Source organism: Sphaeramia orbicularis, chromosome 5 (genome assembly GCF_902148855.1).
Source record: "Sphaeramia orbicularis chromosome 5, fSphaOr1.1, whole genome shotgun sequence".
NCBI classification, from domain to species: domain Eukaryota; kingdom Metazoa; phylum Chordata; class Actinopteri; order Kurtiformes; family Apogonidae; genus Sphaeramia; species Sphaeramia orbicularis.
The window spans coordinates 9,751,023-9,895,201 of record NC_043961.1 but is presented as its reverse complement, the minus strand read 5'-3'; the positions used below and the strand labels follow the sequence as shown (position 1 = coordinate 9,895,201).

Sequence of the window (144,179 nt, the reverse complement as noted above, 5' to 3'; positions counted from 1 at the left end):
GTTACCCCTCTTGTTTGTTGTTTCTATTTATCAAAGCTCTATAGTGGGTGCAACAGCAAGAGGAAGTTAATTTACTTGGGTGTGGGAATCTGCCTATCTATTCATGTGGCGTACAGAAGGCAGCGCAGGTGCAACAGGTGTAGGTGTGTGTGTTCGTCTTGCAGTCAATAGGGCCACAGAGCAGCGTTATTGTAATGTTTTCTATGCAGATGTCCCCTGAACACCTGACCTGAATAATGTGTTAAAAGGAGCAGCTCCAGCCAGGGGACGACAGTAACCAGAGCCCCAGTTGGGTGACGGTGTGCATGTATGGGGGGGTTGAATGCAAGCAGCTCCAGTGTGTCCCTCCGCCCTCCCCAGCCCTTGTCTCTGTTGTAACCCTGTGAGTGCAGCGCAGGTGTTTAGCCCCCAGCAAGGCAGAATTTCAGGTTAAATTGTAGGAACGCTGCCCCGCCTTTACACCGGGAACTAGAAGTGGCTCCAGAGAACACGGCGTCACACCTGCACACCTGTGCTCCCAGAACGGACGAGTGTGGCTGCTATGATCACATTACAGGATTTCACAACAGGAAATGTTCTGCTGCAGAATCTAGTTGATAAGTAAACATGCATTCAGTCAGAGTTTTACACATAAATATTAGCCTAAGCTTCATAGTGAAATAAAACTCACATTTACATTTTACCTCATGATTCAGACTCGACGATTGAAAAAACAAGCAAGAAAAACATTGTTGAGTTCCCATCGCTCATATGCATTTTTCCTTGGACCTGACCTTCCTCTGCACGGTCTCCTGGTCGCTCAGATTCATATGCACTGATTTGATTGGTAGAAAAGAGGCGTTGCAAATGAAAGATGAAATCACAAACAATGATGAACATTTCAGCACATACTGTCAAATAACCAGTGTTTGTCTAGACACAGACAGTTCCTTGTAATCCATCACACCTTTGACCATGCACTGCAGTATGTCCCAACAGCTTTAACAACGAACAAAAGGGGAAATATGCCAAACAAAGACATTCCTGCACAGCAGAAAGACGCACAGAAACACAGTGAATGAGCCACTCTACAGTCTGGAGTTCTTCTGTATTATAATCTGTGTATCCTCAGAGTTTAAAATCAGTATTTTGGCTACTATGTCATTTATTCACAGGTTACTGTAAGTGAGTCCATGTAATTTAATAATGTGGGGCTGTTCCCTGTACGCTGTGTTTACAGTCCTGGGGAGGCCCGGGGCCATCTGTCCTGTCTGTACCACTGTTATTGCTGTGCATTGAGCAGCTATTCTCACCATAAAGGAATGTGTAAACATACATCGACCCCCCACAAGTGCCACCAGCGTCACCCCCTTTCCCTGTTCGCTCCCGTCCCTTCTCTCACCCCGGGTGTCCCTCGATCTCACCCCCTTTCTAATGCCAGTCTGCCCAGGGAAGGACCCTCCTCGGTTCCCACGTAGAACTGGTAGACCTGCTTTCATCCAGGGCCCACTTCCAGGAATCCGCTTGTGTGTGAAACTTGGATGCAGCAGAAGGTGCCCTACTTTTAAACTTCATTCTTCTGCCTGGAATTGTTTCAGGGCATTTAACAAAAGGGGAAAGAGCCTGTGTGCGGGTCACCAGGGGTGTGTGCGTATGTGCGTCTAGGGTATACTTGTGTTTACGCAGCGGTGTGTACGTGTGTGTGCACGTGAGGGGAGGGCTGGAGGATTATAAAGAGGAAGTGAATGGGAAGTACACACTCAGTGACAGAATAAGAGGCAGACATTCCTTTGCTGCCCCTCCCTTTCTCCTGTGCAGCCCCTCTTTCTGTGCTCTCCCTCCGCTGTGGCAGGGCCCTGGGAAAATCAAACAGGTGGTTTGGGGCCTGGCAGGAAAGCTGGCTGGGCCTGGGGTGGGCAGGCCTACAGGCTGCTGGGGGCTATCAAAAGCTCTTAGGCCCAGCTTTAGGCCAGCACTCTGAATGGCCCCAGGCTTCATTATCATGTGAATTCTGGGAACTGCCCTGGGCCCCCAGTAACACCAGTGAGCTGCCCATATGGCGTTCGCTTGGCAACTAGGGAGACCGTCACCCCCCCTCTGCAGGGCTGCTCCTCCATTCCAACACTCCTGATATCAAAGACCACAAGAAGGAGAGGGAGGCAAAGAGGGGCACAAGCCCAGAGCCCCCCCCCCCCCCCCCCCCCCCAACCACAGCCTTGGCCCACTTCTGGGGGGGCTGGACCACACAGAGCCACTGTGGACAGTCCTCAGGGACCCCGGATAACACTGCTGCCCCACAGGACACTACAGATAGTCCTGCTCTGGGTGGATTCAGCCTCTGAATTAACATTAAAGACACATTGGAAGGCTGTCAGTTAACGTCAGTCACAACTTTGACAGATAGAGATGTCAGCAGCCGCTCCACTTCAGGAGGGTGTTTCAGATCAGCTGAGGACGTTTGAGGGGACATTTGATGACCGGAAACTAGCAAATGTTCCAGTTTAGAATGTGTGGGTCAGTTTTATGTCTCTGCATGTATTTCCAGTCGGTCCTTTTATTTACAGAAACATGTGGAATGTCATGCACAGTTCAGACTTATCACATCAATTTGTAATTAACTGCTCAAGTATTATTAAAATTACGAATAGAATAATTCCCCTTAACCTTTTCATGCATGAATTATGAGAACCTTAGTCAAAAATGTTTTATTCCTCCTTAAGCATAAAAAAAAACAATGCAATTGAATTTAGTTTTTTTTTTCATGGAGTTACAAAAATGTCCATGTATTTAATTTAACAATGAAATAAAAACATTTTTACTGCTGCTAATCTGATGTTTTCTCACATTTTAACACATTCTAACGCTAGTTATTACTCACTTCATGGAGATAATATGCAAAAAAAAAAAAACTTTTTGTCTGACAAATAACAATTGATTTACACTAAAACATGAAACTGCAGATCAGGTTTATCAAGAACAGCAAACTTACATTAATGGTATGAATTACAGTGTATGGGATGATGCATAAGCGTCCACTGTGTTGGCTGATATGGAACTAAAATAACAAAACCCATGAATATACAAGAGAACAGCTTTGAATAACTGTCCACTGTAGTGACAACTATGCATGAAAGGGTTAAATATTCACCTGCACTAATCAAGTATTTCATTTTGGGTCTTTTTAGACGTAGTAACATACATGATACATGTCCTTCAATTTACTGTTAGGTCTGTCAACAGTTTAGCCTTTGCACTGAAACCACCTGTGGCCTAGTATTCTATTTACACTGACATCTATGTGTTTGGCACCGGGACAATGAACAGCTTTAATCTATACTTATTATAATATTATTGTGTATTTGAATCATACAGTGGAAATGAACTGGTCAGTGGATGAAACAGCTGAACTGTCAACACTGAGAGTTCACAGTTTCGTTAGGGTTTTATTCATACAACAAACAAATAAATGACAGTAACAGAAATTAAAAACATCATAAGTATACAGTTTTAATAATTATCTGCTTATATTGATCAGTTTGACCCAGACACTGTGAGATGGTGTTACTGTAAAGGGTTTAAGTTTAAGATGATTTTCATGACAAATAAGACAAATATGTTGAAAAGACACACACACACACACACACAATTAAAATGCGAAGAATTGTGAAATTGTAGAATTAATGATAGAATGGGTTTATGTCCAAAGGGATATTAGTGTCAGATCTACCAGATCTACTTCAAACACTGTCTGCACATGACAATATATGGACTGTACAGGTTCTATCAGTGGAACATTTATAAATATATTGGATAACTGGACACAAACCAACATATATGTGGAAGAACACACCATCATATACGTGGAAAACAGCAGCAAACCAGCATTTTGGTCATTAGTTTAACAATTAATCTGATTAAAATATGGAACATTTAACACATTTAATCTGAGGCAGATCATTTATTAAAAAAATAAAATAAAAGTAGACCAGTGTAATTTATGTGTTAGTTTTTAGTCCATCATAAAGTATAAGTGATGTGTTTATTCAACCAAATCAATCACCTGAAATAATACTAAGAGGGCTTTAAGGTGAACCTTTGTCCATTATGTGGTCCAGGCCTCTAGCACAGACGCTCCTGCTCCTTTTATCTAGAAGGCTGTGAAGTAATAATGTGCTCTAGATCTTCTGGCCCCAAACAGACCCCCCCCCCCCTTCCCCAGAAGGATTCCACTTTTATTAACAGTGGCATAAAAAATCCCAATGAAGCCCGTTGAGGTAAATCACTTTGTGAGTCATGTGATTTTCCTGGACGAGGATGAGGACACTTGTGCTGAGGAGATGTCACTTAACAACACAACAGGAATGGAGCAGACACCACCTGCACCACGGAGTCAGAGGAGGAGGAGGAGGAAGTGTGTGTTATATGTGACACATGATCTCATACTGATGAAGAGACGCTGGATGGCTCCGGCATTGTTCATTGTGTGTGTGTGTGTGTGTGTGTGTGGGGGGGGGGGGGGGGGGCATAGGGAGCGTACTGCATGTGTGGATAATCTAGTCAACTTACTTCATACTTGCACCTGTGATAAAGAAGGCGAGGTATGGAAAACAGAAGAGAACAAAACAGCAAGGGAGGAGGGTGTGAGAGAGAGAGAGAGAGAGAGAGGGAGGGAGGACAAGAATGAAGAGAGTGAGACCAAAGTGTGATGTGACTTGTGAGGAACTCTCCTGGTGATTCATGCTGTTCCACATGGAGCCGTTCACTCCCTCTGCAGCTGTGTCGACCACATGCACACCATGATTTCACAACATCTTCGCTGTCCTTGGAAATTCAACCCCCCTCCTGTCAGAGGCAGGTGCACCCCTTAGTCATTCTTCTTCTGCTCCTCTAACAGCTCCAGGCTTTAGTCCGCTCCAGTAGAAGGGCTGGACCCCCAACCTCAGGTACAGCTCCCCCCCACCCCCCCACCCAGACTCCGGTGGTGCTGGGTGTGTTGTTGTTGTTGTTGTTGTTGTTGTTGTTGTTGTTGTCACTCAGCTCATCTGTGCTCCTGTCGGTGTCAACAGCTGGGGTGGGAGGGGCCAGCTCCCTGAACTCTCACCAACACAAACTCAGTGACTCAGCGTTTCTGGGTTTCAGTTGCTGCTTTTCACACGACAGGGCCTGTTTATTTATCTTGACGGTATCACTCCACTTGTAGGATTGGATCCAGTCTGTGTCCACGCGTAACCCAGGGGAGCATCTGTGGGGTCCCACCCAGGATGACGTGTGTTTGTTTGGGCTATGATTCATCCCACAGCTGCCCCCCTGATGTTAGCACGGTGCTGTTTATTACAAACCTCAGCTAATACAAAAGTCATATATGACCTGGATGTTCCCTATACGGCCATATGTTACCGATTATATTATTAGCACATAATATAAGTTGGTAACCTCTATCAAATAACATTATCAACATTAGAAATATTCGTATGGACTCAGCATTAATGTCAATATAAGAAGCTGTTCCAATTTCCAAGTGAAGATTAGATTTCATAGATATATTTCATTCAATATTCAAGCTGTGGAACCAGTTGCCCTTATAGATGTTCCACAGGCTCAGTCTCTGCCTGTATTTAAATCACGTCTAAAAACGTACTTTTTGTCGTTGACTTCTAATCAGTGAGTGAGATGTTTCTTTTTTGTTTCTTTCCTTTTTTTTTTTTTTTAATATTTCCTATGCTGTTTTTATCAGATTTTAATTTGTCTTTGTTTTTATGATGGTTATATTTTGTTGTTCTTAGCCCGCTTTGCACCCTGTATTATCACAGTTTTTACTTATTACCTCCGCCAAGGAGGTTATGTTTTTGCCGGTGTTGGTTTGTCTGTTTGTCTGTCTGTTTGTCCATCTGTCTGTGTGCAAGATAAGTCATAAAGTTATGGACAGATTTGGATGAAAATTGCAGGAAATGTTGATACTGGCACAAGGAACAAATGATTAAATTTTGGAGGTGATTGGGGGTGGGGTGGGGTGGGGGGGCACTGATCTCCCTTGGCGGAGGTCTGCGCTCTCTGAGTGCTTCTAGTTTACTTATTTATTTTCTTGTTTTATGATTTGTGTACGGCACTTTGGCCAGCTGTAAACTTCTCAAAGTGCTTTATAAATAACGTTGGTATGGTATTGGTTGGTAATATATTTACACATATTACATTAGCTTATGAAGAATGTCTGTTAGTACTCATGCCATGTTTAAATAACCAGGTAACGTGATTTTTCAGGGTGGATCAGGTGATGCTCACATGACACTTGGCCTTGGCTGAGCTTAGCATGACAACGCAATTTAACACAAGGGTAATGTTGGCAGTGTTCACAGAGGACGGAACCTTGGACTGATCCTTCATTCAACACACACCGGTGTCCGTAAAGTTGGAATCATTTAGTTTTCAGACACATTCCTCCTTTTAGTCCTATTGATCCACATCAGTAAACTTTGACCTCTGACCGACTGCAATGATCACATACTGAGTCGTACTTATACGTCATAAAAAATTAATCATATTATCAGAATCATTTCATGAGAAGACGGACAAATATTTGATTCTGGGATTGTAAAGCTCTAGGTTTTTCATACCAGCAGTGAATTTTCAGATCAGTAAAAACCAACAACAGAGCAGGAAAAGAAGAAGAAGGAGATGAATGTTTGAGTTTCAGAAGTTGATATGTTCAACCCAGAACCATCAGCAGGACATACAGATACAGGGAACGGTGTTCTGGATGAGAAGATAAGTGTGGGGATTCACTTTGTATGTTTTTGTTGAATGAATGACCAGAAAAAGGTCAAACATAAAGACAGTTGGTGAAATCTAATCAAGAATGTAATAGAAAACTGGAACCATCAGTGTGGTTAAATGTAAAATCCTGTTTATTTGGTCATTTTTCAGTAAAATGTGATGGGTTAAATCAGATTTCCATTCTAATGTCCATACTTGTATCCAGACAATAATTGGTCCCATTTGCAGAAAAGTACCCTGTAGGTCCTCCCATGTTCTACAGATAAATGGTTTGATATAGATATATAGTGGCTGTTAAGAGCTATATTCATTGTCTCATCAAGCATTTAAATTCCTAATCCTCCTCTCCACCCACTCTCACACTCACATACAGCATCTCTTATCCCTCTTGGCGCCAAAAGAGCCAGCAGGAGAAACTAAAAGAAAAGAGAAAAGGCCTTCACATAGCAAGGAATGAGAGTTGAGGAACAAGTGAGTGAGTTGGAGAATGAGAAAATGAGAGGCAGAGACAGCATGGATTCTTTTCTTTGGAGCCTTAAAGACATGTTTCCCTCAGATGTTGGCTCTTCTTCAGATGCTAATGGTTCACTCTTATTCCCAAGCTGGGCCTTAGCATAACAATGCAGTGGAAGTGAAAGAGCTAAACCTCTGCTTTCTTTAAGAAGCCAAAGCTGGGCTTTTCTTGTGGACTAATGCCCCTCTCTCTCTTTGTGCTCCCAGTGAAAGGCCTGTGGAACGCAAAGGCAAGGTGATCACAGAGTCCACTGAAAACGAGACTGAAACAACACACAGGGCCTGCAGTAAAATTCCACGGGTGAAGTCACTAAAAAATCAGCAGAAATGACCAAATATAGAGCAGTGAGTGGTCTGGCTGAGGGCCAGACTGTGATGACAGCAGGACTTTAGAATATTATCAGCTTGTGCTTTTAAAGCTGGGCTGAATTATGTCTGTTGGAAGACTGTGACCCCGTTGTTATGGCTGCGTGTCCCGTGCTGACTCCAAGACGCCACAGTCCCATGTGAGCAGCAGTTACAGGCCTGAAGGGTTTGGATGAACTGTGGTGTGACCCTGACGGAGCCCTGGAAGATACTGAGCTGATAGACGCTGATGTCAAAGGGACAACACACACGTTCTCTGCTTGAACATTTATGGGGAAAGAATGAACAGGACTGGAGGTAGAAGCTCTGGGTTAGGAAGATGCTGTAGGGGACACTGTAGGAGATGCTGTAGGAGACTCCGTAGGAGACACTATAGGAGAGACTGTAGGAGACACTGTAGGGGATGCTGTAGGAGATGCTGTAGAAGATGCTGTAGGAGACGCTATAGGAGACACTGTAGGGGACGCTATAGGAGACACTGTAGGAGACGCTATAGGAGACACTGTAGGAGAGACGCTGTAGGAGACTCTGTAGGAGACGCTGTAGGAGACACTATAGGAGACGCCGTAGGAGAGACTGTAGGAGATGCTGTAGGAGACACTATAGGAGACGCTGTAGGAGACGCCGTAGGAGAGACTGTAGGAGACGCTGTAGGAGAGACTGTAGGAGATGCTGTAGGAGACACTGTAGGAGATGCTATAGGAGACACTGTAGGGGACACTGTAGGAGATGCTGTAGGAGACACTATAGGAGACGCTGTAGGAGATGCCGTAAGAGAGACTGTAGGAGATGCTGTAGGAGATGCTGTAGGAGACACAGTAGGAGACACTGTAGGAGACGCTATAGGAGAGACTGTAGGGGACACTGTAGGAGATGCTACAGGAGACACTGTAGGGGACACTGTAGGAGATGCTGTAGGAGACACTATAGGAGACGCTGTAGGAGATGCCGTAAGAGAGACTGTAGGAGATGCTGTAGGAGATGCTGTAGGAGACACAGTAGGAGACACTGTAGGAGACGCTATAGGAGAGACTGTAGGGGACACTGTAGGAGATGCTATAGGAGACGCTGTAGGAGACGCTGTAGGAGACGCTGTAGTGGACGCTGTAGGAGACGCTGTAGGAGACGCTATAGGAGACGCTGTAGGAGAGACTGTAGGAGAGACTGTAGGAGATGCTGTAGGAGATGCTGTAGGAGACACTGTAGGAGACGCTGTAGGAGACGCTATAGGAGAGACTGTAGGAGACACTGTAGGAGACGCTGTAGGAGATGCTGTAGTGGACGCTGTAGTGGACGCTGTAGGAGACGCTGTAGTGGACGCTGCAGGAGACACTGTAGGAGACGCTGTAGTGGACGCTGTAGGAGACACTGTAGGAGACGCTGTAGGGGACGCTATAGGAGACACTGTAGGAGATGCTGTAGTGGACGCTGTAGGAGACACTGTAGGAGACGCTATAGGAGACACTGTAGGAGACGCTGTAGTGGACGCTGTAGGAGACACTGTAGGAGATGCTGTAGGAGACACTGTAGGAGACGCTATAGGAGACACTGTAGGAGACGCTGTAGTGGACGCTGTAGGAGACACTGTAGGAGACGCTATAGGAGACACTGTAGGAGACGCTGTAGTGGATGCTGTAGGAGACACTGTAGGAGATGCTGTAGGAGACGCTGTAGGGGACGCTATTGGAGACACTGTAGGAGATGGTGTAGGGGACGCTATAGGAGACGCTGTAGGAGAGACTGTAGGGGTCACAGCGTCTGTAGGACACATGATGACTTCATCTGATCCAGTCTGTCTAACGTCAAACTGTTCCTTCTTTTCTGGAGTGAGTTTAAAGAGTTCAGGCAATAAACTTCTTAAACGTTTATTCTACACTAGAATAGAAACATGGTTTTAAAATAAACTTCAGTCCATGAATTCCATGTGTGTGTGAGTGCAGGAAATAGATGTAGTTCCATAGTTCAGAAAAGACATCCCATAAACAACAACAACAGTGGTACGACATGGGTTAGTAAAGACATAGTTACTATAAAAAGGAGTCCTAAGACCCAACAAAAGACAAACATGTGATGAAAGTCCAGAACAGTTTAGACGAACACTGATAAGGACAAACTGAACTGAATGAAAAGTCATTTCCACTGAAGTCACATGTGAACAAACACCACTGAGGTTGGATCCACTGTCCCTGAGGCCTGATGATGACAATAGTGACTAAATACCCACCAATTACCTTCTTTTAACCCATTAACACCTCCACCGTTCCCGCTCTTTCTGTGTCTGTCCTTCCGTTGTCCTTCGCTCCCCCTTCCCTCTGTTTTTATGCAGATGAGCGTCGGTCCAGGTGCAACACCAAAGGAGTTCGCACCTCCTCAGCTCAGCCTCGCTCTGCATTTACATGCAAAACGCTGGGCTTAGTCAGTGGATGTGTGAACGCAGGTGTGTGTGAGTGGGACGTGGTGGGGATGTTGTCAGTGCAGCCACTAATCTGTTTGTCCTGACATGCTCTGTGTTTGCTCTGAAACTGTGGGATCGCTGTGTTGGGTAATTAGATGCTTTGTGGAAACATGATTCAATTCTCTATTGTAGGAGACGAAGAACGAAGGAGAAGCTGAAAATATGCCTTTGACAGACACAAGGCTGCATTTACTGCTGCTGAACGGAGCTGTTGGTGCTCTGTTATTTGTGTGTGTATATATGTGAGTGTGTAGGTTGACAGGAAGTTGGTGGTGGCACCCAATGTCATTTGAAGCGGAGCGCCTGGCGCCACAGCTTCAGGAACATCAGTCCCTGGTGCCAGGCTCATTTTTATAAGTGCTCAGTAAATGACACACAGCTGGAGCGTGGACACAGCTGTCAGTGCCGTCACGACGCCCTCCTCTGTCCCTCCCTCCGACTATTTCCTTCTCTTTTCCTCCTCTCTCACACTCTGCTGTTCAGATGGGCTGCCTCCCTTCCTCCTCCTCCTCCTCCTCCTCCTCCCTTCAGGCTCCAGACTTTGTGGAGCCGAAGCTGCTAAAACTCACTTCCTGGAGCTGGTGCTGACTTCCTGTCCTTTTTGTTGGACTTCCTGTCCTGCCTCTGTGATCAGGCCGGTCAGAGGTGAGTCTCTGGGAGAGACTTCCTGATGCACAGACAGCTGGGGAGATAATTCACGCTTTTTCCTTTGTCAGGACTTTTTTCTCTGTGTCTCCAGAGGTCCAATTTTCACTGTTTTTTTCATGTTCTCTAAGTTGCAGGTTTATTTTAACAGAGCAGAGTTATTAATGAGGAAAAGTATCAGCACTGAAACTGTCTTGGACTGTTTTCAGAAACATGTTTGTTCCTGGTGGTTGCAGAAACTGTTTATTTTATAACTTAATACATTCATTAATTCCATCTCTCTTCAATCAATCCATCAATCAATCTTTATTTATATAGCACTTTGTCATCTAATGAAATGTAGCGCAAAGTGCTTTACATATAAAATCTATACACCCCACCACCACCACCACACACACATACACGTACACACACACACCCCGCCACCCATGTACCTAATGTTAATACCCATAAATAATAAAACAAGAAGAAATAGATAAAGAAATAAAGGAAAGAAACAGGCTGAGCATAGGGAACCATAAAACAACAGAGAGGACGCACTATCACAGGGAGCCACCGCCCCCCGGCAACCCGGTGCCGCCATCATAGAGCCACTCTTATATGAAACCAGTCTCAGCTGCAGTGGTGTCATATGGTTTCATATGTTCTTATATCATATCAACAACAGAAAAACCACAGTGACTGATGTAGCACAAACCAGTGTTACATAAAAGAATAAAATGCCTCCATACAAAATCTGACAATTCATAAACAAAGGTTTTGCAAAAAATAACTCCTCATCTAAACCAAACAAAATGAATGAAAATGTCCAAACATGAAAAACTCTGGTGGGGTTCAGAGACATGAAGGACAACATCAGAGGAACCAGAATCTGTGGAAGTCTGAGGACATCAGACTGAGGACGTTCAGGTCTGCTGATAAATGACAACATGTTGTGATATCACACCAGGATGTTCTGTCCATCAGACCTGAGGTTGGACTCATCCAGCACCCCCCCACCCCCACCCCCTCTGGAATGCACTGTGTGTGTGTGTGTGTGTGTGTGTGTGTGTGTGTGTGTGCGTGTGTGCGTGTGTTCTGGTGCTGAGCAGAGCCTGGCTCTGGTCGGTACTCCTGGCCCCAGAACAGGCTCTATGTGCTGGTCCTGCAGATGGACAGAGGACAGACAGACTGAATGTGGACGATGGTCTCGCTGGATGAACAAACACAGACGGACACAGGAGGAGCAGAGACACAGCTTCTGTCTGAGCTTTGGGTTTGTCCATCCTGCACCACATCACCCCTCACTGACACTACTTTACACCCGGTAAATACTCTCGTCAGGTTCATGTTGTCAGTGCTACCAGTTTAAAGACACACATGAGCGTCTGTCCTGCATGTGTCCTCCTTCTGCATTGTCCTCTGCGTTTGTCCACCTGTCCCACTGGGGACAGCAGGGTGGTCCCACCAGGGTCAGACCAGAGGAGACACTGAAGGTCGGACACTGTGGTGTTAACTAACCCAAAACCTGAGGCAAACCTGTGGACCACTGAGAGCTTATATGATACTAGACTGTCCCCCGCACAGAGGCTGAAGTGGGTGTGTCCTTTGGACCGGGTTGAGGTGGTGTAGGTTTGGGCTCATGTTTGACGTCAGATGTCTCTGAGCTGCTGTGGTACTTCTCTGCTTGCACGGGTGTTGGGGGTTTTCTGAGGAGAACACCCTGGAGGGTCACACCAGAACCAAATGATGTCAACCCGTTAAAGTTCATATAGTTTGGTCCTTTGGTCACATGATACCAGCGCTGTCGGAACCCTGAAAAGGTATTTTTGGAGAATGGGTCCCAGAGCGGAAACATCTCCCAACGCTGTATGGATATGCAAAACACCACTGTATGGAAACGATGACGCCATAGTACCACGAGGAAGAGAAAAACCCTGGATGTAATCTCCGGTAACAATAACAACAACAACAATGGCAGTTTACAGAGTTGTGTTTGTGCTACAGGTGCTGCTAAGTTTATTAGCACAACTACAGCTAAACCTGCCTTCTTCTACTTCTTCTTCTTGTGTTTATGTTTGTACTCATGCACATGCTTAGTGCAGTCTTCTGTGATTTTACTGTATCCTGCCACAGTGCTCTGAAGTCCATGAGTACATATAGCTCAGTAAGTAACACTACAGTCTACGATGTTCCAATCCCAGCAGGAACGTTTGCATTTTCAAAACATTTTCCATGTTCAAACAGGGGGCCGGGCCGAGGACACTGGTAGATAAATCCACCATCAATACAAAATTCTAACTAGTCCTATAAATGTTAGCTTACCTTGTCATTGTTGTTGACAGGGCTCATGCTAACATGCTAACTAGCTTCTGTAAAGCAGGGTTCCGGTTAGTAATGAGCATATGTCCATGTGGATAATGGACTGTCTTCTGCCATCTTCACCCATTGGCTGAACACCAACAGGAAGTAGAACTTTACTGTCACAGTTTGGATTCATTAAGTACAACGGCGCATTAGGGTCACATAAGAAAATAAAAACAGTCACTACGAGAATAAAGTTGTAAAATATTGACATAAAACCCATAATTTTATGAAAATAAAGTCGTCACATTATGAGAATAAAGTCATAGTTTTAGAAAAACTCATAATTTAATGAAAATAATGTTGTACTTTTATGAGATTAAAGTTGTCATATTTCCAGAATAAATCCATGATATTCTGAGAATAACATCATAATTTAAAAACAGGTGTAAAAATATCATAATTTACCAGAATAAAGTCGTACCCACAGGTCTCATAATGTAGAACTGGGAACATTCTGTGAGGTTCTACTTTCATTTGGGGTTTGCGCTCAAAGGCCAAATACTGAGCCATTCTGCCCCGCCCACCAAATATTGAGCCTATTAGCCCCGCCCACCATCAACACATTAGCATTAGTTGTCTGCTCCAACAGAAGTGAAAGTTGATGCTTCGTTTGTTGCGTTCACTGTGGAAACTCTGTCATCAACAAGAATTAAGGCTTAAGATTTATAAATGATGGCTTTTTATTACACTATTAAGAATTTATTTTCAAAATATTCTGACTTTAATCTCATAAAAGTACGATATTATTTTAGTTAAATTATGAGGGTTTTTTTTTTTTAATTACGACTTTACTCTCATAATATTACAACTTTATTCTCGTAGTGACAGTGTTTTTATTTCCTTATGTAGCGCTAATACGGTGTCATACTTACGGTCTCACGGTCTTGCTGTTTTTTATTTGTTGTTTGTTTTTTTTTGAGTAATTAAATTATGGGTGAAAAGTGTGTTGTAACGTGAGCTCTACTGAACATATACCAAGTAAAATCTGACTGAAAATGGATTAGTAATGCCTTACACTACTGCGTTATAGTAAACAGTAATCTGTTACTGTAATGGATTACTTTGTGTCCTATTACAGTGTAAATGATGTGTTGCATCTGAACATTCGGGCTCAAGCCAAACCAGCTGCAGGAACACCTATTTAAGTCTGAATCATCAACACAGATAAGTGTGAGAATGTGAAGTATGTGAGCAGAGCTGAAGCAGACAGTCAAGGTGCTGTGGACACTCACTCATGTTTGGGAAAAACCGCAGTTTCATTTTCTTGACTCAACAAAAACAACATATGATACAATCTGCTGCTCCATCCATCATAATTAAAGCCACGTAGTTTCTGGGACTCATCCTTCGGGGGGGATGAGGCACCAGGCATGTTGTGACAAGATCCCCCAGGTCCATCTGCCTCTGGCCTCGGTTGGCCTGGCTCGGCTCGGCTTGGCTCGGCTTGGCTGGGCTGATCCCTGTAGAGCTGAGTGACAGGTCAGCACGGCGGCCTTCTCCTCATGTCGTGAACTTCCTGAGCTACTGCTGGGCCCCGGCCGCCCTCAGCAGCTCCACATGGCAACAGGCTAAGTACACACACAGGAAGAGGTGACATCTGAAACAGCAGATGCTCCAACACTTTGTCCTTTCTTTAAACTGCTCATGTTAGAGTGTGTGGAGCGGCTCCCAGGGTTATCCAACACTCACACCCATGTTCTACTTCAACCAGCCAACAGTCAGTGTCACACAAAACAACCACTTTAATTTACACCGAGAAAAAACACAACACTTTAGCCATTGTAAAATCACATTCCGTCATCGTTTCTTTGACAATACATGAGAAAATAAAGAGCAAAATATGATGTTTTTGGAAACAGGGTTATAAATTATTACCATCTGTCCTTATTATTGAAACTCACATCTGCAGTGAAGCCAAACTCATATTTTCAGCTGCAAAAACAAACGTGTCAATGCCTGGTACATTTATCACAACAAAACAGCTACGGTACAAGTTTATCATAGGCTTTGCAAGACTTTTACTTTTTCACTTACAAATTACTACATGTACTTAATGGTCTTATAAAACAGCAAATGATTAATCTTAACACTCACAAGGTATTAAGCGGCTTAGCCTCCAACCTACTGAGTATGTTTTTTTCATAGAAAAGGGGGATGCTTTAGGAGAGCTCAGGGATGAATGTGTAATGAGCTCAAAATAACCTAAAGCCTTTTTTTTCTCCCTTTTTCTCTTTTCTGTGTCCTCCCTCCCTCCTCCCCTGCCTGCCTTTTTTTCTCCTCTTTTGGGAAACATGCCTTTCCCAGCTGCACAGCCCCCACAGCGCGAGGCCAGGCCAGGAGCACAGCTGGCCAGACTTGGTGGAGCCAGTCGACAGGCGCATGGAGCGCAGCCCGCCCAGGGCCCGCTTCCTCCGCAAACATGCCCAGGTGTGGGGCCTCCGAGCTGGGCTTCTGATCTCCACCAAACAGCACTGTGTGTGTGTAGGGAGGGACCGTGGGATGAGGGATCAAGAAGGCAAAGGAGGAGAGGAGGGGTGTCATGGTGTAGGGGTGGGGGGGTCCCTGCTGAAGCTGTGTCAACATAGTGTGTTAATGTGTGTGAGTATGTGCATCTGTATCTGCATGTGTTTGTGTTTCGGGAAGTGAGGGTCACCCCAGGGAGAGACAGTGGGCAACAACAATTACTGCAGCATTGTAGCTAAATTGTGTCTGAATTGTTGGTCCCTGCCCACAGTCAGCCGCTGCCAAGAAAAAAAAACAAACAAAAAAAAAAGCACTTAGACTGGGTATGTAATTACTGTGTAGTGGCTCATTTAAAAAAGAAACCAGAGTTATTAGCATATAATATAAAATACGTCCTCACCTGCTGCATGAGGACATGTGGTACAGGGCATAGTCCTGATTACTTTACACCATGAATATCTGATTACTTTGTCTTTATGGTCTGTTGTTCATGTTGGGCTGTGGTCTTAACACACTTAAACAAAAACACACTCCTGAACAGGCCACATAGCTCGCCTGAATAACTTTCACATAAATCACTTCATAAATCACTGCACAAACGCTTTCCTAAATGATTTCAGGTTGGTTCGGAACAGTGACGTTACCTGGGGCTGATGGGATACGCACCCCCCATTTAACTGATGGTGACCTCACATTGGCCCGGTTGTCATCCAATCCAAGCGTTTAACATGTAACCAGGTTTCAAACACACACACACACACACACACACACACACACACTCATACACACACACACACACACACAGTGCACCAGATGAAACCTAGTGTAACAGGAGGCGTATGAGCAGGGGTCAGATCAGATAAGGCGAGGCCAGACGGACCCAGATAAGCTCTTTGAACGGCTCTATCTGCAGCGTCAGGAGGACGTCGTCCCCTCCAGCCCTTTCACATGATGGCTGCTGGACAGGCGTCCGCTGCTGGCCTGTTTGTGGCCTGGTCCTGCTACTAATTAACTAGGAGAGCCCAGGGCCCTCTGACTGACTGCCTTGTCTCCTGCATCCCCCAACACACAAACACACTCTCAGGATTGCTCATGCATGCGTGCTCACACAAACCCACACAGACTCCTGTCTGTAGTGGACCCCAGGAGGAGCTTAGATGGTGTAGGTGGCCCCCTTGTGGTTTAGAAGAGGTGCTGTGGACAAGTGAAAGAGCATCTTATTTAAAGAACATTCACAAAACCGACCTGTAAACAGAATTGCATCATTGATTTATCAGTGATCAGCATCAGTCAGTCAAGTTCCAGGACTGACTCTATGGCTTTAGTTCAGGCTTTTCAATGATACTTGATACTAAATTTAACATTTATTTTTTAAAACTATATCAGAAGGTATGATACAAAGTTTAGTCTTATTTATGGATTTATATATATGTTATATTTTCAGTCACATAAAAATATACATAAACATAAAGCTTAAATTGACCACAAAGTTGTCTTTTTCAACTCTTTGTTCTCAGTTATTTTATTCCCTGTCAAATCAACCCATTAAGCATAAGTTAAAGCTATCTGTTAATATAATTACTACAAGTGTATGGTATAAAAGCTGCACATTCATGCTGCATTCACTGCTGTGTATTAGGTAGAAAAGGAGGAACAGGGTATATAAAAATAAAAACAGGGTGTTTAATATTCCAGTGGGCGTAAAAGTGATGTGTGCGGTGGAATGTATGGATGTATGAATGTATGGTCAGATCCTGTTCATTCCACAAACATTTGAACAGTTTAGAACATTTATTCAACCATGTACAAATGTGCACAAAGAGTTTAGAAATAAATAAATAATGAAAATAATAAAATATAGGGGGAAAATAATAAAATTCGAATTACAAATTAAGTGTAAATTGATCTAAGATGGAGATGACTAGGTAAAAAAAATTATATTAGTTAGATTACGCGTGCCACAGGATGGATGTCTCTGATTGGTCCATGTGATGCACTTTTCCACCAATAGAAACGCGGTCATATGTTTTCTTCCTGTTTGCAGTAAATTCCCATCGAAGCCCGTTTTTTCTCTACCGGCACCAAACACACACCAAACAGAATGACACTATGGCCCAAACATTCAGTTTGGATAATTTTACTCCTAACTTTGGTTTAACATGTGCTTTAACATCACGGCCTTTCAGCGAGGCTGATGCTGATACGTCATTAGAAATCACATACGTCATCAGGACGCGCCGACGAGTCCACGGACCCTCTAGAGTTAACGGAGGATTCACTTCACTTTTTGCCCAAAATAGATGGATTTAACCTAAATAGATGGATTCAACCAAAATTAGGCCGAGACAAGGTAAGAGAACAATATATTGACAATTAATACTGCTTTGAGTAAGACCTGCACCATTTTAGTGGTCATGCTTGTGTAAAATTAACAGGTGTAAATCACAGGTACACAACTGGCTGAATAATACAGTGGTTCACTGTCACTGGTCACATTTACTTCTTAAGTGCTGAAATTTGGCATCAAATGAAAAGACAATTCTATTTTGGTTTTCACTGGTATCCAAACAATGCAAATCAAATCAAATTTTATTTATATAGCGCCAAATCATAACAAAAGTTATCTCATGACACTTTACATATAGAGTTGGTCGAAACCAGACTCTAAGCCAATTTACAGAAACCCAACAGAATCCTCCAGGAGCAAACATGCAGTGATGTTCCATGAGAGTCTTAAAGTTTTTTACCCAGGTTAAGTCCAGCTCTATTTTATTATTGCCAACCATTGTCTCTTTGTGTTGTTTCCGGTTATCTTTTTGGACCAGATTTTCACAACCCTGGGATTTCTTATTTTTTAAGTAGTCAGCACAGTACATTTTGCATTAACCAGTTGAAAATTCTGACAAACTACACAACAGAGGTTAGAATGAGCAATTTTGTAGTGGATGGAGAATGATGGATGATAATACTTGTTTTTAGTAATGTTGCTAACCTTTGTCTGTGTCTATTGTTCATAAACAGCTCTGAATAGCTTTACACCTGGGGGTAAAATCTATAGTATAAAAGTCAAGTGGCCTCTGTGTGTGTGTGTCCGTACACAGCTGACTGTTACAGTTCCTCATACTTCTGTATTTCTGCTCAGTGAACAGACTAGTGAAAACAGTAACAGCTGATCAGACCAATATTTTGTCAGATAGTCATTTTGAATGCAATAGTCTTACAATCACGTTACTATGGCCAGAACACTTTTGCAGTGACTGCTGGACAAATGTGGTACAGCATGAACAAATACACAACAGTAGGGGCGTAACGGTACAGAATTTCAGTTTGGTCCATTTACGATACGGTGAATGTGACCAATGGGGGGTGGGGGTGGGGAGGTGTTCTGTAACTACCAAATACCGAAAGTGAAACTTAACATGCTTCGACCGTCCGACCCAGCTTCTGTGCCTCTGTTCTACTCTGTTGTCATGTTTAGCCTCCCCTTATCGGTGCCTCAGCCTCAGAATAAAGTGTTAGCTTTTTTGCAGCGCCTGCTGAATGTGTAGGTGAAACCCTGCGCATGGGTTCTGCTGGTGTCCACCCTGCTTCCCCAGTGTTTTCGTTCTTCACTTAACCTACATGTATTCATTCAGTTCACCTCAGTATTGTATCGAAGGCCCCGAACTGAAATGGTTTGGTTCAAACGAGTGCACTGTTACAGTGTTAGAGCGTTACATAACAGCATAAAAACGACCACATCTAGAACCCGCGGATCCCCACGGTTCAACGCACTAGTTGTAATAGAACTGTGATGTATATCATGTATGAGGCTAAAACACAACCTAAACTACATGACTTCAACCATGTCTCTAATTCTTACATGTGTCATTTGTTGGGCGGGTGGATGTTAAAGGCGTAGACCTCCTGAAGTTCTCATATCGTAGGAGTCTGCGTCTAATGAAGTCAGAGGTCTGGTGTGTGTCCTAGTAGTGTCCCCCTCCCACAGTGCAGGGGTTAAAGCCCAGTTAACCTCATGTGTCCAACAGAATACCAGAGGCTGTCAGCTGCTTTCTGTCTTGCAGTGTCCCAGGAAGCGTCTGGTCTGGACTCTGGGAAACGTTCCTATCTATTGCAGCAAAAAGAACAACACAATTAATGTGTTTGAACAACCACATAGCATACAGGGCCATATGTAGGCACAGGGGGGGCTGGAATCTCCCCCTGAGCAAGTGTAGGTATGTTTAGGAGGATCAGCTGGGATTTGGGTGTGTGCAGGAGTGTGTGAATAGGTGTGTTTGTGTTTAGCTGTGCCTGTGTGTTTCATTTGCAGTATTTTTGTCTACGGTTGGAATAAAAATGGAGGCTTGTTCACCTGTTCACACACAAACTGGGCAGAAGGGGAAACAGCCTGGGTTCACAGGGAAACAAGCACCACTCAGTACACACGCACACACACACACACACACACACACACACACCCTGACCTCCACATTTTTCCCTGCGCTCACCTGTTTGTTCAGAGGATGTCTGCAGCCTGATCAACTTAAACACAGCTCCAATGTTTCCACGCTACCTGTTTGAACAGCTGAGTGAAGCGTTGACTTTAGCACTTTGCACAATAGCACAGGATTGGTTTGGAAACACACACAGGCCACCTCCCCTATCGCAGTTTCTAGACTTGCTTGGACTTGGATGTGTTAAAAACTAGTGACCCAATGATTTTTGTCCTTTTTAAATAGCTCACTCTGGTCTGATGGACTACAATAAGAAATCTGCTTTTAAGTGCATGTTTGTGGTTTCCATTTCTTACTATATATGGGTCGGGCCTCCCAGTCCAACATCTAATTATGTGTTGAGCGCTGATGGGAAAGGATTACACACACATACACACACACACACACACACACACACACACACACACACACACACACACACAGAGTCACACACACAGTCACATCCAGCAGGAATCTGTAATTGTGTGAATTTGCTCTGTGGACAGTGCAGTGGATGTGAGTATGGGAAGCGCTGTGCTATTGAAGGAATGCCCTGGTGCCAGTGAGACTAGGGAGCAGAGCGGCAGACAAGCTGTGGTGGAGCTAAATGAGGAGTGACGGCAGCGTTTACAACACCAAGCTGAATTCCTCTCTGATCTATAGGCAGCTGTGGCCTGACATGCCTGCATCTGGTCTCATAAGAACAACTGCGCATGCATGCAAACGCACACTAAACAAAGGACAGAAAATATTTGGACTGATGGAATCATTAATGTTTTATACAAATATGTGTTTACTACAATGAATAAATGTACAACTGAAGACATACGAGGCAGAAAAAGCTCACTGTAAACCTCATACAAGTCTTTATTCACTGAGTTAATCTAAATGAATAATATAATAATCTAAAATAAAATGTTGCACCTACTTCTTTACATATATCTGACATGCATGTATTAACAGTCATGTCCCATATGTGGTCAGTATCACAATACCACAATACTCATCAAGTTTATTTCTATAGCACATTAAAACAACACAAAGTGCCCAAAGTACTGTGCAAATCTGCAGATTCAAATGTAAGATATATTCAAAAAGAATGAATCAATTTCATGAATCATTGCTTCAGTTCTCAAGTATTGTCATGGAATGAGTCAGTGACCATTTGAAAGAGGATTTTTCTAAGTTTTGATTGGCTGCCACAATGACCTTAAACACTGAATAATAACAGCGATCAACTCAGTGGACAGTGATATGCTGATACGTGTCTGGGAGGAATTCTCTTATGGAAATGATGTTGTCCATGCTGCAGGTGGTGGACACATTGAACACTTGTAAGACAGGAAATAAAAGTTTGTTGTGAGTTGGATACTTGTGACTTGGCTGGAGTTTTCTATTGCTTTTCCTTATTAAAATATTGCGTAATGAAATTGGGTCATTCTTTTTGAATAACCCTGTATTAAAACTAGTAAAATAAGAATAAATACAAGATAAAAAAAAAAGAGAGCAACAAAGTAATAAGATAAATATCATCTAAAAACACAACCAGAAGATAAAACAATTAAAAATCACACACTTGTATTAAAGCCAGTGCAAACAGGTGGGTCTTTAAAAGAGATTTAAACTGATCTATGGACTGTGCTCATGTCACAGTTTAATTGAATTCACCTCTTATACTAAAAAGCATTTTTTAATTCATGTAAAATTTTCAACTTAAATAATTTCTTTGTAGGTTCAGTCTGGAATATGTGGACGTACCTGCACCTGAATGCCTGTACTATCATGTAAGTATTCTAAAGTAGATCCTTTATTTAATATCCAAAACTACAGTACAAGTACACCAGTATGTGAATTGTACACTATTTGGGGGTAAATGTTACACAATGTAAGCAGTGGACATTTTGTCAGCATGAATATCCCATAATGCAGTGCAGTTATGGCAATAATGGAGGATGACAGAGCGTAGTTACCAGCGTTCATTAGTGTTAAATAGATGACGGTACAGTTAGTGTTATAGACATTGGTCCAGTACAGTCTGTATTATCTGCAGGCCTACAGAGCTCAGATTGATTGGTTACCATGGTTACGGGGAACCAAGTGGGGAGGATGCTGCAGGACAGGTTTGTCCTGGAGATGCATTCTGCTTTTTTATTTACATAAAAATACACATAATGTAAGTACTGACGTTACATTAAGAAGTTGGTAGTATTGGATTTCAGATGGAGCCTCTGTGTTGGAATTTTGTGGTTGAAGCTGAGTGTTTTTACTGAACACTAAGTCGTCTACGGCCATAATAAACAGTCTGATATCTGTGTAGGAGGCATGTTTCTGTTTCCTGTGACTGACCTCTTCCTCTCATGTGCTCCTCTACAGCAGTAACACTACAGTGTAGCTTAGAAGACGCCTGTGCTCATATTTGAGTTTGAACTTCGTACTCTCCTTCTCTTTAAACGTAATAAAGCGTCCACAGAAAAGGGTGGTAACTCTAAAAGCTTGGATCATTTTCCATCTCATATAGGCAGTGAGGGAGACTATTACAGGCGTAACACGGCACAGTGGGCTCATCGGCGTCCGTCTGTCGCTGGCCGGCCCGTTTAGGGGGTCCGGGCGGAGGGGTTTTGTGGCTGCGGTGCTGCCTGAGGCCTCGCTGGGCTGATTTACAGGCGGCGTGGGGACATGTGCCGAGGATACTCCCAGAGCAGCCTGGTGGGGCCAAAGCAGCCACACTGCTGCTGCCGCCACATCTGGAGTCTAGACTGAGTGGCTCTGCTGAGCGCCGCGCTCCCTCCCTTCCCTTCTTCCCTCTCCACATCCACATCCATCCATCCATCCATCCCTCTGCCTCAGCTGCTGTCCACCCCCCCCCCCCCCCCAACACCATCATCCACTGTTTGTGTAGCTGCTGAGGCTCAGTTGAAACTTAAGATCCTCTCACTTTTTCCCCTCTGTCTCTCCCTTTTCTCCCACTCACTTTCCTCGCCTACTCTCACTCTCCACTCGTCCAACCTCCAGCACAACTGAAGGACAAAATAGTCAAAGAAAAAAAAAAAATCATTGCACGTCATGGAGAGCATGTGGAAGACATCATAGAAGGGATTGTTATTCCTCTGCCTCTGAAAGCTGGAGCTCTAAGTGTTCACAGGGGGACCCTCCACTGATCTTTCAAGGAATTGAGGATCAAGCTGCCGAGCCATAGAGCGGTCATATAAACATATTGGCTCTGACATACATAATAAACAGCAGCACAATAAACATGAAACCTCTAGGACACACTCACACACACACACATTGCCTTGTTTTCAGCACGGCTCCTGTTGGATGCTGTCAGGACAAATGTGCCTTGTTCTGCAGAAAACCTTGTTAAACTGAAGACAGCTGTCGGCTCCAACACTTCTACACTTTATCCCTCTAAGTTTCAACCAGAACACACACTTTTTCTCACACTGTTTCCTATTCTTTCTGTCTGACACATTCAGAAGCATTTATTCTCTGTCTGTCTCTGAACGTCCTCACATCATATAACAGACTGTCCCAAGTGTTTCTTAGCTTTCTATGGGAGTTTGAAACATGTAAACACAGACATATGTGTTATCTCTCATTACACCAACATGATGGATGAAACTCTCAGCTCTGTCAGATACATGTTTCGTAGGTGGGAGGCAGTGGGAAGGCATCGACTTTAAGCTGAGACGGGAATTTGTAGGCAAACGATGTATCCAACAGTGCCTTCCACTGTCTGTTTTAAATTTTAATTTTTCTCCAGCATCAGGATTTCCCTTTGGCACATGAGCTCCATCACTAAAGTGTCTCCCTTTCAGCAGTGGAAACTGGCAGAACCCACTCTGTCGGTGGATCCAGAGAAGCAGGCGTCAGTATAATTTACTGCAGGCGAACAAGGACCTCTCTTTTTTTCTGTGCACCCCGATTTCCTTTCCCAGTAATGAACATTTTTTTTACTGCTGCATTCACCCTATCGCATTGACACTGTGTCATTCACTGTGGGATAAATGACCGTGTTCAGCTCTCTGGTGTTAAACAGGTCGTAAAAAGCGGCTACGTGATACTCTCCAACAAGACCTGAACCTGTGCGGCCGCTCGCCTAACTGTCGCCTGCCTCGCCCTGCCCTCAAATGGAACAAATTATCCAAGTACTTGGGTAAAACAAGGTAATATTCAGTTTGGAGTGAGGGGAAAAGACAGAAGTAAAGAAAGAAAAACATCTGGATAAGCCAGATTGGTGTTTGCCTTCTCTGGAAGCCATTAGAACAAACACCGAGGGCCATCTGAGTAGGTCGCCCTCGCTCTCACATTTCTTTCTGAGCTGATCCACAGACATTGTCCCACCACCTGTAACGGCTCTGGTTCACACCTTTCTTTTCTATGGCTTTGCGGTGAAGGAAGAGCAGATATGGGGAAGGGCAAAAAAAGACACTGGAAACAACCAGCAGAAACAAAGAGTGAAAAACAATGGGAACAACTCGTCCCATGTAGGAGAAATGACCTCAGATGTTCAGGTTACAGGTGTGTTCCAGGTCGGTGTGTGTTGGGGTTGGATATCACACATGACAAAGGTCAGCTTTTCAGAGTTGTTCTCTGTCAGAGCGACGCTGTTCAAACTCATGTGAGAACAGAATGTGCTTGCATTTGATAACTGAAACCATCTGTTATTGGCCAGTGTCTCCAGTGAAATCAGTTTTGTCAGTGGAGAATCATAAAAACCCTTTTGACCTTTTCATACAATACAGTAATGGTCTAATGGCCGCTTACGTACCTATTTTTTCTCCATTGACATCCACAAATAGACCTAAATGCCAAGCGATTTACTGTAACCCAGCCTGAGAGACAGCTGAATGGATATTGTTATTTCAAGACTAAGTGCTGAATCATATTGTCCATGTGCGAACCAGAAATTGAGCAATAAAAAGTGTGTCCAACACAGTGTTAAGTCTGTAGTGAAAAAGGTTTTGGGCGTCCTGTCATTGCACAATAATCCACATGTAGGCGTGTGTCCTGTGTGTGTTGACACTGGCAGATTGGCACAACACCAGAATGAATCATCAGGCTTTACTGGGGCAACACCACTGTCAACACAGGCCTGTCCCAGCATCCCACTGGGACAGGCCCAGCGTCCCACTGGGACAGGCTGGACAGCAGCGGTGCAGCCGGACTGGGATTAACTGTGTTTGTGTTTGGAGAGTTGGACAAACACAGGCTTTACTGGGTATCCAGAAGCTCACAACTAACTCTGTCTGATGATGAAGTTAGGTTTGAAGAAAAGTAACGAGACTGCAGGCAGTAGGTGGGAGGGGCTGAGTATACGCTCTGACGGGTGATAAAACGACGATAAAGTGATGAAGTGAAGAAAAGCAATTATACAGAAGTGATGGGAGAGAATGAATGTGTGTATGATCTGACTAGTTTGATAAAGATAATATCAGTAAATACTGTAAAAGGATAATATCAGTCACCTTGTATTTGACATGAGATCTTTAATGGATAAAATACTTATAGATGCACCATCAGATCACCTATTATTATTGTTATTATTATTATTTTGACAGTAGGCTGTCTTTATGTAAGAGGTGACTTTGGAGTAAAATTGTCTCCTGATAAACTTGCCCATCTGTCCAAAACCAACCATGTATCTGATGTATTCAACAGCTCACATCTGTCCAAACTAATAATACAAATTAAGACAGTTTGCACATCCATAATGTCAAACTAATCAAATGGGGGTAAGCCTCTAAAACAGCTCCTAAAATAGTGGTTTTATATGGACTATTACAGATTGGTGACGGGGTTTTACTCTGGGGATATAAAATCTGCTGAATATACTTTTGTGAAGCTTACTGTGGCAGAAAATGTGAGTGAAAATGAAAGAACAGTATCTGCTGTCATGGCCTGTCAGGTAGAAACAGACCAGAACACTGTGAATAACAGGTGACAGGTGGCACAGGGCGGGTTATTTTAGGAGTCTATCAACTGGATCACATCCAAATAATGTGTGTGTGTGTGTGTGTGTGTGTGTTGTTATCTGTCAGTCACACACTGTGTAAAGAGCTTTACTGTGCATCAGCTCCACTTGTAAACGGTTGTAGTGTGTTAAACTGGTGTGTAACAAACTACCTAAAGAGGCTTTTTATGGCTGTGCAGCTCCAGTGTCTCCAGGTGCCACTTAACCTTTTATCCTTTACCTTCTCCTCCAGGCGGCTAAATCTACCTCGTACTTTCTCAAACGTGGTTAGGGTCATCTTACCTTAATTCTCTCCACACTGCAAAAAAAAAAGAATATCTGATGTAGATAAACTGACTTGAATGTGGAATATTTATGTTTAAAGACCATTTTTTTTTAGATTTCTTTACTTATTTAGACTTAATCTTGTTCAGATTATTTGACTTGCTCCAAGAATTTTCATCTTGATCTGAACCCACTAAGATATTACAACTAATTTAAACAATATTTATAATAAAACCAGCTCCATCAGTATGGAGGACACAGGAACCATTTACTTGGACTGGTGTATATAGTTTTACCTATAAATATGTATGTATGGAGTCATTATATCCTCATAAGATTATATATACCATAATTAAAAACATTTTACTGTGAGACTTGAAACAAGTATATTCTGCTTAAATAGGTTCTATAATCCTTAGATAATATTTTCTTATTTTAGTAAAACTTGATAAGTATACTTTTCTTCCTGCACTGACAGATAATAGAATAGAATAGAATAGAATAGAATAGAATAGACTTTATTTACCATTTGCACAGATACATGGCAGTATAGGTACATTGGAATTCTTGTGCATTTCCCTGTGTCACGAAATCCGAAGGGCAAAAAAAAAGGACATAAACACAGCTATAACGTATAAAAACAGTTATTGGCCCAGACAAACACAAGTACACACTTGAAAAATAGAGTACTAAAAAAAAAAACAGAAGAAAAATAGAGTACTGATCAGAAAAAAATAAATAAATAAAAATACTGGAAGGTAAGAACTAGTTATTGTACATTTGAATTAAAGTACTGGGAGGTAGATCTGGTTATTGCACAATTGTACTAAAAATACTGAAAACACCCAGATATTATCCTTCTTCTGTCCAGATATCAGAGTTTGGTCTCCTTTTGCCTGTAATTGTACTGAAATCAGAAATTTAACCCAATAATGAGTTGAATTTTTCCTTTTTCGCAGTGCAGTCAACTCAAACACATATCTGTTGTGTGCGTCATCTCTCATCCACCTACTGTTGCTGTTCTATGTGATCTGACTTTGCCAGTAGTGTTGAAGTGAACGTTTGCCAGGAGGTGCTTGTCAGGCTCAGACTAAGGCCTGTAATAACAGCTCAGTTGTTAATCGTAGCAACAGTTCTCAGATATATTTAAACAGATTATGGGCTTTTCCTCCTGGGTGGAGGCTGGTATTTTATCCATAAATGCTCTACTATCACCTCTAAGAAACAGACAAACAGAGTGAAGCTGGCATTTACTGTTTGTTTTCTGGATTAAAAATAGATCGGTTCAGTCAGTTGTGTCGTTTTGTCCAGAAGCTGCTCATGGATGTTCAGACCGTTGCACCTGGAGCTTCTGCACATGTCGATGGAAACACTGAAAAATAAACCCAAAGCCCTGGTGTTGACTCAGAGCACAGTGATCCACAGGTTATTACTGAACTCCTCTCTTTGTCACTCTCCCGTGGCTCTTGGATGAGTTTATGTAATCCTAGCAGGTTGCCCCCCCCCCCCCCCCCCTTTGGCCTCAGGGGCAGTGGATGTCAGATGCTGCTGTCATGTCTCATTTACACCTATTGCGTTGCAGCTGGAATGGATGAAAACCTATTTATGATACTAATCTTTCTGTGCAGAGTTTCTCTTTGCCCAGACAAAGGTCATCTGATTTAATTTGATCAATATCAATCATCCATAATGATGCACCATCCAGTTCTGATGGTCATAGACTAGAGGAACATACCCATCGGTGTGACCTCATGTGTTGCATTTAACCATTTGACACTTGGATCTGAAATAAACTGGACATACTGTTCAATAGTTCTACTTTGTCTATACTTTTATGTCCCTTCTTCCTTTTGTCTGTTTCTGCCTTTCCCAGTTTTACCCTAACCAGGACCCAAAATTAGGTGTAGAGCTGGTTTTAGTTGGTCCCCGATTGACTCCAAATACAATGGAAAACACTGGTCTAGAAGCAAAATGCTGAAAGAAAAAAAGTAATGAAACATCATAAAATTTGACAGAGAAAAGAAAACTAAAGTTGGAAGTGTTAGCGCTTTAGTTTTTCTGATGCATATTGGGTAAAAATGTGAAATTTGGTCAATTAATGTGAAAATGGATTATAATCAAAAAGAATGTTGTCTGATAATGAACACGTCTGCATATTAGAATGCTTTTACTTTTAATAACAGTTTTATTCTTCTACTACATAAATACACAAACCCTGTGTATATACTGTATGTAATGACACTATCATATATTTTAAAATCATTAGCCAACACACAAAAACAACATAAAAACACATGATGAAGCAGCATTTGTTGTAACAGTTGGAAAATGGCAGCACATTCTGTTAGTCCAGGCCAATTGTCAACACCAGAAACCTGAGCCATGATGCATTTTGTAATGTTCCAGGATTGTTTTAAAGTGAACAAATCTGTAAAAATGTCAACATTATGACAGTTCATGATGTATTTTTTTGAAACTGGGTCCAGAGGATACATCAAATTAACTTACTTGGACCTTGAGCTGAAAGACTTTAGGAACTAGTTCCATAGCAGATACTTTTCCCTTTTCAGTTTGTTGAATTCATTTGTGTGTAAAACTACTAATACATATGAATTACTAATTACTAATACATACTAATTACTGATACATGACTATTAATATATAAGTTTAATTTTTACATTTCACAAATTCATCCCACAGGCCGGACTGGACCCTTTGGTGGACTGGACTGGACCCTTTGGTGGACTGGACTGGACCCTTTTGGCGGACTGGACTGGACCCTTTAGGGGGCCAGACTGGAGCCTTTGGCGGTCCGGATTTGGCCCCTGGGCCCCATGTTTGCCACCCCTGATGTAAAGTCAGTCAGAGGTGTTCAGTAGACATGTGCACTCTGTGACACAATGACTTCAGCTTTTTCATTCTGAACCATGAAGGCAGGGTCTAAAATCTGACATTTGTAATTAGAGTAATTATTTGTAAGTGGAGGGAGGGGAGGGGCGGGGCTAAAGGCAAAGCCCCTGGTGATGTAACAGGATTCAGTGAAATGAGCCCATACACCTCTGATGTGTGTGTTCACCACCCAGACAGCATCAGCCCAAACATGTAACGTCTGTAGGTCCAACAGAGCGCTGGGCTGGAGATGGGACTTCTGTAAAATAGAAGAACATGAGCTTTTCCTTTGATACTTCTGCACTGACACATTTAAAGGGCAACCTTTGTCCTTTTTACTCAGTTCTACTAATGTGAGAACTAGGGATGTAACGATTACTGGTATAACCATAAACCGTGGTAAAATTGCAGACAGTATTACCGTTTAAATTCTAATTATCATGATAACCGTGTTTGATTACAGCACTTTTCTGGAGAAAATGCCAATGTAAAGATCTGCTTTTATGTCAAATATTTGAGTATAGTTTTAATTTATTACAATTTTAATTGTACATACCTAATATTTGGAATCAATATTTACTTTTAAAGTCTTTGAAAAGGTTTGTTAAGCATCGTTGTGTTATTTATGCAATAAAGTATATAAATTTTTCAAATCGGATTTTATATTTTTTGTGTGTTTTTTGTCCTTTTATGTTTTTATGGTAGGTTAAAGTGAAAAAAATAATAGACAGATGAGATAGATGAAGTTGTGCTGAAAAAAAGATACCAAACATGGGTATAGTAAACATTTGTTTATAAAGTATATAAAGGCAAAATCAAAAGGAATGAAAAACGGACAAAATAGGCTCAGATCACGAAGGGCTAATTGAATGTTTTTGCCAACAAAAGGTACATTGTGCCAGTTGTTTTATTTTATTTATTTATTCTAAATGCAACTTGGTTAAATTATTTCAGTGTGTGTATTAGTACTTTCTGAACATTTTGAGCACAATATTAATAATACTGTGATAATAATGATAACTGTGATAATTTTGGTCACAATAACCGTGATGTGAAATTTTCATATCGTTACATCCCTAGTGAGAACATTTGTTTTTGTTTTTAACTGTGACTTTTTGCTCTTTTGTGTTTTCATAGACAGTGATGCTACAATCGTATGATCTGATCCAATGATGTTAAGGTATTGTTTGAGATTTAACCTTTATTTAACATTTATTTAAAGTGAACTTCTACATGTACAACAGTAACATACAACATACACATTAGTACAGCCATAAAAGGAAAACATGTTTAATTGTACATAATAGTTATATTTATAAGTGCATTATAATAACGCAAACAGGAATCCTTTGAACTGAAATGAAGTTTTCGCTGTTGAACATGTTATAGTATATATGTAATAGTTATATTTATTTGAATTAAATAAAAGATCAAATACTTATTCCATCACTAAAAACATGCACCCACACATTATCCTTATTCTGTCCATGCATCATAGTTGAGTCTCCTCTTGTCTGACTGGGACTGATGATGTGCATTAAATTAGTACAAGCTAGTGGCGCCCTCTTGTGTCTTAAATAGGTTAATGCAGAAATGATCAAACGTGGTCCCTGATTGGTTCCATTTTTCTAGATGAATGCTTCTTACTGCACCCAGTGGACATTTTTGAGTTATTGAGTCAAAATACACACCAGTGTCTAATGTTTAATGGCTTCATTCCATTTAGTTGTGACAGTTTCAGGCCTTTGAAGCTGAAACTGGTTCAATAAAATGGAACAGAACCATTTTTAATGGTATCTGTGACAGTTGTGACTTTAATAACTCCAAACGTCTGCAGTGCAATAAATAATATAGGAGTCAATGTGAGTAAATCTTAAAACGTGCAGGTTTAATTTATGATATTAATGACCTTTCATCCTGACTCAATGCAGTTTTGGTTTAACTACATACCCTTTAAGTTTGAAGCTAAACAGGTTGGAAATGACTGGTTTAGTGTTTAACATCATTATGTAGTTACGTTAGCAGCTTGTTTTTATGTTTTGTGTATAATCTTCATCTTCAAGCAAACTAGTAATTAAAGTTTACAAACAAATATAGATTACTGCAGTGAGTGGTGTGTAATTTACCAATGATATGTCGCACATATGGACATGAAATGGAAATAGTCAAATTAAAAAAAAAAAAAAAAAAAAAGGAAATAGTCAAATAATAAACCGACCAACTGGAACTTCCACCTGTGGACATACAGTCAAAAGTATGGAAACACAGGCTTTTATTATTATAATCTTTTATTTTAACTATGTAATGTAATAACAATTTAACCAAATAATTATGCAAATATACAGATGTTGGTACAAACACATTTGAACGTCTGCAAAGTCCTGCCATAACAGCTGTAAAAGCACTAACTGGTTCAGTTTATTTCTGCAGTATGACTCTTGTAAAAGTTGCTGAAGGTGTTCTTGGTTTGTCGGATATTTCTTTCCGACCTTGTGATGTAGTTTATTTAGGTCAGGTGACTGGACAAGTCATGATAAATACCACCTCAGCTGACTTTTGCCTCTAAATAACCCTTCCAGAGCTGGACATAGAGATGTTTCAGCTCATGTTGGCGTTGGTGGAACATTTGATGGTGACCTGTACCAACGCTGACCTGCATCAGACTATTTTTAATCATATTTCATCCAATAATGCACTCAGTCATGGTCTGTAACAGGAGTCAGACTCACTTTAGTTCAGGGGACACACACAAACCAGTAAAATAATAGAAAAATAGCCCATAAATAATGACAACTGCAAATGTTCTCTTTGTTTTAGTGAAAAAGTATGTGGAAATGTTTATCTTCACAAACGATCCTTTCACAAAAAAAATGTGAATAACCTGAAAATCCTAAAATGTCTTAAGAAATTGAGTGAAATTTTAACAATTTTATGGCTCAAATGATCCTTTATACATGTATCACAGATCAAAGGCGTCATATGTTTAGTAACAGGTATGATATAGTTGAAATGTTCAAATGTGCCTTCATTTCACCGACCCACTGCAGATCCACTGAAAGGCTAAAAGGAGTTGGACACTCTTGAACATGAACGTTTTCAGTGTAACGTTTGGGCCAGACTGGAACCTTTGGAGGGCCGATTTTGGCCTGTGGGCCACATATTAGGCCCTCTGTTCTACAGGGTATTTAACTCTATATATGCATTGACTTAACATGTTCTTCAAACTAGCTGTGAATAGACGCAAGACGAGTGGTGTAGTCCAGGGTATACAGTGGTATACAGAGTATACCTACTTATTTTTCAGCCGTATACTCTCTTCTAAACACCCCCGCCCACCCCCCATGTGCTCCATTCAGTCGTATCTGCAGCCAAAGTGCTCATTTTTTCCCCTGGGATGGTGAAGCCATGACCCGCCCTACTCTGCCTCTAATTGGCTAGTACTCAGCACCTTCTCTGATTAGATTGGTTAATTTCAGGCATGAGGACTGATGAGCCAATCAGAGGCAGGGTTGGGTGGGTCATGCGTAGGAAAATATTGCTAACTGCCGCTGTCCACCTCTGGAACCTGATTGGGCAGCTCAGGTGCCAGTTCCACCCCAGTTGATTGACAGGTTACTGCATGTCTTGTTGAAAGATGCGTGATTATTGGATATGTGAATAAGAAAGGCAGAATAAACGTCTTTCAAATGAGTGACACATATGGAGAGAACCTACTTTAATGGAATACATAATTGTGAGGTAAGTTTTAAGGTGGTTTCAGAATGAGTCAGTGTTTTAAACTACTGGACATATGACTGCACATTTAGAGGAGAAGAGATGGTGTCACCAATAGTTCAACTGTGTGAGTAGGCTAATGTTATGAAAGGCTAACGGTATGAAGGCTAATGTTACGAAAGGCTAACGGTATGAAAGGCAATCTTAATAAAAGGCTAACGTTATAAAAGGCTAACATTATGAAAGGCTAACATTATGAAAAGCTAATGTTACGAAAGGCTAACGTTATGAAGGCTAACGTTACCAAAGGCTAATGTTATAAAAGGCTAACATTATCCTATGTTTGCCTCATGTTGAATCTGTTTCCATTCATGCAGCTGTTTGTGTGTCCAGTAAAACCTACAAACTGCTCCTGATCAAGTCATGATAATTTTCTAACAGTGAACAAATACTACTGATGGATTTTTGGGTAAAATAAGTACTGTAGTCTGACATGTCACTGTTTCTACAACAGGGCATTTTTCTGGAATACTTTAAAAAAAAAAAAAAAAAAGTAAAAATTGAGAGTATACCCACTTCTCCAGGGACCACTACACCACTGAGCAGGACATAAATGTATTTCATCTAAAATCTACTTATCACCTAAAGCTTAACGGATGTTAACCTTCTGGTCCCATTTGTGCACATTTGTATCCTCCTTAGACCCAGGAAAATAAAATTATTCTTATTATTTTTAAATTAACATTTTAAATTAAATTGGAAACAGCATGATACAATTTGTTTGTTTTTTTAAGTACAGCTGTGAACCTCGTGTCCCTGACAGAGGCCAAAAATGCAGTTCTGGGTCTCAAAAGGATATATTTATTTTGTCAAAATAAACCTTCATTCTGTTAAATTACTTTTTTTTTTTCCAAAAAGAAAGAAACAATAGGAGCATACATGTGTTTCAAAAATCATAGAAGATGTACACAAAGAAAGGGTCTAGTTAATGGACTGAATAATTGAATATCAATGCACAAACAGAACATGTAGCTGGCGTTCTAGTCCAGAAACAAAAGAACCCAACTTTATTTGACCTAGTTTAGACCAGTAGAGGGCACTGTCCTGTCATGTCTGAGCGGACGGGGTCTTTGTGGTGGGACTGAAAAGCACACATTTGTGGATTTTCTTTAATTTTGGAGTTCTACAACAAAAAAAGTTGTGTTTAAAGATTTTTAAACATTTGAAATACAAGACAAAACTATGTATTTCCTCCAACAGTTGGACAGATGAAAGGTCACACCCCCACCTGTAAACAACACCACACGAGACACCAACATGTGGACAAGGACTGTCTGTCCTCACCGCTCTGTAAATACTGTGTGATATTAATGTCCTGTGAATGATTTTTGGTGATTAAATAAGAGTTAATGAATTATAAAAGATAATGTCCTGGAAAATATGAGTCTAATACATGAACTGAAACAGTGGAGACTTCAAAAGAGTCTGATTCAGCCTGAGACACACACACACACACACACACACACACACACACACACACACATGCACACACGTCCTGGTATGACCTGTCTAGTTATTTAGTACTTCTCTTTGGTGCGTGTGCGTGTGTGTGTGTCTCAGAGCCAGTGTCACAGTCGGTCATTTACTCATTTTTCAAATATGGTGTTGTTCTTTTTATAGGCGTCCTGTCACAAATACTGCAGCGGAGCAGCACTGTCGGATGGAGGCCTACACCCCAGAGACGCTGAGGCTCAAAGTAAGAAAACAGATGATTTCAAAATGAGGGTCTTTATCAACTCTGCTGTGGACTTCAGTCTGATTCAGTTACAGTTTGGTCAATATTTTACACAATATCAGGTGTTTTAAAAAAAGAGGAGACTGTTGTTTAGTTATTGGCATCGAAACAGCAGTTGATAGATTAGATGTTCAGAAGCAACATTGGCTTAAACAGAAGTATTCAGATGCATAAACAAACAGGGGTTTAAGGAGCACAGCAGATCTGCAGAAGACCAGCTACACATTCTAATAAGAGCAGCACTTTACCCACACAGAAACTAATGTAAACATATGGAATATTCTGAGGGAGGACAAAGGATAAAGGGGAAGGTCTTATGCTGCTTTCCAGAGTCCTGGGAGATGCAAGTTTCCGACGTCCAACTCGGTAAAATGCATTGTAACGCCTGTCCGAGACGGAGGTCCTACTTGCAAAGTGGGGCCAGATGGAAGTACCCTGACCTCACCACAAACGACAACGTGACGTCAACACAGCAATGGCGGCGCACAGTGTGTAAGTTTGCAATGAAAAGAAACTTTAGAATGTATAGTTAGCTCATCGATCATCACTCCTCTTCCATCTCGTTTGTGTATATGTGAACACTGGACGGTCGATAATTAAAATGCCTCTTCAGTATCAAAGCAAATAGGAGCTTTGTTCTGTGATCTCCATATTTGCTGTTTATGTTCAACATGGATCACCTGGAATACTTTGAGGTGGGATGTAGTTAACTCCAAGTCAGATATATTCTACCTCCCAGGACTCTGGAATGCAGCATTAGTATAGTGTTGGACCACCATGAACTAGCAGAGCACATTCAGTGACCCCTACTGGACGGATGAGCACCGTGATAACAAGCACAGTCACTGATTCTGTGTTTTTATGATCCAAAAACTCACATGAATGTTCAGCTGTGTTGAAGTGAATATGAAGGGAACAGCGTCAACACCAGGTTTATCCTTTTATTCATCACCTGTCTGTAAATTATATCGTGGAGATTAGAAAACGTGTGCTTATCCGCTGAAAATTAATTAAAACATGTATAATCTCAGAGCGCTAGAACCTTTTCTATGTAAAAAAAAAAAAAATCAGTTGAGGTAAATTTGCAAACACCTGTAATGTGATTATTCCATCTGTGGTTTATGGATGTACAGTCGGCTGGTGCAGGTAGAACACATGATAATCAGATTACCCAAATCTGATTATGTGTAACTCTTGCTCCTCGGCCTCTTCGTCAGTAGCAGTGTTATAAATGCACCTCCTCTCCGGTGTGTCTCCCTCTGTGCTGTCATGCCTTCGTCTCCCTCCCGGTCCCTCCTTTCCATCCATCTGTGCTCTTCACTCGCTGACTTTGTCTCTCCTCTGAGTGTGTTCCAGCCATATTGTGGTTTGAAGTGTTTCTGCTTCTAATGAGCCAATTGTTCTTGTGTTTTGTTCCCCTCAGGGAGCGTTGTGTAGCTAACAACATTCTGCTCACAACCAGTTTAAAACATATTCACTGCACCGGGGAGGGATTGAGGCCAACAAAACAATAATGCCTTGGAGCATGTACAAAATGAAAAATGTGTTAATGACAGTCGCACTAGCGAAGTGACATTGCATTCTTTTCCTGTCAATTAGACCTTGGTTATTCAAAAGCAATTTGCAACTCCCCGCAGAGTAAAATGTGTGTCGTCTCCCAGACCTTAGTCGTGATTGTGTAAGTGATGTATTCATTCCATTTCACTGTGTGCGTCCTAGTTTGAGACATTGAAATAATATTAAGGTTAGAGTCGAGCCACAGTGTTTTATCCATGTGCTGTTTTCACACAAAGGAAAGGAGCTGTGACTTAATGACAGCGAATGCACGTCCAAATAAAGGCCAAATAACTGAATAAAAGTAGAGCTGTGTGTGTGTGTGTGTGTGTGTGTGTGTGTGTGTGTGTGCGTGTGTGTGTTCTTGTGTTTGTGTGCAAAAGCGTGTCGACCATGTTGAAGGGCTATTGATACAGCTGGCATTCAGACCCCTGATTAATTGCCATGGCATTTGGCTGTTCCCGGTAAATGCCACATCCCATGCTGCGTGCTTGGTTAATGGATGTCTGCCCGTAGCAGGCCCAGCATCAGCCTTCCGTTCTCTCCTCTCCCTCCATCCTTCTCTCCTGCTCCCTCTCCTCCTCTTCCCCTCTGCTCCTCTGCATTATAAAAACATCAGCTGTGCTTCATCAGCAGGAACAGACATATGAGTGGACGGATCCTGTGCAGCTCAGGTGGCCGAGCACTTGACAGTTTTGTCCAGTGGGGGGGTTTCCATATGGAGATGCCGACCCAACCCCAGTTCACCCCTTAGCCCTCCCCCTTACCCTTAACCCTCTCCCTTGACCCTTGCACTTGGCACTTCCCCTTGTAAGGGGTAGTGGTGTAATCATTCCTCTCTGAAATGGTCCAACCCTTCCAGACCTGTTCCGTCATCATCAGTCATCGATGTCACTATAAACAGATGTTCTAACTTTGTTTGGGACAGAATTCTCCATGTCGTCAGCAGCTGGAACTGTCTCTGTTCCATGGGCTTTGGACATCTGTTTACGACTATCAACCACAAACTGCAGAAATGCGATCTATAACACATTGAAACGGCATTAAACAGACAATCAAATGTTGTTTATGAAGAAAATCCGTGCATTTGTGTGTGTCTTTTGTCACTGCTGCACTTCTATTTAGATATTTTCATTTTTTCACAAAACAAAACATTCTCTGACATAGGACCCTAAGAATTAAAGCACAAGTAAATGGAATACAATAGGAATACCATAAAGGGAAATCACATGAGAAATAAATAGTTGCTTTTACCAAAGAAAATTACAGCACTACAATATCAGTCATAGAGAGACATATATTATTATACTCTTATTATTATATAATAGCTCCCATTCCTTCATCAGTCACCCAGGTACTGAGTAATTCAGTTCCATCTGTGTTCAAAAGTGTCCATCTTTAGTTGGAGACTTGCGGTACACTGCTGCACTTTTTCTCACCAATGATTCAAACAGAATTATGAGACATTTCTCCTACCCCTCCGTTTGTTGTGTGGTCCTGAAAAATCTCAGTTTCAAGGGGCCTCCCCTTAGCCCCTCTGCTCCGGTTTATCAAGAGTCAGGACACGCCTACTCCTTCATGTGAACATGCAAAATGGAGGGGTAGTGGTAAGGGGGAGGGGCCAAGAGGTGAATTGGGATTGGGCCGTAGACTCTTCTTCTGACGACGACGTTGGTTCAAAGGTAGCTTTAGGTTACGGTCTTTCTCCCCTTCTCTTTAATCTCCAGTAAATGTTTTATGATAAGAACTGGAAAGAAAGTACTACCTTCAAGTGTGTTTCCCCCAAGACCCAATTTCAGTTGTCTTTATATCTTCAAGAAGAAAAAAAGATATGAAGATTTAGCTTTCATCCTCAAGTGAATTAGTCTGCTCTATCTTAATGAGGTTTGCCCTGTCAGAGGAACAGTTCAGAGCTTGCATGCTAAACAGACTGAAATTGGAATAGAGTATTAGCTCCCTAAGTGCAAAAATACCTTCTCTCTGCACCCTAATTTCAACATTGCCATGCAATTACCCTTATACACAATTTTATCTTGTCACTTCCAAATGGGAATAGAAGACCAAGCAGAGGAGAAATCATCTTGTTTTTTTCTCCCCTTCGTTCTTCTTTTTCTTTTTGGAAAACTAATTCCAAAATCTAATTAACTGCAGAAAAACATGTCACCAGTTTGGCTCGAAACATCGAGTGCAGTTATGCAAATGGACCCGAGGATTGTAGAATGTGATTTGACAGAAGCTCATTTTGGATGGTGTGAGGCCAGATAGAAAGATTACTCAGCCGTATCTGAGTGCAGCCAAACAGGAAACCATGAGCCTGGTAATTTATGGTGTTGGTATTTCTCCTGTTTGACTTCAGACAGCTCATTAAGGGGCGAGGTGTCACCGAGCCGGACGGACGAGCGGACGGACAGACGGACAGGAGTGGTTTCCAAAGGGCCCTCCTCCTCCTCTGCTCTGTCTGCATCAGCTCTTTTCTGCCTTTTGCGTCACTGGCTTAATCTCTGACTTTTTTTAATATGAGGTGCCAAATAAGATTACACAATTCATCATTTTGTTCCTCACAGGGAAGAGGAGATGCTATTTCATCCTCCCACTTGTCTTTAGTCTGCTTACAGGGCGGTTTTAAGGCAGCCATTGAGAAATGGCCAGAGGGCTGTGAAAAGGAGAGGAGGCCTGTCCTATATTTTTGAGGAACACAGTGTGGCTGTGTGTGCGCTGACAGTCTGCTGTACAGGTGTCATTGTGTTGGTTCTGGCTCCTGCACTGTTGGCAGAGCACCGTCCATATGCTGTTCTGAAACTCAATTAACATTTGTCTCTGCTGGGTGCGTGCTCAAATACTAAATGTAACACTGCCTATGAACATGTACTGTAGTCCTAATATTAAATGGAATTCTACAGCCACATCCAGCACCAGCCACTAAACAGAACATGCACTGTAACATATTCCCTTCAGTCTGAAGACTTTTAGAAGCTCCTTCAGGCTTCTCAGTGACACAGGTATACCAGTATATCTATGGTATGCACACTGTGGAAGCGTCCCGCTGCAGCCGTGACCTTTCATGCTGATGTCAGTTCATGCATTGAACTCTTCAGGAGTCCTGCTCACACCCTGACAGCTCCTGATTGCCTGCCAGTGAGTGTTTGTTTGCAGACATTGGGAGCCATACAAAAAAACTCCAAAGGTCCACCACGGTACAAACAAGTAATTAATTATTGAGGACACCTAACATGACTGCTGGCTAATCTACATGGCCGTTTAAAGCCCCTTGATTTATAATTCAGGTGGTTCTTTCACTCTACTGAGTGCTGAGATTGGAAAGCTGCACTCGAGGGCACTTGAACGTTCCAGGGGCAGGGTGCATCTCTCAGCTGAATGCCCTGTGTGACTGTTGCCGTGCATACTTTGGGTGCTGTGCATAAGTAAATATGCATGTGCGCTGAATACTAAGATGAATGAAAAGTTGAGTGTGTGCACCAAGCAAGAGTTCATTTAATTATGTTGTAAAATTCCCCCATTTTCAGAGCAGTTCTCTGTGTAACCGCCCTCACAACGTTTTAAAGTGATTACAAATGTATTTGTGCTAAAAACACTGGGGTGCCTTGTTAGACAAACCCACAAGCGCTTCTTTTTTAATATGTGTGGCAGATATTACACTGAGTGCTGTACATTAGGAATGCAAATATGGCGTCAAAGGGGTTTTAGTTAATTAGCTGTAGATGTGATGCTGGCGCCGGCCCATAGCGGCGTGTGTTCCTTGGGACCGCAGACCTCGACGGGGGTTCTGCTTTTTGATCTGAGGATCCCACGGTCTGTTAGCGCTTCCAGAACCTCTGCACACACAGACAGATGGGACTCATGCACCTTTCTGTGACTCATCCAATCTGTTCTCAGGCTTTTGTTGTTCACCAAAATGTATTACATTAGAAGTGAAATAACTATATGTAGTTTAATCCAGATCCTATGGGTTTTTAAATCATTTAACAAGCGTGTGCCAGTTCTTTCAGTAAAATGTCAACTCGTTACATATCCAGCATGAATTTAATTGTATCTAAAGGGTGTTGACTTGACAATAATTATGTAAACACTAAAAGAGCTATTTGACAAACAGTCCCAAATGCAGGCAGCTCACTTTCACGATCCATTTGTAAATGTAAAGTTTATGCGACTCACATATTAGTCAACTTTCTAAATCAATACATCTGTCTTCCCAACCTCCGAGTCTTATATTAATGATTTTTTTTCCCACCCCTGATCCATTGGAAGATTGATTCCTTCCAGACCTCCGTGCACCTCCCCCTGCTGGCTGATGATCAAACAACATGAGGTCTTTAGTGAGACAGGCAGGGTGTCCCAGTTCTAATTACTATGGACTAATACACCGTGTTCCACTGTTACCGGCACACTGTTCTGGCACTTAAAGCACAGAAGTAAAAAGTGTGTTGTGCTATTTTGTACCAACAAAACATGACTCAAGCTGTGTGTCACATCTACTGAGCGGTTTCTTGGGAGTGTCACGTCTTTATTTTGTGACCAGTGAACTGTCAAACACAGGTATAATTAATAACGGCGCTAATAGCCGGTCTCAGCATCGTGCGTGCGTCTTGATCACCGGAGGACTTGTGTGGAATTAAGCCGTCATTGTTTTGTCTTTTTTAATCTGTGACTGCTGTAAAAACAGACTATCTTGGGCTCAGAGGATCATTATTAAACTGCATAAATGTATTCAGTCAGTAGCCATGTCTGTTATAATAAGGTACGGTCCCAGCAGAAGTAGGCTGGCATTTTTTTGTTCACAGTGGAATTTTTTTAGATGTTGAATATGAATCTGCAACTAGGACACAACGTTAGCCATCTTTGCATCTCCCTGCGTATCAGACTTTTTCAGTATTTGATCCACAGTTACAATAAGAGCTGTGAAAGCAGCCTCAGGAACGTGTTAGAGGAAAGTGTGGAGAGCAATTAAGGACAATAGACCTTCTGTATAAATGTCACATTTTACTGTAAAGCTTCTTGTTGGAGGCTTTATTAAGACCTTAGTTAGTCTGAGGAATATTTCAGATCAAAATGTGTCTTCCTGTTCAGTTTCTGCTTCTACCTCTTGGACACAGTTGCCTGTAGAAGCTGAAATGAGCTCCATTTAAGCCGACAATGAAGTGGAATCATACTGTATTGTAAAATTAAATTAGGAATGGAAGAAACTTTGCTGCCACTTCTATTCTTTTTAATTGTACCATTCAAAGTTGTGTGACTGTCATGAATGAATTATAAGATCACCTCAGGATATGAAACCGACCGCTGGAAAACGATTGTCGCTCGACTTATTAAGTATTTATATTTTCACTGGGAACGCGTGATGTGACGGTGACAAGAGGGATGAAATAAAGAGGCAGCGAATGCATTAGACATGACAAGGAGTTGTTTGGTGTGCATCATTTCTGGGATGTAATGATGTACAGAGTTAGTTCTGATCCGCTGCCTGGCGCTTTGACGACCCTCTGCATCATGGGAGTTTCAGAGGAGGTAGCATCGTCCAGGAGCAATAAGAGCAGCTGCACAATGTGACCATTTGCATTGATAATGAGCCAGGAAAAGCAGACGATCATCTGTCTGTCCACGAGAGCCGCCAGGCTTTGTCTTTGATAACACACATTCTCACATGTATAGAATTATAATATAATCAGTATAGTTTATTATAGTATAGTATATTGTAGTATAGGTTATTATTGTATAGTATAGTTTATTATAGTGTAGTATGGGTTATTATAGTATAGTATCATTTATTATAGTATAGTATAGGCTATTATAGTATAGTATCGTTTCTTATAGTATAGTATAGTTTATTATAGTATAGAATAGTTTATTATGGTATATGATATTATAATATAGTATAGGATATTATAGTATACTATACTTTATTGTAGTACAGTATCATTTATTATAGTATAGCATAGTTTATTATAGTATAGTATAGGTTATTATATCACAGTATCATTTATCATAGTGGAGTATAGCTTATTATAGTATAGTATAGTATAGTATAGGTTATTATAATATAGTATAGTTTATTATACTATAGTATAGTTATTATAATATAGTATTGTTTATTATAGTATAGTTTATTATTGTATAGTATATTTTATTATAGTATTGTATAGGTTAATATTCTATAGTATAGTTTATTATAGTATCATTTATTATAATATAGTTTATTATAGCATAGTGTCGTTTATTATTGTATAGTTTATTATAGTATAGTATTGTTTATTATAGTATACTGTTGTTTATTATACTATAGTATCGTTTATTATAGTATAGTATTGTTTATTATACTATAGTATCATTTATTATTTAGTATAGTTTATAGTAGGTCTGAGAAGGAGAGTTTGGGGAGTGTAGTGTGGCTGTCAGAGGTCAGAAGTGGACAGAACTACACTTTCTTATTGAAGTACTAGTACACATATTCAAGTACCAGTACACATATTCAAGTACAAGTACACATATTCATGTACTAGTACACATATTCCACTTCTTCATATCAGTACACCAGGACAAAGTGCAGTCTCTGAAGTCAAAGTAGGATATTTAAGTACTAGTACACATATTTGAGTACTAGTATACATATTTAAGTACCGGTATACATATTCCCCCTCTTCATAGCAGTACAATAGGACAAAGTGCAGTCTCTGAAGCCAAAGTAGAACATTTAAGTACTAGTACACATGTTTAAGTAGTAGTACACATATTTGAGTATTAGTACATATATTCATGTACTAGTACATGTATTCCACCTCTTCATGGCAGTACAACAGGACAAAGTGCAGTCTCTGAAGTCAAAGTAGGGCATTTCCAGTGGCTGTTTGTGTGTAAAACTCACTGAACTTCATGTCATATTAGTCATCTCAGTATAATGTGAAGCCGATTAAACCTTTCCAACTTCAAATGAAAGAAAAAAACCAACACAGTGAAAATGATAAATATGAATTTCCAATGTCAGTAGCAGAACTCAAAACATTCAACACTTTTCTCATTAAGTCTTTTAACATAGTTTTAAAACAGTTCTTATGACAGTTTTTAACATCATTTTTCTCTTGCAACTTTTCCCTAAAGTTCCATGTTTTTACACTGTTTTTGCATCGTTTTGTCGTTAAGGTTGATTTTGCAACGTCTTTTAAGGTATTCTTGTCTTGTTATTGTCACTTTTGTCTCATGTTAGGGATCATCTTTTCGATCTGTTACCGACCATTTACAATGACAAGAACTAGTATATGAACTCTTGAAAATTCAGAATTTTCTTAGTTAGTGAATCATCGTAGAAAGTGATCATATCTGCATGTATGTCAAAAGTGTAGACGGGGGGGGGGTCCACCTGCAGCTCTGCTCAGTATCAATAAAAACAGTAAATGAAACAATACAGTGAAACTGTGGAGCACAGAATACAACTATTTAACGAATATTCACAAAAACATTTTCAAAAATGTGTAAAACCGGCTCCACATTAACATTACATGAAAAAGAATACATGAATCCACCTTTGTTTATTTATATCTCAGCTCTTTTTTTTTTTTTTTTTTTTACCTCTGACTTTAGTGAAGAAATACTTCCAGTCCATGTCTAGTTAAAAACTCTGCATTCTGAGTCAGTCTTTCTTTTTTTGGCGTCAGCTGACCAACAGACCAATCAGTGCATTAGCCTTATGCTGAGGACAGAAAGTACATGCGAAAAAACATTAATTTAGTAGATCCTTCAAAATAAAAGCAGTGCCGTTGTATTGGTTGGATCTGTTATGATGATATATATGTGCATTGACTTTTAATGGACCAATGACTTCATGGGGGCGGGTCAGAGTCAGCTATCAGACCACACCCAGGTCTGGTGTAGACAAATACAGTATTATTAGTCTGATACCAAAAAAGGATAGTGTGTCATATCTGTATTAAACGCAGCTCTTAAACATTCCCAGGACTTCTGAAAAAGTAAGTGCACCCTCAGGCTAATGACTCCAAAAAGAGCTAATTGGAGTCAGGAGTTAGAAAACCTGAAGTACAATCAACCAAATGACATCAGAGCTACTTTGACTTATAAAAACACTCACAGATGCAGATCAGATCAGATTTTATGACTAATTCAAATATAAATTTAAAAGGGTTAACGTATAAACTTAAAATCAGGTGTAATGATGCCGAATATAAATGATAAGTCCTAAATATTCAAATCCATTAGAAGTAAGTAACCGCTCTGAAAATGTAGGAAGAGAACGTTGTCACATACCTAAACACTCATACATTCTTAAACTTAGTTGCACTAATGAAGTGTTTGCTCTGTTGTCCCTTTCCTTTCCTTTCCTGCCTGCTGAAGTCACTGTTCTATTTTCAGCAGAATTATTCTAGTGCCGGGACGTTTCTCGTCCTCGGTCCCGTCAATCCTGTGTCCTTGAGTCCCCTGTTTGTCAGCTCCTCTGTACTTCTTTCCAGTTCCTCTCTGTTCTTTCCCCTATCTCTGCTTCTCTTCATAATGTAGCCATGGTGATGCAGAGCTCTGTCAATGTAAAGGGCCCACTGGCACTCATTCAGCAGGGGAATCACAGAATAGATGGAGGCCAGAGTGCAGGATGTGTGGTGGCAGAGCTGGTGTTGGAGGGAAGTCAGCCTTGAACCGACTAGTCCGACCAGGAGAATAATAGTCGGAGTGCTCTCAGAGATAGAGAGCTTGTGAGGAGGGGAAGACAGTGAGGGGGTCTGCCTCATTTGCACTGAGTCCTCCCCCCTTCACACAGCCAGCTGACAGGGGATATTTTTATCAGGCTGGCACACACAGCGCAGAAAAGGAACAAATTCATTTGTAACCACACACTCCCAGCCAAGGACAAGATCTCAGCAGGATAGAACATTACTGTCTTTCTGCTCTATCAGAATAGGAATCAGTCATTTTTATTTATGCACCTGCCTCAGCGCTATCATGCAAAGGTGCTGTACAAGGCCCTGCCCATTTTGTGTCCAATGGAGTGGAAAAAAGAAAACACGACTCCCCAAGGTCTGGGCTTTTGCAGCGTCGGTTGTTTGTCTCGGCAGACATACACTCTTGTAATCGTTTGTTTGCATCTGGGTTTTCCTTCCCTCGCCCTTGTCTTTCCGTATCTTTTTGTTGCAACTCTCTTTGGGGAATCTTCCCCCCTGCGGTTGCTTGGGTGTAGGAAAGTTTTCCTCACTGTAATATACATTAGATTGACGGAGGAAACATCTGTTGATCGGTGCCAAACCCAATTAGAAGCCAGTGCGATGACACAGCGTAAGTGTGCGTGAGAGCGAGCGAGGGGCTGAGTGGGAACATGAATAAACCATGTGCTAAAGTGGTGTCACTGGGCTGCTGTGTTGGCATGTCGGCACCGCTCAGGAAAAACATGGCCGTCTCTTGGGCATTGTCTGTAATCCAGCATGTTAGAGCAGCTAGATGGCTCCTTTATGTAAGCAGTCTCAGAGTCTCCCAGATCATCTGATATGCACAATGTGGAGAAATAAATAATTTTCCAGCAGCATGTTTTGTTTTAAGATGATTATGAAGAGTATTAGGGCATGCTAATCTGCTCTCACAAAGGGTTCGTAGTTCCAATTGGCTTGATCAACAATGCAGGATTAGCGCTGAATACACCTGACATTAAAACTGGAAAAATAATTTACTTTATCCTCAAATGCCATGCAAATCCTGCATTTGGAATATTATGTTATGCATCTGCGAGGGACAGTAATGGCCAGAAAAAACACTCTTTGATTTTCTCAAAGCGCCATGGTTTCATCTCTGTGCAGTGACACAAATAACGCTGTGTTCCAAGCTGACAGATAGATGATCCATTGCAGGCGTTGTAATTGAAAACACTGTGAGGGGGTGGACAATTAATCTCCTTTTCTCCGGCTTTAAGAAAAAAAAATTTCCATGGAGAAATACCTTGAAATGCAGATAATAGATAAGAGTGTTATTGATTAGATGGGGTGGGAGGAGAGGCGAGGAGGTGCAGAGGTTCTCCATCACTAATCTCTCTGGCTATGACTGCATCTAAATAACCTGCAGAGAGGGATAAACAGGCGCATCCATCATGGGACAGCTGCAGAGGACAGTGATGGATGCCGCCGCCCTCCGCCGCCCTCCGCCGCCCTCCGCCGCACCTCTCCCTCTTGGTCAGGGATCGGAAGTGACACTGGCACTCAGGAGAAATACCCGGCTTAAAGTGAGCAGGAAAATGCCTCCTTTAGCTGGGCTGTGATGGAGGGATTCGGGGCAGGCTTTGTGCGAGTTTGTGGGATTGTCCGCTGTCCTGTTGTCTCTTTGAGTTTGGAGGATGATCCGTCTTCATAGATCCTGTTTGTTTTTTTCAAAGGAGAAATTGGTTTTGTGGATTTGTGTGTGTGAGTGTGGGTGAACTCATTCATATGCCCTTTGTGTGCCTGTGTATAAATTGATCTGCGGGTGCGTGTCTTTTCATTTCTGCCTGCATGCCCTTATACAGTTGGAGCCAAAGCCCCCCCCCCCCCCCCTCTGCCGTAAGCGCCTGGACCTGGAGAGCAGTCCAGCCCACGCCAGCTCACCCTGGAGGTGCCAGCCTGATAGATACGGAGTGTGTGCCAGGCTGTGGCATCCCTCCCCACCCCTGCAGCATTAAGATTGATCCCTGGTTCCCTCCCCTTCCTTTCTCTCTCCCTCCTCTGTGTGCCTCTGCCTTTATGAGCCTGTGAATAGGTGAAGCTCACAGGCTCCAACAGATGGCCAGAGCTGCCCTGTTTCACTGTCTCCTTCACACAAACACACACTATGAATAAGAGTTTAGAGAGAGAGGAAGGAAAAAGTGACGGCGAGAAAGAGTAGAAACAGGAAGTACTGTAGGAGAAGAAAGGCTAAAACTAGTGGAAACACCGAGAGGCAGCGGGGAGGAAGACGGCGAAGCAGAAGGAGCTGCAGGATAAACGCACATATGGACGGAAGAGAGGAAGAGGAGAACAGGAGAGAACCGCTGAAAAAGGAGAGAGAGAGAGCGCACAATTGAATTGTAGATTGAGGGAGCCTCTCTCCTCCCTCTTTCCCTCCCTCTTTTATTTATCTCCTGTGAAACCACGCCTCCCTCCTTTCACTTGTCAGTGCATCTATAACAGTGAGCTGTCTGCAGCGGGCTGCGTGGGGGGCGACAGCAGCTCCTCACTCTGCCAACAGCACCGGGGGGACCGGGTTTCCAAAGGGACCAGCAGGGACCGGATGGTACTGGACTGACCAGAACAGGTGTGTGACTTCATGGCTTTTCTATGTGTGTTTGTTGCGCTCGTGGTGGGTGACGGAGGGCAGCATGTGTTTTCCTTTTCCGCCGTGTGATGGCTTGTTCCTCCACACGACTTGGTTTCAGAGTAGCGTATCTAGAATGTACAGTGCTGGAGCTTTGCCCTAGTTTACACTTGAATGCTCTGATCCGTTCTGTTCGCCTCTGAGATTTTTGCATGGAGTCGCTAACGGCACCGCTCATCAGGGTAAGAGAGACCAGTCCTCTCCCTCAACGGATGCCCTGGACTCCTTTTGCATCGCAGTCTGGAGAGGAGCCACTGTTTATCAGGGGAACAAGTTGGTAGTTGTCCACAGTGTCCCTGTGTCCTGTGTCATCACCAGGCTCAGGTGTCTGCATATTTACACAGATCTGTGACGGCTCCAACATCACGGCCGCGTCTGCATGTATAAGCAGAACCCACTTTACTCAGTGTGTGGAGCTTCCCAATTTATTGGTGTTGAATCCAGTTTGTGATTACTGGTCTTTGTGTTTCCGTTTCAGTCTTTGGTGTTTGGAAATATGGAGCATTTATTGTCTCAGTGCTGCTTTGTATTTACTTTGCCAAATATAATCCTGACATTTGCTGAGTAGAGTGTGGGGCTTAAAATTAGACCAAAAACAAGAGTTGCAACTGTGAAAATGACACTTTTTCCAAACAGACATGCACTTCCAGTTGTGGGTTGTTTACCTTGTGTCAAATATATATATATATATATATATATATATATATATATATATATATATATATATATATATATACACATACACACACATATTATATTTCATCCCTTTCAACAGTTGCCGCTGCACCTCTCCTATAGAAGCCTTGACCGGGTTTAGTCTCAGTGAATGTACTCACTATCAGTGTTTTGTCAATATCTTCATGGGTCAAAAGGCTGTGTCATCACCAAGCGGTGGCAGTTAAAAGCAGTGGAGGTGGGGGGCTGGGGGGGTGTAAGCACTGACCTAGAGGCTGAAATATTTATGACAGAGACAGCTGAACGCCCCACGCTGTTTGTAGCAATATGGGTGGATGGATAAAGGAATGCAAAGATGGAGGGATGAAGGATAGAAGTAGAGAAGCTGTAGAGATCTGTTCTTTAAGCATTCATAATTTATCACAACGCACTCTGCCATGGAAGCTCCAACCCCCACATCAACTGGCCTCTTTTCTCACTGAGATGCCAGTGGACTTAAGGAGGATGCTCCCGCTAAGTCTACCTGTCAGCCACTCCCCAGGCATGTGAGGCTGCCGCCCACCGCCGCGGTGTACACACAAAGACACAAACACACACACACACACCCTCACACACACACACACACACACACACACTCCAAACCCACTCAGATGTACAAATCTCCTGGTCATTCATGCAAAGTGAAAACACAGGCGCACACATAAACACCAACAGAAGTGCCTCCCAACCCTCTTAACTATTTTATTTGGCCTCCGTCTATTTTTCTTCTTCAGTTATTCACACAGTTTTTTCTCAGACAAATCACTGACACACACAGTCACACACACAATCAGTGGGAGTGACGACCTTCAGACCTGTTGATGTTGTTTGCCGCCGCCGTGCTGTGAATACGTAAGAGGCCATGTGGGACTCCCGGCGAAAAATGGGCTGGTTGACACACCGTTTGTAAAAACGGATGGAAAATGTGCAGAAGGGCCGGCGATGCACTTGAAGGCAGACACCGCCATGAATATGTATTGTATGCTAATGCCAGACACCGAGGCTGTTGATGAAAGCCGAGGACACGTTTCCCCATCGCCGCTCTCCAGAGGAAGTCCTATCGACACAGCCATTGTCTAATGTGTCGGCAGCTGCAGCCTGGGCCGCTGGGCCGGTGTGGTGACAGGTGGCAGATATCGCTGACAGTGGCCAAGGTGACTCTGCTTGGTGGTCTCTGTGGGCCCACGGCGCTGCTCAGTTTACCGCCGTCTTGACCTTTTGTGGTTGGACACAGTGAGGCTGGATTAAAGGGTCCTCAAGTCAGTGTTTCCTGTTTGAATTTTGAAGTCTCAGACCTAGAACGGCTTTACCTCCTGTTCCTCTACACGTCTGGATTAGAGCGGCAAGAACCAATCGATTAGTGGAGAGAAATCAAATATTCAGCAGTGTTTCAGTGATTCTTCAAGTGAAAATGACAATGTTTGTTTGTAAAATGAGACAATTTGCCTGATTTTAGTTTTTTGTCTCAAGAGTCAGTGAAACATGTTCAAGTTTTGGACTGTTGATTATTCTAAAAAAAGTATTCAAATCATGTTATTTTGTGCTCTACAAGGAGCTGTCTTCAATATTTTAATGACTTTTTAGAGAGTAAATGATTAGTCAAAAAAATAATTAGCAAATGACTCAATAATTGAAGTAGGTGTTATGGCTCTAGTCTGGTTTTAATCACATTTTTAATTACTGCTTAATTTGAGTCCAGATCGCAGAAATGGAAAATATATGAATGTTAATCATTTTGTTTCATATTGGCTGATATAATTCTCTGACACATTGATAATTTTCTTAAATACACATTTGATAGTGTTGAGGAAAGACAAATACATTCATGTTTTTCCACAGAAAAGTACATTCTCTGAGTTTAAAAGGTCCAAATGTTCTGCCTTTTATCACCTTTACAACCATTATAATTATTAAGAAATATGTTTAAAAACAGAAATGCCACATTTTCTGGTTAAAAACATGGTTGTTCACAGCCTTATTTAGTTTCCAATGGTGGTAAAGTTTTGTGGACATATTTCTGATGTCCACACTTCTGAACCGCCTCCAAATCCATGTCCAACTTTTCTTGACATTTGACCCTGACTTAAGTTTTCATCTGCGTGGGTTTTCTTCTCGTTCTTTTCCATTTCATGCATCAGCTACTAACCACTTTTGCAGTGACTCAACTGCAGAAAAGATACTTTTAGTGAAAATTACCATCATTGTGAGGTTATTTTTTTCTCAGATAATGATTCGCACTAATACGGTGATTCATTTTTTGTCTCTGAGTCCTTTCTGCGTAGGACTTGAAAATTTAAGTAGCGTTTCATTGCTCATTTACTTGCTCCGAACATATAAAAGTAGGTGTTGCTCACGTGTTGGCTGTTCATCTGTATGTATGAGCTGCTGTTAACAGGTCCTGTGATGAGGCGGCGCCGTCTGCAGATCAGTGTGTAAATGTGGATGCTGCTGCTCGGCTCAACTCTAATAATGCAGCGGGAGAGGGGCTCTTTGACGACGCCTCTCAAACGCTCCCATCTCAACAGCGTGAGAGGAAAGAGTCGTCTGCGGCTGAAAGGAGCGAAGGAGCAGAAGAGCTGGGTGTGTTTGTGAGCGCACGCCGCCGCTCATTGTGCACGTCCGTGGCCTATCTGCGCGGTGTGTACATGTGATTGCCAGTGTTCACGTGTGGACAGCCATTCGACCGCTGTGTGAGAGTGCAATCAGATTTCAATCTTTTCCCTCTGTACGGCTGAGCTGCTGCGGCGGAGGTGCCCCATGGGGAAATGTAATTATACCCTGCTGGCCACAGAGTAGTGGCTTCAGTGGCCTATCTGTCTGTGGAGAGGCGGCGGCTGGAGGCCCCCTTCTCGCCTGCAATATCAAACAGCAGACATGTCACTAAAGCCCCCGTATCTGTGAATTCCGCATTAAATCCTGGCTCCAATCTCCTTCCCTAATCAGCGTTTAGATCCCGGGGTTATCGGCGGCCTTTTGCTACAGTTTTGTTACAGCTGTGAATAATTTATGACAGAATTAACTGCCGTTGCTAAGAGCAGTGATTGGGAGATTTTGGACCGACGCCAAGAGTCAAGTTCTGAGACATTTTTACGCTTTTCCTAATAAGTCAGACCTCATCAGCGCAGTTGTAATTAATTCCGTAATTATATGACATCTGCATATTTTTGCTCTTCCCGTCTCTTTGGATCAATTCATGGGCTCCTTCATCCAACATCTGTGTGAACTTGTGTCGCTGAGGTGTGTGTTGGTCCGGTGTCCATTAGGACGGCACAACAAACAAACAGACACACCCCACTCTGCTGGATTTAGGCAAACAATCAATGAGAACACTCGGATAACAGCAGTCTAAGTGGCCCATTGATGTTCCGATTAAATGAATACAGGATGGAGTGGTGATGGATGGGACCTGAGATGGTCGGAAACACAGAATCAGCTAAAATAAATTACATCCCTTTTCTGTTCTGCATAGACCTGGACAATATTGATGAATGAAAACTCATATCTCTGCATATTTGACTGATAGTTGGTGTATACTCTATTTCTCGATAGGCATACCAATCAATCAATCAATCAATCAATCAATCAAATGTTATTTATATCGCGTCATAACTACAGTTCTGTGATGAGCCTTTCCATTTAATAAACCACAGTGTTAAATCCATGGACAGAACTGAGCTGCTGCAGTGGAGGGGCCTGGGTGATTTGATTTGCTATGTATTGTGTTTTTATTCTTTTTTATCATCTTAGTCATTTCACTGTTGAATTTATTGCCTGGTTACTGTTCTATGAGTACTGACAGGTGAATGTGGATGTGGATGTCAGATGCTACTGTTGTCTGTTTGTTCCCTAATTGTTTGGATGTTCAATAAGGCAAGGTAACTGTGTACTGAACTGCCCTTCAGGGATTAATAAAGTAGTCTGATTCTGGGTCTGGATCTGAATCTGAATTAGAATCTGGATCTGGATCTGAATCTGAATCTGGATCTGGATCTGAAACTGAAACTGAATCTGAGAACCCTCCAGGAGTAAACACTTGGAGACAGAGGAAGGAAAAACCACCTTTAACAGGCAGATTAGATTCAGTTTAAAACAGTACAACTAAGATTTAAAGCGACACATAACATCCTTCCAAATAAAATACAGATATTGTTTTCAGAGAGAGGAGGAACAATGTGTGGAACAGATGAAATAAAGCAAAGTAAAAGCATAAAGTAGTTTAAAGGAAAATATAAAATACAGTTATACATATATAAATATATAAATATATAAATATATATATATATATATATATATATATATATATATATATATATATATATATATATAAATAAAGATAAGGAACAGCAGCTGAACCCAGGATGGTAATGGAAGGGTTTAAGTCCAGCTGGACAGTTCTGGGCTCTTCTGTGTTCTGTGGTCTGTTAGAACTTCAGCTCTACTGTGTTCTATGTTCTGTTAGAACTTCAGCTCTTCTGTGTTCTGTGGTCTGTTAGAACTTCAGCTCTTCTGTGTTCTATGGTCTGTTAGAACTTCAGCTCTTCTGTGTTCTCTGCTCCATTTGGGACATAAAGTATTGTTGAGGTGGTTGAACATTATGTTCTTTGTCTTACTTTTGTTCTTGCCCTCCATACTTTAGAACATTCTGTTTAAATTTGTGGTTTGTCTTTGCTTTTCTTTCACCTTCAACTTATGTTCAAAATAAACTTCAAACCTGGAGCAGACTCTGCCTCCTGTAGTAGACCCTGCCTCCTGTAGTCCCCTAACCCCATATATAGCTTAGAAATATAGTGCAGATGTAAACGTCACACCTACAGTCACCATTAAAAGTGTTGTTTTAGCAAAGTTACAAACATAAGCATTTATCAGCATCAACATCTGTACAAACAGAATATTCAGAAAGTGTGTAAACAGTGTTGAACATTAATAATGAAAAGAATTTAAAATGTGAATATTAAAGAAGCTGTGCTAACATGCAAAAAGTGCAAGTCTGAGTCAAATTCTGGGATGTTCTGAAGAAAGATTTAGCATGAAATACTGCAAGATTATGTATTTATATATGTATGTGCATGTATTCAACCCAAGAAAGTCCAACATGCACTAAATGTAAATAGCGGTCTGACTATAGTAGAATCCATTTGATTTGTGTGTGTGTTTAATACTGTGCACACTTTCACTGCATGTTTCCATTGTATTTAAATAAAGAAACTGAGGAATAAACATGTAAATCTAGTAAAATGTGTCAAAGAACAAAACTAAAGGTGGTACAAGACTTTTACACTGTACGTGTTATAAAATATATATTAAACTATATGAAAGTATAAAGAAACACAACCAGTAAATACTGACATGTTTTCCACTAAACTAAGTTCAGCATTTCTCTGACAGTTTTCAGTTTTGTCTTTCTGAGATTGTCTGTGATTTGTAAATATACTGATGCTGCTCAAACTAGTTTTCAGTTGTCATGACCCTTTGTTGTCAGTAAAACATGTAAACTCTAGCAGGTAAAGAACGAATAAACAGACACTGTTTCACAGGATGCAACAGTTGACTCTAATACCAATGAAAAAGTAATAAATGTCTGTGAAAAATAAAGAAGCTTGAAAATATTGTGACAATTTCAGCCTGATGTTGTCAAAAATATTCAAGATATTAGACGCGTGTTGAGTTTACTGCCTTGTTCTTATTATGTAACTACGCTCATTAAAAATACAGGAGAATACAGTTGGTCTGTTCAAGCTTTAAGCCAATAAACAGATTACATGGTGAGTTAGAACGAAAGGAATTTAAAGGAAAGAAGTGAAATTATGAGGCGACACGTTCTGCATCAGTGAGCAGGACTGTAAAAGCTGCCTGTCAAGGTGAACATGTTCCTGTGTGAGTGTCAGTGTGAGTGCGTTTCATCATGCCCTTCGTGGTCATGCTAACTTAGACCAGATCAGCCGTGCCACTGCACTTCTGTCTTCTTCATTTCCCTGATTTGATACACTCCAACTCTACCTTAATCTCCATTTCTTTGTTCGTCACCCTCTTCCTGTCCCTAACATAGTCACATCTCCAACCGCTGGCCCCCCCCCCATACCCTCACCCCCCTCCCCCTCAGGGTGTAGAAACCATTGTGTTGCCTAATAAGGTTTATGGAATTACAGATCTCTGAAATTGGATTTTCTCACTCCACCAAAGCAGTGGGATTATGGGTTTAAGGCTGGGTGCATGAGGACAAAACTGACCTGGGACTGAACCAGTGTTTGAGCTGTGGACCCTGGAGGGGGACAGATGGAGAGATGGAGAGATGGACGCAGCAACAGCTATGGGGAAGGACAGACAGATGGACAGACAGGCAGGTAGATGGATAGACGGACAGACAGACAGGCAGGTAGACGGATAGACAGAGGGACAGGTAGATAGACGGATGGACAGACAGGTAGACGGGTAGATGGACAGGCGGACGGATGGATGAATGGGTAGACAGACAGGTAGACGATAGACAGACAGATTGACGGACAGGCAGGTAGATGGATAGACGGACAGACAGACAGGCAGGTAGACGGATAGACAGAGGGACAGGTAGACAGACAGATAGACGGACAGACGGATGGACAGACAGGCAGACGCGTGGACGGACAGGTAGACGAATAGATGGACAAGCGGACGGATGGACAAACGGGTAGACAGACAGGTAGACGACAGACAGACAGACAGACGGACGGACAGGTAGACAGATGGGCAGGTAGACAGGTAGATAGACAGACAGATGGACAGACAGACGGACAGACAGATGGATGGACAGGTAGACAGATAGGGAGACGATGGACAGACAAACAGAGGGATGGATGGATAGGTAGACAGATAGAAGGACGGATAGACAGACTGACAGACAGACAGATGGATAGACAGGAAGATGGACAGACAGACAGACGATGGACAGACAGGTGTAACAAACAGACAGACGAGGGATGGACGGATAGGTAGACAGATAGAAGGACGGATAGACAGATGGACAGACAGATGGATGGACAGGTAGATGGATAGACAGACAGACGGACAGACAGACAGATGGACAGACAGGTATAACAAACAGACAGACGGACAGACCCACCCTTGTCTGTCTGTCTATCTGTCTGCCTGTCTGTACCTGGTATTTAAATAGATTCTGTCTGTCCGTCTGTCTGTGTGTCTGTCTGTCATACCTGTCTGTGTGTCTGTCTGTCATACCTGTCTGTGTGTCTGTCTGTATCTGGTATTTAAACAGGTTCTTTGTGCTTCTGCAGTGTTTTTGTCTCCTACGTGTGGTTTTGTGTTTTTGTCATGTCGACCACTCTCATTCTCACTCACACTCTCCTCCTCTCTGTCTGTCTGTCTGTCTGTCCGCCTCAACTTTGACTGTGTTTGATCTAATACTAATCTAATGAATCTTTTGATCTCCCCCGCCCAACGCCCAGACACAGCCCAGATTTCTTACGTCCAAAGTAGCTCGATTCGTTCTAATCTTTCAAATCTGGCCTGTGGTGAAGCAATTGATTCCCAGTGATGTCAAGAGATTTCAGCTGTCTGCCTGTCCGTATGTCTAATGAAGGGGAGATTCCACCGCTAACCTTCAGCTGGATCATCACCAATACAGACCCAGGGTAGTGTTCCAATGTAATAAAGCATTAAGAATAACCGTCACAAAGGAGGAGGAAGAGGAGGAAGGGGAGGAGGAGGATGAAGGGCAGGAAGGGGAGGAGGAGGAGGAATAGGAGGAAGAGGAATGAGGTGAGGAAGCAGCAGAGACAGACAGCAGCATTAAGGTGGAATTCATTAGAGGTGTCCAAGCACAGGGTTCGTCAACTCTTAATTGGGGTAGAGACAGGGATGTGGAGGAGGGATCGATAGGGGCGGAGCCAGGAGTTCAGCCCAATGAAATCAATACCCGACCAGTAGAATGCAGCAGCTCAAAGAAAAGCCGCCCTGGGGCAGTTGCTCATTTACCCTGTGGGTCAGAGTTGATCAGGATCAGGCCTGGATCACATGACGGCTCATTCCAGCTCATCAGTCACAGAAGGATGGAGTCACACAATTGGTTTTATTTATGAAGGTGAACGTTTGATGGAGTCTGGAACGTGTCTGTGGTGTTCCTCCGCCAAGAACAGGAGATTATTGAAACTAATAAAACATGATTCATTAACACCGGCGTACTTTATGGAAAGGAATATGAAATGAACCCCTGGAGTATTTTTACTCCGGCGCTAAAATTAGTCCCTTTTCTGCTCTTGTCTTCCTCCTCTTCATCTTCCTCGCTGCCTGGATAATAGCCATCTTTGTGCCCCGTCACTTTTTGATGTATCATCCTCTTATTCACATCAAGGACAAGGCCAGGTGTCGCATTTTCTCTCCGTTGTCATGCTTGTCACACTGCCTTGTCACCCACAGCCTGTTCCAATCCCCCCCCCCCCACTCTCTGCTTATTTATATTAAATCTGTCACTCTTTTATTTTCGCCAGAGAAAAGGAAAGTAAATCACTTTTGTCGTTTGCAGCCTGCGGTGTCTGCTGAATGCTCCAAGTTTATGTGGATGTCATCTTTGGTCAAATAAAGACCTGTCTCCATAAATGATATCTGTGAGGTTTTGTATAGTCGTAGCTCAGCTCAAACGCCTCATCCATATGTCCTCGTCCTTCACATGTCAGCCGTATGACGGCGTTAAGGCGGGGCATCAAACTCATGTTAGTTCAGGGGCTACGTTCAGCCCACTGTGACCTCAACTGGACCACACCAGTACAATAATATCAATAATAGTCTGTAAATAATGACAACTACTAATTATGACCCTGCCCCTCAAAGGGGAGGCACAGACTATTGTTTTTGGTTCAGTTTCTTTGTTTGTTTGTTTACACTTTAGCAGCAAATCTATTGTTTGAATTCCTTCCTAACTGGGTTTATCGATTACCACTGACCCAGAATAGATGTCATTACATTTTGGGAAAGTAGGTCATAGTTCAAATTTTTTTAATGAATTTTTACAATTTTTAAAAAAATATTTACTTATAATGGGCAAATTTTTAAATGTCTATAAAAACATAAATTTTGTTTGAATTTACTTCAAACTTGGCACAAATATAGAGGCAACTGATATGACATCAGCACATGCACAGACATGATGACATCAGCACACATAGACATGATGACATCAGCACACATAGACATGATGACATCAGCGCATAGACATGATGACATGAGCACACACATAGACATGATGACATCAGCACGCATAGACATGATGACATCAGTACGCATAGACATGACATCAGCACACGCATTGACATGATGACATCAGCACATGCAGAGACATAATGACATCAGCACATATAGACATGATGACATCAGCACATGCAGAGACATGATGACATCAGCACACACATAGACATGATGACATCAGCACACGCATAGACATGATGACATCAGCACACATAGACATGATGACATCAGCACACACACAGACATGATGACATCAGCACACATAGACTCATGACATCAACACACATAGACGTGATGACATCAGCACATGCATAGACATGATGACATCAGCTGGATTGATGCCAAAATAAGATAGAATACATGTGAAGGGCAAGGCTTGTTGTGTCTGAAACCACTTGTTCTCTTTGTTTTAGTGCAAATAACATTAAATTATGAAACTATTTCCATCTGCAAACTGTCCAAACAAAAACAATGACCTAGTGGTGCCAGGTACAACAAACCCCACCCCTAACACGTATTTCACCCATTATAAGTAAATGGGAGGATTTTTAAAAATCATAAAAAATTTGAAGTTTGACCTACTTTTTCCTAAATGTAATCACATCTATCCTGGGTTAGTGGTAATATATAAACCGAGTTAGGTCTGAATTCAACCAACAGTTTTGCTGCTAAAGTGTAAACAGATAAACAAACTGAACCAAAAACAATATCCGTTGCCTCCCCTTCAGGGGACAGGGAAATAACTTGAAAAAACTCAAATTTCTAAAAAAAAAAAAAAAAAAAAAAAAAAAAGTGCAGTTTTATAAATATCATGCCTCAACTGGATCAGATCAACAAAGGCACAAAACATTTAGTAACAGGCAGAATATCGTTAAAATTGGACTTAATTTTCTTTAGATATTTCAGGTTGTTCATATTTGTTCATGTTATTCACATTTTATTGTTAAAGGATATTTGGTAATGTTAACATTTTCATAAGTTAATGTTTTTTTTCACTAAAACAAAGAGAAAAAAATTTGAGTTGTCATTATTTATAGACATAATGTAATTTTTTTCCACATTACACCAAGAGAATGTGGAGTCATTATTTCTAGGTTATTATGATATTATTTTACTAGAGACTACCAACAGACAGACAGACAGACAGACAGACAGACAGACACACACACACATACACACACACACACACACAGAGACATACAGACACAGACAGACAGACACACACAGACATACACACGCACACAGACAGACACACACACACACACAGACACACACACAGACAGACACACACACAGACAGACAGACAGATACACACACACACACACACACACACACACACACACACACACACACAGACAGACAGACAGACAGACAGACACAGGTGTCTGTCCTCACCTCTCTTTGATGCCCATGAGTGGCTGGCAGCGCTGGCTCAGCCTCAGAGCAGCTGGGGTCACAGACGTGCCTTGGAAACCAGATTTATGTGGGTTCTCAAGCGTATTCTTAGCCCACCGAAGACTGCGTTTCACATGCCAAATGGACGCATGTGTTTGTGCATCTCCACTTCATTCTGTGCAAAGCATTTGTCCAAAGAACATATGAAACATTAGAGTGTATGTGAGTAAAGGGAGCTAAAGTCCAAGGTTTCATAGTGTGATTATGGACATGTCAGAGGGACGCTTGGACACAGACGCCATTCCAATAAAGACATGAATCAGAGGACTGTGCTGCTGTCAACATGTCTTCACAGGGAGACATAGAAGCAGCCTTTGGAGCTTCAAAGATCACAACTCCAGGCTGGAACAGATACGGAGACAGTGTTTGATAGCAGTTTGATGGAGAGCTGGTTGAAAACTGCTGTAATTCTGTACCTCAGCTTCTGCTGACACTCAGTGTGAAGCACAGAAGGGATTTACTCGTCTGCCTGAGCCAAAGTGAGGAGGGCTTACATAGTATTACAAACAAAAAGTGCTTATCACTAAAAATGTCCTGAAGGGCACGAGATAATTCTGTTAAACTGAAACCGTTTTTATATTGTCTTTCACACACACGTCTAATTACACCCTCTGCTCTGAAGAACTGTGGGCTTCCTCAGGCCTTTGAGCATCACTCAAATATAGACACAGGTTCTGTAACTATGTACAGACACAGGTGATATCAGACACACAGGTGATATCAGACCATGAGGTCTACCATGGTGTATGGAGGGTTTTCATCTAAAACAGAAGTGTCCTCATTCTGGAGGAAGGACAGACATGACACAAACCTACATCAGACATTTATAAACCATATAAGGACAACCCTGATGGAGCTGTGTCCGTCTGTTCTGTCTGTCCTGTCTGTCCTGTCTGTGGACATTTGCATATGTTCCTCGTATTTATCAAGTGTATACTCTGTTTTCTTACAGAATTTGTCAGTCAGAGGCTGGTTTCAGTGGGAGAGGAGAACACCAGGAAGGTCTGATTTATTAAAGAAGGTAAGACTGTTCACCTCTGATTCACTCCCAGTCCAGTCTCCTCCTCTCCTCTCCTCTCCTCTCCTCTCCTCTCCTCTCCTCTCCTCTCCTCTCCTCTCCTCTCCTCTCCTCTCCTCTCCTCTCCTCTCCTCTCCTCTCCTCTCCTCTCCTCTCCTCTCCTCTCCTCTCCTCTCTCCTCTCCTCTCCTCTCATTCACACATACATCACAGCTGACCTGTACTTGTGCATTTTGCTGCAGGTTTCGTGCTGTTGCCACAGTTACTGTAGGTTTTGCCATTTACTCTGTGTGTGTTTACAGATGTGGGTCATGACATTGTCTACATGTTGTGTCTACAGTCTAACCACAGTGCCTCCCTGTGTAAGACACTCTCTGTATTAGTCAGATTTATCCATTTTTTACTTTCATTTGTACCTCTTTGGGTATCATTACTGTCGCCTTTGCAAAACTAAGCCAGGCTCTGATTATTGTTCTTGTTTCCATGGATTCTACATACCTCAGAGGAAACAAACAACACAGCAGGCTACTGTTACCGTCAACATGTTATTTACTGTAGGGGATGGATTCGTCACCTCTGGAGGCGAGTCTCACATCACGCTGCTTTTCTGAGTATCAAACTCAGCATCACCTCATTTCATCTGCCGGAGAGTGATTAGAATTTCAGTTCACAAAAATAAGAGAGCTCTTATTGTTGCCCCCACTGACATCGAATCCATGATCAAAGAGTGCGGTGGGTGTTGCACTCGTGTTGCAGCTTCGGCAGACACCCCACCAGTGGCCGTCAGTCCATATGGTAGTTATGAAGACGGGAGGAAAGGGAGTGAAATTAAAGATGCACTGGGTGAGAGTGAGGTGAGAATGACAGAAATAGTTGTGAGAAAAGCTACCCCCCCACACCCCATGGCCGGGGGCTGTAAACTGCAATCAGCTACACAAACAGATAAGACTGGTTATGTTTAAAAGTGTCAAGTGTTTAAGAGAGTTTCACAAGTGTTTTTGTGCAGACGCTGTGGTGCTGTAGTGTGTTTACCTCCAACATGAGCCATCCTGTGTGAACAGTTGGAGCAGCAGCAGAAACAGCCTTCAGCACATGTGGCCGTAGAACGTACACAGCTGTGCACAGCTGACTACGAATCACAGCAAAAACATCCATATGTATGACAGTAAGCAGCTCTGCCTTTTGATTAACATGAGACTGACTGCAGAGGGTTTGTGATGCAGCAGTAATAGTTTAAGCAGGTTGGAAAAAAGGAATCTGCTTGGATTTGTAACTTTTCTTGACAGAGCATTTGAGGAGCTGAACTTTGATTTTCCTCTTGTCTGTGTGACATAAGTAAGAGCAGACAGGTGAATGATGAGCCTTTGGTAAGCTATTCTGTTTGAGGACTGATCTCCACTTCAAAACCCCAGCGTGAGGACAGTATTCACCTCGCTCTTTCTTCCTCCTCTTCTTCGCTGGCAGCAGGGGCCTTTGGCAGTGCAGAATAAAAAAAACCTAAAGTCTTCTAGAGAAACTCTTCAAAGGCACCATCCATCTGCTGAGTTAAGACCTCATCAGTTCAGTTTTCTTCTCTCAAACCGCTGTCCCTTTCACACAGCTCTTGTTGTTTATGAAATGAGTTTTGTGATATTTTTCCTCCTTTCCTTGCAGCTGGTTGCGTAAGGTGCTTTTGATATGTTGTGAGGGGCAAAGGGATATTTTTTCCTCACACTTTGGCGGATTAGCCTGTTGCTGGCGTTGGTTTCTGCTCACACCATCCCTTGGGTATGTGATGCACAATGCGCAGCTATGGGAGCCTTTTCCTGACCCTCATTTTCCACATCAGCAAGATGGAAAGTGCCAGCTTGCCTCCGTGCCCCCGTCTGCCTTCTGCCCAATGATTAAAAGTCAAATATTAAAGTACTCTGTTGTGAGCGTGGCCTAATTGATTCTTTCCGCCGGGTGCACACAGAATGGGCTGACAGCAGGCGATACCAGGCTTTGTCAACATCGGGCATGTTGCCTGACGCTCAGGATGGCACCCCAAAGAAGCCCCCTGTGAGTGTGCCAACCTGCCCCCCCACCCCCACCCCCCGACACACACACACACAGGCCGCTCGGCGGTCCGGCCATGCTTTGGAGGAACGACAGAGAAGTGGTTCATTCTTTTGCTGTGTGTCAGCTCCCATCGGCTGGCTGGGAAGTGGGCTCTTTTATTTGGAAGGAAGTGGTTGGCTGTGAAAAAAAAAAAAAAAAACCCTGTGTGTATGTGTGTGTGTGTGTGTGTGTGTGCGTGTGTGTGTGTGTGCGTGTCTACAGTTGAAGAAAAATCTGCCCACTTGCATAAGCACTCAGCTAACTTAAGCTATCTGGGGCGATGGTGCTGAAAAGAGGCTTGATGTGGATCCGCAGAAGGCCCTCTCCTCTGTCAGCTCTCCTGCCGTTCACATAATTGCTTTAATAGCTTTTAATCACAGCCGTGTTTAACAAGGAGCTTACCCAACACAGAATGATACCACGTACGTCATTGCTGCCCACCCTGTGAAAAATCAGGACAGCTGCTTAAGTTTGTTGTCAAAACTCCACATCATTTGCTGGTGGTGTTTCACCCTCCCTTAACTACAGTGTACGTGCAGTTAATTGAATCTTTACGGCTGTAAAACACTGTCCCTCTGTCCTCCTTAGACCCAGGCTGCGTATTTCTGTCTTGTCTGCATACCCTATGAATTTACACACCATTTTATGTGCATCTTCAATTGGCTCTGCTCCCCATTTATTTTTAATGCTTTTTTTACTTCACATCAAGCAGAGCGCAACAGCGGTCCTGATGCTATACGATATTCATTAACTGCAGACGTTCATCCGCGCTGCTTTTCTCATGAATCTGATTGACCTTTTCATTCACGGTAAAAGGTTATGGTTGCCTATAAATCCCCCCGTGGTTAAAAAGCTGGCTTTATGTCTTGTCCCATCTGATGCTTTATGTTCCACCTGAGCTGACAGAAAGGTGTGATGGGGTGGAGGTCAGGGGGTGTGCCTGGCAGTGCCGTAATTACTCTATTAGCCAAACGGGGTCGCACTGTGCGCTCTGACACTGCACTAATTACAACAGGAGGGTGATGAACTTGATCAAGGTGTTAATGCATGAAAGAAAATCAGGCGAGCAGGATGTTGTCGCATGTGAGCGCTGTAATCAGTGTTTCCTGTGGAGCTGATGTGTTGGTGTAGTGGTGCGTCATCAGGGGCAGAAAGGGGCGGAGTCACATACAGCTTTTACCCCCGTATTATTTTTGTACTTCCGATGTTTTCGCACAGGTGCAGTACATGGGTAAATTAGTTCAAGGACGCAGCATACTGGTTTTACACCCAAGAAAACCAGAGAAAACGCCTATGTAATGATATGCTTTTATGTCAAATATTTGAGTATAGTTTTAATTCATTACAATTTTGATTTTATATACCTAATATTTGGAACCAATATTCACTTTTAAAGTCTTTGAAAAGGTTCGTTAAGCATCTTTGTGTTATTTATGCAATAAATTATGTACATTTTTCAAATCGGATTTTATCTTTTTTGTGTGTTTTTTGTCCTTTTGTGTTGATATAGTAGGTTAAAGTGAAAAAATAATTGGCAGATGAGACAGATGAAGTTGTGCTGAAAAAAACGATACCAAACATGGGTATAGTAAACATTTCTATTTATAGTATATTAAGGCAAAATCAAACGTACGCAAAAACGAACAAAATAGGCTCAAACCCCTACAGGTTAAATAAATGACAGTAAATTCAGTATGACAAGTTTCACTACCGGATATTTACATACTAAAGAATGTGGTTGCTCATGCCTGACGGTTTGGAGCATATGCAGAATTCTAAGGGGGTAAAAAAAAAATACAGGGGTAAAAATTGTCCAGCAGCACTGAGCACATGGCTTCTAATGTAAAACAGTAGACCTATTATATATTCTACATATGTAAAACAGTAGAATTATTATATATTCTTCATATGTAAAATAAGTCTAATGCACCGGAGATGGTTTTTTGTACCAAATGTATGATGTGGTGGTAAGGTTTTGCTGCGGCGCACCGCCACATACAGCAGAAACACTGAGCATAATCAGAACATTTTCCACCCGCTCCAATCCTGTGTGCTCCATATTCACATTTTTTCCCATCACATTTCAGTGTGACCGAACGGCAGCATATCTGAGAAATGGAATCCCAGCCGCTGAAAGAAAAAAGGCCACTGAAAAGTAATCACAATGTCCCGTCCCCTGAGAACTGAGCCGGAGTTTCATTTCTGCCTCCATCTTGTTACTTCCCTGACGTAAATCCCATGAGGCCACGGGGCGGGGGTGGGGTGGGGGGGTCCAGAGGCTGAGTCGGGGTCATGATCACAACCAGCAGAGGGAAGCCGACAGCTGGCTGCCTCTGTGACAGGAGCCTAATGGAGGGCTAATAGCTCAGAGTAGAGTCCCACAGACGACTGCTGTGACCTTGATATGAGACTGTGTATGTGTGTGTTGGGGGGGGGTTTCGAAAGGTGGAGCACCGTTAAAGATGCTGACAGGAAGGTACTTTAAATACATCACTCTACCGCCTTGGTCTTATTTTGTCATCAGTGTCTCAGTGTGTCTTCATTTGGGATTCGCTGCAGTTGTCTTCGCCACCCCCATGATCACCTTCAACATTTAAGTCAGAGATAATTTCTGTGTGTGTGTGTATATATGTGTGTGTGTGTATATGTGTGTGGGTGTGTGTGTATATATGTGTGGGTGTATGTGTGTGTGTGTGTATGTGTATGTGTGGGTGTGGGTGGGTGGTTTGTGTGTGTGTGTGTGTGTGTGTGTGTGTGTGTGAGTCAGTTTGTGAACTGTGAGTGGGTGGATACTGGCAGAATAAATGTTTAAACAGGGTTTTCTTCTAACTGATATTTAGTTGTTATTCCTCTGTGTTGTTTTGTTTTCTTTTTGTAAAACTCATCAAATATTCTGCTTTGGGAAATAATAGCTGAGATGAAATTGGATCTTGATTTTCTAACTATTGCATTTTGACATTTCAGATGGATTTTTTGAATAATAAAAGCAGATATTTTCTTGTTTGACTGTATATTCATATACTTCATATATAAGTACCTTGGATATTCATTAGTTTTTTATTTTTACTCCTGTGCGTACTGAGGGACTGCAGATGGAAATTAGCTTGTAGCTAAATCTGGTGCAATGCGTCTCTTTTCTTATGAGATTAATGTGTGTGTGTGGTCATGGATTTGGACAAATAAATAAATAAGATAAAGTAATGTATGCTGTCAGTCGTACTTGAACATGTTCTCTTTGTAATGCTTGTGTTTTGACAGTAAATCCTTTAGTTTTAACTGAACCGAATGCTAAGGAAGTGCAATTCTGTCTCCTTTAATCACACACAAAATGACACATGGATCCAAAAGAAGTAATGCTGAATGATTAAATGTGTAATTAACACTTAACAAAGACTGCTTGAGATTTAACGAATAAGACTCCTTCACACTTCATCTGTAAACAGTGGAATCCACCAGGAGCAGCTCTGTACGGCGTCCACAATCCCCCACAATGCACTCCACACTAAATATGAATACTGTCAGTCAGCATACTTCTGTATATGAATCTTTGCAGACATACCGCTTGGGGTGTACATTCCATCACTTCCTGATAGCCTACTTGCCAGTTGGAGGTGTGTAACCACGGTAACCAGCCAACTTCAGCTCGACTAGCATCTGCAATATCTACAGCGAGATTCAGTCCACACTCTTTTGGTTTCATACTGATGTTGTGGACATACAAAACAAAAATATCCAGTACAGTTTTAGCCTGTGAATTAGCTGGTTGGATTTTTGGACACATGAGCCACGCAGATATAGCATTTGGACAGTTAGATGTCTGACAGATACCTTCAGATTTATCAAGATTCAGGACAAGGATGATGGAAGGTTGCATCTGTGAAAGGAATCAAACTATGGAACAACTTAAATGATGAAACAAAGGCAATTAAATCAAATAACACATTTAAAAAGACAATTAAATCCAATATGTTGAGTAAATACGACGAAATGGACAAAGTTCTATATATATATTACTGCTAAGAAATGACAGTTTATTTTGACTTGGGTTTTATTGTTATGAAGCGGATAGTTTATTTTTGTTTATGACATGTGTATTGTCATGAAATGGACAGAGTTTATTTGGTTTTTTTATATGGATATTTGTGTTATGAAATGGACAGAGTTTATTTTTATGTGGATATTTGTGCTATGAAATGGACAGAGTTTATTTTTATATGGATATTTGTGTTATGAAATGGACAGTTTATTTTTATATGCATATTTGTGTTAATAAATGGACAGAGTTTATTTTTATACGGATATTTGTGTTATGAAATGGACAGAGTTTATTTTTTGTTTTTTATACGGGTATGGTTAGGAACTGGACAGTTTATTTTTGATAAATATATTACTGCTAAGAAATGACAGTTTATTTTTGTGCATTATTGTTATGAAATGGACAGAGTTTATTTTTGTTTTGATATATGCACCATTACTGTTATGGAAAGGACAGAGTTTATTTTAATGTGAAATGCTGCTGCAAAATGGACAGTGAATCACTGATATGCACAGTAATTTAGTGTTTTATGCATAGTCAGAATTTTGTCTGATATGTGAGGATTTTTGAGTTACTTATGGAATCTGACAGAGGAATTTAGGGTAGGTGAAGGATGAAATGTGTGTGTGTGTGTGTGTGTGGGGGGGGGGGGTTTATAAATTAAACTTTATCCTGCTCCTTTTCTAATGGATTTTTGGTTATTGTTTTTATATCTATTAAATGTGCCATCTTTTGCACCGTTCTAATCCAAAGCACAAATACTCATAAATGTGTAGCTGAACAGATGATGAAATTCTACTGTAGTTGTTTGATATTCATGTAGAATGTGTGGATGAATATTGAACAATGGTGTTTGATGTTTGGCATTTTCTTTTTTCTTTTTTGCGTGTACTTCTCTAAAGTAGGCATGAGTGTGTTTGTGTCCTTGTGTGCTCAGTCAGTGGTACAGATCAGAGGGAGGTCAGGCCTGCAGGGACAGCCAATCAGCCTCATCCACAGTAAAGGCCGAGCCACTACCGCCTGATCAATCTGAGCGCTCATTAAAAGGCTGCCAAGCCCTCTGCAACCCGATACAATATCAATAGTGGAGCACCACACAGGGACCTCCAGAGCTGTTAGGCAAGCCGCTGGCAGCTTAACTGTCATTACCGGGTGGGCAGCGTGCCAGAGACCCCCTTCATGCGCCACTTAGGCTCCCCCTATGGTCCCAAACACAGGTCAGGACAGACAGATGGGCCGTCTGGGCAGCTGTCCCGTCAACACTGAGGAGTGAGATGGATACCGACCTGTAGAGGAGGAGGCAGACTGTGCCCCGACAGTATGGAAACAAGTGTGTGTGCGTGCGTGTGTGTGTGTCGACTACGCACCGCTGCGGTTTCACCCAAGGCTTGTTTGTTTGCTGTGGGTATTTTGTGCATCGGTCGTTTATCGTGGGTGATTACAACGGACTACCTCATATGTTTGTGTTTATACCGAACAAAAGACAAAGAGTATGGTTTTTAAAAACACACTTAGCTGAACTCTGTAGCTGCTGTTTCAGATTCACAAAATCCACCCAGGGTTTTGGCATGCAGCCCCAGGTTCCTGCTGGGAAACCACAGGCGCTGAATGGCACTCTGGAGCGATTTGTGAGCAGAGCAAATGGGAGGAATATAAGAGGCCATACATAGAGAGCCTCTGTAATTCAGAGCATTGTGCCGCGGTCAGTCCTCTGTGCTCCAGTCTTAGCCCCCTGTGTGGTTCTGATAGGGGAGGGATCAGCGAGTGCGTCTCCTAACCCCCAGTAATCCGCCGACAAAAGGGCCAGGAGAAAGCCAGCCGGTGGAAGGGGGTGGGATGGGGTGGGGGTTAGGACAGAGAATGGGAGGGGGGGAAAGTAAAGAAGTGGTCATTGCCTCTTCAATCCCCCAGGGTATCTTTAACAGCAGATAAGATGGACCTCACGGCGCCCGCAGACCCCCCCCCCCCACCACCACCACCATAAAACATCCTTCTGCTGAGCGGAGCCTCTTTGAGCGTTCAAGAGTCATTGTTTATCGGTCAACTTAAAGAATCTGGAGTCTGTCGGAGCGATTCCATCTACAGAAGCTGAACTGTAATGTACCGCCAGGGTATTGATTTATCTGGCCTCTGTGTAATTTACTAGGTGGGCGAGTGGCAGTTGTTTACAGAAAGTTGAAACCGATATTGTCTGTAATCATCATTAAGTCGGGGCCATTAGGAACCGTTCCCCCTGCAGGAGCTAATTTGATGATGGGAGAGAAATGGCATGTAATTAAAACACAACAAGTGACGGCTTCAGACCTATGAGTCATGTGGAATGGGATCGAATGTAGCCAACGTGTATTCGGCTCACAAACAGAGGTCAACAGCATCATTTAGAAAAGTGATCATCTGGTGCCTTTAACGGGCTCATGTTTCCATGTGAACGCCTTTCTTGTTTTGTTCCTAATTCCATAAAAGGGGAAACCTTCTGAACGCTCAACATTCATGATTTAGGATGTTTTTTTCTGATGTTTTTGGAGATGCCATGGAGTTTATTTTTCAGGCTAAATGTTCGGTGTGTAAGCTTTAAGCCCCTTTTCCACTTGTGTTCTGGAATATTCCCCTATTCTTCTGTTCTGTCGTCTGTGTAAATGAAGTGGTGGATCATTTGGTTCCACTTCTGTTCCACCTCTGGAACTCCTCTGGAGGGAGGACAGAGCCATGATAAAGGTGGAAACAGGATTCAGGAAGGCTATGGAAAAGGAACACCTCTGGTTCCAACCAAGATGGGATGTTTGGATGACGGACTGATGACATGTGCGACCCCCACGCTGGGGGGCGTTTAAAAATGAGCGACAGCCGTGTACAGTAAACAAACATATCAACACTACCAGACAGATGTGGAACTGGGGACACACCCACATCCACCAGCTGTTGGCACCTGGGGTGGAGGACTGTATCCATGAGAACATTTGTGGAATGGTCAAAGACTCTGCAGAGGTTAGCAACACTGCTATGATTGGAGTATTTCTGAAGCATAAGTTTTGCGTCCCACTATCCGCGGTGGCCCCGCCCCTTTGATTGGTGAGCGCAGGTCCACTGTGTAAAAGTCCAACTGTCTCACCTCTGTCCCTCCTTTGTCTTTTCTGTGGAAATCAGACAATGGAGGAAAAAAGGTGGGATCACCATCTGACCTTTGACATTGATGTTCGTAAAAGTGTCTTTAGGGTGTCCATCTGCAGAAATGGAGTATAATATTCATAATTCATGTTTTCATGAGTGTATGAGCTGCTTCCATCTACAGAGGAAGGAGGTCCCTTCCACAGTCTGTCTGTTGTCCACCATGTCTCAGTGTTAAGGGTCAGTACCTTTACCTGCTGTTACTGTTCAGTTAATATTTCCGTAGTAAAAAATCCCAGAATGGACAAATAAAACATTGGTTGTTACAGAGGCTTTTAGCCTTTTCGTGGTCAGTGTAGGAGGAATATTGATTTGGATGCAGCAGAACTGCACTGTTCAAATATTATACACTTTAAAATAGTGTGATTTTAAATGCACTAAGATTTGTTTGATAATTTGATCAGCCTGAGGACATTTTGATATTCCCAACAACTTCAACTTTCACTAAGCTTGTGCCTTTATTACTTTTCGTTGCTTGCTTTTAATCTTGCCAAAACAAGAAGAGTCTTTCACCGTCCATGTTGCCGTTGCCTAGCAGCAGTTTTCTCAAGATGAAACCACTTCAAGTCCTTGTATTTTGAACACACAACTGTTGTATTCAGGAGCTTCCATTTCCAAGCGTCCCCGTCCTCTGCAGATAGATGGGACTGTTCCTCATGTGAAACTCCCATAGTATTACACAGTTCTAATCTTGAGTGATGTTCTCATTGCAGTCCAGCAATGTCATGCAGAAGTCAGTTGGCTGCGTTGAGGTCTCAGTGAGGTAGTTGGGTCAGTGGAACAATGGGCCCCGGCTGATTTGTCTGTAATCCATTTAGCTGAGATGTGACACACTGTAGGAGGGCTTTGCCTCTGGTCAATAAGTGCCAATAAGGAACAGCCATCACTCAGCGGGCTGCCCTGTCCACCAGCTTGCTCACTTGTTTCAGCTGTCAACCCCTGTCTCAAAGGAGCTGGCGTTTGTGCCGCTCTTTCGGACGCACCTCGAATGGCTTTCCCATACAACCCTCAATAGAGCAGGAAAGGCAGGGACGCCGGCAGACTGCAAAGCAGGCGCATTTCCCTCTGACATCTGAATAAACCCATCTGAAGGCAAAACAGCCACGTATTTACAAAACACCATTGACAGTTGCTCATTCTCTGGGTCTTAAAACCCCAGAGTTTAGACTGTGGGGGTTGAACTCCAGTCAGGGACAATCGGGGCTCTGTTTTTGTTTCCTCCAACACCTCCATGTTCTCTTTGGGCTCTCTTGGAGCGTACCGCAGGGGTGTGGAGGAGGAGGGGTAAGTGCCATGACCCTTTGGTGGACCCTGCCTGAAGCCCCCCCAAAACCTGCAGACCACCGCGCTAGCCCCACATACCACTGGGTTGCTGCTGGAAACGGAGCAGGAGCGAAGTGGAAGAGTGTGAATGAAAGTGGAGCTGTGTTTGTACAGACTAAATTCAGTCATCAATCAGCCTGGTTGCAGTTTTTGAGGTAGTTATTTGTGGTGTGGCTACAATCCAAGCTCATTACAAGGAGTATTCTCATTGAGTTAGTTTGTTAAACCTGGAGCAGACACAAAGGCAGATAGTAGTTGTGTGATGTCCCTCTAGTTCTACTGAGGCCAAAACAACTGGACGACAATATGATGATGAGGATGTTCATTTCCTGCAGATTCACAGATAATTAGCCCGAGCATTGTTCTGCCTTTTTATGGCCCTTTGTTGGAGAAAGAAGTTTGAAGTCTGATACACACAGAGAGAGAGAGAGAGAGAGAGAGAGAGGGTGTGTGTGTGTGTGTGTGGTGTACATTTATAGTCAACACAGCAGACCCAGGGAGTCTGTCAGAGCTCTTTGTTCTCCAATGAGAACACATCATGACTGGGCCTTTTGTCTGAAGTGACACCATCATACAGTCGCTTTCTCTTCCTACCTCCCCCTCTCTCTCCCTCCCTCTCTCTCTCTCTCTCTCTCTCTCTCTCCCCAACTTCCTTTCTTTCCCTCTCTCCCCCTCTCCCTCTTCCTTACCTTCTCTCTCTCTCCCTCTGGCCCTCTCTTCCTCTTTTTCTGTCACATTGAAACCATTTTAAGGATCATGGACCATGTGGATTATGAGCTTGCAGGGACAGAGGTGGACCATGTGGATTATGGACTTGCAGGGACAGACATGATCAGCCTGAACACATGGGTGCTTCTTTTTGTCTCTGGGTCTTTGTGTTCTGTCCTTTTTGTGCTTCCTTATCGTCCCTACTTTAGGACAGTGCCTGTATTGTGTCAGAGGAATCCCATTTAATGTCATCTTTAATTTGATCCATAAGACGGCGTGGCTGAAACAACAGTTATGACACTTCAATAGAAAACAAACTGTTCAATAGACAGATAAAGGATGGATGAACTGAAAAGGTCTGTGTTCAAAGGGATCCTCTACTAACTGTGCATTTATTTATACAATGGTTCTGACTTTGTTCTGCACTAATTACCCACAGCTGACTGTTTTAGTGACATAACACTCTTTGTAACACCTATGGCAGGACATGGTCACAGCACAGATGGCCATCATCAGATCTGTTGGATATTCTTTAAACTCCTCACAGTTGTATATAAAGGCCTACGCACGCAAGAAAAAAACACCCATGAAAACACTACTTTATAAATGTAATTCTCATTATAAATCAACCACCACAGTGCACAGCCAAACGTACAAGAACAGAGCCACAGTTCTTCTGTCAAAGATTAGCCCAACAGAACCATAACGGAGCTGCCGACATTAGCTCAGTCAGACACAGGAGCATTAAGTAAAGTTCAGGGAATAGACATTAACATAGATGCCAAAGGGACTGAATGTGGCTGATATCAAAGCTGTGTTCAGGCTGGTTTAGTGGGCACTGGAAGGAAGAACAACTCAGTTCTCCTGTTCACGGATTTACTTTTGCCTTGTTTGTGCAAAGCTGAAAACACACAATTATTTCAAACATTATTGTAGATAAAGTTAATATGAATGAAAACAGCAGGTGTACTCTGCAACAGGAAGATTTAACTGAACAACAAATAAGTGGCACATTCCAAACCTGCATGATGTGTGTGTGTGTGTGTGTGTGTGTGTGTGTGTGTGTGTGTGTGTGTGTGTGTGTGTGTGTATGTATGTGTGTGTGTTAGGGCTGCACGATATTGGAAAAAACTGACATTGTGATTTTTTTAACCCTGCGATATATATTGCGATATGAAAAAACTACTCAGGAGGATATAATATCTGTGTTTTACCGACGTAAATGGTCAGACTAATTAGTTGTGTTACTGCTCGTTGGGGCAACAGTTGCAAAACACTGTTGACACAGAGTTTCAGTTTCACCCTCCTTGTAGCTGAAATACACTACCAGTCAAAAGTTTGGACTCACCTAGTTTTTCTTTATTTTCATGACTATTTCCATTGTAGATTCTCACTAAAGACCTCAAAACTATGAATGAACACATATGGAATTATGGAGTTAAAAAAGTGGCATAACTCAAAGCATGTTTTATATTTTAGATTCTTCAAAATAGCCACATTTTGCTGTTAATACTGCTTTGCACATTCTTGTCATTCTCTGGATGAGCTTCATGAGGTAGTCACCTGACATGTTTTCCAAAAGTCTTGAAGGAGTTCCTAATGATGCTGAGCACTGGTTGGCCATCTGTGGTCCATCTAATGTCATTTAAATGAGAAGGTGAGTCAAAACTTTGGGCTGGTAGTGTAATTCCAGATAACTGACGTTGCTTTTCTTTTTGGCACCAAGTCTTCATTTACCGTGATTTTCTCTTGTTTGTTGCTCATTACCTCCACCAAGGAGGTTATGTTTTTGCCGGCGTTGGTTCTGTCTGTCTGTCCGTGTGCAAGATAACTCAAAAAGTTATGGACGGATTTGGATGAAAATTTCAGGAAATGTTGACACTGGCACAAGGAATGATTAAATGTTGGTAGTGATCAAGGGGGGGACTGATCTGCCTTGGTGGAGGTCTGCGCTCTCTGAGTTCTTTTCTAGTTTTTCAATGTTGTTACCAGTGACTCACTCCAAACTGATATAGAATGAGTGTGATTGGTGGATGGCTGTGTGCAGTGTGTGTCAGGTACCCAAGTTGAACTTAGATGAGAACATGTTGAGTTCATTTACCCCCTACATTGCATGACCTTCGATGTGACTATTGTGCACACGTACATTGCGATGACGATGCTCAAACGATATATTGTGCAGCTTTAGCGTGTGTGTGTTTTCCAGTTTTCCAGCTTCAGCCCTCCCTCTCAGGGCTTCAGACTCACTGCAGGATTAATGATGTGTTAAGTACTAAAATTACACTCATTCATGTTTCACCATCTGAGCAACACATTCCACATGGTATTAAAGGTTAGAAGAGAATAATGTATAAACAAGTAAAAGAAAAAAAACTCACTAAGACACATTCAGACAAATGTGGAGGCAGACTTTAAGAGTAACTGCAGTGAAATATTTCACACTGGAGTCTCGTCATCACTGGAGAAATCTCATTTTCTCACTTTTAAAGTCTAACCACTGCTCCTTTGTGTCTGCGTATTCAAACAGAAAATTGCTGCGAAGGTTCTGACTGTCATCTTAAAATGTAGGCTGTGTGCCGAGCTTATCAGAACCTGAGGGAAATCTAAATTAAATCTTCCCGGTGAATGGGATCAGCCTCGGCATTATCTCTTGTCATTCTCAACTATTAAAGTTAGTTATTATGAAGTAAAGGCACATTTGTCAAATGAATGTGCAGGCACTGCTTTAAACCAAAGAGCAGTTGGAGAGTTATTGAACGGACTTGGAGGGTTATCAGCCGGTGACTCTGAGTCTGGCTGGGCCATGCTGACCCGTTAACGGAGCCACAGTTTTACGTGTCATTAAACCAGCATTAATAATTGATAAACCGTTGGAGGTCGCCGGTGGGACCAATCACAAAAGGATAAAACGCCTCCTGTGACCAGTGTCCTTTGGATTACAATGACAAAATCAGCTGCTTGGAAAAACAGGTAATTCAGAAGTACCAGTGTTTATGCTCAAGATCAGACCAGGATGACGGTCACTGGATTCACTGGGTGGAAGTATCTGCAAAAAAGGCCTGGACAAAACTAAGAAAAGTCAACTCATTATTGGGTTCAAATGTCGTACTTTTATACAGTTATCTGCCAGTTCAGGAAGAAAATGACACTGATCAAGTTTTATTAAAATAAGAAAATATTACCTATGGATTATAGAATGATAAACATCTCATTTAAAAAGAATATACTTGTTTCAAGTCTTCATAGTTAGATTTTTTAATCTATGGTATATATTTATGTTTTTAAATCCAAAAAATCTAAAAAGTGACCTTTTAAAGTAAATATTCCACATTCAGGTCAGTTTATCTATGTCAGATGTTCCTTTTTTTGCAGTGCAGTCTTAAGGCTTCAGAAGAACACTGGCTCTTAAAAATCTTTTTTTTCTTTGTTGAAATACTAAGTTAGTAGTGAGTCATTATGGCCTCATTTACATTATTTGGATGAAGTGAACTGGTTGTCCTCTTATAAATATGTTTAATGTGTGTGTATGTGTTGACAGCTCGCTCTGCTGCTTAGTTCGACTTTCAGTGCTTCTGTCTAATGATATCATTCATATCATTTAGTGTTTAGACATTATACATTCATGGTATTAGTTACGGTGTGATGTTTGAACAAATATCAGGTTGGTGTTTCCTCTAATGCTGCTCCATGTTCTCAGTCAGTGCTTTTTGGGTTTCAGACATCACCCCTTGTGCCTCCTCAGCTCCGCCATCTTGTCCAAATATGTCTCCCAAAGCCAATATGGTGACAACAAAACTGAAAACTTTAGCCAAAACATCCATATAAGCCATCATGGTGGCTCCGCCCACCTGGTCCACAGTCTAGGATCCTGAGGTGGAGGCAGATACCACCAGTAATGTAATGGTCCCTGGAGAAGTGGGTATACTCTCAAGTTTGGCCTTTTTTTAAGTAGTCCAGAAAAAATCCCTGTTTTAGAAACAGTGACATGTCAGATTACTCTATTTGGTTTACCTAAAAACCCATCTGTAGTATTCACTATTATAAAATTATCATGGCTTGATCAGGAGCAGTTTCTAGGTTTTACTGGACACACAAGCAGCTGCATGAATGGAAATGGATTCAACATGAGGAAAATATAGGATAAATGTTAGCCTTTCATAACGTTAGCCTTTCATAATGTTAGCCTTTCATAACATTAGCCTTTCATAATGTTAACTTTTCATAATGTTAGCCTTTCATAACATTAGCCTTTCATAACGTTAGCCTACTCACACAGTTGAACTATTAGACACCATCTCCCCTCTAAATGTGCAGTCATATGTTTTAAACAGTGACTCATTCTGAAACCACCTCAAAACTTGCCTCAGAATTATGTATTCCATCAAAGTAGGTTCTCTCAATATTTGTCACTCATTTGAAAGACGTTTATTCTGCCTTTCTCATTCACATTTCCAATAATCGCACATCATTCAACGAAACGTGCAGTGACCTGTCAATCAGGATCCAGAGGTGGCCAGCGCTAGTTAGCAATATTTTTCTCGGAATGACCCACCCTACTCTGCCTCTGATTGGCTCATCAGTCCTGATGTCTAAAGTTCACCAATCTAATCAGTGAAGGCAGCGAGCACTAGCCAATTACAGGCAGAGTAGGGCGGGTCATGGCTTCACCATCTGAGAGAAAAAACATGGGCAATTTGTCTGCAGATACTACTGAATGGAGCACATCAGGGGGATTTAGAAGTGGGTATACGACTGAAAAATAAGTAGGTACTCTGTATACTGCTGTATACCCTGGACTACACCACTGGATACCACCCATTATACATGGCACCTTCATTCAGTAAAGGAGTGGTGTTGTATTCACTGGATCACCTGGTAAAGGGGGGGGGGGGGGGGGGGTGTGTCAATCTAATATCAGCTGTCTACATGTTTTCAGTGTATTCTCCACATCCACATCATCCTTTAACTGTGACTTTACCCTGGTTTAGGATATCAGCTCTAATCATAGAAGTTTATTTCAGTTCAGTCATTTAGGTATAAATAAGGGAAAACAGCCCTTTCCTTTAGTAAAGACACTAAATATGTAGATGATGTTGTTTAACTGCAAAACACTTTATCACATTAGTCTGTGTTTGTGGTGGTGGACCTAGATTTATAAGAAGAGAATGATAGAGGAAGGATGAAAACAAACCATGGCTTCTTATTATCATGAAAAAAGCATTCCATACTGTATTGAGAAGTGCAAACCCCCTCCTTCCACTGACACACACACACACACATACACACACACACACACAAACTCGTCCAAGACAAAGTTACTCTCTCATAGATGCATGCCGTTGCAGAATTTGCATGTGAATGCTAACTTTTGTTGGTAAATTCAAGGGTCCTTGGAGTTTTGGTCCGTTGTGTTGAGCGCTGGGCAGAGCAGTGGGAACAAAGTCACACATTAGTAAAGCCCTGCCAGCCTCAATTATGACCAAAAGGATTGGCTTGATAGTGTTGCAGCGGGCCGCATTCAGCTGTGGATGTGTCTATTTAAACTTTCCTGGCCACTTCCTTTATGTTTTCCAGCACTAAAAGACCAAAGACAGGACATTTCTGTGAGATTTGGAGGTTTTCTGTTGGATCTGTTCAGTTTTCTAAGGATGCCTGGTGTGTGAATCTAGTTTTATGTTTGAGGAAGATCCATGTGCAGTGGAAGCGCTCCGACTTTGTTCTCTCCAGACTGGATGCCTCGAGGTTCTTTCCCTTCCTCACACTTTCTCCTTTTTTCCCTCTGCTTTTCTCTCTTGTCTCAGAACCTTCATGACAGAGGAGCTTGTGGGCTTTCGCCTCCATATTTTCGATGCATTATGAGACGCTGCTGATGAAATTGCGAGTGTACGCTATGACTCGTCCTCCTTCAATATGTAATAAATGTCTGCTTTTCCTCTGGTTTCCTCATATTCGGCGTGTATTTTTGCCTTCTCAGGGGGCTGCAGATTGGATGAATCAGACTTTGTGCCTGTTTCAAAGCCCTAGGTGTTTTATTTATAGGGGGAAAAGTACATTAACGCCTCTGCGAAGACTTTGGAAGATTGATCAAGTCGTCTGTGAGCGTCCTCGCGGCCTTCCTCCTGCAGCATGGCGGTGTAACGTATCTGCCTGTGGAGCCGGTGTGTGTTTTCATCCCTCCACTCTGGGCACCGTCTTACCATCATGCCCATGCTGTGACATGGCCAGCTCTGTTGTCACACCATTTATAATTCAGTCTTATCAATAAAACATGGGCAGCATTAAGTTTTCATCTGGTGATGCAGTGCTGCTGTCTCTTAGAGCCTCTTTACAAGCGAATGACTGAAGAGCAAAACTTTCCCTCTCTGTTCTGACTTCCAGGCATCACTTGCCATTAGTATAACCTTAGATGATCCTTGTTCCTCAAACATGCTTTTAGAAGCTAATTCCCTATGATCTCATATTCTGCTCTCTGTAGCCGACTCCCCAGCCCTTTCTCTGTGAGCCTCGAGCCTTTAATGAGTTTTGCTGAGAGTTATATTTACTCATGTTGTCTTGTGCTTCTGTCTAAATGGCAAAAATTCCTCTTTCATTCTGTCTTATCTGGCTGAATCAGCACTGTCGTTTGGCAGTTCACTTAGTGCAAAGAGCTGATGTGGGCACAGCTCTGGAAGAAAACCAGCTCTAAATCATCCCAGTTTACAGCAGAACCACGGCTTCCATCATATTATGAATGCATACAAATCATCCCATTGGTCATAGTGTTGGACGCTGGGCTCGATACCGGTGTTCAGAAACTGGAGTCCATCTTTGTTTTTTTTCCCACACATTGTCAAAGTATAATAGCTTCTGTCTGTTTGGACGTCACGGTTTCCTGTGCCTTTTTCTTTGCAGTTTCATGTAGCATCTGCCACCTAGCGAGATAAACAATATGGGTAGATAAAAGCCAGAGAGAGGGAGAGTGCAAACTAGGAAGAAAAGACTGTATGTGTCAGTTAGAGCAGATAAAAGCCTGAAAATCCAATTAGTTCTCAGTATCAGGGGAAAGGAGGGGCCTCATGGGAGTAATGTCAGGAAATATCCACCAGCGCAGCATGTCAATAACCCACTATTTACATACGGGGCTATTGATAGACCAGTGTGGGAGACGGGATGGATGTTTTCTTGTAAATCAGGCCGATATACGCTCGTCATTCCTGACAGGCTTTGACCACATCAGCTTTTTGAACAAATAAACAACTATCAAAGAGAAGCCGAGTACCTTCAACACCACAAACCACACAAAAAGAGTCTAAACACACGGAATCCATTCTGTATTCACTGAAGATGTCCTGGAAGCCATTTGAGGGACGCTGTCTTCACACACACACTGTCTGTCTTCACTTTTGTCCTTTGGATTTCCTTGTTGGTTGTGTCTTGTTTTAATCCTCTGCCAGATTTTAAACAGGGATGGAAGTGGTGAAAAGCACAAGGAATGAGCAAGGACAGTTTCAAACAACACACCGCCCTGGGTCAGAGCTCATGTTCTCCTCCAGGGAAGAGCCACATGCCCTGGGAGGATGAAACCAGAGCAAACACAGCTGCTGTTCTACACATTTATGTGTGTGTGTGTGTGTGTGTGTGTGTGTGTGTGTGTGTGTGTGCTTTGTGTGCACAGTGAGAACGTGGAGGAGGTTGGACTCATGTGGGTGTTTGTGAGATGGAAAAGACCTTAATGAGCAGAGCCTGGACAACGGTGGAGACCAGAGAAGAACACAGAGCAGCTCTGTTCCATTCACTTCACACTCCCTTCATCTGCTGTGACTCTACACACACACACACACACACACACACAAGGATTCACAGGAGGACAGCTCCTCGCTCACTGGCACTGCAGCTCAAACCATGTCTTTTCAAATACACTTTTAGATTTTCTGTGCGATGGCTTTGTTCTTCATGGCAGAAAACTGTGTGTGGGAGAAACTGTCCAAAGACCCGTAGTCGTAACAGTTGTTAAGCAATTACTTAGTACCATTTGTACTCCGAGGTGATAACGGAAGTATTTTTATCCAAAACACTTACTTCAAAACCTGTTTTACTGTAATAAACAGAGGTATATTATGATAAGATCACAGACTGTATTTTATTTGCAGAGTCATGTTATTGTTTATTGCATTTGGACTCCTAATAAACCCAAACCACTAAAAGTACCCATCTACAGTTAACTCTCAGTTCATACCACAGTTCCCAGGCCCGGACTGGCTAATCGGGAGGACCGGGACAATTCCCGGTGGGCCGGTATAATATTTGGGCCGCGAGGGCCGGAGTTCACTTTAAATATGTATTTAATATTTTATTTATTTATTTTTTGGGGGCCGGTGTTCAGTCATAGCACTGAGTTGACCACGTAATCTGCAGCTGCTGTTCCAGGGCCCCACCCCCTCTACTAGTAAACTGTTTGTTTTCTTCCTGTTTTTTTTTTTTGCGGACACTCCGTGACCTGGCGTAACATCTCCTTGCATATGGTTAGTAGCTCTATACTGTAGCTGTGGAGCATATACCATGTGTTGTGAGGAATAATAATGCTGGAGATGTCAATGTGCACTCACTGTTGAAATAAATCCACATTGTGAAGCAACCTTTACTTGCGCTGAATTGGAAATATTTTAGAAAATACACTGAATTAGAAGGCTTTGCAGAACAGTGTGTAGACCTAACATGTAAGGTTAGAATTGCAGGATTTTAATAATAATCGGTCGTGATCTAAAGTGGGCCGGTCTGAGGTATGAAACTCCAGGGCTGAAAATGAGTCTCAGTCCGGCCCTGACAGTTCCACATGGGTGAATTTATTGCTCCTTATTGATATTATTGGCAGAACATTCTAAAGAAATGATCCAACCATACGTTGTTTGGTTTTGCCCTTATTTTCCAGGTGCGTTGTAATTCGATGCCACTTCCTCTGCTCTGGCTTCATTTGATCCACGTGAAAACACATGATGTATTCTGATATCCTCCAGCTGCTCCTAATCAAACAAAACTCCATATAATTACTGTCAGGGTTTCTTACTTTAGCTAGTTTGGGCCAGAGCCATAGAGACAGAGAGTTGCGACACGCTTTGATGACATTGCTACGGTGATCAGGTGGTTGATGTTAGCCTCAATAGTTCCAAACATCGCGCTGTCCTGTTCTTCTGTTGGACAGACAGCAGTGAGTGGGCTAATGCAGGTAAATATAAACTCCAGTCAAACCCACAGAACCACATTTGGACCAACGGTACCTTACCTTAGAACCTCCATCATTCTAGTTCTAGTGGTTCAGTGTGAACAGCTGGACCAGTCCAACTATCGAACTACAGGACTACAGCTGAAAATCCAACAAAACAGTTGGATCAGATAGAAATGGATCCAAACACTAACACAGACCAAGAAAACAGAATTTACAACAGAAATGTCACTAATACAGGAAATACACTGGATCAGTGGAAAGATGACCTTATTTGATTAACTTAGAGCTGGAGTTGGTAGATCAGCACAAATACAAATGAATGTGTTCAGACGGCACCATACTCAATGTTTGGAACTATTGGCCATGCCTCCAGAACCAGGAAGGAGGTCTATATTTGGTCTGACATTTTTTACAGTTGAAGTCTATGGAAGTGTGGTAACTGTGTTTTCTGTACCGCTCTGGTTTGGGCTATAGCCTTCTTGGATCCTGTGGGCTGACTCTGTTTGTCTGATAAACCAATCCACTGTTCCCTGAAAGGAGCCAGTGATTCATGACATGAAGTGATGTGTCACAATCAGATGAGTTTATTTCAGTCCACAGCTGACACAAATGGGAAGAATGGGCACATTATGTTTATTTTTTTATTTATCTTTTTTGAGCAGTGTAACAGTCCATACAAAGGAATGGAATTACAGTGCATTCATTATACGTTGCCTTTTATATAATTTTCCCCCCATGCCTAAACCCACCCCCAGGCCCTCTTAGAGCAGGAAGAAGAACAGTAGAACAAAGTAGAAAATCAAATAAATACAAGCAGTAACAAATCTGTGATACACAAAAATATTAACTGAGCCAACGGAAATAGAAAAGAATAAAAATAAATAAATTAAATTAAGAAAAAAAAGACATAGCTTGTAGATGCATGTGCCTACTTTAAAACATTATGTTTATTTTGTCAGTGGATCGCAGACTGTATGTCATTAGGAACCAGAGGAACCACGGCGCCAGTAGGTTCAGGGTTTTGAATCCAACACCAGCGGTGGTCAGTGGTGTTAGAACTTTAAGAAAACTGTGTTTTTACCTTCACTTTTAGACTGAGGTCTACGTAGTACTTTGGTACCGATGGTTCCATCTGTGTATAGTTATTGGTACAACACAATGCATATTAGGGTTTATACCCCATTATTTCAGTGTGAGAGGTGCTCCTTCATTGATTGTTTCTGTCCATGCGCTCTTACATATATGATATTATATGATATTACATGTACCTGCTCATTTATTCTGATCCCCAGGTTGAGCTGAACTCTAGTAAAGTAGAGTTAATGAGGACCTGCAGGCCCAGCACAGCCACGATGGATTCATGTTGTTGTTATTGCCCGCTTCATACTAGGGGAGGCTCTGGTCTCACACACACACACACACACACACACACACACACACACACACACACACACACCTCTCTGTGACAGTGGAGCGTCTCTCTGTGGACACACTGATGCTGCTGCTTGTAAACCCTGTTTATGATCATAGTCACTGGGGGGAGATTCTGCTGTGATTATGAGTCATGATTAAAATAAACGTGTATGTGCACATGTTTGTGTACGTGCATGTGCACGTGTACTTGTTCGTTACCTCTCTGATACTGTTCCTAATGAACATATGACCAAAAGCACTAGTGTATTTTTCTTTCCTTTGCTGGTTCTTGTCCGTAAATGTTAATATCTCCATATGTGGAACAGATTCATAACAACATCTTCTGCTTCGTCTGCTGAGCTGAAACTGAACAGCAGACGCCTAAATTAGATCCGGTGCTCATTTTTATTGTGTTATTTGCGTTTTGATGTTGTGCCGTCTCAGTTTCTTTCAGTTTCACAGTTATTGTCAACAACTGAAGTCGAGATAATCGGGTAACATCTACTGCTGTGTGTTTGCAAAGGACTGGAACAGTTTCTGTGGTGAATTCAGAGGAGATGTTCTGTTAATGAGGAGGAGCCGTCGGAGAGCTAATAGGGTTGGATGGGTTTCACATTGTGTGGATAGGGTAATTAAGAAAAACCTCAATTTAAGAAGTACTTCATTTGAATTGTTCTATTAAACAAAAGAACAGAATCTGTTCTTTTCTGTGCGTCTGGAGGCACTTTTTCTTTACAGAATACGTTCAGGAACTCTGGGTTCTCTTCCTCTGTTGGTGTATTTATCGTAGATGTGCAGTCCTCTTGTCTTTTCACGCGGTCACACTGCTCATTGACCCCTGTCTTTATTTTGCGTCTGTCTTCCCCTCGGCTTCTGTCTCCGTCCTTCACCTCTGCCCCCCCACCCCTCCATCTCCACATCCCTCATATCCACCCTAACCCTCTCAGGGGGGGTGAGGCCTGAGCTGGCCCTGGGCCCAGGCCCATTAGCCCCAACCTGGCAGCCATGTGCTCATCACCAGAGATCATTACACCCGGCCAATGACACCACTCTAATGCATCATTAATGATTGATTAACGAGCTGAGCTCAGCCCAAACGGGTGCATTTGTACGGAAGAGCAACCTGTAATGGCTGTGCAAGGCTTGCATCTGCTATTTTTCACAGTGTTCCGTGTGTGTGTGTGTGTGTGTGTGTGTGTGTGTGTGTGTGTGTGTGTGTGTGTGTGTGTGTGTGTGTGTGTGTGTGTGCATATTTCATTCTTATCCGTCTCTTCTGTGACTTGTCTCTCAGGTTGTGCGAAGGTGCTGCAGACTCGTCCGTGTCAAACACAGAATTGAGGAAGTGAGTGCAGGGCAGAGGGATGGCAGGGCAGGGGCTTTTGGCCCCTCTCCCTTTTCTTCTTCTATTTTTTATTTTGGTGGACATCCTTCCTGTAGCCCAGGGCTCCGGCTACCTCTCCGGATATCGCCTTAGGTCTCGTCTGCAGAAGGACCGCCACGTTCGCAACATCCGACCAAACATCATCCTCATCCTCACTGATGATCAGGATATAGAATTAGGTGAGAGGTTTGTGCTCCATGACTTTTTCTGTGCATTGATTTGGGTTTGTTTGTCTCACATTCATCTCTTATGGTTATGGGCGTTCTGTCTGAGGGTCGACCACTGTGGTTTTATTTTTCAGAACTGTTCATGGTATTTACAGACTGTTAATATATTTGGAACTGTTACAGATCAGCAGCATAAAACAATAGTGTCACATTTTATGTTCAGTATTTTCCTTTTACATTTTACCTTCTCATCCGCCAAAAGTGAAGATTTTAAAAACAATGACAGAGTAATGAAATTAATGAAATGAATAATTCAATACATTGCATTGTCCATAAATATTGTCATCATCTGCAGTGGTAATGAAAACTACAATTCCCATAATCCCATGCTACTTTATGATACAACTGGTTTTATTATTATTATTATTATTATTATTATTATTATTGTTGTTTTTATTATTATTATTATTATTATTATTATTTTAACAGACTCCCAGTAGTAAAACCTACATTCTGTTTATATAATTATATTGTATCAGACATTGGATAAAAAATACTATCAATAATTATAAAACTATGGACTATGTGTTTGTGTCCATGTATGAACAGTATCATCCAGGGAACACCAGCCTAATGCTTCCTCTTGGCTCCGTCCCCTCTAACCCACTCAGAGTCATGTGCTCCCGTTGCCAACTCCTCTGTTTCTGGCCTAAAACTCTAGAACAGCCTATGGCTCCTATTGTGTGGCTGCCAAACCCCGGCCATCTCCTGACCCGCTTAAGTCCTTTAGCGGCCGTCGTGTTGGACTGGAGTGGCTGCATAATGGCCTCTGTGACACCCTTTGTCCCCTTGTGAGCGCCACTGAGAAGACTCCCATTGAAAAGCAGGAATTTATGGTCAAGCATCTGTTTCCCCAAACAATTAGCATCACGCTGAAAAGCTTTTAGTACACAGGAATCTAAATGGGTTACACTTTAGCAGAAAGATTTAGTCCCTCATTTACTTTTAGTCCGTTCTTTTTCTCTACATCTAACTGCAGTGGTTTTTACTCAGCCCAGCATGCAATATTTATTTATTTATTTTATTTCACTCTAATTTTGGACCATTTCTCACTGTCCTTTATGTCCTTTTCACTTGAGTCTTTGGCATTTGATTCTCTCTCACCCTCCGTCACCCCGTTATCCCTTCATACCCCCCCCAACCCCCTTCCAGGCTCAATGCTGGCCATGAACAAAACCCGGCAGATCATGGAGAAGGGCGGCACCCATTTTACAAATGCTTTCTCCACCACACCGATGTGCTGCCCATCCCGCTCCTCCATTCTGACAGGGAAGTACGTGCACAACCACCACACTTACACCAACAATGAGAACTGCTCGTCTCCGTCGTGGCAGGCCCACCATGAACCACATACGTTCGCTGTGCACCTTAACAACTCTGGCTACAGAACAGGTGAGTGTGACCCCCGAATGTACCCCCCAGTTCAACAAACCCTGTCACACATGGACCGGAGCATGAGCACTAAAATGGGCTTTCCTCCTTTTTCTTCCTCAGCCTTCTTTGGAAAGTATCTGAATGAGTACAACGGCTCATATGTGCCCCCTGGCTGGAGGGAATGGGTAGCACTGGTGAAGAACTCACGCTTCTACAACTACACCCTCTGCCGGAACGGAGTACGAGAGAAGCACAGCAGTGACTACGCAAAGGTAGCATATGTTATCCATCCTCTATAACAGCGGTTCAAACTGTTTTTATTCCTGACTCCATTTTAAAATCACACATTCCTGTCGACCCCAGACATTCAAAATGGTGACTGTTTTTTTGTTAAAATTAATTTGTTTTTGATCCTGTAATAGTTTTCTATCCTATGTTTCAAATACAGGTTAATTTTAGAGGACATTTAGTCTATATAAAGTATATTATTCTGAACGGAGGCAGAAAAGCCAGGTGTAGATTACTGCACAAAGGGAGAATTTGATTTTCCTTGGTCAGGACATGTACAGTCAGTCCACCTTGGATTTACAAGGCTGACAATTAATACTGAACAAACAATAACTCAAACTATGAATTATGAAAGTGCTGCAGCGTCTGAAACTGACCACAATGAACATTTGACAGATAAACAGTACCACAGTGCTTCAGTTTCAGACTCAGTTTGTCTGCTATGGATTGGCATTGGCTCTGTCAACTCAACACAGATTTTTATTAGGATTTTTTTATTTTTATCAATTACTAGAAATTTCAGGTGACCCCATCTGAATTCCAGGTGACCCCACACGGGGTCCCGACCCCAAGGTTGATAAACACTGCGCTATATGTTATAGGCTGCAGGAATGTGACATGAAAATATATAAAAGCACCATAATCCAAAACATCCAAACCCTTCTATACTAAAGCTACTGTAGTTATAATTTCAGGGTTCATGTACATTCACAGATTCCACTTCTACTAAGAACAGGAACAGTTTTACTGACACTAAATGTGTCTGTGAAAAGCAGATGTTATATTTCTGTCAGAATGTTGTATATTTAAAAGATGTGACCATTATTCAAGGTCTAATCTACTAAGTAAATAAAATACGTCAGACTCTGTCATGAATTGAGATATTTTTAGAAACAGCCATATACCTCAAATAAAAATTCTGTTACCGTTGAATAAAAATCACCTGTGAACAGGTTGGACAGGGTCTGCACATTCTTTAAAGACTCTTAGGTCTACAGATCTAAACCCAGTAACCTGAATTATACATGTTCTAATGTGCTGAATATAGTTTTGACAGGTCTGAAATATTCATTGGATGACATGATTAAAGTGTGTTGAGCAGCATTAAAGTTTGACTAAAACAACAAAGAAAGGATTAAACCGACACGGAGCTGACACACACAACACTAATACAAGCTAATGCAAACTGTCATAATCACTGATCATAAACGTCCACACAGACATATACTCTGTCCTGTCACTGAAAACACGGCCACATCAATAAGTGAACAGTCTTTGCGTTAATGTTCCTCTCATCTAATATGGATAAGTGCTGGTTCAGAGAAGGGCGGATTGAAAAACCAACATGTAGTGCTTGGATGAAATCTGCTCAAAATGAAGAATGTGAAACCTGCAGGACCAGGAACGGTGGAAATAAAGGCATTAGAGTCACTTGGGAAGTCAGAAAAACAGAATGCGTCTGTAAAAAGCCACTAGTAAACAGCTGATACCAGATAATAATGTTCTATATTTACACAAGAAACCAAAAGTCGGAGTCCTTTTCTTTCATATCCTGTGTTTCTAACATGAATTTGAAGGTGCAGAATAGTGTGGAACTGTATGAATTTAACACTTGAATGAAAATCGGTTTAAATATTCACGATGAATTAGTAACACTGGCAGTATGTTTGAAACGTGTGTGTGTTGTGGTTCTAGTGGGTTCCATCCAGGCACTGTTGGTCATTTTCATGTTCTGACCCTCACTGACATCCTGACTGACCATGTGTGTCCACTCCATAGGATTATCTGACAGACATCATCACCAATGACAGCATCAACTACTTCCGTATGTCCAAGAGGATGTACCCCCACCGTCCCATTATGATGGTCCTGAGCCACGTGGCCCCACACGGTCCTGAAGACTCCGCCCCCCAGTACAGCACCACCTTCCCCAATGCATCACACCACATGTAAGATGATCCGTGTGTGTTCGAGTCCAAAGGTTTAACCCTAACCCAAGTCATGACCAAACCAGTACTTTAAAGGGTTATGAACTGGCTGAGACCAGGACCAGGTCAGGGTAAGACTGAGTCCACACAAAGACCAGACCAGATCCACAGCTGAGCATTAAGACCGCTACAGTTCAACTAAACCAGTCCAATATTTAAATATGATTCTGAAACAGGTTTGAGTCTGTGTGGAGGTTAAATGTTCCCCTCCCATGTTCTCCACCATGCAGACGTTAACTGGTTGAACTAAAAGGCCTGTAGGTGTGAATGTGAGCGCAGGGTGCATGAAAGGCGGGAAAAGTCTGGAATGTTAGGTGAAAGTCATGTTGAAGTTTGGGAAAAGTTTGTGTCATAGTTGAATTTCAGAGTCTGTTCAAAGGCCATAATCTGTAAGAGAATAAGTACATGAAGAGAGAATATGAAAAAACTGATCTGGTTTAACTGGTAGGTACTGGAATGATTCTACAGACACTGGTTTGAGTGAGATTCATGCACTTTTGTGATTTTCATATGTTTTAAAAACATTTCTGTCAGTAAAACTTAATTTACTGCAAATTATGCATTAATTCATTCATACCTTTATTAAAATGACCTTTTCTACAACAGGTACAATCTGAGCTAAAAAAGGAGGAACACAAATATAAAAAAGGTACATAAAGTATAAAAGTACATGTATAAAAGTAGATAAAGTATAAAAGTACATAGTGTCAAGGTCTGGGAAGAAAGTAGCAGTATGGAAAAAGTCTGGAATTTTGTATTTGTATAAAGAGTGAACCCCTGTGAGAGTGAGTGGTTGTTCATTGTTTAATATTATACCTGTGATGAACTGGTGACATGTCCATGGTGAACTCCGCCTTCACCTGATGGTACCCAGGATCAGATCCAGGATCCCTGAGATGATCTCAAAGATTAAATAGTTTGTAAAATCAGTGAATGGATGAACACTGGAAGAGCAGATATGTTTAATGGGCTTAAAGCTGTAAAATCAGTGTATGAGTAGAAGCTTCAGGGTGAAGACAGAGACTGGGGTCAGACTGGGTCCAACATGGAAGAAGCTCAGGATCCACAAATGGAATTTAGGCACAAACATGTCCTGAACCTCTTACATCTAGAGGCACCACAGTATTAGTTACATCCTGTAATGGGACTAGTACAGAGGCTGAACCCAACTGCAAGACCAATAGACAGACCTGAGTTCGAGTGTGTTTATTGAACACTTTAACAAGGGAAAAGACACAACACAGAATAATTAGTGAATCTGTGATGACGCTGTGTTCGGGGCTTGACGTCTGGGCCGTGAGTAGAAACAGCTGGCGACCAGCGTGGCCGAGCCGGGAAAAACCCAACAGAACCCCGACTAGGAACAAACAAAGGGAGGTCAAAAAACAGGCCAGGTCATACACAGGAGAGCACATCAAAAGGCAACGGTACATGAGGGACAGGCAAAAACTCACGGTCAGTAATCCAGGCGGAGGGTCGACACACAGGTAATCGTTGGAGGCTGAGGTACCAAAGGGAGTAGGCAGAATCAGAGTCGGGTAAACGAACCAGGTCACAGACGAGCAGGCAAAACAGGAACGGGCAGAATCGGTGGTCGGGAGACAAACAGGTCACAACAGACTGACAGGATCAAAAAACGCTGGTAAGTGAGCACACAAGTGTAGCAAACAAACAGGGGAAGACACAGGGTTTAAATACACAAGAGGGTGGGAAGACAATTGGACACAGGTGGAACGCATCAGGGTGGAGTCAGGTAATCAGAGCAGGTGAAACAATCAGGGAAGGGAAGTAAAGACACCAGATATGACACATGAGGGAAACTTAACAAAATAAAACAGGAAATGACAGACAACATAAATGACAGACAGCATAAAAGACAGACAAATCCAGACACAGTCTGGGAGCCGACATGACACATCCATTAATATCTGCTAACTAACCCTAACCCTAACCCAGTGGTTCTTAACCTTGTTGGAGGTACTGAACCCCACCAGTTTCATATGCGCATTCACCGAACCCTTCTTTATTAAAAAATAAAATATGATTTTTTTCAAATTCAAGACACAGGCATATGTTTTACTGGTGCACAAAATGAACTGTGCATTAACATCACTGTGTTCAAAGAACAAAACCAATACAGTGCATGAACTCACAACAAATTCCATACCTTTTCACAAAGACATGACCTTTTTAAATACAACCACACTGAAATGGTTTTAATTTTTAACCTTATGTATTCCAATAATGAACTTATTGTATTTATGCTATCTATCATTTTTAACATTTTAACGCACACCCATCACCTAATTTCCATCAGGCTACAATTATAATGAATATTTACTGCAAATCAGTGTGACTTCTGCTGTTGCCTTTGAGAGACCAGTTCAGAAATGCGTGGCTTCACCTTGGCAAGTGCCACTCTCATGTCATTTTCACAGCAAAGTCTGTTCCTTTGTGTTGTAGTGCTATAAGCAACAACAATACACCGCGTATATTGGATGCCAATCAGAGAAAGAGTCTCCGAAGCCGTTTGTTTACATACACGGACCTAGCCCAACACACACACCTGACTAATGAGTCGAGTGTGTGTCTTGACCTCCGCCGAACCCCTGAGACTGACTCACCGAACCCCTAGGGTTCGATCGAACCCAGGTTAAGAACCACTGCCCTAACCCTAACCAGATGTCAAACATCTGCCCAGTAGCTCCATACGTAGGTGGTTCATATGTACAGATAATATTCAGTCATATCAGGAATCAGCAAAAAGTTTCACACCCAAAAGAAATGTTTGAAAGTTTTTTGTTTGTTTTTTTTAATCGAAGTAATAATTTTAAGAAATAAATCAGATAGTGCACTGGCAGTTTAATGATAGTCCTTCAGTTATGGCCTGAGATAAACTCCTCTGTATCCATGACTGAGACCTTTAAACAGTGACCTTGAAGCCTTCCCCTGAGGACAGCACCTCCACTGTCAGCAGCTGTAGACCCTCAGGTCCTTCGAGCGGTTCTATGACAGTGAACTGAGGCGAGTTATTATGGAAAAGAGTGTGAACTGGAGGGAAACTGGATTCATTCAGTGGGAGTTTGGAGCTCCACCAGGGTAAATATCCCCTGTTCCATTAGAGCTGTGTGTGTGCCTATGACTCATCCACTCATTCACACTCCCTTTCATTTGACCCAGAATGACACAAATTCCATAATCTGAGCCTGATGTTATCTTCCTGTGCCTGCAGTAGGCTTTTGGCAGCTCAGCCTTCTGCACACAGCCAGGATTTCACTCCAGTTTGTTTGGCTGGTGTGTTGTTCACATTAGTGTTAGCACCATAATAAGCTCTGCTCATTTGTACCATTTAGTCAGAGAGACGAACAAGTGATGAGTTTGTAGGGTTAGATCAAACCAACATCAACAGCAGTGTCAAACATTAAACTTACACCCATCAAATAGGATCATTTTTAGCTTCAGAACTTTATGGAACTGTTTACAAAATGTTAGTATCACTGGTAGAAAAAAGATATGAAGATATAATCAATATAAAATGAAACCTAAAAAGGACTAAAATATGCAAATGCACTGTTAACTTTAATAATATTTGTTCAGACTCATATATGTAAATGCATTATTAACTTTAATAATAATAGTTGTTTAGACTCATATATGTAAATGAACTATTAATTTTAATAATAATATTTGTTCAGACTCATGTAAATGAACTATTAACTATTTGTTCTTGTATCACTGATATTTTCAGTCTGTGAATCTGTTGAACTAATTATTCAACAGTACATAAATAGACAAAGGTTCTGTCCAATCCAATTATTAGTCAAATATGCTCTGCTATGCTATTTGTGTCAGTTGTCGCATGTGTGATGTGACAGTACTTACTCAGACCTATTCATACTTGTTTTAAACAGATCAGTTATTGAGTTTAAACACAGACAATATTGGACAGGACATGGGTCCATGTGGTACCACCAGATCTGGACCTTTAATGGATAGGCTGTGTGTGTGTGTGTGTGTGTGTGTGTGTGTGTGTGTGTGTGTGTGCGTGTGTGCGTGTGTGTGTGTGTGTGTATATATATGTGTGTGTGTGTGCGCATCCATCACCGCTTTTGTCTCTTGCTCATGCCCCTCCCCTCCCCTGTCCTGACTGGCTGTCTCCTGCTGTCTCTTAATGGCAGACCTTCTATTGGCCTCCAGAGACTGATCCAAGGCCAGTAATGAGACTGCAGTTTTGGCCCCTTCCTCTTTCTTCCCTTCACCCTCCTCCTGCTTCATCTAATCCCTCCAGCATCATTAACCTGTGCCATGGAGACTTTATACACAGAATATTCTGAAAATCCAGCCCCAGTGTCTTTGTACAAACTTTTAATTGCTCCTTCTCCATAAATTTGTACTCCCTTGGGTCATGTTTTCTCGGTGCACCTTCCCTGGCTATTTTTTCTCGCTCTATCTCCCTCTGCCCTTATCAACTCTGAGAACAGTACGAAGGCAGTAAAAGACCTGCATTCCTCTGCTGATAAACTTTCTTCTCTCCTTGGCACCTCACACATGTCTTCACACTACATTAGATTTGCCACTGTGGACTAAGTCTGAAGACATTTCGTAAAAGTCCGATCGATCCACTTTAAACGTTAAATACATTTTCTTCCAGGATCTCATTAAATATTTTGTCGTGTTTATTCTCAAATAATTAAAGTTCCTTATGGCTCCGAGTTAAATATTGATCAAACTGTGAACACTGCGTACAGTCCTATTGATCGCAGCTCTTTGCATTTACATGGTTTATGTAACCCTCAGTTTAGCGTTGCATAAACACTTTTCTGGCTACTTCAGAAGGAGAAGGAGAGGATACAACAGCAGACGGGGGAGAGGATACTGCTGTGAATGCAAAATGGAACTGTACACACTGGTACATTTTCTGTAATCCAATTTACAGCCAATGGAAATGGAAAATACACATGCATAGATTGAAAAACAACTAATGCAAATGTATGGGGGGGGGGGGGTGATACTGGAGTGAGTGCTGGGCTCTGCAGTTTTTTTCTTTAAAGATGCAAATGGGCCTGAAGAACACCACGCTGGGTTTGATTGTGCTTTGGTTCAAGGTGTTTTTTCGCTCTTCTATCATCTTTCAGAACCCCCAGCTACAACTACGCTCCAAACCCAGACAAACACTGGATCCTCCGCTACACGGGCCCTATGAAGCCTGTTCACATGCAGTTCACCAACATGCTGCAGCGCAGGCGGATGCAGACCCTGCTGTCTGTGGACGACAGTGTGGAGAAGGTACAACACACACTCACACCAACACACAAAAACACACACTTTATCTGACAGCCTCAAGTCCTCAGAGATCTGTGCTTGTTCTGACTGGGACTGTCTAATGTATTCACTGACACACTTGGTAAAGTCTTCAATCCCTTTTTATTAAAACTGCCACCAGAGGCTGCAAACTTCAACAAACATGAACTAACTTTTTCACACTGTGTAAGTGATCGGTTATATCTTCTGTAGGTGTACAACATGTTGATGGAGACGGGCGAACTGGAGAACACCTACCTGATCTACACCTCAGACCACGGCTACCACATTGGACAGTTTGGTCTGGTGAAGGGGAAATCTATGCCTTATGAGTTCGACATCCGCGTGCCCTTCTATGTACGAGGCCCCAACGTGGAACAAGGAGCCATGTGAGTGACGTCTGCAGATGGGTTCAGATGTTTCATGTGTGATACCAGTGACAGCTGGATTGATCTGGTGACGGTTGATGTCTACCAGATCTAATCAAAGCCGTCACCTTGTTCTCGTTGCTCTGCAGTAATCCTCACATTGTGCTGAACATCGACTTGGCGCCAACGATGCTGGACATGGCTGGTGTTGATATCCCGTCAGAAATGGATGGAAAGTCTATCCTGAAGCTGATGGACACAGACAGGCCCGTCAACAGGTGAATCACTTTCACTTCTGTTGGTCGCATCTTTCAACTGGAAAATCAAGACATTTAGAATGTTCTAGGTGGATATGAGCTATAACATCATGTGCTGTCTGGCCTTCAGGAAGGTTCTACTGTGTCTCTACAGCCCCTTTTCCACTTCTGTTCTGGAATATTCCACCTTTATTCTGTAACGACGCCTGAGTAAATGAAACAGTGGATCATTTGGGTAGGAACGGAGCCCTGAGAGAGGTAGAGTCAAGGAACACCTCTAGTTCCACAACCGAGGTGTGATGTGTTGATGACGAATAGCGTGTGCGACCCCCGCGCTGTGCACAGTAAACAAACATCACCACCACCAGACAGATGTGGAACTGGGGAGACTGTAGAGGAAGTTTGGTTTGAGTTTGAATTAAACTAATAATCTGCTCTGTTAAAATAAACATGGCTGCGCTGTGTTCGTCCTCCATCATTTTTAGAGCCAACACCGCTATGCTCTTTATAGATACACTTTATTTAGAACAACACAGTTTACCTTAGAAATCTAGATTTTTTTCACAACAAACATACAAAGTGGTCAGTCGTAATAGAAGTCATTATATAAATGCTCAATTATAATCATGTACATAAGGAAAAGAAAAGAAAGGAGAGAAGAAAAATAAGATAGGAAAGACAGGAAAAAGAGAAAAGTATGCCAACTTATACTAGGGGTCTCAAAGTTCAGATGAATATATCAAGAGGAGTACAGATTTGAAGTTTTGATTGTCGTTCTCTTTTCAGTGGACTTAATTAAGAGAATGTATTGTTTTACAGTAATATAGAATGCAGTAAAACACAGGTGTCAAACATGCGGCCCGGGGGCCAAAATTGGCCCGCCAAAGGTTCCAGTCCGGCCTGCGGGATGAATTTGCAAAGTGCAAGTTAGGGCATCAAACTCAAAAATAATATAATAACCTATAAATAATGACAACACCAATTTTTTTTCTCTTTGATTTAGTACAATAAACATTAAATTATGAAAATGTTTACATTAACAAACCATCCTTTAACAATAAACTGTGAATAATCTGAACAACCTGAAATGTCTAAAGAAAATTAAGTGCAATTTTAACAGTATTCTGCCTTTTACTAAATGTTTTGTGTCTTTGTAGATCTGATCTATAATGCATGTGTATAAATGATAAGTCGAGGCATAATATTGATAAGATTGTACTTATATTTCTTCACAAATTTCATTTTTTTCAGGTTATTCACATCCTGTTTGTTTGGATAGTTTGTAAACGTAAATATTGGCATGATTGAATGTCATTTTTTTGCACTAAAACAATTTGGAGATGTCATTATTTATCAGCAATCATTTTACTGGTCCAGCCCACTTCAGATTAAATTGGGCTGAATGTGGCCCCTAGAATAAAATGAGTTTGACACCCCTGCAGTAAAACATGTTTTTTTTACTGAGTTTTTACAACAATGAAGACAACACTGCTGTGCTCAGGGTATTTCTGATGTGCACGTTATACGTCCCACTATCCGCTGTGGCCCCGCCCCTTTGATTGGTGAACGCAGGTCCACTGTTAAGTCCAGCCTGTCTCACCTCTGTTCCTCCTTTGTCTGTGGAAACCTACCTTTTACCAGGATCTATGTAAAAGTGTCTGTAGCTGATGGTGTTTTCTTTGACATAATAAAACCTTCAGTCTAAATGTGAACCATCGACTTTACTGTTGGAAACGATGTGCGTGTTTGTCTGACCACAGGATGTTCCTTTGTACTGATTTTCCAGGTTTCAGTTGAACAGGAAGGGTAAAACCTGGAGAGACTCTTTCCTGGTGGAGAGAGGGTATGTTTTATCGATTGACCTTCAGCAACACACGTTCTCATTGGACGCACTGTGTTCAGTCACATCAAACATCTTGTCTTTGTTGGAATAAACTTGACGCGTCTTCCTGTATTCTCAGGAAGCCACCGCACAAGCGAGGCGATGGAAAGGAGGAAATGGCCCAGGAGGAGAACTTCCTGCCCAAGTACCAGCGGGTGAAGGACCTGTGCCAGAAGGCCGAGTATCAGACCTCCTGCCAGCAGCCAGGACAGGTAACTGAGGAGGACATGTGGTGGAGCTCATGCTGCTCATTTACAACGTGTCTGACAGTGAACAGGGAATAACAGGCAGTCTTTGGACTCTAGAGGGTTCCATTTAACATCAAAGTCTCCTTTTAATCTTTCCAAATGAAGTGCACTGATGCTTATGTGTGCACAAAAAGAGCTGGAAATTGAATAATAAGACTCATTTCACAAATATTTTAATACCTCTGGTCTGGAATATTGATTTCATGTAATGGTTTCGACACAGTACAATTAGGTTGGTGTTGAATAAGTGTGTCATACTGGAATAAAAGGAACATTTTAATCAGTGGCTTTTGTGTCTAAACACTGATGCGGTGTGTTCGTCGGATTCTCTGTGCTTTCTTTCAGAAGTGGCAGTGTGTGGAGGACCCGACTGGTAAGCTGAGGCTGTATAAGTGTAAGGGCATGGCCAGTCTCTATGCCCCACGTATGCAGGCTCTGATGGCCAGAGGAGCCTCCCAGCTGCCCCCAACGTCCACCTCCGACCAGTGTCACTGTCCTGAGGTGGGCTTTAAAACCTCCATCCTGAAGAGGAAGAGGCTGCTGACGAAGAAAAGTGAGTTTCTGTTGTCACTCACTGTTCTGGTGGTTATTAATAGACCTGATTAAGCTCAGAAAGACACTTGTACTTTACTTTGAAATGTCCTTGCTGTAGCCTACAAAGCATTACCAAACAGGGCCATTCATCTGAAGGGAAAATAACTGAGTCTCAAGTATTCATGAGATGAAAAGGATGTGTCTCTGCTGCCATCAAGTGGTGAAACAGACAAGTGAGCCTTTAATCATACAACCTGAAAAGTCCTAAATCCAACATCATGTCACCTATTTATAGTGTGTGATGATGGTGGCGTTTCACTTTGATTCATATAATCAGAGTGGCGGCATGTCATCGATCCTCATCTGCGCAATCAAAAACAGACGCTTCTTTTTCATCTTATTCAGATTCCTCTGTCTCGTCTTATTCAGAGATGAAATCCAGTAAAACTGTGACAAGAAAGCGTTGGGCCCGCTCCGTGTCCTTTGAGTTGGACGGAGACCTGTACGCCGTGGACCTGGAGGAGGGGTACCGGCCCCTGGGCCCCCGGAACAGCAGCTGGGCTCCAGAGAAGAAGAAAGGCCTGGGGACGGAGGAGGACAATGATGAGTTCAGTGGCATGGAAGTGACCGTAAAACCCAGCACCAGCACCAGACTGACCCCACCTGCTGCTCTGAAGGTCACCTACAGGTGTGTGTGTAGCGGTTGTATTCGTGCGCTGTGTTAGATATGACAAAAACTGAACTTCTTTGGACACTGGCCGTTTATTCCTGGCAGAAAAATATACAGTCAGTCTCATTAATAACACCTGAGCCTTGTTGTCACACTGCTAAGCTAAAATTAAAAAAAAAAAAAAGTCAAAGTTAGCTAACACACCACATGTTAATCATGCTATGAACACATAATTAAGAACATCGTCATTTTCACTCAAGAATATGCTCAACCAATAGGGAGCTATGTGTTACACAAATATAATGGCGTATTACAACCACTTAGATAATGAAATTAAAATAAAAAATGTAAAATAATGACTGGACAGACAATAAATGTACTTACCAGGTAGACAGCACCACCAGACTGTTGTTATCTCCCTGGGGTGCACAACCCTAGTCTGCAGGGGTGTGGCGTTCAATGCCCATAAAATAAAATTGTAATTAATAGCAAGAGAGATGGCCAGTGGAATCTCACACTACATACATTAACTTTGTTACATGTGCACGTGTGGAAACGAGCCCATGGCTTCATTTCGATTCGAAACAAAAACTAGTGTCAGGAGGTTATTCAGAGACAACACATTAGAATAATGATGATTTAATGCATTCATTAGTACAACAAGTCTGATGATCAAACCAGTGGATTTATACATTTACTTCACTTTATGTCAGTTAACATGTTCACACTTGTTTCCTCCATTATAGGGCTCATATTTATTTAAACCCCCTTTTCTTAGTCTTTGGTTCATTTCTTCGTGTATTTGGACCCTAATAGTTCATACAGTTTGAATTTGAACCCTCCAGCTGCTGCAAAACTACCTTTATATTCATTTTGGATTTCTCGAACCTGTTTGAATTCCTTCTTAATTTGTTCCGTTTATACCTACTTCCGTCTCCACATTTGCACATATAAGGTCCAGACTTCAGACCAACATTTCTCCAGTATTTCTCCATAACTGTTTGTCAGCAGCAGCGGTTGTAGTCCAGACTGAAAATATGTCCAAACTTAGAGCCCATTACCAAAAATGTTCAGTTGTTAGTTGAACGGGACAGAGCAGCACAGCCAACAACCTGGAGGGGGCGGGGCCTGAAGTGTCTCATGTGCGTTTAAAGGGCCAGCACTCCAAACCACCTTTCTGGCGTCATTAGTGAGTTGTATTATTTCGGTGGTTCCAACCTGTTTTTACTCCTGACCCTATTTTAACATCACAAATTTCTGTCGACTCCAGACATTCAAAATGGAGACTTTTTTTTTGCTCAAATTAATTAATTTTTGATCCTGCAATAGTTTTCTATCCTGTTTCAAATACAGGTTAATTTTAGAGGACATTTAGTCTATATAATGTATATTATTGTGGACGGAGGCAGTAAAGCCAGGTGTAGATTACTGCACTAAGGGAGAATTTGATTTTCCTTGGTAAGGATATGTACAGTCAGTCCAGCTTGGATTTACAAGGCTGACAATTAATACTGAACAAACAGTAACTCAAACTATGAATTATGAAAGTGCTGCAGCATCTGAAACCGACCACAATGAATATTTGACAGATAAACAGAACCACAGTGCTTCAGTTTCAGACTCACAGTTTGTCTGCAATGGATTGGGATTTGCTCTGTCAACTCACCACAGATTCATATTTGGAAGGTTTTATTTTAATTTTTTTATCAATTACTAGTAATTTCAGGCGGCCCCATTTGAATTCCAGGTGACCCCACGTGGGGTCCGACCCCAAGATTGAAGAACACTGAATTAGAGAGTCTGGTTTCAACTGGCTCTATATGTGAAGTGTCATGAGATAACTTTTATTATGATTTGGCGCTGTATAAATAAAATTTGATTGATTGATTGAATGATTACTCAGAAATACGGTTGAAGATGGACATGTGGAGTCGAATAAATAAAGAATTCAGACCCAAGCAGAGCATTTACAGTTTATGGAGACCACAGGGAAATGTGGGGAAAGGAAGAATTCACTTTATAAATGACAAATATCACTGCTTTAATGGAAATGCCACTGAATCAGCTGGATTCAGTAAAAGTGTATTTCAGATTCAACCATTGAATCAGTACCTGTTAAAGTGGATTCATGTGTAGGTTCATGGTTTATGAATCAGAAGAACCAGCAGACATCACACATGAACCACCTGAACTATAACATCTACTGGAGGTTTACCATGAATCCAATCCAACAAGTATGAACTCCATTACATGTTTTGAAGAAATAAGAGGCACTCAGATGTGAGAAGTTCCAAAGCCTTGAACATCTCTGGAGTATTCATTGTAAAAACACACTTACATTTTCAACCATTCAGATCTTCACTGTGGAAAGTTAAATGGTTGAAATAAGTGAAAAGCCTACAGATATGAAGGTCTTTTTAACTGATCAGCACTGAACGCCTCACATATCTTCAAACACATGCATCTAGTAAGATCTCCAAAGTGAAAAACACCCACATGACACTCCTTCTATGTTCTTCACAGCCTCACAGAACTAGAGAACATTTACATTCAGTTGGTACAATATGAAGAATTTAGTCACAGTGAGGGAATGGAACACTTTGAATTCTGTTTTCATTAGTGTATAATCCAGTAAAAACCTGAATGATTGTGCTATTGTTACTTGGATCATGTTTCTACAGTAAATCAAACCTGTTCATTTTCTAGTGTATGGTTTCTAACATTAATGTCATCTCCTATCTGAGTGTGGAACCAAATATTAATATCATCTCCTGCCTGAGTGTTGGACCAAATACATGTGTTAAGACTTTATCAGGACATTTACAAACACGTTCCTGCACATGTTGAATCCCAGGGTTGAGCCAGACACCCTTACATATCCAGTCCAATAGGGATTTCAACAACACAACGTCAACACTTTTTTTTTTTTTTTTTTTGTCGTCTGTAGGTGTTCTATCCTCATGAACGACACCGTTAAGTGTGATGGAGGCCTCTACAAATCCCTTCAAGCCTGGAAAGACCACAAACTGCACATCGAACACGAGGTACTGCTCTTTGTCATCGTTATTGTCTTCATTAAAGCCTGTTCACAGCAGGACTGGTGGTTTATTTCTGAGCCTCCTATCTCCATATTATTTCTTCGGTGTGTAGATCGAAACCTTACAGACCAAAATCAAGAACCTGCGTGAGGTTAAAGGTCATCTGAAGAGGGTGCGACCAGAGGAATGTCAGTGTAACACACCAAGGTTAGCATTCATCTGTGCAACACCATCACCCCTCAACAGGGTTTATTTACATTGTAATAATAATAATAATAATAATAATAATAATAATAATCTAGTCCCATATTTGACTTGGTTTCTTTTCTCCACAGTTATCTGCTGAAGAATAAAGACACTTTCAGACTCAACACTCGTATGCACTCACTGAGGTAAACGTCGTCATTGTTTCTTCATATAAACCTCTGCGTCCTTTTCTTCTCTCTGTCTAACTCCTGTTCACCTCACATCAGAATGCCATCCAAACAGAAGACTCAGTGGCTGCAGAAGGAGCAAAAGCGCAGAAAGAAACTCCGTAAATTTCTCAAGAGGCTCCAGAATAATGACACTTGCAGCATGCCAGGCCTCACCTGTTTCACCCATGACAACCACCATTGGCAGACTGCCCCCTTCTGGACAAGTGAGGACACACATGTCTGTGGGAACAACACTGTGGGACTGTTGTTGAATGTTTTCCACTGCAGTTATCATGAAAACAGAGCTATAATACTGTTGTTGTGCTCCTTGTTTTCCATCCCCACCCCTCTCTCCCTTTCCTCCCTCAGTGGGCCCGTTCTGTGCATGCACCAGTGCCAATAACAACACATACTGGTGCCTCAGGACCATCAATGACACACACAACTTCCTGTTCTGTGAATTTGCCACCGGTTTCCTGGAGTATTTTGACCTGAACACTGACCCGTACCAGGTATTTCATTTATCCAGGCCTACGTTTAAGGACACACACATAAAAAATGTATCAATAATAACTATTAAATGACCCTGCAACATGACTCAAAACCACAGGAGGGACATATTTTCCTTTTGTGTCTCCAAAGTTAATCCCCTTTTTTCAAACCTCTTCATCATACTTTGTCTTTATTTGTGTAGCTGATAAACGCTGTCAGCACTTTAGACCGCAACGCTCTGAATTCAATGCATCAACAGCTTATGGATTTAAGGGGCTGCAAAGGACATAAGCAATGCAACCCGGAAAAAGGTGAGTAGAAGGCCTCGAAGGCAAAGGATGATGGATGAAAGTGTCCACAGGAGGTTCAGATGGAGACTAATGTTACCTCCACTTCCTTTCAGGCGGAAAAGAGAGGAGCTACTTCAGTGAATACAGGTATTTTCTTCATCCTCTTAGAGCTGATGACTTTGACAAACACTGCAGCTGGAATTCATGTTGTATTCAGAGCTCAGAGACATTCCAGCCTCCCAAGTGTGGATTCACTTATGGTTCTGTTCATTACAAGTCATCTGAAGAGTCAAGGAAATAAAAGACATAGGTGTTGTGTTCAAACTAACATCGTTCCTTACTCTTGTGATCAGAGCCTTTATGTGCATGCAGAAGCTGAAGCAGAAGCTGAAGCTGAAGTGCAGGCCTGCTTTTCAGCTTCTGCTCTTCCCTTTCTGTACTGAAGCCTAATCGCTTGTCTCTGCTGTGCGTGTGTGTGTGTGTGTGGGTGGATGTGTGTGTGCGCGTGCGCATGCATATATTTGTGTGTGTTTTTTGCGTGTATATACCTGTGTGTGTGTGTGTGTCTCCATGCACATGCATTTGCCCTGCGCGTGTATCCGTGCTGTGCATGCCTCAGGCCCGTTCATCGCCGAAAGAGGCCAAAAGTGAAGAAGCCTTCGTCCAAATCGCTGTGAGTTTGTCATAACCCATCTGTTCGTTCGTAGTCAGCCAAGCTTTACTCCTTTCTCCATCCAGATTATTTTAGCTTGGTCAGGTGACAAAGCAGCATGATCAGCCCCGCCCCCTTTTACTGTAGTTCTGTACTCTACTACTCTACTCACAGTAACTGTCATCAACCTACATTTCAAAGCTTCACTGTCCCCTTTTCTCACTCATTCACTCACTCAGTCCACTCCACTAAAGCAGCTGTGACATTGTGTCATTGTGTTGTGTTTCAGTCCTGTTTCTGTCATTTCTTACTTCTCCTAACAGTCTTGGTTGGCACAGGCCACAACTGGAGCCATGGTTTCCAGTAAATGCCCCTCATGGTATATTTAGCTGACAGTGTTGTTTTCCTGCACAGGGGGCAGATCTGGGAGGGGTGGGTGGGTTAAGCTGCTGCACCCACCACAACGGCCTCCTCCGGTTATGGAAGGAGAAGGAGGAGCGCAGGAGAACCCAAGGACCTCGACCACACTTTGATGGACCAGAACCTGAGACACTGCTCCGCTCTAGTCTGGGTTTAGTTTCTGAGTGAGCTGCTGTTTGTCGCCCTCGTCCAGATGGAGGAGATCTGAAGACTGAGAAGAAGAAGCTGATGAAGCTCCAATTGTCAATATTCCATCTGAACACATGTCATACCTGCATCTTCTGTTCCATCCAGCTGTCAGGACCAGCACCTCTATAAGACACTATGGTTCAGGTGGGACAGTCTGGTGTGCACAATGCTTTCATTTCACTGTCCTGTTGTAGATAGTTCATATCTGCTTGAACTCACTTTCTTTCATGTTGTATGGAACTGGGTGGAAACATGAGTTACACGTCAACTCTGCTGCTACAAAACTAAGTCATGGGAGCCACTGCTCGGCCTCATTCTGTGTTTGCGACACATGCTGATTATTTCTGTCATTAGCGTGTGTGCTGTGGCTGCTGACAGTAAACACCACCTTTTTCCTTCTCTGCACATGTGTGTTTGCACACAGAAGTGGGATGGACTTCATAATGACCAAGTGTAACAGACTTTTCGCCATAATCTTTTGTATTATAGTTGATCTTAACGCTGATGAATGTTCTTTATAAAGCATCAACTTCCTCCAAACGGTGGAAGGAGCGGTGAGGTGGTTAAAGTCCACCTGCCTTTACCCATGTGCATAGTGTGAGCCACACCTGGAACATGCCTACACTAACCACTGTCTCACTATGGTACGATCCAAACCTCCAAAACATTTGATCACTGACAGAATGCACCATTAGTGAACGCCATTTTCCTTCTTTATATTTCAGTCCCACACTGTGGAAGTGTCCAAATAGTTTGTTCAGCTTGCTCTACATGGTGCTACAGGATAACAATACAGAAGTAAATCTTGCTGTACAGTACAGTATGTATTTGAATGTATGTTGTGCAATTAATATAAATGTTTACAATATTTTTTATAATACCGAAGAGGCAGACCTCATTGTATGATATGAGTCGACAAAATTATCTTATAGGGGGAAATGTAGCTTGAGAAATTTCATTGCCCGCAATTTGTATGTTGTTTCTTTCATTATTTCCATTGGAAAAGCACTTAAAGGGTTCACTGTGAAGAGATGCGCCGTGTACATTTAATGGAAACTAGTTTACGCCAGAGGAACAACACAACCTAATACTTATTGATGTGAACTTTAGCTTCTACCTTTGTTAGCTTCTTTTATTTTTAGCTAATGTTTCCATAGACCTGAGTGCTGATAGTATTTGTGAATAAAGTGTTGTTTGGCCATTTACATGTGAAGACTCTTTATTTGTGTTGTTAATGACATGGTTGTTTCTGTCCAGCAGGTGTCTCTGTCGTCTTGTCCTCAGTCCAACTGTACTTGTACTAAAATACAAGGATAAAAACCCTGCAAATACAGCCAGGAATGGAAACACTGTCTTAGGATTCTGACTACTGAGAAGAGTCCCTGAAGGGGAAAAAAAAAAAAAAAAAAAAAAAAAAAAGATAGCACAGGAAGCCGGAAGCTCTCATTCCCGCGTGTTGCTTAGCAACCACATTGCCCAGCAACTTCTGTAGCTTTAGCAACAAGGACAGCTAACGGCAATATTTCAAAGTTTATTTCTAACAGTTTTTACAGTGAATATTAGTATTAATTTTAACCCATTGGTGTACTGTTTTTATCCAGCTCTAATTTTAAATAAAGTTGTGTACAGTTCATGGACGCTCCGGTTCTTCTCAGTCTGATTTGAATCTTTCTTTGTTCTTTAACTTTATCACCATCTGAATCATTCAAACACAACATGTTTAGGTTAAGGTGTGAGTTGCAGTCTTTCCAACCGGGGAATGAGGGTGGGGGGGTAGGGGTGTGTGTGTGTGTGTGGGGGGGGGGGGGGGGGCGCAGACTGGGTGACCCCCATCCCAACCTATGACTCACGTGCAGAGGCGGAGACTCCACAGCGGATCCACCACCGGAGGAGGACCGTCCCAGACTCACTGGTCGGACCGCGCTCCAAACATACCATCCGAACAGCAGACTCACTCCGATTCCCTTTTGTTTACTCCTTATCGACAATGTGAAGAAAATGGCCGGGACAAGGTAAGTTCAATTTGAGTTTAACTTTAATTTAAACTGAACTGGGCTAAAGTTTCGGAGCTATCTGGGCTATCTTATCCCGACAGCCCCTGAACGCAGCACGGCTACATGCACCCAGAACACTGAGGAGTTAGAATTGAGAGGTGGACTGTTTAGTCTGTTCACTAAAGGTTCTGTTTAGTTTGTTCCTTAAATGTTCTGTTTAGTCTGTTTCCTAAATGTTCTCTTGTGTTTGTGAAAATGTGATCTGAGTCTGAACATGTGATTCCATGTAAAAAGCTCGAATAAACCTTCTCCGGAGCCTAATTCTTCCCACTTTAACTCTAGTTTTCGTCACATGTGTTAAGTTTCAGACCAATAATCCTCATTTATTGTCCTTTTAACAGATAACTATGAGAACAGTGTGTCACTTAAATACGGTCTCCTACTGTTATAAAACATTTATCAGCTTTAGTCTCTTCTCTTGTTTGTGTTTCTTTACCAGTTTTCCTTTATTTCCTCCTAAATGACTCCATAAATTGGATGAACAAACCCTTTTCTTTGCTGTGGTTCCTCTGACCTAAACCATAGACACATGTCCCCATCTGTTTGTCCCATTTGAACTGGTCAGAGGTACCTGGGCTTTAACTTCACCTACTGCTCTGATCTTTACATCTGCTGTGACTGTGCATTAAACTTTCTTTCACTTCCATCAGTAGTTGGACACAGATGGTTGGTTTGAGCTCAGTCTATTTTTATCAGCTGAATGTAGGTTGGACTGAAGCTCTGGCTGCATCCAAGTTTTTCTTCTGCTTAATGTGACACAGGTTTCATACGGAAGGTTTCTGAACTCTGAAACTCAGACTTGATGGATTTTTATAAGTTATATTCAAGTGGGGAAATTATTGGATTTGGTTAGAATTCATCTGTCACATCTGTATTCCCTGAGAACAGAACCGTCCACTCATATGTCCTTTATCCAGCCTGGGTCTGGGTCTCCTATCGTCCCGGTGCTTCTGCTGGTTAATCACCTCAGGAACATGTGTAGGTTTCTACACACACATGGACTTCCCTACTGAGTCTGCAGCTTCTTAAACCTTTTGTTCAGTTTATTTGGACTTTTGTGAACAGCAGGAACTCCATTTGACTGAAGGCTCAGTTTGTGATGCTAGCTCACATCAGCAGGTCAACAACATGAACAAACCTGCGTCTCCTGTGTAAGAGGAATAAGAATTCTTATGGTTGTTCAGAGGAAATTATTTTTAAAGTTTGACTTTTTCTCCAAAGGTTTGTGAGTGTTTGTGTTGTGTCATTGAAGTGTTTTTGGGTGTGTTTGAACAACCTTCTGTTTCATCTTTTCCATCCTTCCTCTCCTTTGTTTCCTGTTTTCTGTTTTCTAATCCTGATCATATCCCTGTGGATCAGTGTTCTTAATGCTCCCTACAGTTCTTTCATTGGACTTTTCTAATACTCTGTGGTGTTCCACATTATCTAATGAAGTTCAGGTGAGACCTGTACAGCTGCTGACATTTACAGACTTTCTCTGTTGGGGTTAAAGGGGGTTCAGTTCCAAACCTACACTTGTTTGAGTCTGATCCAGAGAGTGCTGATCAGAACTCAGCAGCTTTACAGGAGATAATAACATGTGGGTTTGGCCATCCAGCATGTTCACATTAATCTGGAGGATAAGTAAGTCATCAGCTCCAAACAGTTGAAGTATGTTACATTAATGAGTATTACCTTAATGAGCTGTGACGGTGTAGATCCTGAATGAGGTCTATTGGGCAGAAACATGGAAGGCATGTTTAATGTCTGCCCTACAAAGATAGTTCTGTGGGTCTCCTTGTGCTGCACGTTAAAATCTGTTGTTATCTGGAAAATATTAATCTGTTCCTCCACCGCTGATCCCCAGCGACGGCCTCCTAAATAATCCACCCCCCTCCTCCCCTCAGGCCCCCACAGACCCTCTGTTAACATCTTCACTAGGCTAATCCTCCAGGCCCTGCCGTATGCACCTTCACTTCCTCTGGAGGACAATCCGGACATGTCTTTCCTGTATGGCTCCTTGGCTGCCCATTGACCCCCCACTCACCCTGTAACTCTGCTCCCGGATTAGACTCTGGCCTCGTTTGTCATGTCAGCAGGGAAGGATTCGGGGGGATGGTGTGGTCCAACTCCAAATGAAATCACAAAATTCTGCTACTGGTCCCAGAAAAGCAGATCAAGGAACGACAGCAAAAAGTTTAGCGCAGATGGGTTTATTTTCAAAATGACTTCAATTATGAAGTGACCCCAAAATAATCTGACAACAAAACGTTTGGGCAACAAATGTTTAGAGGTTTTTAAGGACAATTACACCTTAATAGATCCATTCATTTGTCTTGTTTGGACAAGTGACCCCATTGTTGGTGCTTTGACAGCTGGTGTACTGGACAGAAAGGCCGGGTGTGCAGTAAACACCCTGATCCTGTCCTCAGTCTCTTTGCATATGTTCAGTCTTGTCCACTGTCTTATCTGACCTCAAATGTCCCCATTTGCTCTTCAAGTGAGGAAAGGGGTGGATTTTAGAGAGGACTGAGACTTCTGTTTGGTCAGGCTTACCCCTATAAAAGGCAATTTATTGACCATGTCCCGGACTCATCTCAGACAGATAGTGACTGTTCACCAGAGCAGCAAAGGGGGACGGAAGTTCCCAGTGTTTGTGTTGAAAGCTGCAGCATTTATGGACGAAGGCAGGATGAGCAGACAAGACAAAATCCTCCACACAGAAATGGCAGAGCGCTTCTTTTCAGAGGTTAGTTTGTTGGCAGTTTATATCTGAGGTCTCTGAGGTAACATTAAGGACTGCCAACAGAAATGTTCCTCTGGGCTTGGTGGCGAGGTAGGCACTTTTCTATCACATCACATGAAGAATCACTTCGTTTCACTGGGACTGAACATTTTGGCGGCTCCAGGCAGTGAATTCACTCGGGCCATGTAAAATTGCAAGTTGGAAAGCAGCATGGGAACGACTAGCTGTGCAGAAGGTGGCTCAGCGACCTTGTGAGATCCGGTCTAATCCAGTGCCAACAGAGAAGGGAAACTGTCTCTAGTTCTGGATTAGGCAGCTGTTGAAGGAGGTCACCCTAGACCTCGCATACATGTCCCAAACTCCTCCCCTCCACGTCTCTGATTGGTTGAGCTCCCCTGTGTGGAGGCAATACAGAGAGTTCTCGTTGAATGAAGTCTGCCTGTTGATCTGACAATAGTCGGTATTGTTCTGTACCATCACAGGCTTTAGAAACGGCTGCATTTCACAGCCTTTGTAATGCATATGACATTCTTGTCAGCTAGGTAACCATGTCTCCCATTCCTGCAGAGGACACATGCCGAACAAGCAGCCGTTGGTGACTGAAAGGGAAAAAAAATTCATTCGTTCCTGAGTTTCACAACAAGGCAGTCATGTTTCTTTGCATCTTTGCTCACAGCTTCAAAGATGGAAGCATTTTTTTTAAACCAGACCATTTTTACCCCGTGTCCAACTATGGCACACATTTGTATAAGCCCTTCATATACCACACAAACCAAACCGGACCATCTGGTTGTGGCGGTTTTAGGCGTATACAGTCTATCCAGTGACTCAGTCCTGCCAATCACACGCTCACAGGCGATACTAGACAAGATGAAAGAGTTCAGTCCAACAGTGGTGGCTCATCCTCACTGGGTGATGATGGGATTTCTGTTTATAGTTGTTGCAGGAGAATGATTCCAATGACTCCATAGTAATTTGTGTCGAGCCATTGTTGGCCTTAACAGCATCAAATGTAGTGGTGTTGTTTATTCTCCGTTCTTAAGGCATCATATTCCAGTTTAATCCTTAAGACTTCTCTGAATATTTATTTAGTTTCTTCCCAGATCAAGAAATAATTTTAGAAGGTTGGTTTAAACTGGTTTATAGTGTTAGACTAGTCTCAGGTTTGCTCATATATTAATATAATATAATAATAATAAAAAAAACTCAGAATTTTAACTTAGAAGTGAGGTAACATGCACATTTTTTCACGATTATGGTAAGTTGTGCAAACCACTGACATAAACTGACATAAACAAGGCACTGCAGGCCATAATTAGTGGTTTGTTTGTGGTTTAATAATGTTGTGGAACAAGAAATAAGATGAGACATTGTTCCTAAAAAGAGTAATAACCACTGGAACTTAACACAATGAGGAAACTGTCATTTATTTATTCAGAGGTAATGATTCTGAGCTTGACTGAAGACTTGTCAGAGTTCAGTGACATCATTTATTTATTTATTCAGAATATTTTTTTTAAGTTAGTAACTGAATTTTTCTGTATCCTATATTATTAAAGGGATGTGGACTGTGTGTGTGTGTCGGTCAGACATAAGCTTTGGTCTATCTTATAACTAAGTGGTTGTGAAACTGGCTCGGGTGCCGTCAGCCTCAGTATCAACAGGTTGTTAGCGTCTATATCCGAACCTGCCTTTTGGAGGTGGTTCAGGTGACACAGTGAGCTCAGGACTGGACCTCTGTGTTCATCTACGTCCTCCCGTCCTGGTCCTGGTCTCTGTGCCAGGCATTTGGCTGCCCGGCTGTTTGGATTTTAAGTGCTTTACCTCTCTTCCAAACTTTGGCACCTTGCCAAGCCTGTCCTTTGGATTGGCTCACATGAGGCCGACTTTATCGTGCCTGACGTGACTCGTCATGAAAGACGACCCCTGAACCAGTTTGCCAATGTCAGCAGACGACAAGTGAGGAATGGATACTGACAACTGCTGCTGAACAAGGGGAGAAAGGGGGGGTTCAAAAGGCATGTTTGAGGACAGAAAGTTTCCAAATCTTTGCAGACCACATAAAAATACTGAATGTCATCAAAAGAAAACGGATGGATGTGTCTTTGAGTTCTCAGACTGATCACTTACTGTTATTCAGCATATCTGCCTTCACAGTTTATCTTCCTGTTACTGACGTCTGAAGGCTGCACATTTATCAAGGACTGACTTTATCGACAGTCACCCGCTCAGCAAGGCTAACAGTATCTTCTGCAGAGAGAATCTAGATGAGATCACTTTTTCATACTTTATTTTTGATGTCTGACAACTTAAACAAATAAAATGTCTGTGACAGTGCTATTGGGTCATTTGTTATATTGAAATGCACACAGAAAACTATAACCATTTGGGACCATCAGTTAGCCTTAGGAGTTTCTCTGTGATGTGAAAGGATGGTGATCATAAATCATACTTTAAAAAGTCCCCCTCACCTGCACAGTTTAGATTAGGTTAGGTTTAAAATGTGAGGCAACAACTGTTCATAAGCTCAGTGTTTGGGAATTCAATCCAATGCCTTTTCTTGTGTTGTTAGAAAAAGTTCCACACCTGTCTGTGGATATTCCCTAGAATTTAAGGAGTTCATGAAACTTTGCTTTAAATTTTGTATAAACCTGTGAGTAGTGTTTATGAAAGAACCATAAGCCAAAGTTTAAGCAACATTTTAAACATCTCAAATCCTCACTGACTGTTCAGAAGATCCACAGATTTGCAGCTGAAAACAGTTGCCTGGAGTATGTCGCATTAGCATTAAAGTCAATATAACGTCAAATAAACCTGTCAAAAGTCTCAAGTGTAGAAGCATAAACAAGACGTGCAGAGTGCAGCCTATGGATCAGTTTACGCAGCACATCACTGGCTACGTTGGAGAACAAGATAAGTATACGGTGTTCTAACCCCTAGAATTAACTTTATGAGGATTACTGTGGAGATGAATGCCAGGTCTCCTTTCAGAAGTCCATTACGCTGGAACACACTCAGCAGTTCCAGTTCCATTTGTCTGTTGTTAAAAGTTTTCTGCAGTACAGACGCATACACACGGACCAATTGTGCTTTGGGTTTTTACTGACCTCCGACCCCCGTGACACATCAGGAACGAGAGGTGTTAAACAAAAGGGCCAAAGAATGTGTAGATGACAGGTGCAGGGCTTTTCTGTCATCTGAAATGTGCACTCAGCCCTCTCTCCATTTGATTGTACTGGATGTCGGGGTGGAGGGCGGAGCCGGTTTGTACAAAGTCCACCCATATTCACATGGTCCTGCCTCTGGTTTCAACAAACATTTGATTAAGTGGAGGGTTCCAAGACACAGATAGTCCTGTGTGAAGGCTGACATGCGTATGTGTCTGATAAAGACTGAATCAGCATCTCTAGGACCTGATTCACGTCTCTCTTTCTTTTTAACAAACTACTGGCACCAAAAATGTGTTGAAGAGGCGCATGCATTTATCAGCTCTCAGGGCATCAAGTTCTGTGAAAGCAGAACCTCAGTACATAAATAAACAAATTACAGGTGTTTATGAGGATTTTCCTACCATTCTAAGACTTAAACGGAACACCACCTGAGCCAAAATCATGTACAAATAAATGTGGAGAGCATCGAATGACACTGATGACATGAGAACCCCCCACCCCCATTTACGTCTTCCACAAACTTATGGAGAACTCTGGAACACACAGTGGACCTAAGCCCCTGAAAACCCTAACTGTGCTTATTAAGACAGTAGCTGAATCCGAATTAATGTTGTGGAGGTGTCCTCTTCATTTGTCTCTGTACAGTTTAAGTGCTTTCAGGGTTGGTGTTGGTTTGCACACGCTCGAGCTGCTGCCCTCTTCACTTCAGTAGGCAGGACCGTGGCCATAACATCGACTGTGCCAGGTTTACTGTCACGCTCTTGGTTAGTCACAGCTCCTGGAACTGCTGCCAAGCACTCAGTAGTCGGTCCGTGTCCCTACTCTTGTTTTACAATATTTAGATAAAAGGGTTGCCTAGCAGCCCCGCTCAATAGACTTTGCACATGTTTATACATAATCAAACAGGAGTCAGCTTTGACTGATCACTTCTTGTATTGTACTGAGGCGCAGGTCTCAGCCTGTTGGGATAAATTACCAACTGCTTGTCATTGTTACAACATTTTTCTACATTTTAGTGTAATAGTTCTTCCCTGATGCATCAACATGAGTTTAAATGTTTAACTCTTCTGGGGGATGCCTTATTTTAAAGCCAGTATCCACGGCGATAGGATGGTTTGTGTCTGTAAATAGGAAATGGCAGGTCTGTAAATATCCCAGTCAGGGTGGACTTTGGCACTTGTTGCTGTTGCTTGTGAACACAGTGCTAAGGTTTCCTACATGAATGGCAGGGCCTGTGTGAGAACGCAGCCCGCCTTAGTCCACATGGGACCATCACAAGCAGCAGCTCAGAATAGTCTGTTGTTGGAGAAGGTTAGAGGTTACTTTACCAGGGTCGTAAATGGAAAATTAGAGCTTAACTGGCTCACTGGTTTTGTCTTTTGTCTCACCTTAACAAGGTTATGGATAACTGAATGTTGCTCCTCCTCAATTGGCTCCGTTTCTGAAAGGCGTTCTATCTGTCCATCAGAAATGCCACAAAAGCAATGGAGCATGAAGCTACACTTCAGCCTTTACTAGATTATCTGACCGTTATCTGAACACTGCTGCTTTACTACGGTCATAGTCTTTTTTTCCTCTGTTTATCTTTTTGACCAAATCAACAATTTCACTGGTATTTGGTTTGTTTGAAATCCAAAGCTGGACAATGACACAATACTATACGTTGCCCTATTTCTAGTGGAGGTATTGTCCGGTGCTCTGTGTTTACCACTGCTGGGAAAAGTGCCATTTACGATTTGGCGTTGGCCTCGAACAATAGGGCAGATTCCACGAGCTGTATTCTGTTGTTTCCCTCACTCTGGGAAACCGCTCTGGGTTCCAGTTATTTTTGGAGCTGAGTGTGAATTGCAGATGATAGATGAAGTATTTCTCCTTCTGAAGGAGACCTCTGGCACATTGGGGACTGGAGTATGGCGATAGTTTGAAGGTGTGTTTGTGTGCACGTCTCACTGTGTTAGTCTTAGATGTCGACTGTTTGGAGGGATTTTTCTGTTCACCATTTGACAGGCTTTATTTTTAGTTTCTGAATAACCATAGGCTGATGAAGCGTCTCCTTGACCCAAATGGAAGACAAAGACGCTCTGTACCAGTGGACAGTAGAGTGTCTTCTACTGTGTTACAGTCAAAACAATGCCTTTTAGACACACAAACAGCTAAGGATTAGGTTTCATCCTATGTTGATTTGAAGAATGAAGGATCCAACAGAATCTTTTCACAGTTCTCAGCACTACTTGTTTTGGATTAATTGAATCAGGTGCTCTGTCAGAGGAACATGTCTGTGTAGTAAGTTAATTTTAGATCAATACAAAACATTTAACTTTGCTGAGGTGGTGCACACTGCATTCCAAACCATTTATGAGCATTTGCAGCATGAGACGGACTGGCTCAGTTGTTTAGAATCCCACACGATACTTGTATGCCTGCGTCTGTACTTTTCTAGTACATGTATGTAGTACTTTATCTGTCTTTCTACTACTTGTAACTGGACAAATCAGTTTAAATTGAGCAAGTTTCTATAATATATTGGACAGGAACCACAGTGATGTTTGCACAGATGTTAGAAAACATTTTAGAGAATCAAGGTTTTTTTAGGTTGACTTGGCAAATCGCGTAGAACATAAGAGCCAACGAACTGGACAAACCTGTAGAATGAACATTTCTCATGTTGTTTGAGTAAAGTGATGTTCCAGGAATATCAGAACCTGAACGCCGGTCTGTCTTCCTGCTTATCTGCTTGTGTCAACAGAGACCAGCAGGCACTCTCTCAGCTCTAAATTCTGTTTATTTGCCTTGAGGGAACGGTCCTTATGCAACCACTGCACCCTGTACGTCTAAGCCCATCGGGCACGGCCTCCACCATTGACCCTCAAACTGTGGGTTCCTGTTGGGGTGTCCAGGACTGGGGTGTCCAGGATGCTGTTCCGCCTGTTAAACTTTGAACTGTCTTCCCCGGTGTCATCACTGCTGTGGAATTTGGGATTTAAAAAAGCACAGAGGAACCCACAGTCGGCTCCTTTAGCCTCCGTGTTTATCAGTGAAGTCATTAACCCTTTCATGCATAAGTCACTCCAGTGGACAGTTATTCCCCAGGTGTTCTCTTGTATATTAATGGGTTTAGTTGTTTTAGTTCCATATCAGCCAATACAGTGGACACTTATGCATCATCTCATATTCTGACATTCATACCATTACTGTAACTTTGCTGTTCTTGATAAACCTGATCTGCACTAACATGTTTGAGTGTAAATCAATTGTTATTTGTTAGACAAGAAGGGTTTTTTTGCACATTATCTCGATGAAGTGAGGAATTAATAGCATTAGAATATGTTAAAATGTGAGATGACATCAGATTAGCAGCATTAAGCATGTTTTTATTTCACTGTTTTCATATCCCTCTCTGATATTGGGTTTTAAACACGTTTCTTTACTTCAAAAATTAAATGCATGGATATTTTTGTAACTCCGCAGAAAAAAAAAAAAACCTTGATCGCATTGTTTTTTTCATGCCTAAGGAGGAATAAAAGCAGTGAAGAAACAAATCTTGACTAAGATTCTCACAATTAATGCATGAAAGGGTTAAGGCCGTGGCTTGTTCGTCACAAACAAACGCTGCCTTTACAATTATATAACAAACACATGGACAGATACGGAGTGTGACACAAACAGATCAGTTTCTAAGTGTGGGAATGCGTCTTTTGAAAGGCAGAAGCAGAAAAAGGCTGAAGGCTCTGGTGTGTGTGGTGTGGAATTGACTGTTTGGCCTCGGCTTTCAATGCCCCTTTATTTGCGGAGCTTCCCGCCCATGAAGTGTTGCTGCTCTAATCAGTGTGGAAGTCATCTTCTAATAAGTGGGCCTCATTGTGGACCCTCTTTCTTTGTGAGTAGTCAGACCATAAACACCATGCTGCTATGATTCCAGCTCTGCAGCACAAACAAACATTTAGGCCTGGGCAGTAAAACAAATATGTACTGGCAACCATTCACAGCAGCAACATCATTATTTACTAGAATGTTCGGCTCCGTTAAATGCTTTAAATACAAACTTAAAGTGTGTCTTTGCTGGACATTAGAGCGGACTGTGAGTGAAACACTAAGAGTTTGTTGTTGTCCGACACCATCCAGGTAGAAAGTTACATCTGCAGGTGGAACATGTGACAAAAATAATGTACATTTGGCTGTAACATAAGCAGTTGCTGGAAAGTATCAGTTAGACTGTCTGAGTTTACCTGATTACAGCCTGACATAAATATGAACGACAAGGAAGGTGGATAAAAGTTACAAATAAACACCACTGTGAAAAACTCAACTGTATGCTGTCAGCCTCTTTTTAAAGCAAATGTCTGTAATCAGAAGATTAAATGCACACACTAACCTACATTTACCACAGCGCATTCACAGAGTGTGGAAGATGTCTGAATAACAGTGACCTGTCAGATTAGATAATAGTGACACAATCAGACAGAAGTGGTTTGTCTTTCAGTATCGGCCCTGCAGACTGATATCATTAAATGCCGTTGTACGTCACTCCAGTTCTTATGGCATTTGCCATGTTGTACCTATGCATTTTTGACCTTTCGTGCGTTCTTCAACACCATTTGATCACGTGTCCATTTACACCAAGATCTCCTATTCACATAACCTTAACCCTCAGTGTGAGGTATTTGACACATCGATTCAGGTTGGACAGGGGGATAGTAACGGCATGAACATGCACGCAGAAAACTCATAATGCGTACAGATAACAGGCCAATTAAAAGTGGTGTCTTTATGTGAGTCATGATATCACGTTGTTGGTGCAAAATAAACATGTGCCATGAACGCATCATAAAAGGCTGAATGACAAAAAAAAACATGTCCACACTTTTGTCCTTTTTATTTGGGGTCAGAGTTATCAATGTTCCCTTAAAGCTGACAGACATACAGCTAATATTCATACTTCGTTCTTTGGATATTAAGTTTCAAACAAGTCGCATCATAACTGTAATACTGAAAAATGTTGTCACATGATGCTTATCATTGAGGCAGGTCATATTAAAGTCACAGTATTCAGTTACAGATGTGCTTAAATTCAGCCTTTTGTTGCTTCAGTCATCATAAATATCCACTGAACTTTCCAGACGATCAGATCCAATGAATATGTGAGACCTGTGTAAAAGTTCCCTCTCATATCTTTTATTCCAAGTGTCTTTAAAGTATAAAAAGCCTTAAGTGTGGACTCCACTGAGGTCAAGTCTGTGTGCCTGGTGTGAGGGACTGGACCAGATGGTTTCACAGCGTAGACCCTCTGACACATGGACACATCAGATGGGACGGCCCCTTATATCCAGCCTTTCTGTTTTTCTGGCTGTTAAAACATCTAATGAAGAGCTCGATGTTGCTGATACATTTTAGAGTTAGATTCCACAGACGGGTTTGTCAGCTGTATGTGACTGCAGGAGGAAACAGCTGTTGTTTTCAGTGACTCGTGTCCCGGGGGGGTCACAGTGTAACCCTGGCAGACCGGACTGGCACCACAGTCCCTGTGGTCTATTTCTGAGGCTGTGGATGCACACAGGGGAGTGATTTGGCACCTATATGAGCTGGGGCTGTGGGTATGTGTTGGACTGTGGGTATGTGTTGGACATGGAGCTTCATACCCTCTGATCATCACAGGTAATCTGGACAGCTGGTTCTTTCACAAACAAGTATGACAGCGAGAAGAAAGGCCTTTTTGTCCCGAGAAAGCTGGGAACAGATCCAAACCAACAGTAGATTCTTGTGACACTAATTCCTCCCCACTGGCTTTTTTTTTCTCTCTCAGAGATAGTAGGATACAGCTGGGGGGGGCTCTGGTGGGGATGGAGAGAAAGGATGTAGTCGTGCCAGGGCCCTCAAGTGGTCATTGTGAAAGACAGAACAGGACAGGTTGGATTTATTGGACATTTTGTGTCTCTGATCTAAACATATACTGTAAAGCAGAGCCTCTGTGCACTGTTCATGTTCCCACGTGGATTCACTGACACAGTTTAGGCCCACGTTAGGGAACTAGTTCAAAGGAGATGTTCAGGAACCCACATAAGGGGAGCATGACCTGGATCTACAGCACTAGGAAGCTGCAGTCCTGGTTTGTTCGTCAGATGTATTTATTGACACTGATTTTACAGGTGTCTGCAGTAAAACCTGTATCAGTGTCGATAACGTGTCATGGTGTCACTGCACACGTTTGATTGAACACAGATACTGCGGCTTCTAATTTTTAGCCAATTTAGATCATCGTCTGATTTGTGTAATTAGTTGTCCTCCTTAGCTGAGCCCTTTGCTTGTGTACTTTTCTGTAAACTAGGTTGTCTTTGCTTGTCTCTGTTCTCCTTTTCTCTTGGCCTCTCTCCCTTTTTTGCTGCTCCCCTGCTCTCTCTCTGTCTCTCTCTCTCTCTTTTCCCTCTGTGTGTTTTGTGCTGACTCGGCCATTGTCACTCTGTGATTGTAGTTCAGCTCAGTGGTTTTTGCCTTAGTGGCACTCGGAGCGTATGGTTCTCTTTGGGCCCTGCTGACTCCATGCCTGCTGTCTCACCGAGCGTGTCCACCTGTCTCCTTATTTAGTCCATCCTCAGCTAAAGAGATGACATCACTGCTATCAAACACACATGCAGATGGATTCATGTAGGGGACATGAACACTGACACTGTCTCCATATGGGACAGGGGGCATTTTGAGCCTTTCAGTCTGTCAAACAGTGTGAGTTGTTTACTGCATGTCGGATTGATGAGTACTGAAGCGTGGCCGTTAAAGCCTCTGAATCATCATCCTTTCCTGTTGCTGAATAATCCATTGTCAATTACAGCTTGAAAAATCCCTGTTTCCTTTGCTCTGTGTCTTGTCATTCAGCTCTGATTGGGTGGAGATCCTGGAGCCACGCTCTCGTGAGCGTATGTATGTGAATCTGACTACTGGTGAGTGCGGCTGGGAACCCCCCCCAGGTGTTCCGGTCCGCCAGGCAGACGGAAACCAGTGGTGGGAGCTGTTCGACCCCCACAGTGGGCGCTTCTACTACTACAACTCCACCGGGCGCCGCACCGTCTGGCATCGTCCCCAGGGCGCTGATATAGTCCCCCTGTCGCAGCTTCAGGCCATGAAGCGCTGCAGCGATGCCAAACGAGCTGGAGGGGGTGTGGAGAGACACCCCCACGGGACCACGGGGAGCATCAGCAGCGTGGGGAGCCAGGGCCGCTGCACCCCTCTGCCTGAGCACGATGGAGACGGCACCCTTCCCAGAGCCCTGGAGAGCAGCGAGGACACCCCCAATACTGAGCTGGACCCGTCAGTGGACAGCAGGTCACAGGGAGATGGAAGCAGCACTGACCACAGCACCGAAAGCAGCAAGGAACCACAGAGGTACGTCTGAGCAAAGCAGGCATCAGAAAAGAGTCAGACCAGTGGGGAAAGAAAAATAACAGTCTGTTCAAATGGAATTTTCCAGCACAATCTAAAACTTAATTGTCCCCCAATGTTAATGGTTCGTGTTATACTAGAATAAATGGGTTTGTACAGTTTGGTTGAATTAGAATAAGTGTCCACAGGCCAAAGTTTACAACTGCCACAACAAAAATGAACCTTCTGGAGGTCGCAAAGATGGAATAATATGCACATCTTATATGTCTGGACAAGATCTGTGTAGATTGAAATGATGATATGAAAGAGTCTGTATTCAGTTATTTATTTGAAGCTAATAGAGTGTAGGGGGCAATAACAATTGTATGTAATATAAATATATACAAACAATATTCAGTAAATGTCGTGCAGTATTTAATTGAATTTAATCTGGACTTTCTCAGCTTCTATAAATCAAGGCTTTATTCATAATATCTGGAAAAAAAACTTAAGTTGACACTAAATTAAAGTTAAAATTCCCCAAAATGAAAATAAAAATACTCGTGGTTTTATAAGTAACTGGAATTCTAAAAAGAAACTGACAGACTAAATAAAGATAAATCTACCTAAGTTCAGATCAGACGTGCAGTGTCTGTACTGTACGTCTGGAATGGGATTTGTGCTTAATCATCAGTAGATCATATTACCAGCAGAGAAGTGAGGAAATGTGATAGTCATCACAGCATGTGTTATAGTGAATTGTAATCACTTTCAAATGCTTTTGCTACCAGAACTCCTGGGATTATTTTGACATTTTACCAGTCGGGTCAATCTTAGACTGTTTTTTTATTCTGGGGCTCTCACTTATCTGAACTTTCCATATGTTACATGTTTTGTTGTTGTAGTCTGTGAACCGTGTTCAGCCAGTTGAGTAAATCACTACCAAATGGGGACAGAAGGCAGTCAGTTCCATTCCAGTTCACAACATTTTGCCCCTCCAGCTTCGACTGTTGGGGCAAAATGACCTCCAACAGTAAGTCATTCAGTGGTCCCATCATGTGTTTGGAGCTGTGGTCTGGTCCAAACCAGCGTCTCTTCTCTCTGAGCTGGATTCCACACATGCCACTGGTGTTTCCTCTGGCATCGGGCCACACAGGCCAACTCAGTGTCCTTCTGTCTGCTCACTACCGCTCTGCTCTGCTCCAGCGCTCGTTTCGTTTTCCTAAAACAAATTTGGGCCCCGGGCCATCAAAGACTGTAAGTCCTCTTATGGGTGAGAGCTTAAACGCACATGCATGAGAGGCATGTGAGAGAGTGTTGTCTGTGGTTAATAACAAGCAGAACCGCTCCATTCCAGCTGCCTAGAAACAGGCCCAGACCCTGCTGGTTCATGGGGGCTCTGCCGTGGGGGCTCTGCCGTGGGGACTCTGCCTCTCTGGTTTCTCCTCCATCTTCTGATTCCTCACCTTGACCATTAGGAGGGCTCTCCTCTGACCCTCCAGTCTTTTGGAATATGTAAAGGTGGAGGGGGAACTAATTGGTCAGTCACGGCTGTTGACTGGAGGTCTGCTAGTGTTGCCTCTGGTTTATGTGTGTGGGGTGTTAACCGCCCCCACCCCAACCCCCCACAGGGTCCCACACTGGTGACTCAACCTTTCCCAGCACCTTTTCTGTCTCCCCTGAAAACAATGGCCAGCTGTATTCCTCAGAAGGGCTGAGGAGCCTTTAGCCCACGGGGGCTGATATCCTCCTGAACCATACGGCCCTTCAGATGCTCACCAGCCTCCATCTCTGAGCAGGTAATTAGAAACCAGAGGCTGGAATGTGACGGCTCAAAATGGATGAAAACAAACTCGGGGGGCCTTGTTTGTCTTCTTTCTTTATTGATAATGACAACGATCTATGGAGAAGAGCAAACGAGGGAGTTTCACTGAGGAGTTGGAATGGTCCCAGTGGTCTGAGGTTTACTAATTGCTCTGTCCCACCCAGAACAGAAGAACGTTAGGGGCTTTCGTGGTAAGAATAGAGTTCTCTTCCCTTTTTTTAAGTCATGCTTTTTCCGGTCATAACTTTCCCAGTTCCGTAGAGTAAGCTTTTTTTTTTTTTTTCGAGTTTATGTTCCTTAGTGTTTTGTTTGAATGTCTGAGCTATTTTAGAAAGGTCTCCCTTTAGTTTGGTCGCTGAAATTGGAGATGAAAAGTTATTAACCTGTGACTTTTAAAAACAACCCTGTTCTTTGTGAGGATGTGACAGTCTCAGTTCTTCCAACACCAGTTTCCTTTTGTGTCATACTATTAATAAATCTGCTCATAGGAGATAGAAGAGTTTCCATACAACACACCCTCCATGTTGTTCTAAGGACAGGTTTGGAGATGGGGCTTCCTCTCTCTTTGTGTTTCTCGCTCTGTATTTGTCTGTGTTCGTGCTTAAAGGAAGTCTGAGCGTATGAGCTGACTTCTATGCCAGATCTGTTACTCATTCACACAGTCTTATCACACGTCCTGGGAATTTGCTAGTACCTACCGTCTGTGGAGCTCATCAGGGAAGTACCGGGATCTCCAGGTGAAAACATGTCAGTCACATGACATTTTGGGGAAGTTGAGATCCAAGACAAACTTATTATTAATGATTGAAAGTTGGGACAGATGATGTCACCCCTAACACATGTACTGTGTGTGTGTGTGTGTGTGTGTGTGTGTGTGTGTGTGTGTGTGTGTGTGTCATCATCCAGGTAACATCTGTAGGACATTGTAGGTACATGTTTCTATGGTCTGTGTGTGGGCGTCTTTTCCCTTTCAACAGGGCTTTTCCGTTACTGCAGACCTGCTGGGGTTGAGTGGATGTTAAACGTCTGCTGAGGTCACCTGACAGCATGGTGTAAGACAACCCCAGTGATCCTAGGTGGTTCACATCAGGGTCACAGCGCTCTTTTGTCTCAGGGGTTGGCCTGAGGTGGATAATGGGGCACTAAAAGGAACAAAAGCCTTCACTTAAACCAAACTGTGCCTCAGGGTCAATTGCGCTTTCTCTGGGCAGGAAGTGTAGGTAAATTGAATAGAGAAGGATCCAAAATGACATGTATGTGCTCTCTCATTTAGCCCTGTAATCATACAGCAGTGCAGCAGCAGTCAGGCTGACAGTAGACACTTCAAACTTGTCTCTTCTGACTGTTAGTTGGGTTTCGATGCTTTTTGAAAACATTCAGAGCACACACACATCCACACAAACACACACCGATTTGGTTGCTTTACGTCTGGGTTGTTCCTTTGCTTATTTGTGTTCTAGTTCAGTCTTCACATTAAAGAGGTGACAAGATATCGGGCCAATAGTTTAACTGCTCAAAGATATTCCCCAGAGTTTGACAAGTGTGTGACAACCTATGCAAAACAAAAACAGAAGTTGAAATCTTTCCCTTTAATTTTTGTTTCTGTTTCTATTTTGAGGACGTTTTTTTAAGGGATTTTTTAAAAAAAGAAAACCTACACCTGTGAAAGCAAAAGTATAAAAACCCCAAAACAAAACACATCCCTCTTATAGCTGTGACTATAACTGTGAGTCATGTCGGAGAAAGCACAGCTCGGTTTCTTTAGGAAGTGTGGGGGTGTCTTATGAGTAGATTAGGTTTTGGAGTTTTAATGAGTCACACATTGTCTGCATGTTTACGGTGCAAACACAGGCCTCTGTCGCTTTTCATCTACTACTACTCTGAGGACGAAGCCACAACATTTTTACACACTCTGGAAAGACTTTTATCTGTGTGCTCCTGGTGTGGTAAGCTCATTTTTCAGCTCTTTCCAGATGCTGTTTTAAGTCGGACTGTAATAGTTTTTTCCCCCTTTCTTTTTCCTCTGTGAAAAAGTTGCCCTTTGAACTCGTCTTCCAGTTCTGCATCTCAGTGCTTTGGTCTGGTTTTGCAGTGACAATGACTTTATTTAAGTTTTTATCTCTGCCACGTTTGTCTGTGCTCTGTGTTTGACTCTGTCTCGTAAATGCAAAGTCTGTGGCGTTTTCCTGATCTAGATTACAGAGTTCCAGTTTTATGCGTCTCACTGGAGCGGTGTCTCCAAAAAAGCTCTTGTGTTTTATTTTACATATCATTTAAAAGCTGCTTCTACAATAAGCTGTTCTCTCTCACCCTCTGTTCTTGTGGTGAGGTAGAATATCGCCTGTATGTAGTTGTAGAACCAGTGGCACCACATGAAGTAGCCTCCAGCTGCTGCTCTGATTCTCTCAGCTGACTCACAGTATACACAGGTGTTTTTTGTTCAGGGCGCCTTCAGGCCTTTTACCTTCATCCTAAGGTTGTGCAACATGATGATACTTATCATGTGACTGAAGATCTTCTAGTGTTTCCCATTATGCTCAGTCGTTTATTTTGTTATTCTCTCAAGTCGCACTCCAAGGCAGTATTTTTGGTCGTTTGCATGACATCTTCTGTTCTTCTTTGCGGCATGTGTTACATGAAGGCAGCACAACCCAACATGGGAGAGGGAACGTGACAGTGAACAGGGTGGGACTCTGACCAGCCAAGACTAAATTAGGAGCTTCTACCTAAAGGATGGACTACTTCTCTCTCATAGATCCAGTTTTTGGGATAAACAGCCTGACACTGGCCACAAATCTATACTTTGGAAATGATGCTGCAGACTGGTCCCACAATGGACCCAAACACTCCTGGAAGCAATTATAGTTCAACATATTTTCTATTTACCATTTGTTATATTTTGTTTTTATATTGCAAGCATCTAGTCCATCCATTTTTATAATTTGCTTTGTCCTCCTCATGAGGTTCATGGGGGTGAAGGAAGGATATGCCCTGGATGTGTTGCCACGTCAACGAAGGGCAAACATCTAATTAAACTGAAGGAACTGATCTGTTTGAATCCATTCAAAGTCATTTTAAAGCAGTGGGAAAAGGACAAATGTGGATGTAGATGTTTTTCCAATTGATTGAATTAGCTTCAGCATTGAGATACTTTTAAGGAACATTGTTGTTCTACTTTTAGTACCTTTTAAAATAATGGTGATGTTTTATATGGATGTTCTTATCAATTTTCAGTTTGTTTTTAGTGCTGACTTTTATTTTGTGTGTCTGTATATTAGTGTGGATGTATGGATGTGGTTTCCATTTTGTGTAACTTCTGTTGCTGCTGTCTGGGCCAGGACACTCTGGAAAAAGAGATTTTTAATCTCAATGTTTTTTTTTTTTGTTTTTTTTTTTTTCCTGGTTAAATGAAGGTTAGAATAATAATTCAAAGGAGAATAAAAAATCAAGTATGATCAAGCGCCCTACAAAACAAATGGGTCTTTCCATGTAGTAATGTTGCATAAACTACTTATTCATTGATCTGGATATAAAATGACTTCTGTTTGGATCTGAGATTTACATCATCACACCCCTACGTCAATCATTTCATATCAGACATCATTGTTTTCTACAAACTCCAGTATTTCCTGCCTTAAATATTGTCGTTTTCTGAGTAGAGGTTTGTGTTTTGTTCATGTCCTCCAGAGCGTGTGCTGTAATGAGATCTGAGATGCACTTCTAAATTCCAGAGGCAGGTCTTTGTGGAATCCAGTTGGGCTTGGCCTCATCCTGCCACTTGAGCGGCAGTACCAGTGGCAGTCTTGCGGTCCGGCCTGGCACTCCTCACAGGGTCGAGCTGTGGGATCCACAGACATGCACAGCTGGTAGACATGTTGGCTCAGAGGAGGGAGGTGTATCACTTCAGCTGTTGGAGGACAGCTGCCTCTGAAGGTGTTGGACAGCAGCTATGTGGCGTCAAGCTTCGCCTCAACTTTATGCTGGGGAGTGTTTTGCTTTTTTTTGTTCTCGGGCGAACTTTTCAAACATGAACATTGCTGAAGTGGATATGTCATTGTCCTCAGTGAATCCTCTTTGTCGACTGGGTTTCCTTCCTCTACGTAGACCGCTGCGATCCTATTGGTCTTCGCTCTAAGGTGTTTGTGTCGCAGAAGGTTGGCCTGTGCAACCTCATTTCCTCTTCCTGTCCAGTCAGTGTTAATAATAACCTCTGTTTTTCAGACCCTGCTGCTCCCAGGAGGTGCATTTAAGAACTTCCTAATCCATATTGCTCCCCATCCTCTGAGGTGACTCAGCTGATAGCTTTTCCAACAGCAGTGGTTATTCCAGGCAGGAAAGAAAGAAGAGACAGAACATGTGCTGACAGCAGTGTCCCCATAGTATATTTAGCTGGTTATTGAGACAACCTGACCAGAAGAATTTTCAGAGTGGTGACTGGAATATCCAGGACTGTGTGTTCACGGCTGTGAGACAGTGGAGCTGCAAGACTAATTGAAATTTGCTGACCGTTAAGTTGATTTGCTGCCCTAGAGGCCAATCAGATTACCCTGGTGGTTTCTGAAGGGGCCTCTAACTTCATTTTATCTTTCATTTCGCTACGTTAAAGCTTTCACATGCAAGCTTTGAAAGAGGGGGTTTGTAAGTGCATTTCTGAGAATACCAGAGGTGTGTACTCGTCCACAGTTGACGACTCTGCAAACAGAAAAAAGATCCATTCAAATGTGGACAAGTTTATTTCACTCCCAGAGATAATGACCATTTCATGTCTTTTCTTAACCTTTGAGTTAAATTGCTGTAGAATATACCCCTCCTTTAGCTAACATTCAGCGAACACCTGACAACCAGGTACCACGCCCTTTCTAAACACCTTCCATTATTAGACTGAAGTCCAGGCCTGTTCACTGTTACGTAAGAGCCTGTGTGTTTGTCCGACTGTAGAGGGTGAAGATGGCTCCTTCCTCTCATCTTTCCGTCTTTCCCTCCCTCCCATCACTCATTCATTGCTGTTGAAGGAGGCGTCTCCGTGACGATGGCACAGCCGTGCATTGTGTGGGGCTCCCCACACTGTGGCGGAGGCCCCTGAATGAGCTCTGTGGAATGCCAGCCTTCCCGCTCATTCCCTCGCTGCACTCTCCCACGACTAATCCCCACCCTCTCTCATTTACACATGCTCACACACCCTCCATTCTCCTTCACCTCCCCACCACTACCACCAAACGTCTCCCCACTCTACGCCTGTTGTACTTTCTCACCATTGAACCATCTTTGTCTCTCTTTCGGTCCAGGGTTTGTAATCATACTACTCTTCAGTTGACCCTGGGTTCACTGATATGTGAGTGTTGCTTGAGCTGTGTAATAAGATTACAGGCTTTGGATACAGATGGAAGGCTCTTTCTGTACAGCCCTACTGTTGGAGTTGGCTGCAGGCCTCCATGCAATACTGATGATGGTTGCACCACACTCCCTGCTGACATCTAACATAATGTGCCAACACTGGAGGGGGTGAACATACTAGACCTTTTCTGAGCCTGGCTGGGACAATAGCAGGCAAACAACAGAGACAAAGCCTCATGAAATCCTTCTCTTCCAATACTGGGAGCGTGAGCGCTCCTCACAAGCCACTGAGTGTATTCAGTTTCAGTCCCTAAAGGATAGGCATTTTACTATTGTTATTTTAAACATTATTAGATTTCATTTAGTTTTAATACAGATGGGCAGAATTAATACTGAAGGCTGACGGTTTTCAGAGTATGTGCTTGTTTGGACAGGAAGTTAAAGCCTTTGGGGTTACTGTGTTTTAAAGATATTGAATTTTGTGTGTATTATGTCAAAAATCTAGCAAAGCTGTTTATAAACCCCTATTATTAAGATTTAGCTCTTTCTTCCGCTCAGGCTGCTGTGTGTGAACATTGCATTTGGCATTTCCTGTTTGCATATGGGGAAGTCCTGTCTCAAAGCCTTCAGAGGACCTCTTTGAACAGGAAGTAGTGGTCACCTCTGTGTCAGGGTCAGTCCCCATAAAACCCCCCAGAAAGAACATATAGAAGACAGATTTACACATGACTCCAACTGATTGTTTTCATGTGTTTGTGAGCAACGACTGTTGGTTTGCTTTGATAATGTTGAAGGAATTTGATTATGTGACTTTACGTGTGAGGTCTTCTGTGTTTTTCTGAGTAATTTCACTCCAGGAAAACCCTTGATGTCTCATGTGTGAGCTGTTCCTGCCATAACACACCAGTGCTAAATGGTCAGCTGCGCATCAACTGCTGAGGTGGCAACGAATTTGTAGCACTCGTATCACCACCTCCTGCTTGACAGAACCGGTGTGAGAAAACATACACTGTTTCAAAGAGCACAAACAGTGGCTTCTCACGTTTACAGCTGTCACCCATCATCCCCCTCCTCACAGCCCGTATAACCACACACTCACACCCACTTGTAACAACTAAACAGCGGTGGTTTTCTGGCGAGTCCCATCCATCAGAGCTCCTTGTCTTCACACATGTCTGTCTGTGTGAGTTGCAGTAAACTGTCTTGGTTGAGGTGGGGGAACTTTGGAGCTCTCCCAACATCAGTGGTTGTGGCAGACTGTCCTGGTGCTGTTCCAGGTGGCTCCGATCCAGCTGTTTGTGAGCAGGCCCTACCCGGATAGTGAATCTGTGAGACTGTTTGAAGATGGGAGCCTGTTTATATTCAAACCACAGAAGGGGTGTGAGTCACTCTATGGACCAGGGGTGGCACTGGGTCCTGAGAGAAGAGAGAGAGGGAGAGGGAGAGGGGGAATGCAGAGCTTTAGCTAAGTGGACTGAAGGAAGTTTGCCGTTGGCCTGATGACCTCAGGGGAATTGTTTGAGCATTGTTCCAGGGAGTTGAGGCCGCCTCTTTCCCTCCTCCTCCTCCCTCGCCGTCCTCTTCCTGCCGTTACAACCCAACTCTCAACTGAGTCGTAGTGCTCCTGGAAAAGGGAAGCCTTTGAACACTAGCTGTGGCCACACAGACCTGTGTTTATGTTTGGATTTACAAGGACAGAAGGTGATAGGCTTTGATCTAATTAATTACCCCACTGAATGTTAAGAAGAGAGGATTGAAACAAGGAAGGTAAGTCTACCTTGTTGGACTTAAACCTTATTTACCTGTTTAACCTTTGATCAAGGCAGGAAGTGTTGACCCTGTCTGTTCAGACTGTGTCATGTGTGTCCTACTGTGGCCAGCTGCCAACTGTGTTCGATTTTATTTAAAGAATGCCCGCTTTAGAGTCCTGTTTTTGATCAGCTGTAGATTGAAAAGCCCTCATTTCACAAGGAAGATTATGAGATGACAGCAGAGTCCAGGGCCACGTGACCAGATTGATGGCAGATTGTTTTACATTGTTGGGATTAGTAGTGGGCCACGGGGTTTGAAGTTAGCCCAGGCACTCAACCAAAAGGAGACGAATTAACCTTTGGACCCCAGTGAAGATCTTCTCAGCTATGAACCACTACTGTCCAGACTTCTCTCAGATCAATTACTTTTATACTCAAGACCTCTTAGTCACGCCTTTGGTGTTTCAGTGAGATGTATTGGTCTCCTCTGTATTTTTAGGTCCTTGGTTTGCACATATACACACTGGCATTATTGTCTCATGGTTTTGACAAGGCTATTATGACTGCCAGACTAAAAATGGAGTTAAGTCGTTGGAGGTCAGTGAAATGTTTAGAGAAGAATTTGTGGCTCGCTGCTGATTTTCCCAGTACCGTCAGCCTTGGATTTTCTGAAATAGATTACATTTAGAACATTGCTTAGTACCTGGACTGGATTGTATACATTTGATCATGCTCCTAGATCAGTTTGATACATCCTCTGGACGCATGAAGATATACGCTGATATATACATGAAATGTGAAAAAAAGTCAAGTAAAATTTCTAAATGTACATATGTTTGATAGAAACAAATTTCCTCAGGGTTACACATGTGTCAGTGCATGAAACTGTTCTGATTTCTAATAGGTTACATTTGTAGCTTCAGTGTTTTCACTTGCAAATATCTTTCATATATTATATTCAGTATAGTAAGATACTGTATTGTACATTTCCATTTTTAAGCCTATTTACTCAGTTGCTTTGACTGATTGATTGATTGATCGACTGATCCAAATGGGGAAATTAAAATGCCATGGACTCATAACACTCATCACACAGTACAAAATACACGTCATCCTTCTGGACTCTGCTACAAACCCTTGGAACATCAGTGCAACAGCCCAACAACAGTTTCAAATAAAGTTAAAAACACACAACAGCAGGAACCAAAGAGTTCCTAAAACATTCAGTAGAACACTGGGGCATCACCATTCACTCACTAAAGGAGCTTTTAAGTCCATTAAAGATACTATGGAGCGGATGGTCCTTTAAAGACAGAACATTTTGTATGTTGGTCCTCATCCTTTTGTCCGTAGTCATGTCCACTGTAATGTCCACTGAGTCCAGGCTCAGGCCAACCACTGAACCAGCCTTTTGAATCAGTTTGTTCATCCTGTTCCTGTCCTCCACAGTGATGCTTCAACACAGTCCAGCGTAAAACAACACACTGACCACAACGCCATGAACAGACACATTTAGGAGCCTCCTGCTCACCTCAGAAGATCTGAACTTTTTCAGGAAAAACAATCTGTACTGAGCCTTTTTAAACCTAGCATCAGTGTTCCTCTTCCAGTTCAGTTTACTGTCCACATGTCCTCTGAGGTACTTGTATGTGTCCATGGTTCCAATAGGCTGACCTTTGATGACCACTGGAGTGAGGGTTTGTTTTTTCTTTCATAAGTCAATAATTGGCTCTTGTGTTTTGTCCACTTTGAGCTGTAAAAAATGAGAATCCCACCAGTTCAACGGAGAGCCAGTGTCATCTCTGTAAGTCCAGTCATCACCCAGAGACATCAGGCCCGGGTTTAGGCCAGTGTCATGTGAACATGTCTGCAGATGACAGAAGCACATCTGCGCCTATAGTCAGCCGTGTACAGTGTGAATAAGAAGGGCCTTAAAACACTGCCCTGCGGAGCTCCAGATCATTTCAGCACATCTGTCTCCAAGTTTCACAAACTGAGGACAATTTCAAAAACAGTCTAAAATCCAAGTGACAGTGGTGTTGTGCAACTTAAAACTCAGTAACTTATATGCTGTGGCTGTAATGTATTAAAATCCAAAAACATGATTGGAACAGAGCTGTCAGTGGTTTCCAGGTGTTGGTAGGCAGTGTGGAGCATACACAGTAAGGCATCTTCCACACTCACACCCTTCCTGGAAGCAAACTATAGTGAGTCCTGGAAAGAAGCTACTTGTTTCCTTAGCTGACAAAGAACAACCCTCTCAAAACATTTCATCATACGTGATGTCAGTGCAACAGGTCTCAGATTAGACAAGGTACCGCTTACATTTGACTAATGTTTTGTCTCCTTGTGTGTATTTCTTTCCTTCAGGGATGGTTCCCAAAGGTGGCAGCCTGTACCTGGCTCTAAGGCGGCCATGTTGGTGAAGGTGAACAGTATGAGCCGTGGCCAGCCAAGCCCAGCCTCACTGCAGCAGCAGCAGCAGCTGCAGCAGCTTCAGCACAGCACACAGGCCAAGGCCAACACATTCACACTGCACCCCTCTAGCAACAAAGCCCAAGGGGGGCACTTAAGCTCCACACAGGGATATAAGACTGCCCCCTCTGGAAAAATGGCAGCTGACACACGCCAGGCTCATCACCTGAGAAAGGCCAGCAACGGCAGCTTCTGTTTGGTGAACGCTGACAGTAATCATCCCAGTCCACTGCTTCAGAGAGCCCAGACCAGCACACCACGACCTGTGTCCCCCCAGTATGGCTGCACTGCCCCAATCTATGACGAGCCAGTTTCAGAGTGCCCCATTTATGATGAACCACCTACAGACATGGAGGTAGAAGGTGCACATATGTACAATGGGCAACCTTTGTCTCGTCTGACCCCTACTCACAGCTTACAGAAGCCAAGATACCTTCAGCACCCTGGTCCAGGGGCCAGACACAGGAGGAATCCCTCTGCCTCAGACTACAGCCCAGCTGGTCTGGAGTGCATCAAGCACATGGTCAATGTAGATCCAAAACAGGGCCTCGTATCTGGCTCTCCTGTACCCACCCGAACACCTTCCCCTATTTCCAGGCAGGACCCAACCTTAGCCCAGCCTCAGCCACATCCACCCCCCCAAGCCCACTCTCTGCCCCAGCCAAGGGGACAGGTGAGGGACAGAGAGCCAGGGACCCAGGGCCCAAGTACACTGGATAAGAAGCAAAACTGGAGGGTCCTGGAGGCCACGGTCCAGCGTGCCATGGAGGCCCGACACAGTAGGCAGAGTAGCCAGGCTTCACAGGACTTTCCCCCATCAACCCCACAGACCACAGCAAACTATCAGGACTCTGGTTACTCCACTGGCCCCTCCCCAAGTCTGAGGAGGAAAAGCAGGAGGAGGGTGGGAGCCGGCGGGGGAGCAGGAGGCAGACCGGGGTCGGTGGGGAGCAGTGGAGAGCTGTGCGCCCTCAATGAGAGACTGATGGCAGAGATGAGGGAGGTGGTGAGTCGCTCCAACACCATGAGGGAGGTGAGAGCTGGGCTGGACCCAGAGATGGGGGACAGGGGTGTCATACCTCGGACTCGCTCCCCTGCGGACTCACTCAGGTGGTATGGAGGAGGAGGAGGGGGGTCATCGGGCAGGTGTGCATCACGAGAGGACCTCACTGGGCCCGCCCGCTCATTGAGTCGGGCAGGTAACCTTGGAAACCCTGCACTGGCCCCTTTGGAGATACCTGGAAGGCAGAAAAGGACATATGAAAAGGTGGATACGTTGGACATGAGTGTCAACAGCCAAGCCAGTCTGTCCTCACCAGAGACCCCAGGACCGCCCTCTCAGGTAACCTCTACACCTGTCCATGTGGACATGTCTGTATGTTGTTGTGTGGATAAATGCAACTAGTTACCTCTGTTTGGGAGGACATTTTAGCCCGTCATCACAACATTTTGAGGGGTAAGACTTGGACTGTTTTCCAGATCTCATACTTTGGGACAAACTGCTTCACCACAACATAGTTCCTTGAGTTTTGTTGATCTTACCCTTACTGTAGATCTGCTCTAGTCCATAGTACAACATTTAAACCTAAAGAAGCATGTGGTTGAGAGCACAGCCTCAGACTGCAACAGGTTCACACTCACAGTCAGTCAGTGTCATGTACAATTTGCTGCACAGAGGATTGTGGGTAGGAATAACCAGAGAGGATTTAGTGTTGTAGGATGGTAGTTTTATTATATTGTATTTGATGTAATAAGTATTCAAATGGAAATGTTTTATTGACATACTAACTGGTATGGTAATGTTGTTATGGAATCCAGGATTAGGTATAAAGTTAGAATAAGGAGCTGGAGAGGATGAAATATGTTAGTGAGATGTCCTCACAAAAGTAGAGTCAGACATGTGTTTGTATCACAGTGAGAAAGTTTGTGTTCATAACAAAACGGCAACTGTGAGAGAATACACTTCACTAATCCAATATTCTGACACTTTCCTGTCTGATTAAGGGCTCAACTTTGCGTCTTTTATTATTGTGTGGTCTGTTTACCTCAGCAGGTTTGCTAGGATAGAAATTTGTTTGGTCGGGAAGTGCCTCTTATAGCTGATGGCTTTCCAGATTTTCTATCAGATTAGAAAAGAATTCAGTCTCACTGTGTCAAATGAGGCTGAGCCATGCCTGAATAAAAGTGTTATTATGGGACTCTTTAAGCTGCTGCTTTTGAATCATTTAGTGTGTCTAGTCCTCAGAGAGCTGTAATTGGAAGAATGAACAGATTGTTTGGCTGAGCAGAAATATTTCTCTTCACCATTGGGGCAGATTAGATATTTTAAATCCTAGACAATACAATAGGGGGTGTTATATTGTGACTTTGCAGAACTATAAAGAGACATGTGGATGGACCTTGGTGAAAGCTCATTTTGACGTCAAGGCTCCTTACGAAAGGTCCACATGATTTAAGATAAAAGACCCATTTGACTTCACATACTCAATTGTATAAGTAGCTTGTTGAGAACATTTTAAGACCTACTCAAATCTTTAAATCCCCCTTTGAAGCAGAATAAAACCCTATAGTTGGTTATATTACAATGTTTAAAGCAAATCCCTCTGCATCTGTGGAATAATAAATGCGCACTTCAGCGGAGAATTCTGGGATGTTAAACTGAATGAAAATCTGATGTTATAAGAAACTAACATGAGGTATTTTGTCAGAAAGGCTGCTGGCCTTAAATGCATCAGTGTCCCCAGGACATGAGGTAGTGGGCAGACTTCCACTGGTTTCTACTTCATGGCCACAGTCCCAGTGTTACCTGTCATCCTCTTACCACCGTCCATCTGCCCTGCACTGTAGGGACTGTATACTCACATGCCAGCTCTGCACTGGGGCACCTGGGGGCCATGCCAGGCCACAGAGATTCAGGACACGGCTTCCCTCGGTCAGGAAGGAGGACTGCTGTGGCCCATATGGCCCCAGCTTGGCAGGGACATGAAGAGGCTGGGGGGGGGGCCAGGCTTGCACCGAGGCCTACTGGTACCACTGTACACATTAGACAACAGCTACCGAGTCCTGACCGGGCCCCCTAAGTCTGTCCTGGAATGTTCCTCAGACCTGCTGTAATATTACTCTCATAGTAACAGATTACGGCTGTTAGGCAGGAGCAGCTCTGTTTTCCATATTTGAACATTTTGAACACAGTTAAACATTCTCCTCTGCTCCTGGATCCACATCCGTAGCATGACTAAATTACCACCTGTAACAGTATAATGTAATGTTCTTTTTCCGGAGTTCAGCATGTGCTTGCTTTAGATCTTTGGGACTTGACCTTTGAGACGTATTTTCAAAAACATGGCCCCTGTTTGATGATGAACACTGTCTGCCAAAGCTGAAGCTCGGATCTGCTCCATGTGATTGAGAAACCCAAATGTAAAGTCCAGCTTGTCTGGCACTCGTCTGCTCCGCATTACATCAGGGTGTCATTGAACAGACATGTTGATGCATTTTATGTTCCGTCAGTAAATTAGAGTGTAGATTCTGGCTCAGCTTGTCTGTTAGTCCTGGATGTTTGTGGAACATATTGTGGTTTTCTGGCTCGGTCTTTTATGGGAGCTGAGGTGCTCCATATGGTCATAAACTCTGCTGCACAGATCACAGGGAGGTCTGGTCTGGAGCAGAACTTTGAATAAGAGGAGGGGCTAAAACAGGAAGGGGTTGAACTAGGGGGTTTTCAGGGCCAATATTGATTATTTGTAATCAAAACAAAACTGTAAACATGGATTCACTTGAATATCACAATATTTCGGTCTGTTACTGTAACAGTTCTCATTCATATATGGTTGTGTGTAAGACAGTGTTCGGAAAACTAGTTTAAAAATATTTGAAATCGCTTCCAGTATCATAATATAGTAATAACATATCCACCCAGATACATGCTAATGCACAGATATAATATATATATGTATTTATATAATTTTGGAATCCTACAAAATCCACCACACAACTTTACAGCATTATCTTCAAACATTAAGTACAAGAGAGCTCCCAGCTGCAATTCTCATAAATATGACTGAATTTTTAAATAATAAAAAATGTAGGAATTATTTAGTTTAGAAAGTTTAAAAAAGTATTAAAACTTATATTAGTAGTGAAATTTGAGTCTCTGTTAGTGGTCCCAAATCAGAAAGGACCAGACTGTGCAGAAAGCTACAGAAGGATGATGAAAGACACAGAGAAGCAACTGCAACGGAGCCAAAAATACAAACTTTTATTCATTTATTACATTAAAACCAATCACGGTGCAGATAAACATAAAACAAGTGTGAGTATCAATTCAGAAACCTGTTTAATTACCGGGGTGGACTATTACTACAAAGGGGACATTTGGGCCATTATCTGAACACCCGTGGTGACCAGGATTTAGGAGGACTTTTGTCCATGCAATGCTTTGAAATGATTATGTAACAGTTCAACCCGGAGCCTCAGAACTGCAGAGCAGAGCACAGTAGGTGTAAGGCAGGTCAGATCTGAGTCTGACCCAGGAAGGCTCTGCAGCTGGACACACCTCAGACATCTGCACCTCTGCCCCTGGTGTCCACCCTCTCTGTTCTTCTTCATCTCATGTCCCCCTCTTGTTCCCCTGTAGGTTGGAACCCTGGAGCTCCAGGCTCAGCTGGACAGTAGGAAAAAAGGCCTGGTGGATGGGCGTACTGCTTCCTTGGGCCCCCACCGCCCTGCTGCCCATGACACCAGAGAGGGAGGTGAGGGAGGAGGCAGAGCAGGAGGCTCTTCGTACCAGCTGTGCTACGCCACCCTGCGACAGCCCCCGCCTCCTGACATGGGTATGGAGGACTGGGCCAGTAAGCACCTCAACATGCACACCCAAGGCCTGTTCCGGCGCCGCGTCTCCATCGCCAACATGCTTTCCTGGAATCGCGGCTCCATCAAAAAACCCATGCTCGTCACCAGCAACCGCGCCGTCAGGAAGGAGGCCTGCGAGATGTTCAAACTGGTGCAGGCCTACATGGGAGACCGCCCGTCACGCCTGGACCGCCGTCACTGCGCCCTCCTCATTGTCACTAAGTGCTGGGACATGCCAGGGCTGCGGGACGAGCTGTACGTGCAGCTGGTGAGGCAGACCACAGGAAACGCCAGCCCCAGGAGTCTGGCGGCGGGCTGGGAGCTGATGGCGGTCAGCTTGGCCTTCTTTGCACCTTCACCAAAGTTCCGTTGCTACCTGGAAGGATACATCCAGAGGCACACGGATCCCACCAGCGACAAGAAATGTGAGTCTCAGACTGAGCAACAGGGTGGGTCACCTTTCTTTCTTCTGTGCCTGCCTTTGTTTTCTGAGCACCACATGTTTCTTTCTTTTATTTTATTTACTAAACACTCTCGTTTCCTCTTTATTTCCTTTTGATTTTTGGGTGTAATAACAGTTGAATGCATTCAGATTTGATGGAAAACCTTATACTGTTAATAATCTGCCTGATAATATGATAGTTATCAGACATTTGACCTCTGACCTTCTGTGTTTCATAGTGACTCAGTTCATTCTGGAACAGCAGGAAATGAAGCTGAAGAAGAATTCAAAGTCCAGAAAGAAGCGAAAACAGAACACAGAAGAGGAAGAGGGTGCGTCTTATTTCCTGGTCTTTCAGTCCAATAATATGAATGTTATGTCAAAATAGATCTGAAATCTGATCTTCAGATGGCCTTAAAATGTGATTGGATCATGAAGTTGGATAATCACTCATGCAAATGTTGCAGTTAATTAATCAGAGCTCAGCCAGATGGCGTTCCATATGGTTTAAAAAAAATACACAGTTAAATAACAGATGAATGTGCATTTCTTCTTTCTAACATTGGTAAGTGATAAAGGTTCTGATGGTGGTTGAGACCTATTTCATATCAGCAATTTAAAGTCTCTGCATCTGAAGATTCTCAACTTCTAAACTTTGTCTGTAAAAGCATTAGACGTAGAAAAACAGAACTAAGGATTGTTCTGAACGGACATCAGGACCAAAGGCAGACTTTAATGTTCCTTCATGACGTTAAAATGGGTTTTAATTTGTGTAGGGAATGGTCTTAACATTGTAAAAGTCTTAAATTTAACTTAATGAAACCTGCAGAGAGCCTGTCAGTCAGTTGTCCGGTTTTGGACATTAGTCTGCATCACACACAGCTTCGTTAGCATTGGATCACTGTCTGACTTTACGTGGTCATCTGTTTGACGGAGCGTAGACCAGTTCTGGAGTCCCAAACATGTTTTTCCATTCACTTTAAAAACTGTCTGGAGTATCTGAGCAGTGAGAGCCATTACAGATCAAACGTATCACTCCCTGTAGAGTGACCCCTCTGAGTGGGATGGAACATTCTGCACCATGGAGTTTGGACCTGAAGGCACAATGAATGGGTTTCACAGAAATCTGAGTTGGAAAAAACATGTAGGATGAGAATTTCAGAAGCTTCAGTGCTCACACAATGGTCCACAGTGTGAGTCATGTCAGTGGTCTCTGCTGCTACTTACATGTCAGAGGGTCATTTAATGGGGTACCTACTCACCAGCACGTGCCTGCATTAGTGCCGCCCACAGTGCCAGCTCTGATGATGATGATGATAGTGATGTGGAACCAGGTCTTCACAGTAGACACCACAGCAGTGACCTCACACATTGAGCTTCAGTGACTCAGGCATAAGACTGAAACCTCCAAGTGACTAATAGGTCAAAGAGAAGCTCTGTCGAACGTTTCTGACTAAGTATGACGGTCTCTGGGGAGGGGGGGTCTTTACAAACGCCTACAAAGTGTCACATGTTCACAACAGCAGAATGAGAGCTGCTGTTTGTCTGATGGGATGAAGAGGTAGAAGATGACAACATCTGACAAGCAGACCAGCAGATGTGAGCGTCAGGAGGTGGAGGAGCATGTGGGGGCTTCCTGTCAGGACCAGCCTTGGCTGTTCTGGGGGTGGAAACAGACTTCTGTGAGCTCAGGGGCTTTGGGGGGTTTTAGTTCCAGCCGGCGCTAGGATGATGTTAGACTTTGTCTCCTAAACAACCACTAAGACCAGACTGAAACGGTCCTTTTATGGCTGTGTTATTGTTGTTAAGTTTAGCTTCAGCCCATGTGCAGACAGGTGTCCTGCCGTTCTGATGGTCCACTCCAGCTCCTAATGAGCTTGGGTTTCTCCAGGGCTTCAGTTGCCTGGTTGTTGTTGTTGTTTTCATGTCATCAAACCTGATGTAAATATAGACCACCAGTAGTGTTCAAACCCCTGTAAGCTGCAGCACTGGGCTCTACACTTTCACACTAAGCGAACAGCGTCTGCGCCGGGAGCCTTGGGAAAAAAGAGCAGGCATCTCCAAGATCAAGGGCGACTTATTGGTATGATCTGTAATTAGATGTAATTATAGTCAAAGTCGGTCAGATTAGCAGTGGTTGTGAACTTTCATGGGAGTCACCTGTTTGCTATAAATCGAGCGGCTGTGACAGTAAAGAGCAAACTGGAAAGTGTTTGTTAGTTTTTAAAATCCCATCTGACCGTTTGTCCGTCTGGCTTTGGTTCAACCACCTGACAGAGGAGATATTCTGAAGCAGACCCCAAAAGAGCTGAGTGTTTAGAGTAAACCCAACTAACCACAGCAATGAACCATGGGAAGGATTTCTGTTTAGTAGAACACAGACTAGTCCATCAGCTGAGGTTTTCTGTTTGCTTTTAGTTTAAACTGGAGTCCACAGAATGTAAATTGGATTTTTCATGAAAAGATGAGGTTTTTCCATCAGTATAAAGTGAAGTTATTGTAGGATATGAAAAGTAACATTTGAGTTCAACCCCTGTTTCAGAATAAAAACCAACACTGTCAGTATACTTAATAAATGAACTAAAGCCGAACTGAAATCAAACTCAAAGACTAATTAAAAACTCATGAAATGTAAACTAGTGGTGCATTGTATTATAGTGATTATAACATTAAAACCTGATGTAGACAGTTGTCGTGGTGTTAGGGTTAGTGTTAGAGTTAGTGTTGATGTTGGGTTAGGGTTAGTGTTTGGTTAGGGTTAGGGTTAGGGGGGTTAGGGTTATGGTTGGTTGTGTGGCCTATGGAAGCTGCTTAGCAGAGCAGAAGCTTCTCCGGAGGCCTTTAAGTCGGTGTGTGCTGATGAATCACCTGAGCGTCGGATGCGGAGGCCGTATCCTGTCTGTAAAGCTGTTGTTCAACAGCAGTAAATCTTCCTCAGCCTGACGGTGGAGCTGGGGCCTGCCCTAAACCCCATGTGCAGGAATCACACCGTCAACATGTTTCTCCAATTACAACCTGCCTGTCTTTAATACACGCTCTAACATCTGTGGGAAAAAGCACTGCTTGTCATGTTTGTGGGAAATAAATTCAATCATTTATTGTTTTGGCTCTTCCATAATGCTTCACGCTTAAGGGTTTTAGTTGAGTGTTTTGGAGGAATACTTGAAGGGGAGTGTGTGGTGTTTGTTTTAGGAGTTGGATTTCATTGTTTCTCTGTCCTTGATTTGCCTCGTCGTTACCTGCAGGTCTGCCTGTCAGCACATACGCCAAGTTCTGCCATCGGAAGCTGCAGAAGGTGGCGATCACAGGAGGCAAAAAGGTATGAACACAAACAAGTAGGAACTGTGTGGATTAATTTAAAACCGATCCAAGTCTGTGGAGGGATGGAGATAATTTACCCACCTGAACTGTGTCCAAATAATAATTAAAAAAAACAAACAAAAAAAAAAACGACCTGATTATTTTCCTTAATCCATCCCTTAAATTGCAGCTGTTTAAAGGGTAAACCTCATTAAATCTAAAGTGTGGAGTGGATCGCAGTTCACATCAGTACAAGAGAACAAAGTCTAAGTTTAGGTTTGAATGGATTTTAAACTGGGATTATTTTTTCACTAATCTTTCAGGTTTTAGAATGAATCCTTGTTGGTGCATTTAAACCTTAACGATGCATTCAAGTGCAGTGTAAACATTTCACATATTCATGGTAAAAATAGGTCATATCAGTTTGTGATTCAGGTCTGAGTCAAACAGGAGACGTAACAGTGAAACCGACATAATTAGAGGCATTTGGATCAGTCACATGTCCAGACGTAAATCAGTCATACGTCCAGACGTAAACACACAGTCATAGCGCTGCAGGTGGAGACGAGGCCATGACGTGTCACAATCGCTGTTCTGCCCGTGTAGTAAATCCTCCTGTCCTCCCCCCAGGGGCTGCGTAAGCCCACCTTGGAGGAGATCGACCACAGCAGGAGGGCCATCATCACCCCCTCCCTGTTCGGCAGTTCCCTGGAGGAGGTGATGGAGAGACAGAGCGAACTGTTCCCAGACAGGAAGCTGCCGTGGGTGCAGGTTCAGCTGTCGCAGTATGTCCTGGCTCTGGGCGGAGCTCAGACGGAGGGCATCTTCAGGTAAGATGGCCCCGCCCCAGCCAGGGACACGCCCCAACATGTTCACAGAGAGAGAGAGGGAGTGAGGGAGGGGAGGAGCATAGAAAAGGCTGTGTGTCCTACCTGCCCTTACCCGTCTTTTCCGTCCCTACCCTTCCTTCCTGTCCCTACCTGTCTTTTCTGTCCCTACCTGTCCTTTCCGTCCCTACCTGTCCTTCCTTTCCCTACCTGTCGTTTCTGTCCCTACCTGTCCTTTCTTTCCCTACCTGTTGTTTCTGTCCCTACCTGTCCTTTCTTTCCCTACCTGTTGTTTCTGTCCCTACCTGTCCTTCCTTTCCCTACCTGTTGTTTCTGTCCCTACCTGTCCTTCATGTCCCACTGTCCTAGACTTCCTCATACATAGTTGACTGTTTGATTCCTAGTTGGATCCATCTTCTGATTGCATATTTTGATCTTGTCCAACTCTCTAAACCTCCAGATGCTGAACTCAGCTCCATTTGACATCACCTTGAACCACCAATATTTCCTCCAAATCCCATCAAAGCTCTGATGCAGTTGGATCCGCTTCTATATCATTCATGCATATAATAGTGAAATAGTGCCTTTAATCCGTATCCAGCTCCATAGAATGACCAAACATGACCTTTGACCTGAACTCATTTGAATATCATGGTGGAAAATCCAGTCAAATTATTCAGTTGGACTTTTTAAATCTAAAAGAACATTCTTGTCCATCCTTGGATGATTCTGTTGGTGTAAATCTGTTCAACACACTATATTTATCCATCAAATATATCAGCTGTAGAATCTATGAGGAGAGACAGATGTTCGATTTGAAGGACAACTAAGAAGGTTGAACACTGATCCATTCCATGTAGAGGTGAATGGAACATCCAACTGATCACCTAAACATGTCTGACACAAATATGAACAGAATAGAGTTTAGTTTCTTATTAAATGTCACATCATTTTAGTTTCCATCCATGGTCTTATTTCTTAGTTTTACAGACATGATCAGGATAAAGGATCCATTTGGAGATGATGGATCTGACTGTTTTACTGTAGGAACTGAGTCATGCATCACTGAACATGGACCAAAAGGATTTTAGAGACACAATTATGCATTTGACTGAGACACACACACCTATTTATAAAAGACATACAAACACAGAGGAGACCAGGACATGTCCCATAGCAGATCAGGACTTGTCCTTTAGACAGGATCTAACATACTGGATACATGTGTATACATGTGTGTATATGTATACGTGTGTGTGTTGTATTGTATACTGTATGTAAACCCGTGTGTGGTCTTCTGTGTCCCTGTCTTCCATACTAGACTTCCTTCTTTGCTCTGGTTCATGTCATTCTTGTTCATATCTGTTGACGTTGCTGCTTAAACGTACAAACATGGACAGTGTCCCCACCGTGTCCTGGACCATATGTCTGCATACACAGGAAAAATTACCGGGTATTTTCTCCAGAGTCAAAAGTATTTTCCTCAAAAAGAGTCAATTTGGTTCTGTATTGATTTTGGAGCGCTCTACCCAAAGAGTAACTTTTATTCTTTTTAGAGAGGGACCAAATGTTATCTGAGTAGAGTCAAATTTTCTTCAATTTGAGTCAGTTTTACTCGGGCAAATTTCCTGCATAGGGTCAGACCTCCACTTGTTTGGAAACATGTTCTTTTTCCTATGATACATGAATCCTCCTGTGAACCCCTCCTTCTTTACTGGACTTTCCTGGACACAGAGTTGTTTGGTTTTTGCTTGTTTTCTTTTTTTTTTTTTTTTTTCTTTTTCATTGTTCCAAAGAAATCGTCCAAACAAAAGCCACTAGACAACAGTGGAGGTGGACTGTGTGTGCATGAGTGCTGACCTGTACCACAGAGCATGGAGGCTGTGCACAGACAGGAGTAGAGCTCCCTCATGTGGACGTTGACTGTAACTCCATGGTGTGTTTGGTCCTCAGAGTGCCCGGTGATATAGATGAGGTGAACGCGCTGAAGCTCCAGGTGGACCAGTGGAGGATCCCAGAGAACCTGTCTGACCCTAACGTTCCAGGTGAGGACAGTTTATTTTACCTGCTGATCTTCACTCCTTTACTGTTTGTATTTGTTTGATGTGGATTTGGACTAACAGCAGGCCTGTGTTTACCTTCAGCCTCTCTGATGAAGCTGTGGTATCGGGAACTGGAGGAACCTCTCATCCCCATGAACTTCTACAAACAGTGTGTCAGTAACTGTGACGACCCGGTGGCGGCCATCGCTGTGGTCCAGTCTCTGCCGGAGCTCAACAGGCTGGTGCTTTGCTACTTTATCCACTTCCTGCAGGTAAACATCTGACCAACACTGATCCAGAACCTTCATACTGACCTTATGGACCTGAACCAAAACCTCACATACTGACTTTATGGACCTGAACCAGAACCTCACATACTGACTTTATGGACCTGAACCAGAACCTCACACATTTACTTTTATTTCATTAATGTTTGTTCAGTTAAATAAGACTGAAGCTTCTTTATTAAACATAAACCGACGTAGATCAACATATATCAGATTAATTTGAGCTCAACAGGCTGGTGCTTTGCTACTTCATCCACTTCCTGCAGGTAAACATCTGACCAACACTGATCCAGAACCGTCATACTGACCTTATGGACCTGAACCAGAACCTCAAATACTGACCTTATGGACCTGAACCAAAACCTCACATACTGACTTTATGGACCTGAACCAGAACCTCACATACTGACCTTATGGACCTGAACCAAAACCTCACATACTGACTTTATGGACCTGAACCAGAACCTCACATACTGACCTTATGGACCTGAACCAAAACCTCACATACTGACTTTATGGACCTGAACCAGAACCTCACATACTGACTTTATGGACCTGAACCAGAACCTCACACATTTACTTTTATTTCATTAATGTTTGTTCAGTTAAATAAGACTGAAGCTTCTTTATTAAACATAAACCGACGTAGATCAACATATATCAGATTAATTTGATTAATGACTAACTGGTGATTTTAACATTAGTTCTTCCTTTTTCTGTTGCTCAGCCCTAAACTAACAAAATAATCTGAGCTCTGAGGTGGTTTTTGTTTTCATTAGTACTGCACCATTTGGTGAAAACACCTCATTGTGCAGTTATTGTTGATAATACTGTGATTTCTCAAACACGTGTTCCACAGTAACTGTTTCTGCTGAATGTCTATGAACACAAACGTTCACCGGGCAGTTCCTGTTTTTACAGTTAGATCACATTAAATCCTCCTAAATGTGGACCTTTAAAGTCCAGACTGACAGTTCCATACGTTCAGAAGCAGCTCTAGGTTTGATTCATTGAATCATTTGGTTTTCATATGATGTGGTGAAACTGTTTAGAAACAACTCAATTTTTACTGCATATAAACTATTTATGGTATTATTATATTGTATATCCTCAGTTTCCAGAGGGTCTGCCCAAAGGATCAATAAAATTCAATCTGATCTAATCTAATTTAATTTAATCTAATCTAATTTAATCTAATCTAATCTGTTTGTGATATTTTATACTATATACTCTGTATATTTTATGTTTTGGCCCAGATACTTTTAACATGCATTTTATTTTAAAAATAAGTACAAATACTTTTATTTCATGTAAATAACAGTTTTAACTGATTAATACTGAAAGTAGAAGGAAAACTGAACAGAACCCTTCATCTTATATCCTCCCCACACACACTATATTCAGCATTTTGTCCTATTTCTTACCTGTCCAGGTGTTTGCTCAACCAGCCAATGTGGCCATAACCAAAATGGATGTGAACAACCTGGCCATGGTCATGGCTCCAAACTGCCTCCGATGCCAATCAGACGACCCTCGCATCATATTCGAGAACACGCGTAAGGAGATGTCGTTCCTGCGGATGCTCATCGTTCACCTGGACACCAGTTTCGTTGAAGGGGTGGTGTAGGGACGTGAAAGCCCACGCCCCCCTGCAGATTCAGTTCCACCTGTACATTCTGATCTGTGTTCAAGCATAAACACTGTCTGAGTTCCAACCACACTGGAAACATTACAAACAGGACAAGTATGAACCCACTGGGTCATCATCATCTCCTCCGTTCTCACTCAGATACTGTATTTCATGGCCTGAGGTTTCATTGTGTCCGCAATGACACACATGAACCACAGAGCAGATGAAATTGTGAAATAGAAGCTGTGTTGAAAGCAGCTCCGTCTAACGCCTCTTTTCTAACGACTGCATGTGAAAACAAACGTACCTTCACTTCAGACCTTCTGGACTCATGTGGAAGAGTCTGACAGCGTTTACTACAAAAGTATTCACCTGCACAAGAGCATTTGGAACAGCAGTGTTGATTCTCTGAAGTGTGTTACGTGTGTGTGTGCAGATGATTGTGTGTGTGTGTGTGTGTGTGTGTGTACTAAAGACACTGCCTTCTTCTCTCCTGTACAGATAACTCTTTTGTCCTTCTTAATACTCTTGCCTGTGCTGTTGTGAGTAGTCGTACTGATAGCTGGTCTCCTCTTATTTCACTTTCTGAGACAAAGGAAGCTGCGCCGCTGCGTCTGTTTGACAGAACAGAGCCTCCATTTCAAAGCACAAACGGGAGGATGTGTGAAAAAGCAGCAAATAATCTTCAATAAGTGCTTTGATTTTACAACTTTGTATGACTGAGCCCCAGAGTGTCGTATCTGAAGTTTCTGTGCTCGTGTCCTTGTCATGTGGGACGTGGTTTATTCCACTGATAATAATCCTCTATTATCTATGAGACGTCTGTGTGTTGGAACTGTGTTCTCTTTGTTTGTGCTCTGTGTGTTTTTTGGCTCAGGTCTTCAGATTAAATGGGTGTGGGATGTGATTAGTGTACGTGGCGTCTCCCTCAGACCCAAGAACCCGAGTCCAGAGAACCGAGTCTTGTTGGACTGTCAGGCACTAGAAGAATGTAGACTAACTGTTTAGTGTCCCCTCTCAGGCCTCTGGTGTAAATACATTCAGCATGTACATAGTATTAACTCTCCTAAGTCTATTCTAATGATTCAGGTTAAGGGCGGAGTCGACTGTTGCTGTAAAGAGCAATAAAAAAGGTGTTTTTGTAATTCCTTCCTTTCTCTGCTGTAACCGCCTGCCCTCAGATATAGGACTGATTCAAACCACTTTCCATGTGTGTATATGTGTGTATAACTTCTGTTATAATATGGAATGACTGTCCATAAATAAAGGTTTGTTCAATTCTAATAATGTTTGTGTTCTTATTTTCTCTTTGGGCTTTTTTTTGTCTTCATTTCAATCGTATACCAGAGAGAAAAGGCAGGAAACTGAACATGTTTAAAGATGATTATCTATGGTTTCTTTTTGTTTTGATGACATAGAAAATGAAACTGTTCACTTACAGCTGAACCTTTATCAGTTAGATCCACCCTCAGACACAAACAGAACACTGTTTGGATGGAACATAAGGATCATTTATCTGATTTATTATGTACAGGCCATAAGGGGTCAGTGTGTCAGTCAGTGACTTTAGGGTTTGCTTGCCTCGACTTGGCTGATTTATGAACACAAGTTATCCAGTCCTCTCACACAAGATCTGTATATCTGTACATGTACACAAATGCATAAATGTGTACATCTGTACATGTACAGATGTACATACAGTATGTACACATACAGATATACACATGTACATCACTGCACAGAACTGACACCTGCTGCATCTGTCACTGTGTCGTAATTCTGTACGTGTCGACTACAGATGTAAATGTGTGGAGGCAGATTTAGGCCAGTGACTGAATAAAAACATAAAACCAGTCTTTTCCATGTCTGAAATGTTCCTACAGTCAAATGAACGTGTCTGGACTCAAACATTTTTCAGCCACACAAACAATGGTGTTTATCTGTTTTCTTAAAATGTATTTTATTTGTATAATTTGTGAAGCTCATTGTCATATCTTGTGTGAAACATTAAACCGGTCCAGTTACTGTTTTACTAGTGTGCTGACCCATGTGGAGGCCTGGGTTCAAGATGTGGTGGTTCTGATGCTGGGCAGAGCTGACCTATGGGAACAGATGTTCGTCTGTATTTAATAAGTACTGACATACAAACGGTTCGGTAAAACATTCTTTAATATTTAAATTACCATTAATATATTCATACTGATATCTAAGGACTGAGGTTAGAAAATGT

The 144,179-nt window shown here is 42.5% G+C and overlaps 2 protein-coding genes across 6 annotated transcripts; both read left to right on the top strand.

Annotated features, from left to right (window-relative positions):
• Nucleotides 1-46,934: 46,934 nt before the first annotated feature.
• Nucleotides 46,935-103,094, top strand: sulf2a (sulfatase 2a). 2 transcript variants are annotated; one of them, XM_030133755.1, is made up of 22 exons: nucleotides 46,936-47,468; nucleotides 59,884-59,952; nucleotides 83,166-83,434; nucleotides 84,635-84,874; nucleotides 84,977-85,128; nucleotides 86,924-87,093; nucleotides 92,268-92,418; nucleotides 92,647-92,822; nucleotides 92,951-93,079; nucleotides 94,845-94,901; nucleotides 95,020-95,152; nucleotides 95,534-95,741; nucleotides 96,152-96,410; nucleotides 99,340-99,436; nucleotides 99,543-99,637; nucleotides 99,766-99,822; nucleotides 99,904-100,070; nucleotides 100,216-100,358; nucleotides 100,541-100,649; nucleotides 100,742-100,775; nucleotides 101,248-101,301; nucleotides 101,695-103,094. In XM_030133755.1, the coding sequence occupies exons 3-22, from the start codon at nucleotides 83,236-83,238 to the stop codon at nucleotides 101,723-101,725; spliced, it is 2,661 nt and encodes an 886-aa protein (XP_029989615.1). In that variant the 5' UTR covers nucleotides 46,936-47,468; nucleotides 59,884-59,952; nucleotides 83,166-83,235; the 3' UTR covers nucleotides 101,726-103,094. The 2 variants fall into 2 exon arrangements, with proteins under 2 accessions (XP_029989614.1, XP_029989615.1); XM_030133754.1 differs by lacking the exon at nucleotides 101,695-103,094 and having other exon boundaries at nucleotides 46,935-47,468; nucleotides 96,128-96,410; nucleotides 100,742-101,688.
• Nucleotides 103,095-103,754: 660 nt separating this feature from the next.
• On the top strand, nucleotides 103,755-143,229 carry arhgap46a (Rho GTPase activating protein 46a). Of its 4 annotated transcripts, none has more exons than XM_030133746.1 (10): nucleotides 103,755-103,901; nucleotides 116,703-117,209; nucleotides 128,466-129,912; nucleotides 133,207-133,870; nucleotides 134,103-134,195; nucleotides 137,109-137,182; nucleotides 137,794-137,993; nucleotides 139,944-140,035; nucleotides 140,135-140,304; nucleotides 141,752-143,229. In XM_030133746.1, the coding sequence occupies exons 1-10, from the start codon at nucleotides 103,888-103,890 to the stop codon at nucleotides 141,944-141,946; spliced, it is 3,456 nt and encodes a 1,151-aa protein (XP_029989606.1). In that variant the 5' UTR covers nucleotides 103,755-103,887; the 3' UTR covers nucleotides 141,947-143,229. The 4 variants fall into 4 exon arrangements, with proteins under 4 accessions (XP_029989606.1, XP_029989607.1, XP_029989604.1 ...); XM_030133744.1 differs by lacking the exon at nucleotides 103,755-103,901 and adding an exon at nucleotides 106,729-107,263; XM_030133745.1 differs by lacking the exon at nucleotides 103,755-103,901 and adding an exon at nucleotides 106,730-107,263 and having other exon boundaries at nucleotides 133,207-133,846.
• The last annotated feature ends 950 nt before the right edge of the window (nucleotides 143,230-144,179 follow it).

Excerpts from the sequence above, each read along its gene's own strand:
- sulf2a (XM_030133754.1), top strand. The coding sequence starts at position 83,236 with ATGGCAGGGCAGGGGCTTTTGGCCCCTCTCCCTTTTCTTCTTCTATTT. Across the intron at positions 83,435-84,634 it reads TGATCAGGATATAGAATTAG|GCTCAATGCTGGCCATGAAC; the intron begins GTGAGAGGTTTG and ends ACCCCCTTCCAG. Across the intron at positions 96,411-99,339 it reads GCTCTGAAGGTCACCTACAG|GTGTTCTATCCTCATGAACG; the intron begins GTGTGTGTGTAG and ends TGTCGTCTGTAG.
- arhgap46a (XM_030133744.1), top strand. The coding sequence starts at position 107,217 with ATGTCTCCCATTCCTGCAGAGGACACATGCCGAACAAGCAGCCGTTG. Across the intron at positions 137,183-137,793 it reads CGATCACAGGAGGCAAAAAG|GGGCTGCGTAAGCCCACCTT; the intron begins GTATGAACACAA and ends TCCTCCCCCCAG. Across the intron at positions 140,036-140,134 it reads GTCTGACCCTAACGTTCCAG|CCTCTCTGATGAAGCTGTGG; the intron begins GTGAGGACAGTT and ends GTTTACCTTCAG.